The sequence below is a fragment of the Oncorhynchus keta genome, chromosome 22 (genome assembly GCF_023373465.1).
Source record: "Oncorhynchus keta strain PuntledgeMale-10-30-2019 chromosome 22, Oket_V2, whole genome shotgun sequence".
Lineage (NCBI taxonomy): Eukaryota > Metazoa > Chordata > Actinopteri > Salmoniformes > Salmonidae > Oncorhynchus > Oncorhynchus keta.
The window spans coordinates 13,301,930-13,438,611 of NC_068442.1; the positions used below are offsets into that span (position 1 = coordinate 13,301,930).

Genomic DNA, 136,682 nt, shown 5'->3' on the forward strand with positions numbered 1-136,682 from the left:
TGGTGCTTGCAACGCCAGGGTTGTGGGTTTGTTTCCCACGGGGGACCAGTACGAAAATGTATGCACTCACTACTGTAAATCGTTCTGGAGAAGTGTCATTTAAAATAAAATAAAATCCATAGATTAGGGCCTAATGAATTTATTTCAATTGACCGATTTCCTCATATGAACTGTTGCGTTTTATATTTTTGTTCAGTATATCATTTTTACTCAAACCTCCCCCGTGTCAGATTGAATAGCCTCGCGGGCTGGATCCGTATGTTGCCCACCCCTGCTCTATAATCATTGATAATATTACAATCATCAACACATTTCAGATGGGTGTGAATCCCGGTGTATCAGCATGTGAATGTCAGTTTGTCAACATTTTACTCATTTAAATTATCTTGATCTTTGGCACCGAATGCATAAAAAGATTGCGGTCTGAATATGATTGACCAAACCCTCAAGAAGTGTTAGGCGGTCTAACTTAGGCCCCTATATTCTCGCTGGTTAAACTTGCAGAGCACACCAGTCTATGAGAAACAACATACTTGGTAACTGCCAGCTTTCAAGAATGTATATAAGTGACATCCAGGAGTACAGAATTGAAAGGATTAAAAGGTTGTATTTCTTTTCACACAATTTCTAGCTCAGGTAGTCAATACATAGTCACACAAACCCTTGAAATAATTAGCCACAACTCATTTCATGCACTTTCAATCAGTGGCTCCTTCCCTTCTCATAGACCATGGAGGTTTTCATCCTTGAGTGTACAGCCCCACTTTTAATAAATAATTTCTTGTCCTTCATTTTTAAATTGTCCTTTGACATTGTGTAAAATGTCATCGTTTCCATTTTCCTTTGAAAACCCTAAAGAGATGTGCTCACTGATAGAGGCCTTGTCAGTCGACATAGTGCACCTCTGCCTGGAGCTCTTTGGTCACATAGCCCAGGAGGGCAGCGGTCACCTGCTGCTGTAGGGTGGCATTGCCCATGACCAGGGCAGTCAGCTGGGCCATGTCGGTCCACTGGACCTCGCCCATGATGGCCATGATGTCATTGTAGAGCTTCTGCTGCTGCACCGGGGTCAGCTCCATGATGATCTGAGGCAGCGGCTTGAACTGTCCACTGGTCATCCAGCATCCCAGTAGGCCACCGACCGCACCCCCTGACAGAGATAATGAGGAAGAGGCAATGATGATGAGGTAAGGATGTCTGAAATCAATCATCAATTTCCTTGGAAACATTGTTAACACCGTTTAAAATGTGTTACAGACTATGAGCCATTTGTATGCATTTTTCTGTGTATGGACCTCTTATGTGTGATCTCAACCCTGCACACAACATTATCAATTCAAATGTTTATTGGTCATATACACATGGTTAGCAGAGGTTAATGTGAGTGTAGCTAAATGCTTGTGCTTCTAGTTCTAGTTAATATAATAATATAATAATAATAGTTAGTGCAGTAAAATATAACAAGTATTCAAACAATTTCCCAACAACTACCTAATACACAAATCTAAAAGGGTTGAATGAGAATATGTACATATAAAACAGTTTAAGTCAGAAGTTTACATACTTTTGTTGCAGTCATTAAAACTAATTTTTCAACCACTCCACAAATTTCTTGTTAACAAACTATAGTTTTGGTAAGTCGGTTAGGACATCTACTTTGTGCATGAAGTAATTTTTCCAACAATTGTTTACAGACAGATTATTTCACTGCCGTCGGTAGCAGCAAGTGGGGGCTACAACAGGCTTCTTCCGTCCCGAGCTACTCACTGGACCCCTATGATCACTCGGCTACGCATGCCTCTCCCTAATGTCATATGTCTTGCCAAAGGGGGCGGAGTTGCAATCTACTGCAGAGATAGCCTGCAGAGTTCTGTCATACTATCCAGGTCTGTACCCAAACAATTTAAAGCTTCTACTTTTAAAATTCCACCTTTCCAGAAACAAGTCTATCACCCCTGCCACTTGCTATAGACCGCATTCTGCCCCCAGCTGTGCCCTGGACACCATATGTGAACTGATTGCCACGCATCTATATTCAGAGCTCGTACTGTTGGGTGACCTAAACTGGGACATGCTTAACACCCCGGCCATCCTACAATCTAAGCTAGATGCCCTCAATCTCACACTAATTATCAATGAACCTACCAGGTACAACCCCAAATCTGTAAACACGGGCACCCTCATAGATGTCACCCTAAACAACCTGCTCTCCAAATACACCTCTGCTGTCTTCAACCGGGATCTTAGCGATTACTGCCTCATTGCCTGCATCCGTAATGGGTCTGCGGTCAAACAACCACCCCTCATCACTGTCAAATGCTCGCTAAATCACTTCAGCGAGCAGGCCTTTCTAATCGACCTGGCCCGGTTATCCTGGTAGGATATTGACCTCATTCCATCAGTAGACAGCAGGGTAGCCTAGTGGTTAGAGCGTTGGACTAGTAACCGAAAGGTTGCAAGTTCGAATCCCCGAGCTGACAAGGTACAAATCTGTTGATCTGCCCCTAAACAGGCAGTTAACCCACTGTTCCTAGGCCGTCATTGAAAATAAGAATTTGTTCTTAACCTGTTAAGTCGACCCTCTACTTTTTTGAACATTCTGTTAAAAATCGCGCAACATTTCAGCGCCCTGCTACTCAGGCCAGGAATATAGTATATGCATATGATTAGTATGTGTGGATAGAAAACACATTAGTATGTGTGGATAGAAAACTGGTTAAATCACGGCTGTGACTATAACAGAACGTGCGTTTCATCGAAAAGTGCAGGAAAATCTGATCACTGAAAATGGAAATAAATATCCTTGCGCTACTTCCAGGAATTGTTCAAAGTGAACCGAATTAAATGAGGCCGAGGTTGCAGTGCCTACAGCTTCCACACGTTGTCTAGAGTCTTGTAATTTGATTCAGCTTTGATTCTTGGTCTAACCGAATCAAGGGAATCGATCTCCCCCGGATGTTTTCCGAGTCTCCGACCGGATGTTTTGATGAATTTTATCGCTGATTAAGTACTAGTGTAACAGGGTTATATTGGTGATTCCCCTTGCCACTTTAGTTAACATGGGTTTTGGTTTTTTTCTTGCCTTCACCTACTCAACATGGATTGGCGGACACGAGGGGGATGTTCCATAGAATCCCAGTGACATGCAAAGCACCTCCTGATTTTATGAATTTTTAAATGTACAATTTATTAACGTAAATGTTATTCAAACATAATAAGATGCAGGGGTTTTGGAGAAAGTTGCATTACAAAAGCAACTTACTGTGTCTGGTGGGGGGTTCATATATTTTGTACAGTGCGTGTTTTGTGAAAGTTTATCTTGTGTCGTTCTTATCAGGTACATTTTGATATTATATTGTTTGTAAAAATGAACAAGCACCAAACCAGCGTTAGTGCGTTGGATGGTGAGACGGGCATTGCATGACGTGCAATCTTGTGTTTTTTCAGAATAAAGCTTGATTGGTGCACATACACTCTTCATACACAACGCCAGAAGAGTACTGTTACACTATCTAAAGGCTACAAAATATATGGACCTTTTTGATTTTTTAAATCAGTTTATCAAAAAGATCGATATCCTAATAGTGATTATGGGACATCTAGGAGTGCCAACAAAGAAGATGGTCAAAGGTAATGAATGTTTTATATTTTATTTGTGCGGTTTGTGTAGCGACGACTATGCTAATTATTTTGTTTACGTCCCCTGCAGGTCTTTTGGGGTGTTACATGCTATCAGATAATAGCTTCTCATGCTTTCGCCGAAAAGCATTTTAAAAATCTGACTTGTTGCCTGGATTCACAACGAGTGTAGCTTTAATTCAATACCCTGCATGTGTATTTTAATGAACGTTTGAGTTTTGCATTTCCAGAGCTCTAGATGGGACACCTGCGTGCCAGGTAGGAGCAAGAGTTAACTGACTTGCCTAGTAAAATAAAGGTAAAACATTTTTTTTTTAAAAGAGGATGCCTGGTTAATCTTTAAAAGTGCTTTCCTCAGGCATCACATCATTCAGTACAATTATAAGGAATGGGAACCTAGATAACTTCCAGGACCTAAGTAAAAAAAAAAACATGGCTTGGATAAACAAGATTTTCACAGATACCTACAAGTTCGACACTATTTCATAAGGGAGATAAGTGACTGACCCACGAGCACCTCCAAAATTAACCCAAGTATTCACTAACGCATACATCTTGGGGAGTAACAAAAAAATATTTCAAATCTCTATTCAATCCTCAAAGAAACATTCTAGAAACTATATTAAAAAGAAATGGGAAGAGGAACTTAACATTGAAATAACTGATGAAACATGGTTGAACATATTAGAGACTCAACAAAGCTCCACCAACTCAAGGTCATGGAGAGCGTTCTGTTGGAAGAATGTTATACGTTTCTTCATAACACCTCAACTGAAATCAAAACAGACTGGCTCACTACACCCTTGTTGGAGAGAATGCAGTATATTGAGGGTGGACCACTCTCATATCTTTTGGACTTGCCCCACAACTTACTGGGGAGAAATAAGATCTAACATTGGAAAAATAATGGGATTTGACATGGAACAAACATTCATTTCTTTGTACATGGGTGAAATACCTGATAACTTACACAATAGAGAAAAGTACCTCTTGAAGGTCCTACTGGCAGCCAGTAAAAAGGCTATCACTAGGAAATGGCTACAAAAAGACCCTCCCACAGTGACACATTGGATAGACATTGTAGAAGAAATACACCACATGGAGCGTATGACCTTTGCTTTAAGAACTCAACAGGAGAGAGGTCAAGAATACTGGGAAAAATGGGTTTCGTACTTGGAAAAGGTCTAATTCAAAGATGTCAACATAACTAATATGATGAGGAAGGTATGAAGTGCACTGTAACTGCCAGATCTTTTTATTTTTTAAATTTATTTGAATTTATTTGTAATTTCTTTGTGTTCCTACAATAAAAACTAAGTTTATATTTTTTAAGTGCTTTCCTCACCATTTTAAATAAGCATGCCCCATTCAAAATATTCAGACCCAGGAACAGATATAGCCATTGGTTCACTCCAGACCTGACTGCCCTTGACCAGCACAAAAACATCCTGTGGCAGACTGCACTAGCATCGAATAGCCCCCGCGATATGAAACTTTTCAGGGAAGTTAGGAACCAATATACACAGGCAGTTAAGAAAGCAAAGGCTAGTTTTTTCAAACAGAAATTTGCATCCTGTAGCACAAACTTCAAAAAGTTCTGGGACACTAAAGTCCATGGAGAATAAGAGCACCTCCTTCCAGCTGTCCATTGCACTGAGGCAAGGAAACACTGTCACCACCTATAAATCCACGATAATTGAGAATTTCAACACATTTTTCTACGGCTGGCCATGCTTTCCACCTGGCTACCCCTATCCCCGGTCAACAGCCCTGCACCCCCCACAACATCATGCCCAGGCGTCCCCAATTTCTCCTCCGCCCAAATCCAGATAGCTGATGTTCTGAAAGAGCTACAAAATCTGGACCCCTACAAATCAGCCGGGCTAGACAATCTGGACCCTCTCTTTCTAAAATTATCAGCCAATTGTTGCAGCCCTTATTACTCGTCTCTCTTTTTTTTTTACCAACTTCTTATTTTCAATGACGGCCTAGGAACAGTGGGTTAACTGTCTTGTTCAGAGGCAGAACGACAGATTTGTCTGAGATCCCCAAAGATTGGAAAGCTGCCGCGGTCATCCCCCTCTTCAAAGGCAGAGACACTCTAGACCCAAACTGCTACAGACCTATATATATCCTACCCTGCCTTTCTAAGGTCTTCAAAAGCCAAGTCAACAAACAGATCACCGACCACTGTACCTTCTCCGCTATACAATCTGGTTTTCGAGCTGGTCATGGGTGCACCTCAGCCACACTCAAAGTCCTAAACGATATCATAACCGCCATCTGGCCTTCCTGTGACATCAAGTGCTGTAGGTGTCATGGAGGCCAGGTAGTTTGCGCCCGGTGATGCGTTGTGCAGACCGCACCACCCTCTGGAGAGCCTTGAGGTTGAGGGAAGTGCAGTTGCCGTACCAGGCTGTGATACAGCCCGACAGGGTGATCTCGATTTGTGCATCTGTAAAATTTTGTCAGGGATTTTGGTGACAAGCAAAATTTCTTCAGCCTCCTGAGGTTGAAGAGGCGCTGTTGCGCCTTCTTCACCACACTGTGTGGGTGTACCATTTTCGGTTTGCCTGTGATGTGTATGCCGAGGAACTTAACTTACCACCTTCTCCACTGCTGTCCCTTCGATGTGGATAGGGAGGTGCTCCCTCTGCTGTTTCCTGAAGTCCACAATCATCTCCTTTGTTTTGTTGATGATGAGTGAGAGGTTGTTTTCCTGACACCACACTCCAAGTGCCCTCACCTCCTCCCTGTAGGCTGTCTCATCATTGTTTGTAATCAAGCCCCCTACTGTTGTGTCGTCTGCAAACTTGATGATTAAGTTGGAGGCATGCATGGCCGTGCAGTCGTGGGTGAAAAGGGAGTACAGGAGGGGGCTGAGCACGCACCCTTGTGGGGCCCCAGTGTTGAGGGTCAGCGAAGTGGAGATGTTGTTTCCTACCTTCACAAGCTGGGGGCGGCCCGTCAGAAAGCCCAGGACCCCATTGCACAGGGCAGGTTTGAGACCCAGGGCCTTCAGCTTGATGATGAGCTTGGAGGGTACTATGGTGTTGAATGCTGAGGTGTAGTCAATGAACAGCATTTTTTCAGGGGTATTCCTCTTGTCCAAATGGGATAGGGCAGTGTAATGGTGATTGCATTGTCTGTGGACCTGTTGGGGCAGTATGCAAACTGAAGTGGGTCTCGGGTGGCCAATAAGGTAGAGGTGATATGATTCCTTGACTAGTCTCTCAAAGCACTTCATGATGACAGAAGTGAGTGCTACAGGGCGGTAGTCATTTAGTTCAGTTATCTTTGCCTTCTTGGGTACAGGAACAATGGTGGCCATCTTGAAGCATGTGGGGAGAGAAGATTGGGATAGGGAGTGATTGAATATATCTGTAAACACACCAGCCAGCTGGTCTGTGTATGCTCTGAGGACACGGCTAGGGATGCCGTCTGGGCCAGCAGCCTTGCGAGGGTTAACGCGTTTAAATGTTTTACTCACGTTGGCCACGGAGAAGGAGAGGGGGGCACAGTCCTTGTTAGCGGGCCGAGACGGTGGCACTGTATTTATCCTCAAAGCAGGCAAAGAAGGTGCTTGGTTTGCCTGGAAGCATGACGTTGGTGTCCGTGACGTGGCTGGTTTTCTTTTTGTAGTCCGTGATTTCCTGTAGACCCTGCCACATACGTCTTGTGTTTGAGCCATTGAATTGCGACTCCACTTTGTACCTGTACCGGCATTTCGCTTGTTTAATTGCCTTGCGGAGAGAATAACTACACTGTTTATATTCAGCCATATTCCCAGACCTTTTTCCATGGTTAAATGTGGTGGTTCGCACTACTATATGAGAGGACAAGTTGTGTAAGTATTAATTTAGATGGAAGACAAACAACTCATGATTAATATAAAACTCACTCACCCACAGCGATGCCAAGGGGGCCTCCAACCAGTCCTCCTGCAAAGGCTAGTCCTCCTGCTGCCACCGCCCCTTTGGAAGATCCCTTCACTGTGGTCTTTATCTGTTGGTTTGCAGATAACTCGCAACACAGCCGCACAACATCGTTAATTCGTTGCGACATTCTGGGGAACAAAGGTTAAGGGTTTAGACCCACGTTTACAATAATTCAACAATGACACTGACAGCTACATAGTGAATGGGCTGAGGGGAAAAACATAATAGGCTATTGCTATTTAAAGCCACAATCTGCCAGTTCAACAGTCTAACCCACCAACTTTTGGGGTAAATTGAGGGATGGGGCTGGGGAAATGTAAACGCTCTAAAATTCATAGACAGCGCTATGGATGCAAGGATTGACAGTCTGAGATTGTCATGATAGTTTAAAACATATAAGTTATAAATTGTTTACAAACACTCAAATGACAACAAACATTGACTAATACAGCCATAGATCTTGGGCTATGACAAGACAGCTGTACTAAGGTCATAAAACATTTGAATTGCATTTTATAAGAATCAAATGGGTATATGATTACCTTAAAACACCCTATGCATGACCTTTGAACAGCAGGAAATATGTGGCTAAAATAAATAGATATGTATTGTCATCAATGTCATGTTATTTCAGTATATAGTCTATAATCGAAATGTAAGTATCGTTCTTGTTTTGGTGAAGACATTTTTTATTTATTAACCGACAATACATGTAATGCTTATTCTATTTGCTAGAATGCATTTGCTACAATTCAAGGTACAATGTATCACTTCGGGACTTTAAAGATGATCACGTGACGATGATAAGTCAATTTACTCTCGGACATTGCATGTGTTTTACATTGTTTCGCTAAACGAAGTTGCAGCGATAAGATACAAATATTGTAATATAAACTAATCGTCAACATACCTTGATGATGAACTAAATTCCTTGTATATTGTCTGCTTGCTATATTTATATGAAGGTTCAATGCCAGTCAAAACTAGAGGTTTTTTCAAGAGTCATTCTTGATTTCCCGAGCATTGAGGGAGTTCCATTAGAATGAACCGGGGAAAACCGGTCTATGGCCCGTCAAATCACCAGGGAAAAGCGGTGAGGGAGGAGCACCTTTTGTCATCGAGTATCTTCTGGCGATAATGTCAACAAAACATGATGAATCGTTCAGAAACACAAAGCATGTATTTTTTTATATAAAATATATTTTACAATTTCTTTACAAATTGTTTTCCTTGGGAAGTGTGGGTAAAGTGATATATGCGTATTTATAAAGATATAACACTTTTGCTCATTAATCCACGTGCTTAATATACTTCACTTTTGTTTTCAGAGGACTTCACCGTGTGATTTGACCGTTTCACCCGGCTCACCACCAGGAGGCAGCCCAGTTTCAAAACTAATGCGATCAGCACTTACCCGGCGTACCCGGGGCATTAATCGAATTCCTTCCTTGTCACAGGAAATGAATCAACTGGTTTATTTCCTGGAAAGCCACAACGTCAGAGAGCGATGAGCCAATAAGAAGAGGTCTGAAAATGACCTTATCGTGTTGGCTTGATAGTATTTATTATGATGTGTTTTTTTTTCAATAATAGGCTATTCAAACATTCCCATTTTGGGAGTCAAACTACATCAAATTAGCATACATCTCTAATCAATTAGATTGATAAACATTGTTGGTAGAAGTTGTCTTTGAAACACAGATCTAGGATCACCCTACTTGTCCCAAATTACAAAGACATGGCCACAGTACTGTCTTTGATATGACTGGGAGTGGAGACGATGCAAAAATGTACATCAGACTGATCAGGTGTTGTCACTAGTTACCACAGCCACAACGTACAATTGTCTATATATTAGACATTCATGAATACATATATATATATATATATATATATATATATATATATATATATATATATATATATATATATATATATATATATTTGTCTTAATTTAAGGTTGGGTATAAGGTTAGCAATGTGGTTAAGGTTAGGTTTAAAATCAAATTTTAGGAAGAGAAATTGTAGAAATAGTCGGGGTTTAACCATAATTTTTACTTTGTGGCTGTGGTAACTAGTGACGACCAAGATCAGGTCCACTTCGTTCGACTTCCCGAGCCGCGACAGAGCGCAGTGGACCACGTGGTCAACAGGCAGCGTGTTTACACATGTGACTTCTTTGACACATCTCCGGTGTTCAGAGTTCTGAGCCTGTGTGCCGCCCTCTTGCTAAGATTGTGCCATTTGAATTTACTGTATATAATTCTGCAAAAGAGACAGACTATTAATCTTCCCAACTACACTGCTGTCCTCTATCATGAGAGCATCCGGTCAATTAATTATACCATGTGCATCTTGGAGCAACATTATAAATAGATTATTAGATTTTGCATTATGCCAAAGAATGTAAAAGACCATCATCACAGTAATTTTACAACCTCAGTCATCATACTAATTGGATTGATGGGATAATATTATTGAGTGAGAATTGTTTCTTTATTCTGTAAATATGTCTCAGCTCTGTAACTAGTGAATTTACAACTGTAACTAGAGATATAATTTGCAAAATAAGGTAAACACTCAATGTTTAAAATGAAGTTATTAAAGCATTTGATGGGGAATAAATATAAATATGTTTAATTTAATACCCTTGCAAGAGAGGGAAATTATGTTTATATGTAGCCTATTGGATACAGTCTTACATAATGTGATCCTTTCCATGCATTGTTGTGAAAGTGAGTATTTTACCCAGAGTACACCGGGAAACAGACAGGGGAACATGGCGCAGGGTCGATGAGGAGGACGCTGAACATCGAGGATTATATTTACGTGGATATTTTTGAGATCATGCTGAAATCCTAAAATGAGAGTGTGAAATGGTCTCACTTCCGAAGTCTTGGATATCTACCACTGCCCCTTTGATGAATAAGAGGAAAACGCGTCTCAGGAATACCTGCAATTGTATTCATAAACATTTCTTTAGGACTTACAACCCCTGAGCATTGTTTTGGATTCACAAACGTCACATTTCATTTGGTTATTGCATGGGAAGATGGCTGAGACAAATAAAAGGAACATAGAGGGCCTACAAGGAGTTGACAGACTTCGAGTGGAGCATAAGAAGGTAAAATAAACGAGCTAGATGGATTGTGCATGCTCTGTCTGACAATGCACGCGGTCGATTTATAATTATCAAATGGTTTTACATGTTCATTAAATGAGACCACCTAGCGTACATTCTCTTTCAGAATGTTGCAAGCTAGCTATTTACTTGCATATTAATTTATGCGCTTGTGACATCTTCAACAGATAATTCATCGTGGAAACTTTCAAGCTAGTTCAACCTTTTTCTAGAAGCTTCCTTGAGCCAGCGGTCACATGTTGCTTCTTGTTTATTTCAGCTTGGATCCTGGCCAAACCATGTTGTTTAACTACAACCATCGAATATGCAAAGTCAAGTTTGTCAATTGCTCTGTTGAATTATATTTTTCAGCAAGCATAATGAATAAATAAACAAATGTACTTGCCCAATGCGTGAAGGATAGTTTAATGAACTTACCATACATACACTTATGCACACAAGCATTACCTTGTGTGGCCTGACGTTAGCTAATTTACTACTGGCCTTTCAACACTGACCTAGATTCAACATCCATAGCTAGCTAGAGCTAGTATAATCGTATCTAAATGTTCAGAGAATATCAATACACAGTGGTGGGCATTGATTGGATCTTTATTAACATGCACTGATGGCAATAAAATGCTGGACAAAAGTAAAGCTAGTCAGTTGGCAAAGTAATGTTCGTGTTGTGTTACAGTGGAATTTGACTCATGAAGGAGGGTGCAACTTTACTGTAGGCCTACTTTCAAATAGGAACAGGCCTAATGTGTTGACCAGACATGCTTAGCTAAATTTCTGTCGTATTGAGTAAAGAATTGTATCTGCCGCATCCATGGTACAACGTCATATTTCATACCCCTATCAAAAGTGTAGTATTATAGGCTACTCCCTAGTGTGACATCCACTGTAAAGTGTACAGATGCCTCTTCCTGTCCCCAAGTAGGTGCTTCTGTGTAAGTATATCCTGTGAGTTCCAGAAAAGCTTTTGTCAATTAATCTTTGACAGCTGTTAAATCAAAACACCCTAAACTTCCTGAGAATTTGCTTCCCCAACATTGAGTAAGTGTAAAGAACTGTAAAATGGACGGGGTTATTCAGAGTTTTTTTAAAAATTTTAAGTTGAGAATAAAAATGCTAAGTTTGACCTATAGAATTGTCACTCTGTCAACAACAGGTGGTGAAAGGCTGCGAAGTTCAGATCCAGCACTGGTGAGTCTTGTGCAGCAATTCTGCGTAGTGACTGGCATAGGAGTCAAACAGAATCTCATAAATGATGATGCTACTGTGCTCCTAGATTACTAGTTACACCTAGTCCCTCACCGTGTCCTTAATAGTACATAGATAGGCTAAACATTAGTTCTGGGATAGCCGGTAGACCAGGAAGGGCATGTGGATCATTGTGTGTGTGTGCCGTTACTTTACTAAAATTAAAATCTTTGGACTTTCAGGGAGAAGGTAAAAGGTGACTACGAAGCCCTTGAGGATCAACTCAAAACTCTTCCAGATGAGGTGTCCTATGACATCATGGTACGTTCTCTCTTAAATGCACCGGGGAGAGTTTCCATAGCAGGGGCTTATTTAAAGTTTAGTATATGAGGTGTGTCAGAGTGAATTCCCAGGCCATGCATCCTTATTATAAATAGTCTTGTCTTGATCTGGAAAGAAACACGCATCAATTAATACAGCTCTTATGATGTGTGTATATATGTTGTGTGCAGGGAAGGCCTTATCTTTGACTACCAGTTTATGCTCTCCTTTTCTTTCAGCTATTTAATTTCACTTTCAGTTTGTGAAAAATATGCAGAACCATGTTTGAATTGCCGTAATATAAACATTATTTTAGTCTAGGTGAAACTTGAACTTAACTTAAATAATGCAGTATTTATTTTAAAAACCTTTTCCCTCCCCTCTCTGCTGTAACAGGTGCCGTTTGGCCCTTTGGCATTCATGCCTGGGAAGCTGGTCCATACCAATGAGATCACTGTGCTACTGGGAGACAACTGGTTTGCCAAGTGCTCTGCCAATCAGGCCCAGAAGCTCTTGGAACACAGGAAGAAACGTGAGTTTATTTTGGAAGCCATGTAGAATTTTCTCAGATACCATGATTCCTTGGAAAACTTTGACACTCACTTCTCTAGTCTTTTTATAATATTAGTTAACTCGTCAATTGTGTATGTATGGTAGTGGTTATGCTTATTGTGAAAGATTGAGGTCATATTATGAATGTCTTAACACTCCAACCATTTGCCCAGCAGAGGGGGCTGTTGTTATAGACTTGCTGTCAGAAACAAAGAGGTGATCACTCCGTGTTGTCAAGGAAAGTTGAATGGCTACTCATTTTGTGAATACTTGGATTATTATAATATTTGTTGTAGTCTTGCTGGTGGGCAATTAACTATTGGAAATGTAGAATTGTGACCAGAATGTTATACATTGATAAAGCCATTGTTTGGTTACTCAAGGCTTTTTGACCATGTTCTGCTATCATTTTGTCACAACAGTCCAGCCTTAAAAATCCTCCTGTCTATTCCACTGCTGGCCATTCTTTCTCTTACCCTTGTAAGAGAAAGCAGTTTCCCCTTGCTTTCTTTGGTATTCACCCTACACCCCGAAAAGCTTTTTAATATTGTCAAATCGTCCTAAATAACAATGTGTGATAGTGATGGGAGCTTTATTAGACTGATGTTTACCGAAGCGTGAATGTGCCATAACCCTGCCCACCCCTCCCTGACCCTGCCCAGGCTGATTTTACACAGCTAAGTGCCATAATGCAAACATGGCTGGCTGAGATCTGTCAAACAGCCCCGCTGAGTTGTCAGGCTGTCCGTGTTTGACCTTTCCCCAACGCTTCGGAGACGTACGGCTTGAGGGCTCGGCGTCGCCATGACGACGGGGCCCTTTGCTGCCATTAGCAAACGGGGGTTTAATTGTTGTGAAGATTTAATGATCCGAAGTAGCACCGAGGGCATGGGATATTATGAACTGTTTGTGTCATCATTTTCCCTTTTTTGTCAGTGTGTTCAGGATTTAACCCCTTAGTGGTCCGAATACTGTGGTTTTTGTTTCTCTTTTCTACTGACTACGACCAATCTGGTTCACAAGCTGCATGTCTTGACCCTTTACACACACATTTGTCCAATTCCACACTAATCACACAATTTTTGTTTTACAAATTATATCAAATCAAATTTTTGTCTTTTTATTTTTTAGATGTAAGGAGTGCGCTGGACGACTTGCACAAGACGAAGAAGAACTTTGAAGCCAGAGTTGGGTTCACAGAGGATCTTGAAAAACTCTCAGGCGTAAGTGCCATCTAAAGCATATTCAAATGTTCTAAATCAACATTGCAGAGCTCTCTCTGTCCTCTGCCGTGCCCTGATTGTGTTATTGCTGATTATATCTGGAAATGTGCATGTACACCCTGGCCCATCTACTGTTGCTAGCCACAATTCTGATTTGTGTTCCGATATCTGCTTCACTGACTTCTGCTCTTGTAAAAAGCCTGGGTTTTCTGCACATTAACACTAGAAGCTTATTACCTAAAAGTGTGTGTTCACAGCTCCAGACCAGACTTGTTGGTCATTACTTAGACATGGTTAAGAAACAGTGTTTTGAACACTGATGTTAACCTTTCTGGTTAAAAACCTTTTCGGCAAGACAGATCTTCCAAAGGTGGTGGAGTGGCAGTCTTTACCAAGGAACACCTTCAGTGTTTGGTTGTCACCACCAATTCTGTCCCCAAACAATTTGATTCTCTGGTTTTACGCATTAAACTTTCAAATAACTCTTTGTTAACTGTTGCTGGGTGTTATTGGCCACCATCAGCACCGGCCCCTAACCTAAATGCCCTAAGCTCTCACCTGGCCCCTTACACTAAGTCTGAATTTGTCCTGCTAGGTGACCTAAACTGGGGTATGCTTAAACCACCTGACCAAGTCTTGAAGCAATTGGACTCTAAATCTTTCCCAGATTATTACCAATCCCAGAAGGTATGACTCCAAACACCCAGAAAAGGCTACTCTCCTTGATGTTATCCTTACAAATAATCCTGATGCGTATCAGTCTGGTGTTTCCTGTAATGACCCTAGTGATCAATGTTTCACAGCCTGTGTTCGCAATGGCTGCTCGGTGAAACGGGCCTGTCCTGATTTGTCATAGACGCTTGCTAAAAAACTTTAATGAGCAAGCCTTACATCATGACTTGGTCTCTGTAAATTGGTATAGAATCAGCTTGATCACCTCTGTCGAAGACGCTTGGACCGTTCTTTGATATTTTCAGTGGTATTGTTAACAGATACATGAAGAAAATGGGAATTAAAAACAGGTTCAGCCCCTGGTTCGACTTTGATCTGGCAGAGTTACTCCACCTCAATAATTCCATTTGGCAAATCGCTCGGCACACGAATACTCAGGCTGACTAAACTCATTCAGGCAAATTAGAAATAAGTGCACTGAGGCTCTCCAGAAGGCCAAAGTTAGTTACTTTAAGGAGCAGTTCTCTCTCTGTGGGTCTAACCCCAAGAAGTTCTGGAAAAAGGTTAAAGACCTGGATAATAAATCCCCCTCACTGCTGCCCATTCTTTTCACCTTTTATTTAACCAGGTAGGCTAGTTGAGAACAAGTTCTCATTTACAACTGGGACCTGGCCAAAATAAAGCATAGCAGTTCGACACATACAACAACACAGAGTTACACATGGAATGAACAAAACATACATTCAATAATACAGTAGAAAAAAAATAAAAGTGTATATATACAGTGAGTGCAAATAAGGTCAAATAAGGGAGTTAAGGCAATAAATAAGCCATGATGGTGAAGTAATTACAATATGACAATTAAACACTGGAATGGTAGATGTGCAAAAGATGGATGTGCAAGTAGAGATACTGTGGTGCAAAAGGAGCAAAATAAATACTGTATGGGAATGAGAGATAGATGGGCTGTATACAGATGGGCTATGAACAGGTGTAGTGATCTGTGAGCTGCTCTGACAGCTGGTTCTTAAAGCTAGTGAGGAAGATGGGAATCTCCAGCTTCAGTCATTTTTGCAGTTCGTTCCAGTCAGTGGCAGCAGAGAACTGGAAGGAAAGGCGACCAAAGGAGGAATTGGCTTTCGGGGTGACCAGTGAGATACAGTGGGGAGAACAAGTATTTGATACACTGCCGATTTTGCAGGTTTTCCTACTTACAAAGCATGTAGAGGTCTGTCATTTAGCTAGCTCAGTTGGTAGAGCATGGCGCTTGTAACGCCAGGGTAGTGGGTTCGATTCCCAGGACCACCCATACGTAGAATGTATGCACACATGACTGTAAGTCGCTTTGGATAAAAGCGTCTGCTAAATGGCATATATTATTTTTATCATAGGTACACTTCAACTGTGAGAGATGGAATCTAAAACGAAAATCACATTGTATGATTTAAGTAATTAATTAGCATTTTATTGCATGACATAAGTACATCAGAAAAGCAGAACTTAATATTTGGTACAGAAACCTTTTTTTGCAATTACAGAGATCATACGTTTCCTGTAGTTCTTGACCAGGTTTGCACACACTGCAGCAGGGATTTTGGCCCACTCCTCCATACAGACCTTCTCCAGATCCTTCAGGTTTCGGGGCTGTCGCTGGGCAATACGGACTTTCAGCTCCCTCCAAAGATTTTCTATTGGGTTCAAGTCTGGAGACTGGCTAGGCCACTCCAGGACCTTGAGATGCTTCATACTGAGCCACTTCTTAGTTGCCCTGGCTGTGTGTTTCGGGTCGTTGTCATGCTGGAAGACCCAGCCATGACCCATCTCCAATGCTCTTACGGAGGGAAGGAGGTTTTTGGCCAAGATCTCGCGATACATGGCCCCATCCATCCTCTCCTCAATACGGTGCAGTCATCCTGTCCCCTTTGCAGAAAAGCGTCCCCCAAAAATGATGTTTTCACCTCCATGCTTCACGGTTGGGATGGTGTTCTTGGGGTTGTACTCATCCATCTTCTTCCTCCAAACACGGCGAGTGGAATTTAGACCAAAAAGCTCTATTTTTGTCTCATCAGACCACATGACCTTCTTCCATTCCTCCTCTGGATCATTCAGATGGTCATTGGCAAACTTCAGCCGGGCCTGGACATGCGCTGGCTTGAGCAGGGGGACCTTTCGTGCGCTGCAGGATTTTAATCCATGACGGCGTAGTGTGTTACTAATGGTTCTCTTTGAGACTGGTCCCAGCTCTCTTCAGGTCATTGACCAGGTCCTGCCATGTAGTTCTGGGCTGATCCCTCACCTTCCTCATGATCATTGATGCCCCACGAGGTGAGATCTTGCATGGAGCCCCAGACCGAGGTTGATTGTCCGTCATCTTGAACTTCTTCCATTTTATAATAATTGCGCCAACAGTTGTTGCCTTCTCACCAAGCTGCTTTCCTATTGTCCTGTAGCCCATCCCAGCCTTGTGCAGGTCTACAATTGTATCCCTGATGTCCTTACACAGCTCTCTGGTCTTGGCCATTGTGGAGAGGTTGGAGTCTGTTTGATTGAGTGTGTGGACAGGTGTCTTATACAGGTAACGAGTTCAAACAGGTGCAGTTAATACAAGTAATGAGTGGAGAACAGGAGGGCCTCTTAAAGAACAACTAACAGGTCTGTGAGAGCCAGAATTCTTACTGGTTGGTAGGTGATCAAATACTTATGTCATGCAATAAAATCCAAATGAATTACTTAAAAATCATACAATGTGATTTTCTGGATTTTTGTTTTAGATTCCGTCTCTCACAATTGAAGTGTACCTATGATAAAAAATTACAGACCTCTACATGCTTTGTAAGTAGGAAACACTGCCGATTTTGCAGGTTATCAAATACTTGTTCTCCCCACTGTATACCTGCTGGAGCGTGTGCTACGAGTGGGTGCTGCTATGGTTCCAGCGAGCTGAGATAGGGCATGTCCCTTAATGTTCATGATGTGGTTGTTACTGATAAGGAGTACATGGCTGAGCTCTTTAATCACCACTTCATTAAGTTGGGATTCGTATTTGACTCAGCCATGCCTCCTTGCCCATCCAACATTTCCTCATCTCCCACCCCTTCTAATGCGACTATCCCCGATGCTTCTCCCTCTTTTTCTCTTGCCCCGCTACAAAGTTTCTCCCCGCAGGTGGTCACTGGCTGCGGTCCAAACACTTAAAAGACACTTACCCTCGCCATATGCCCTTGGGGGAATCCCTGTCACCATCTTGGAGGGTGGTCCAAATGATTAGCCAAGCAAGGGAAGTTTGCAACGTAATGCCCTCAGCCCTCGTTTTTAGTCGGCTTTGTGAATGTATAATTATGTTCACTCCGGGGCCTGAAACTCCCCATAATTCAGTTTGCGCCGATTTGTACATCCGCTAAGAAAAGTCTGTGAAAACTTAAACAACATTAATGGAGTAGTCAACATACAAGTGTAAGTAAAATCGAATGCAAGTAAGTTAGAAATTGTGCTACTATTGCATATGATGGCACAAACATGTCTTGTAAATATGTTTTTGTTTGGTTATCTTTTGGAAATTGTAGAAATAAAAACGTTTCCTTCTTCAGAAGTTACAGCTAGGCGGGCTAATGACAGTCAAGCTTCTCCTTTGCTTCCAGCTCAGTATCATACAGTAGGCGAACACTACTGTTCAAAAGTTTGGAGTCACTTAGCCTGTCTAGGCCAAGCGTTTCGCTAGCGGAACCCCACCTCAACATTCCTCTGAAAAGGCAGCGCGCAAAATTCTAAAATATTTTTTATAAATATGTAACTTTCACATATTTACAAGTCCAATAAAGCAAATGAAAGAAACATCTTGTTTTGGTGTCCGATTTAATTTTTTTTTTTTTAAATAAATAAAAAATTTAAAAAAATCAGCGAAAGCACCACATATTGTTAGGTCAAGTCACAAAAACACACACACAGCCATTTTCCAGCCAAAGAGAGGAGTCACAAAAAGCAGAAATATAGATAAAATTAATCACTAACCTTTGATGATCTTCATCAGATGACACTCATAGGAGAGCTGTTGACTGGGGTTGGGGTAGCCAGGTGGAAAGCGTAGCCAGCTGTAGAGAAATACTTATTGAAATTCTCGATTATTGTGGATTTATCGGTGGTGACAGTGTTTCCTAGCCTCAGTGCAGTGGGCAGCTGGGAGGAGGTGCTCTTACTCTCCATGGACTTTAGTGTCCCAAAACATTTTGGAATTAGTGCTGCAGGATGCAAATTTCTGTTTGAAAAAGCTATCCTTTGCTTTCTTAACTTACTGTGTATATTGGTTCCTGACTTCCCTGAAAAGTTGCATATCGTTTGCACTATTCAAAGCTAGTGCAGTGTGCCACAGGATGTTTTTGTTCTGGTCAAGGGCAGTCAGGTCTGGAGTAACATTTTTTGAAAGGGGCGTGCTTATTTAAGATCTTGAGGAAGGATCTATTGAAGAACAACCAGGCATCCTCTACTGACGGGATGAGGTCAATATCCTTCCAGGATACCTGGGGTCAGGTCAATTAGAAAGGCCTGCTCGCAGAAGTGTTTTAGGGAGCGTTTGACAGTGATGAGGGGTGGTCGTTTGACCCATAACGGACGCAGTGACCCAAAACTTTTGAACAGTAGTGTATATGAATAATTATTTATTTAATATAGGTAGACATGCAATCATAATTGACTGTTGTGCATTTAAAGCACCCACAAATGACCGGTGGCGGAAAAGGCAATCATCGTGGGATGAACGAGTGACGAATTTCCGGTCAAACGCTATTTAAAAAAAAATAAAAAAAATTCTGCCTCCCTCGACCAGCAAGTGTAACTCCCTCGACCAGCAAGTGTCATCAGAAGTGTCCACTTAATTTGAAGGTTGAGGGGATAGGGTGTGTCTTTTAAGTGTTTGGACCGCTGCCACTGAGTCCGAGGTGCTAAAGGGGATCCATAAACGTCAACCCCAAAAAATATTTGGGTCAGATGTTTAGATCCTTTCTTCTTTTAGGTTGCTGCCCCTATCATCGCCAAGCCTATCTGACATTTTTAACCCGTCTCTGCTCTCTGGGGAGGTTCCCATTGCTTGCTTTTTTTATACCTTTCATTTAACTAGGCAAGTCAGTTAAGAACACATTCTTATTTTCAATGAATGCCTAGGAACTGTGGGTTAACTGCCTTGTTCAGGGGCAGAACGACAGATTTTCACCTTGTCGGCTCAGGGGTTCCAATCTTGCAACCACACAGTTGACTAGTCCAACGCTCTAACCATTGCACTCCACGAGTAGCCTGCATGTTACGCGAATGTAGTAGAAGCCAAGGTAAATTGCTAGCTAGCATTAAACTTATCTTATAAAAAACAATCAATCATAATGACTAGTTATAACTTCTGATCCAGTTGAGCAGGCAATATTAACCAGGTGAAATTGTGTCATTTATCTTGCGTTCATTGCATGCAGAGTCAGGGTATATGCAACAGTATGGGCTGCCTGGCTCATTGCGAACTAATTTGCCAGAATTTTACGTAATTATGACATACATTGAAGGTTGTGCAATGTAACAAGAATATTTAGACTTAGATAAAATACCGAACGGTTCTGTATTTCACTATTCAATCATATTAATGACCAAAGGCTCGTATTTCTGTGTGTTATTATGTTATAATTAAGTCTGATTTGATAGAGCAGTCTGACTGAGCAGCAGCAGGCCCATAATCATTCATTCAAACAGCACTTTTATGTGTTTTGCCAGCAGCTCTTCGGAAGCATAGCGCTGTTGCTGTTTATGACTTCAAGCCTATCAGCCTAATGGCTGGTGTAACCAATGTGAAATGGCTAGCTAGTTAGCTGGGTGTGTGCTAATACTGTTTCAAACGTCACTCGCTTTTAGATTTGGAGTAGTTATTCCCCTTGCGCTGCAAGGGCCGTGGCTTTTGTGGAGCGATGGGTAACGATGCTTCGAGTGTGGCTGTTTATCTATGTGTTCCTGGTTCGAGCCCAGGTAGGGGCAAGTCTCATGTTAAAAGGAACCACCAACTTTCATATGTTCTCATGTTCTGAGCAAGGAACTCATGGCACATATTGCACTTTTACTTCTCCAACACCTTGTTTTTGCATTATTTAAACCAAATTGAACATGTTTCATTATTTATTTGAGGCTAAATTGATTTTATTGATGTTTTATATTAAGGTAAAATAAGTGTTAATTCAGTATTGTTGTAATTGTCATTATTACTAATTTTAAAAAAGGCAGATGCATCGGCTTGTTTGGTCCTCCAATAATCGGTATCGGCGTTGAAAAATCATAATCGGTCGACCTCTAGTTGCTACCATGCTGTGTTGTTGTCTTAGGTCTCTCTTTATGTAGTGTTGTGGTGTCTCTTGTCGTGATGTGTGTGTTGTCCTATATTTTTAATCCCAGCCCCCGGCCTTTTGCCTTCTGGTTGGCCGTCAATTGTCAATAGGAATTTGTTCTAAACTGACTTGCCCGGTTAAATAAAGGTTAAATATTTTTTTTAAAGTGTAATTACAGTGAAAACAAAGAGCTTTGAGGATCCTCTTCAGCCAGCTTATCTGATACACAACTCCTCTGTGCAGATAAAGCCATTTGTATGAGCAGATATTGTTAACACGCTGGCTTCTACCCTTCTGTTTCCTCAGGCTAAAGGGGACTATGTGGACATCAGAGAAGAGGTTGGAAGTATTGAAGAATTTGTAAGCAAAGGAAAGCAGCGTGTGGCCCTTAAGCCCCACACTAAGCCCAAAATGGAGGCTGTTGTGAAGATGGAGGAGGAGGAGGAGGAGGGCGGTGGAGAGGGAGATGGAGGGAGTAGGAGAGGAGTGCTGTCTGAGGAGGAGCTGTGGGCCAGACTGGATGAGCTGGAAGCAAAGGAGAAGCTTGAGGAGGAGCATGACCGGTAGAGTTGCACACGCACACAAAATGCATGGACTTTCACATTGAGAAGTGATTCGGGGCACTCTTCCCACCTTCACACCTGTTTCATTGCATAAGTGAAGATTAGATTTCTCGTGATGTTTTGATTTGTTTTCAGACACGTTGGAAGTGCAGACACCAACGGCAATGACGACACAACATCCTCCTCTGAGGAAGAGAAGGAGGGATATGGTGGCGGCCATCATTGCGTCAACGGACATGACAAGAGGAGTGAAGGCAAGATGACTGTGCCTCACAACAGTGGCCAAGTTAACGGTACAACCAGGGACAGGGAGGAGGAGGAGGAAGACGAGGGAGAGGAGGAGGAAGGCAACGGTTTGCCTACCATCTATTTCTCTCATACGGTGGAACCCAAGAAGGTCAGTGTTTTATAAATCGTATTAAATTCAATGCAGTCAACAGTCGACAATGTCGTCAATTATGTTATTTGAGTCATGTAAATCAATGTACTACATTTTTCTCTCGGTCTCTGTCGCTTCGTCTCCAGGTGAGGATAAACACAGGGAAGAACACCATGTTGAAGTTCAGTGAGCTGAAAGAACAGAAGCAGCAAGCCAAGAGGAAAAAGAAGATCGGCACCAGCAATGGTCACTCTCACCACGGGCTCCACAACATCAACACGCCCACAGACATCTACAGGTAAACCCACACTACACATCACTAATCTAGTTCTTGGTTGGCATACCTATTAGCAACATTTTGGGTTCAATGTATTAGCATATATAAAATGTTATTTACTCTGAATGTTTCCAGGTACTTTGTTCTGATTTCGTATGGTGTCTGTCTATTAACAAGTTCTGCAATCTGATTGGGTATAATGGCTGACTAGGCCTATGTTTGGACTTTTGTCAGGTTGTTTGTGGATGTGAAGAATGGCGAGCCCATCCCAAGGAAGTCCATCCTAAAGTCCCGGAGCAGAGAGAACAGCGGATGTAGCGACACCAGCGAGAGCAGCGCTGCCGACTTCGAAGAGCGCAGGACGCTCGGACGCACCCTGAGCCACGACGAAAACACGTGCAGCGACACCAGCGACGGCATCACCGAGGAGGACAGCCCCACCGGGAACTCTCTACACCCCACCAGACGCTTCGAGGTAAAACTCAGCTGGGTCATGTTCATTAGACAGTAAACGGAAAACAACTGACAGAGGGACTACCTGAACATCTTGTGCAATAAAAAACATTCATTTTCCGTTGCAGGCCCTAATGATTACGACAGTGGTCCTCTGCTGATTTTATTTTTCGAATCATGATCTTTGAATGTTGAATAGGGATACACCTTGAACAAGTTGTTTGTCTGTGCACTGTCCAGCTCTACAGCCTCTCATTAACCACCACCTGTTAATGTTTTGTTGATCATCCAGGCTTTTTCATGCACAGTGGTGGAGAAGGAGCCCATTCCCTTGTCGATCCCCCACCTAACCATCGTCCCTCCAGCTCTGCCCACAATCCCAGAGCGGAAGCTGGAGGAGGTGGCTCCCGACGCCCCCCGTGAGGCCCCTAAGCGGGTGTCCAAGTTCAAAGCTGCCCGGCTGCAGCAGAAGTGACCCTGCAAAGCCAGTCTCCAGGATTCACACGACTGGCCCCTTTTTAACATAGATGTTCTACGCCAGCACTTTGTTGAGCTGGACAGACTGTGAACCCTCCCTAATATCTGCCATGTCTCTTCTTCTTTTTTCATCTCTCTTCAAGCCTTTATTCTTCTCTTTCATAATGCTTTTCCTGTTAGTACACAGGGTATCTATTACAGTAGGACTGTTCTATAAGAGGCAGTACTCTGTAAGAGTAGCATAGCATTGTTTAGAACGCTTGCGCTTAACCATTTACCTGCCTTGTAAGGAACATCAAGCTTTTGTTGCTAAGTAAGCACTTCATTTCAATATGTATTTAAGTCAAGAGGTTGTTTATTTAGAGCCCTCATCCTCCAACATTATGGCACTACACTAGTCCACACTGCCTAGGTGCTCATTTTATGGTGGTTGCTCTCGTGTCAGTGTCTTGACAAGGCCAGTGGTTTACCACTCTATTTAGTTGATCCATAATTTTGCCTGCTATGCTAAAAACGACATGCTCTGTTTCATTTATTTTTTTCCTTTTTTTATTTTCTACGATTATTCTACACATGGTCATATGCTGACTGCCCTTTATTGTCCACAATCCCCTTGTACCTGCTTAATGCCCACCTCTGTGACCAGCTTTATGTCAGAATAAACATTGTTGTAAACTGGAAGGAAAATAAAAGATTTTGAGGGAAAGTCACGTGTTATTCCCCTTTGAGTAGATTTTTCTCAAACCTTTTCTCCTTTTTTCACTAAAGGACGAGCCAGACCAACACAAACGTTGACTGTGCGCAGTAGATCACCTGCTGAGTGTCAGGGTGGTGATTCTACATGTAGAATTGTGGGGAAATTAACAAGATGACGGCTGATGTTCTTTGGTCAGAGGTGATAGGATGGCTGCCCACTGCTGACGTTCTTTGGTCAGAGGTGATAGGATGGCTGCCCACTGCTGATGTTCTTTGGTCAGAGGTGATAGGATAGCTGCCCACTGCTGATGTTCTTTGGTCAGAGGTGATAGGATGGCTGCCCACTGCTGATGTTCTTTGGTCAGAGGTGATAGGATAGCTGCCCACTGCTGATGTTCTTTGGTCAGAGTTGATAGGATAGCTGCCCACTGCTGATGTTCTTTGGTCAGAGGTGATAGGATAGCTGCCCACTGCTGATGTTCTTTGGTCAGAGGTGATAGGATGGCTGCCCACTGCTGATGTTCTTTGGTCAGAGGTGATAGGATGGCTGCCCACTGCTGATGTTCTTTGGTCAGAGGTGATAGGATAGCTGCCCACTGCTGATGTTCTTTGGTCAGAGGTGATAGGATAGCTGCCCACTGCTGATGTTCTTTGGTCAGAGGTGATAGGATAGCTGCCCACTGCTGATGTTCTTTGGTCAGAGGTGATAGGATAGCTGCCCACTGCTGATGTTCTTTGGTCAGAGGTGATAGGATGGCTGCCCACTGCTGATGTTCTTTGGTCAGAGGTGATAGGATAGCTGCCCACTGCTGATGTTCTTTGGTCAGAGGTGATAGGATGGCTGCCCACTGCTGATGTTCTTTGGTCAGAGGTGATAGGATGGCTGCCCACTGCTGATGTTCTTTGGTCAGAGGTGATAGGATGGCTGCCCACTGCTGATGTTCTTTGGTCAGAGGTGATAGGATAGCTGCCCACTGCTGATGTTCTTTGGTCAGAGGTGATAGGATAGCTGCCCACTGCTGATGTTCTTTGGTCAGAGGTGATAGGATGGCTGCCCACTGCTGATGTTCTTTGATCAGAGTTGATAGGATAGCTTCCACTGCTGATGTTCTTTGGTCAGAGGTGATAGGATAACTGCCCACTGCTGATGTTCTTTGGTCAGAGGTGATAGGATGGCTGCCCACTGCTGATGTTCTTTGATCAGAGGTGATAGGATGGCTGCCCACTGCTGATGTTCTTTGATCAGAGGTGATAGGATGGCTGCCCACTGCTGATGTTCTTTGGTCAGAGGTGATAGGATAGCTGCCCACTGCTGATGTTCTTTGATCAGAGGTGATAGGATGGCTGCCCACTGTTGATGTTCGTGTTGGTCTTTATTGTCCATAACAGGTATGCCACATATACAGTACATTACCAAAAGTATGTGGGCACCGGCTCGTCAAACATCGCATTCCGAAATCATGGGCATTAATAAGGAGTTGGTACCCCCTTTGCTGCTATAACAGCCTCCAGTCTTCTGGGATTTTTCTGCAGTGACTTGCTGGGCAATGATGTTGGGCGGTTAGGCCTTGTAGTTGGTGATCCAATTCATCCTAAAGATGTCCGATGGGGCTGAGGTCAGGGCACTGTGCAGTTCTTCCACACCGATCTCAACAAACCATTTCTGTGTGGACCTTGCTTTGTGCACAGGGGCATTGCCATGCTGAAACAGTAAAGGGCCTTCCCCAAACTGTTGCCACAAAGTTGGAAGCACAGAATCATACCGTTAAGATTTCCATTCACTGGAAATAAGGGGTCTAGCCCGAACCATGAAAAACCAGACCATTATTCCTCCTCCACCAAACTTCACAGTTGGCACTATGCATTCGAGCAGGTAGCGTTCTCCTTGCATTCACCAAACCTAGATTAGTCCGTTCGACTGCTAGATGGTGAAGTGTGATTCATCACGACAGAGAATGTTTCCACTGCTCCAGTGTCCAATGGCTGCAAGCTTTACACCACTCCAGCCGACGCTTGGCATTGCGCATGGGGATGGAAACCCTTGACATTTCCACTTCACAAACAACATTTACAGTTGACTGGGGCAGCTCTAGCATGGCAGAAATTTAACTTGTTGGAAAGGTGGCATCCTATGACGGTGCCACGTTGAAAGTCACTGAGCTCTTCAGTAAGGCCAGTCTCTTTCCAATGTTTGACTATGGAGTTTGCGTGGCTGTGTGCTAGATATTTACACACTTGTCGGAAACGGGTGTGGCTGAAATGGCCAAATCCACTCATTTGAAGGCTGATCCACATACTTTTGTATATTTAGTGTATCTTGAAAATGTAAAAACACAAGGACCAACAGTGGATCATCTCTTTTATGTACATTTATTTTATGGCCATTTGTAAAAAAGTCACAAAATAAATTGTGCAGTCTGGTATGCTTAATATAAGGAATGTGAAATAATTTATACTTTTGATACTTAAGTATATTTTAGCAATGACATTTACTTTTGATACTTGAGTATATTTAAATCCAAATGCTTGCTTTACTTTAACTAAAGTAGTATTTTACTGGGTGACTTTTACTTGAGTAATTTTCTAATAAGGTACTGTATCTGTACTTTTACTCAAGTATGACAATTGGGTACTTTTCCCACCACTGAACAAGTCAGCGACATTGGGGAGTTTTCGGGCATGAACTGCTCGTTTCAGGTCCTGCCATAACATCTCAATCGGGCTGAAGTCTGGACTTTGACTAGGCCATTCCAAACCTTGTTGCTTTTCAGCCATTCTGATGTCTTGATTGTGTGTTTTGGATCATTGTCTTGTTGCATGACCCAGTTGTGCATCGACTTCAGCTCACGGATGGATGGCCTGAAATGTTCCATTAGAATTATCTGATACAGAGCAGAATTCATGGTTCCTTCAATGATGACAAGTCGTTTAGGTCCTGAGGCAGCAAAGCATCCCCCAACCATCACACTACCACCACCATACTTTACTGTTGTTTTGAGGTTCTTACAGTGCAGTGTTTGGTTTTCGCAGACATAACGGGGCCCATGTTGTCCAAAAAGTTAGTTTTGACTCATCTGTCCATAGAACATTCTTCCGGGAATCTTGACGATCATCCAGGTGCTTTTTGGCAAACTCTATAGTCGACTATTTGGACGACATGGGTCCGGTTATGTCTGTCGCAAACACGGCATTCCACAGTAAGAACGTCATGCCGGCGTTCAAGAATGTTGGTGGTAGGCCTCCCGGGTGGCGCTGTACTGCAGCTCCAGCTGTGCCATCAGAGTCCCTGGGTTCGCGCCCAGGCTCTGTCGTAACCGGCCGCGACCGGGAGGTCCGTGGGGCGACACACAATTGGCCTAGCGTCGCCCGGGTTAGGGAGGGCTTGGTCGGTAGGGGTGTCCTTGTCTCATCGAGCACCAGCGACTCCTGTGGCGGGCTGGGCGCAGTGTGCGCTAGCCAAGGTGGCCAGGTGCACGGTGTTTCCTCTGGCGCATTGGTGCGGCTGGCTTCCGGGTTGGATGCGCACTGTGTTAAGAAGCAGTGCGGCTTGGTTGGGTTGTGTATCGGAGGACGCATGACTTTCAACCTTCGTCTCTCCCGAGCCCGTACGGGAGTTGTAGCGATGAGACAAGATAGTAGCTACTACAACAATTGGATACCACAAAATTGGGGAGAAAAAGGGGTAAAATTCAACAACAAAAAAAGAATGTTGTTGGTAGTGTGATGGTGAAATTACGTTTTCACACAGGGGCAATTGGTGTTGCATAATTTTTTTAAAATTCAATAAGTATCAACAATTCATGTTATTTGTTCACTCTTTATCTAATATTAGGTTTTGGTTGAAGATCTGATAACATTCAGTGTACATTTTTTTTTCTGCAGAAATAGATCAAATCAGAAGGTATATACTTTTCACGGCAGTGTATCACTTTCTGCTTGCTAAGTGGTGAGAGTGCAGGGTTTGATAAGCAGCTTTTAAACTGAACTGGTCCTGAGGTGATCCTCTCACCACCAGGATTAGGGCTGCAGTATGAAAACCCAATCCAGGTAGCATGAGACAAATTAGACACAGATCATTGAACTTAAAAAGCTCATCTTTGAAGGTAGATGTTGGACCATGTACTTAACAGTTCAAATAGATCTAAGGAACATGTTCATCTGAAACACAACAGTGAGATCTACATTGCAGGGTTTAAACAGGATTTAAGAGTTAGGTTATTTACGATCTCCTTGCAGAGACAAGCAGGTATTGTTGACCAGACAGTTGCTCAGAAAAGAGGCTCATGCTCCTAGCTACAAATGGGGCATTAGACTGTTCCTTGCTGTACACCTGGACCGGTTTCATGGGCCCAGATAAAGCCTACTCCTGTATTTCAAACCATGTTCCATAGAGAATCACTGCTTGGTCTATGAAACATCCCCTGAAGTGTTACATGAATCTGTGTCTATATAATGTAAGTACATGTTCTTGCATCTATTTAATATTTCAGCAATCTGGGGTCATATAGTTAATTTGAATGAAAGTCAGACCTCTGTAAATGGTGTCAAAGTGCACCAGTGGCTAACATCAGCACAGTACTTTGAGGCTATACATTTCATCTAAGTAGAATGCACAAGGATGTGTGCACAATAGGGGCTTTTTTTGTGTGTGGTTATTGTATAGATAAATTCCATCTCTCTCTTAGAAAATAATCCACTGGGAAGGTCATTGGGATGGCAGGAGTGTGATGGATGTTAGAAGCACCCAATTAAGCTTTCTGAAAAGAAGCCTATGAGCACTCTAAGCACTAACTGTAAAAACAGCTGAATCACAAGTCAGAGGTAACCTGCATTATTCATTATGTTTTACAAAGGGTCAGAGTGGCTAAAATCCTCATTATAAATATTTTGAGAAGACGATCGGAGGTCACAGGGCTACTTTTTCGATGTTGACACAGTCCATGGGTTTAAGGAGCAAGGCTCAATCAAACATTTTACATACACACACACACACAGAGAGATCTGGAAAGATTAAGATGATAAGGAGGTGGGCCATGGCAAAGTCATACCAAACCCCATCCTGTGTCTGTCACAAACAAGTGGATGCCGAAAATGAACTCTGCCAGGCCTACTAAATGTGACGTTTTTTACGGTGCCAAAATTCACAACAATTAATGTGCATGGTGACAAGGCCTAATTTAAAATAACCCACTAAAATGTGACGTTTTTACAGAGCAAAAAATTACTGAATGTCATGTGCATCCTGATGACTAATTTAAGTGAAACGGGTAGTTGATCATCTTGGAGTGTAAATAACCTATGCATAATTTACGCAGTGCTTGTCAACTACCAGATGGGGGAGTCCACGCCATCTCGAAGTGGTCATATCCCCTCCTTCTCACGGACATTAAACTATAAGCTCATATGCTTCCATACTTCATTTCGAAAGCATGCATGTTTAATAGTTGAAGGATGTTGACGGAGGTCTGATTTTATTATTACTCTTTAGCGCAGGATCACGGAAAAGTCAGATACACAGGCCATCACTTGTCACTGACTGAACTCAAGCTGTCACTTCGAGTCCAATACGCGCTGGAGTCTTACATGCGCTGATCTAAATGCTCAGGTAAGGATTTTTTTTTAAACAATATTCAGTCAAACGTATTTATCATCTCCAGCAACTCTAACTTTCAGCTTATTCGAATGCTGTTTTCTCAGAATTACATGGTTTCTCAGAATAGATTTGTGTGCGTGAATGCATGAGCGCCTTATGGTGAGGTTGGCTGCCCCTGGTAATGCCAAAGTCAGTAGGCTATTAAGTGAAGGGAACTTGGGAAATATAGTCAAAAAGTAAGTATAGGTGGGGTAGTCATATAGTGTAGGATAGTGTATGTATTTCAATGCTTGAATTGACCCCAAATTCATTCATAAGTCATGTCAAATGGACAAAACAGGATTGTGTATGATGGTGGAATAGCAGGTCTTGTGTACTGTGCCTTCAGAAATTATTCACACCCCTGTTTCTTGCACATTTTGTTGAGTTACAGCCTGAATTTAAAATGTATTAAATTTAGATTTTGTGTCACTGATCTACACACAACACCCCATAATATCAATTTGGATTTTGTTTGTAGATTTGTTTTGTATTAATAAAAAATTAAAAGATGAAATGTTTTGAGTGATTAAGTATTCAACCCCTTTTTTATGGCAAGACTCAGGAGTAAAAATGTGCTTAACAAATTAGATAAGTTGCATGAACTCATTCTGTGTTCAATAATAGTGTATAACATGGTTTTTGAATTACTACCCCATCTCTGTACCCCACACATACAATTATCTGTAAGGTCCCCCAATTGAGTAGTGAATTTCAAGCACAGATTCAACCACAAAGACCAGGGAGGTTCTCCAATGCCTTGCAAAGAAGGGAAACGATCATGCATGGTGAAGTTATTAATTAGGCTTTGGATGGTTTATCAATACACCCAGTTACTGCAAAGATACAGGCGTCCTTCCTAACTCAAGTGCCGTAGAGGAAGGAAACTGCTCAATGATTTCCCCATGAGAATAATGGGGATTTTAAAACGGTTACAGAGTTTAATGGTTGTGATATGAGAGAACTGAGAATGGATAAACAACATTGTAGTTACTCTGCAATTATAACCTAAATGACAAAGTGAAAAGAAGGAAGCCTGTACAGAATACAAATATTCCAAAACATGCAACCTGTTTTCAACAAGTCACTTAAGTAATACTGCAAAAAAAGGGGCAAAAAAATTTACTTTTTGTCCTGAATACAAAGCGTTATGCTTGGGGAAAATCCAACACATCACTGGGTACCACTTTTCATATTTTCAAGCATGGTGGTGGCTGCATCATGTTATGGGTATGCTAGTCATCGGCAAGGACGAGGGAGTTTTTTAGGATAAAAATAAATGGAATACAGCTAAGCACAGGTAAAATCTTCTTTCCAACAGACACTGAGAGACAAATTCACCCTTCAGCAAGACAATAACCTGAAACACAAGGCCAAATATACACGGGAATTGCTTACCAAGATGACATTGAATGTTCCTGAGTGGCCTAGTTACAGTTTTGACCGAAATCGTCTGGAAAATCTATGGCAAGACTTGAAAATGGCTTTTAGCAATGATCAACAACCAACTTGACAGAACTCAAGTAATTTTTAAAAGAATACTGGGTAAATATTGTACAATCGAGGTGTGCAAAGTTCTTAGAGACTTACGCCAAAAGACTCAAACTGTAATTGCTTCCTTAGGTGATTCTAACATGTATTGACTCATGGGGGTGAATACTTATCTAATTAATATATATTAGTGTTGTATTTTTCATACATTTAAAAAAAAAGGTAAGAAGGTTCTTCCACTTTGACATTACAGCGTGTATTTTGTGGATAGTTGAAAAGAAATGACAATGAACTCCATTTTAATACTACTTTGTCAAGATGTGTGAACAATGTTTCCTCTAAACTCCTCCCCCGGGACTGTTGCACAGAAGAAATACTAGCCTGCGCAGAGAAGCACGAGAATGAACCACTAAACTTTCTAGTTTCCCTCTACTGTTGGAATTGCCAATATTAGCCACTTTCAATGAAACATACCTAAACAAAGTGAACTATGCAAGACTTAGTATACAAAACTAACTATGCAAGAGATTTTCTTGTAGGCAAATTGCATCGGAGTACGATTCTATTGCATTGACAGGCATGACAGGCAGGTACTCTACAGACCGGTGCAGCATAACCAATCAGAGCTGCAGTATCCCTATATGCAAAAATACCATTGCCATATATGGATCTGTGCCGTTCACTTTGAACTAGACTGTATATACAGCATGAATGGTCGTGAGTAGATGTGCTTGTTTTGAGATCAAAGAGAGTACTGCATGTAGCCACCTGTGCACATTTGTTCATATCCTTTGCTAGTTAGTGAGTTATTAACCCAGTTATAGCTAATTTCTAGTCTGCAATGGGGGTGTGGTTGCTTCCCACAAGAGCATATACATTTCTAGACATCTTTGAAAACCAAGTCAGGTAAATAACTTTTTTTCTGTCTTAAAGGGGCAGTGTTGTTTTTTGAGATGGTCTTGATTAATTAAGCGAAGTAGCCAATAGGCAGAGGGTAGCACAATTTGTCTGATTCTCTGTAGTAATGGTATGGGAATAATAATTATCTTTATTTTGTAGTAGTTTCTTGCATCAAACAACACATTTTCAGTCTCCTTGTCTGATGGACAAGTGGATAAACAGGTTAATGTCAAGCCCTGCATATTTTTTTCCAAAAGTCTCACGGAATGTAGGCCTACATTGAACACCACACTGTAGCTGCTACTTTAGGCTGAATGACAAAACAGCTATTTTCATGTTAAAATATTTTGGGATGCATTTTCTGCATTGTTTTTGATGGTAGGCACTCTGACAGGCCTACATCATTATCCAATAGCCACAGCAGCCTACTTGACCACTGTTATAACTAACTTAGAAGTTGCACAGAATTTTCACAAGGTTCAAGTTTGCGCTCAGCAGACCTGACATTTGCTCAGTGCCAACATTTTTTTTATGGAACATTGGCTGGGAATACTTTTTAAAGGACTGTATGTCAAAATATACCGTGTGTGGCTGATCGTTGATTCCTAATTAGACTCGCGGGTTAATTCTTCTTTTCTTTCTCTCTTTTCAATGAAAAGGACAATGTGTTGTGGTGTAATGACAGTCCACTGTGATCTTCTCATCATAGATAATCTGTTGCAGTCTACACTTGTTTTAATGCAACACATATCAAGTCATCCACCGTGGTAATTGGGTTGAGGTCTGTTGGACGTACAGATGTTTTATTATTGTCAGACTTCTCCTTATGTATAATAATGTGTGATGCACAGAGGTTGTGAGTGGGTGCAGTGAATGCTCTGATAATAGAGAATCTCTAGTCTAATATCTATCACTGTCACCTAGATAGAGAGGTGCTGTTGAAATACCCCTTAGCCCTTACCTACACTCCCCCCTCTCATCTGCAAATGCTTGCCTTTGAAGCCATGATGCCCCATCTGTCATATGTGAGCTAAGAGTCCATAATGCTCTGTTCCTCTCCAATGCAGAGTTCTCCTCTCACAGGCTCCAAGGGGACAGGAGGAGGAGCAGGTGGGTTGCAGCCAGTACGATCAATCAGCATTAAATATTCAGCCTTGGAATTTACACATAATTTAACCGCAACCCTCTTTATTAGAAAAGCACAAATGGAAGCTAGTTGATAAATGTGTTTGTTGTTGATGAGAGAATAAGCAAGCTGTGAAATGCAAGGCATGTCTTGATTTGAAAATGTCTCAGAATATCACCTGTTTATTATGATGAAATTGTAGCGTGGGTACCAGAGTTTGGCATGGCAATTCCATGAGAAGTTGGCAAGAAAGCAGAACAGACTGACACCATGGCTAATGGAGTTGTGCTTATGTTAGAATAGCCTTTCTATCATAATGCAAAATACAACACAGAAGTTTTACATTTTTTAATTTGACAAAATATGAGTAAATATGAGTAAAGCAAGAAGGAAAAAATCAGAGTGAGGTTGACTGAAGTTGAAATCAACGTCAAGTCAGGTGCTAGTATCTTATCCTCTTTACTATATTACAAGTGATGTTAGAGTGCAGTACATGGCAAAGATATGCTTAGCAACTTTCTCCCTTGATGGAATCACTTGTTTAAACACCAAGCACATGATTTGAATATCTGTAATCCAAGCTCAGATGAACAGGCCAAATGAATCTCTTGCCACCACGTCAGGTTTTCTCACAAAAGGTCAAAGCTGTTTGCCGTTCGGCTTAAAACACTTTGATAAAAGTGTGAAGCCAAAGTTTTTTGAGGTGTTCGTCTGGATGCTCTTATCCTCGGCAGTACACTGGTCAATCTGGTATCCAGTTAGAGAAGTTCAAAAACCTTCTCAACCCTCCAAACTGTTACTTTTATCTTAGTGAAGTTTCATTTTAATACCTGGCTTATGATTAACAACACTCTTTCAGCATATTGCCTGAAGAAATTGCCAAAGCTCCATGGCCTTAAGTCTGTGAACTATGAGGCAATGGAATGAAAAGCACAGCTCCCTCATACAAGAACACTAAACAGTGAATAATTAATAACCTTGCTCCCAATTCCAGGAAAACAATAGTGTTGTATAGGAAAAGGTGCACTCATTTAACAGAAAAAAATGATCCTGCCAGCTTGAACAAATTGTGGAATGTACAAGATTCCTTTGTTGTTGCGTTTGTTCTTCTCCTTTTCTCTTTACGAGCAGCCATAGTTTTACATTTCAGAAATGAAAGTGTTGATGTGTGTGTGTGTGTGTGTGTGTGTGTGTGTGTGTGTGTGTGTGTGTGTGTGTGTGTGTGTGTGTGCGTGCGTGCGTGCGTGCGTGCGTGTGCGTGTGCATACATGTGTGTGTGCGTGTGCGTGTGCATACATGTGTGTGCGCGCACTTCTTAGATTAATTAGAAATCCATTGAATAACCCACTTTTACCTGATGGCTGCAAGGAGGGACGTTGAGTGGGGAAGTGGTGCAAATATGCAGAAAGCTATTTGGACAGGCGTCCTCTTGGCTGTCAGCTTCGATTAAGAGGCGAGGTGTCATCTCTGTAACACAGCTGAGTGCAGATGGCAGTGAGGAAAAGATGGCTCACTGATTTAAACAATGATTAATGAACAGAGATGGAAAACAAATTGCATTGGACTATTGGAAGCAGGGAATTGTTTTTATGGAAATGTTAATTGTGTCTGCCAGGCCGTTACTGGGCAAGGGGGAGGAGTGGCTGGGTGAGGGCAACAACAGATCCACGGGGATCTGATATGAAGTCTACTACCCTCCCTGCACTGATTATCAGTGTTCCTCGCTCAGTATGCACTGTCAATACCACAAAACTGGCTACAATACTTCCATCTAGATATTGTCGAAAACCAAACAAGGTATTATATGATGAATCCCATGAAGAATAAGTTAGGGTCAATAATAATGGCAGTATAAATGACATCACTGTGACAAAACATCACCTTGACGTTGTTAATATAAGTATAAGCTTTCCTTTGGTACTGCTTATGAATGGTTTATTTATGGGTTATGAATGTGTTATGAAGCTTATGTAGCTTATGTTATGTAGCTAGGTATTCAACTGATGTGCTACTGAGTACTATCTTTACAGTACTGCTCCACTCAGCATTAGCTCTAATAATAAGTGGTTATAAAGGATGACAGAAAGCGCTCTGTTCTATTTGTAATTATTGCAGGCGGTGCAGCTGCAGTACTTAGGGAGATGATGATAATTATTTTGCCAATTTTTTGTGTGGGTGATTATTTAAGAGCATCATCCACTCATCAGAGTAATCAGGGTAGAGTGATTAGTGAAAATCCAACAGCTGCCTCATTAAACTATTGGCTTTATTGGCGACACATAGTGACAGATCTAGCTGCCTCATAGGACCGGGAGAGAAAAACTTCACCTTATGGACTCAAAGGTGACAGGTAGTTTAGACTGGAGATTATGTCCATGAGACCTCTGCATAAAATGAGCCTCACTATTTTTCAATGTACTAAGGTTGACCGAAGACTAAGGGTCATTGTCACAGTGGACTGAAGGCATAGAAAGGATTATGAAATCTGGAATGTGCTGGTTACATCTACTCTACTTATTAACCACAGTGCAATGTGTTTATACTCAACAGTGAATGTGGAGCTTCATAGCTAAATGTGCCGACCACAATCCCTAAAACAACACCAAATGATGTCCTTGGGAAATCAGTGATCGCAGATCTGAATATACCTGCCCGTATATTCAGGTTTTATTGTGATCTTTCTAACGCAGAAATGATCACAATAAAGTGAAATGGAAACTTGTAGTATTGCGTACATGTAGTAATGTAATGCAGCAGGAGGGTACATGTAGTAATGTTTGCTACAATAAAGGCTAATTCTCTGAGCCCAGATGTTCCCTGAGCACAAGCAGCACAACACAAGAGATCCTACTGGGTTGATGAGCTCAATCAGTGAAATGATGAAAAGATGATTTGGTCCCTGTAATTACAGTATGTAAACTACTTAGCCAGGATTGCAAAGGAAGTAATTTTTCTAATTAAGACTGCTACCCATTGTCTAATGGTTGATGTTTTTTTTCTTCTAGGAAAGAGAGAGAGAGAGCAAGGCAGAGAGAGACCATATGAGTCCTTATGATGGGTCTGTGTGCTGTACTGTTGGAAAGAAAGAGCATCATCGAACAAACAGAGCAAGATGGCTGCCAAATGAAGGTTCTATTGAATTACCAGCACACTTAATGTGCCGTGGATTAGCTCCTTTGTTTGTCAGTTTTCTGTCGATGCCATAGCCTTAATGAGATAAGTGGCATTACCGTAGGCCTGCTGTGATTTTGTGATGACTCGGTTAATTACTTTTGCTCTAGTGCTTCTGAGTGTCGCTGCGTAAACTGGAAATGAAGAGTTTCATTCCAAAACGCGGCATATCCATTTTTCAGAAATGTTGGTAAATTAGCTTTTATTGTTTAAAGAAATTAGGAAAGAGATTGGTGGGTTGTTTCACTATCTAAGCATGACATGTGGTTCAATGACAGACGTGTATTTGTTTAAAATATATCACTTGATGGTTTCATTTCAGAAAAACAAATAATCATGTTTATTTTTGCAAAATGATATATATCTGCCTCACTCTCAGAGAAATACACCACATTACCCAAAGTATGTGGACTCGTCGAACAACTCATTCTGAAATCATGGAGTCCACCCCTTTGCTGCTATAACAGCCTCCACTCTTCTGGGAAGGCTTTCCACTTGATGTTGGAACTTTGCTGAAGGGACTTGCTTCCATTCCGCCATAAGAGCATTAGTGAGGTCGGGCACTGATGTTGGGCGATTAGGCCTGGCTCGCAGTCGGCGTTCCAATTCATCCCAAAGGTGTTCAATGAGGCTGAGGTCAGGGCTCTGTACAGGCCAGTCAAGTTCTTCCACACAGATCTCGACAAACCATTGTCATATTGAAACAGGAAAGGGCCTTCCCCAAACTGTTGCCTCTGTTGGAAGCTGTTGGAAGCACAGAATCATCTAGAATGTCATTGTATGCTGTAGCGTTAAGATGTCCCCCCACTAGAACGAAGGGAATTAGCCCGAACCATGAAAAACAGCCACAGACCATTATTCCTCCTCCACCAAACTTTACAGTTGCCACAATGCATTCGGGCAGGTAGCGTTCTCCAGGCATCCGTCAAACCCAGATTCGTCTGTCGGACTACCAGATACTGAAGTGATTCCTCACTCCAGAGAACGCATTTCCACTGCTCCAGAGTCCAATGGCGGCGAGCTTTACACTACTACAGGCGACGCTTGGCATTGCGCATGGTGATCTTTTGGGTGCGACTGCTTGGCCATGGAAACCCATTTCATGAAGATCCCGACGAACAGTTATTGTGCTGATGTTGCTTCCAGAGGCAGTTTGGAACTCGGTAGTGAGTGTTACAACCAAGGACAGACTATTTTTATGCACTATGCGCTTCAGCACTCAGCGGCCCTGTTCTGTGAACCTGTGTGGCCTACCACTTCATGGCTGAGCCATTGTTGCTCCTAGACATTTCCACTTCACAATACCAGCACTTACATTTGGCAGCTCTAGCAGGGCAGAAATTTGACAAAATGACTTGTTGGAATGGTGGCATCTTATGATGGTGCCATGTTGAAAGTCACTGAGCTCTTCAGTTGCCATTATACTGCCAGTGTTTGTCTATGGAGATCGCATGGCTGTGTGCTCGATTTTATACACCTGTCAGCAACATGTGTGGCTGAATTTTTTTTCCCCACAAATTTTAATATATGGTGTTTATATAGTGTGGGTAGTCCTGCTAGGTTTTACACCTACAAAAGTTGCATAATAACAAATGTCTTTATAAATAACTGTGCAAATGATACATTTATCAATATTTATGAGATATGAGATCTGTACGTAAAACATTTACATTTTAAATGTTAGTCATTGATCAGATGCTCTTATCCAGAGTGACTTACAGTAAGTGCTTTCATCTTTAGATAGCTAGGTAAGACAACCACATATTACAGTCACATATATAGGATAAGAACATACATAGAGTTTTGCAAAAAAAACTAGTTTCATACACATCTCAAATCTATTAATTAAAAATCGGAGAACAATTATATTTTACACACATATAAGCAATCATTTCTGATGAAAAGGCACAAATGTGAAAAAAAATTGGTGGATATAGTAATTAGGAAATATAGTCTTCAAATATACGTTTCCTTCTTGGGGAAAGGGGATATGCATTCAACTGAAATGTGTCTTCCACATTTAACCCAACCCCTCTGAGAGGTGTGGGGGGGTGGGGGGGGGGGGCTGCCATAATCGACATCCATGTCTTCAGTGGGTTAACTGCCTTACTCAGGGGCAGAACAACAGATTTTTACATTGTCAGCTCGGGGATTCAATCAAGCAACCTTTTGGTTACTGGCCCAACGCTCTAACCACTCTAGGCTACCTGCTGCCCGGGTCTTATGGTGCTCTGTAGTATGTATCACAACAGATCACAAATCACTGCCAAGTAAGACATAATTATAGTAAATCAGAACGTTTAAAGTATAACATAAGGTACTGACTCAGGGCCGTGCACGGATCTTTCAGGGAGCAGGAACTCAGAAGGAAAAAAGGGCACCCAGCATCATGTTGGTGAACATGAAGGATTTGGCCGTGTTCTGGAGCTATGCTATTCTGAGCTGTGTTAGAGATGGTTGGAGAGGGCTGTTCCCCTGCAGAGTCTAACCATCTGAAGAGGACGACCCCATGCAGATACACACTGATCCACTGCTCAGGTGAAAGACATCCCCTCCCTGTCTGTCTCAGTGTTAACACTTCCTGTAATTTGAGCTAGAGCTTTGTTTTTGTCCAGAATGAACAGTTGGTCTGTGCAAACAAGGGCAACTGTTTACATGTTAGTGATTTGATATCACTGTGTGTTTGTCACTGTGTGTGTGTGTTTCCTGATGGTGCTGTTTACACATGCCTTATGTGTGCATACATTGAGTAAAAGCCATGTTAAACAGGCCTTTGTGAACGTACTGTATGTGTACCTCAAATTACACAGTGTGAAGACAGATCACCATGATCCTTGTCTCATTGTCTTGCATTGTTGTGAATGAAGGCATTTCCCTTTGCCTCCTTTGTTTGACATATCGTTTACTAGAATAGGCTGTCTAATTTGGATATTTCCCAAAAGACTGGTGAAGATACTGCATGCACAACAAGCGTATACGAGTCTTCTCTATTACTCACGTGCTCTTTCTGTGTGCTGTAGTGGTGCAGTAATGAATGGGCCTGGTTAGGCCATTTTGTCTCAGTCAGGGTTTTTGGGGGCCTACAGTGAAGCTCCTATAGGGTTTCATTAATCCCCCTGTCAGAAGAGCTGTGAGTATCTTCTGTCTCGGGCTAAGCCATGGTGGTCAGCTGTAGGCCTATCCTCTGCTTTAGTAAAGGGTCTTTATCCACAGTTTGACAATCCACAGGCTGGGTGGGGTGGATAGGCACAATGGATAAGCAGGGTGCCTACACGTACTTAGATTTTTCAAATGTCGATTTTTATACATGAGCTACATTTTTTTGGCAATGAGTCATTCTTATGAGTCCTTTGTATCTCCATAGAAGTTTTAAATCAGACGTTTATGTGAAAAGTTTGACAACATGTCTTCTTTCATGGTCATGATGACACAAGGCTAAGCCAAAGAGTCTGGGTTATTCAGTCCAAGTGGGCCAACTATTGTGACTGCTGTTTATGTTCCTCTTTTTTCATGTAATAAAGTGTAGGTCACAACATTACTTTGGTACTATGTTGTTATAGGACTTGGCTTATGTTGCTGTTTGTTGTTAATTGAAAGAAATTGCAGGCTAGGCCAACACGGTATTCTTTTTCCACATTTGAAAAGGTGCAACATTGCATCATAAACCATACCCCTACTTGAAATTAGAACATGCACTTGTTTGCACTTGATTTTACATTTGTCCAATGAGAATCTGTCCAATGCTTTTAGAACAGTGGTCCCCAAACTTGTTATAGTCCCGTACACCTTCAAACATTCAACCTCCAGCTGTGTACCCCCTCTAGCACCAGGGTCAGCGCACTCTCAAATTTAGTTTTTTGCCATCATTGTAAGCCTGCCACACACACACACTATACGATAAATTTATTAAAAATAAGAATGAGTGTGAGTTTTTGTCACAACCAGGCCCGTGGGAAGTGACAAAGAGCTCTTATAGGACGGACCAGGGCACAAATAATAATATAATAATAATCAGTAATTTTGCTCTTTATTTAGATACATATAAAACCTTATTTGTTCATCAAAAATTGTGAATAACTCACCACATGTTAATGAGAAGGGTATGCTTGAAAGGATGAACAAAAGGATGTACTCTGCAATTTTGGGTTGCATTAGAGAGAGTCTCAGTCTTAAATAATTTTCCACACACAGTCTGTGTCTGTATTTAGGTTTCATGCTAGTGAGGGCCGAGAATCCACTCTCACATAGATACGTGGTTGCAAAGGGCATCAGTGTCTTAACAGTGCGATTTGCCAAGGCAGGATACTCTGAGCAGTCCAATCCAGAAATCTGGCAGTGGCTTCTGATTAAATTCAATTTTCACAGAACTGCTTGTTGCAATTTCGATGAGTCTCTCTTGTTCAGATATCAGTACGATGACTGGAGGCAGGGCATGAAAGGGATAACGAATCCATTTGTTTGTGTCATCCGGTTCGGGAAAGTACCCGCGTAATTGCGCACCCAACTCACTCAGGTGCTTCGCTATATCACATTTGACAATTGTCCGTCAGATTGAATTAATTTGCACACAAAAAAATCATACAATGATGGAAAGACCTGTGTGTTATCCTTAGTGCAGACAGAGAAGAGCTCCAATTTCTTAATCAATTTTGTTCCGCACATTGAATATAGTTGCGGAGAGTCCCTGTAATCCTAGATTCAGATCATTCAGGCGAGAAAAAACATCACCCAGATAGAAACTCGTCATCATGCAAGCGGTCAGACAAGTGATAATGATGGTCAGTAAAGAAAACTTTAAGCCCGTCTTTCAATAAATAAAACATGTCAATACTTTTCCCCTTGAAAACTAGCGCACTTCTGTATGTTGTAAAAGCGTTACATGGTCGCTGCCCATGTCATTGCATAGTGCAGAAAATACACGTGAGTTCAGGGGCCTTGCTTTAACAAAGTTAACCATTTTCACTGTAGTGACCAAAATGTCTTTCAAGCTGTCAGGCATTCCTTTGGCAGCAAGAGCCTCTCGGTGGATGCTGCAGTGTACCCAAGTGGCATCGGGAGCAACTGCTTGCACGCGCATTACCACTCCACTATGTCTCCCTGTCATGGCTTTTGCGCCATCGGTACAGATACCAACATGAGTAGCAGCTATGTTTGGCTACATAAGGACGCTAGTGGAGAGTAACGGTTAATGTGATTGAATGTTAACTACTTCACTAGGTTACCTGTATTTGACATTGTGTTGTTATTTTGCTGAACAATAGATGGTTTAATTAGATTTTTGGCAGTAAAACGAGGCTACTCAGGCAGGAAAAAGACTGTTTGAAAATGTGAAAAACATTTTTTTAAATATATTTTTTAATGTGAATCACATTTTTATTAGGGGTACCCCCAACAGCATTGCGCGTACCCTGTGCGTACCCTGTACCCCAGTTTAGGAATACCTGCTCTAGAAGTGTCATTGGTCTATATTAGCAGTTAGTCAATGAGCATACCTAACAATGGATATAAAAAAAAATGCATAACATTAGCATATATACTGAACAAAAATATCAATGAGATATGCAACCATTTAAAAGATTTGAATAAGTTACAGTTAGGACCTAATCTATGGATTTCACATGACTGGGAATACAGATATGCATCTGTTGGTCACAGATACCTTAAAAAAGTAGAGGCGTGGACCAGAAAACCAGTCAGTTTCTGGTGTGACCACCATTTGCATCATGCAGCGCATCACATCTCCTTCGCATAGAGCTGATCAGGCTGTTGATTGTTGGCTGTGGAATGCTGTGCCACTCCTCTTCAATGGCTGTGTGAAATTGCTGGATATTGACAGGAACTGGAACACGCCATCCCAAACATGTTCAATGGGTGACACGTCTAGTGAGTATGCAGGCCATGGAAGAACTGGGACATTTTCAGCTTCCAGGAATTGTGTACAGATCTTTGTGACATGGGCCCGTACATAATCATGCCTAAACATGAGGTGATGGCAGTGGATTAGTGGCACGACAATGGGCCTCAGGATCTCGTCACAGTATCTCTGGGCATTCAAATTGCCATAGATAAAATGTAATTGTGTTCGTTGACCGTAGCTTATGCCTGCCCATACCATAACCCCACTGCCACCATGGGGCATTCTGTTCACAACGTTGACTTCAGCAAACCGCTCGCCCACACAACGCCATACACGTGGTCTGCGGTTGTGAGGCCGGTGGGACGTACAGTACTGTCAAATTCTCTAAAACAACATTGGAGGTGGCTTATGGTAGATAAATTAACATTCAATTCTCTGACAACAGATCTGGTGGGCATTCCTGCAGTCGGCATTCCAATTGCACGCGACCTCAAAACTTCAGACATCTGTGGCATTATGCTGTGTGACAAAACTGCACATTTTAGAGTGGCCTTTTATTGTCCACAGCACAAGGTGTACCTGTGTAATAATCATGTTGTTTAATCAGCTTCTTGATATGCCACACCTGTCAGGTGAATGGTTTATGTTGGCAAAGGAGAAATGCTCACTAACAGGGATTTAAAAAAATGTGTGCACAAAATATGAGAGAAATACACATTTTTTTGTGCGTATGAAACCTTTCTGGGATCTTATATTTCAGCTCATGAAAAATGGGACCAAAACTTTACTTGTTGCGTTTATATTTTTGTTCAGTGTATATGGACAGCCACATCTTGGGAGCCCAATCACATCACACAATGCTTAATACCAATCACCCTCTCTCTCAATCTCCCCCTGAAAGAGTGTAATTCACTCTGACAGATAGCACCTGACAGGTCTGCCTATTCACTTCGCCAGCAACCCTGTCTCCCTCCACCACCACATTATTCAGCCTGTCATATTAACTAGTACCTGATCATGGTTCTAAGCCTTGTGATTACACACCTAGATGATCAGGACAGCGCTTCTACAAACATGAGGTGGATGTCTTTCAATGTTTCTCTCACACCTGTCAAATGTGTTTAGCTTCAGGAAGATTAGGTTGTATTTTATGGCCTGTATCAAGGATCAGGTCCTCCCTGTCCATATAATATTTTTCATCATTATCTAAAAGGCAAAACTGATACTATACTTTGTATTGTAGATGACTGATATATAGATTAGACATGGGACCAAAGTACTGTTTGCACTTTAGCTAGTAGCTCATTATCTGTGTGTAACAATATAATGTAAATCAGGGATAGTCAGCTAGATTCAGCCACAGGCTGATTTTAGGTTGTAGCGGATGGTCAGTGGGACGGAACATAATTATAATATTTTGTACACTGAACTTTGACCACAACTAAACCCAATAAGAGATTATATTTGAAAATAACAATAATTTCATTCCTTGATTACATTGATCACATATGTCCATTTTTTTATTCTTGGGAATGCTTAGGAACAGATTCCCGAGATATTATATTTTTTTTGCTGAATTTCTGTTGATCACCAGCAGAGGGTGACCATTTTGAATCCATTTTCACATTCACTCTGTTGGTAATACATTATTTTCAAGAATATATACTGTATAAAAAAATGCCAAATCAAAAATAGTATATTTTCTATATTCATGTTTTTATTTTAACATGTTATTGAAATCATAATACTACTCATATTACAGAGAAAGCAGTATGAGCTTCATATGACACCATTGTTTTCTTTGTAGAACCAACAGTGCATTCAGAATGTATTCAGACTTTTTCCACATTTTTGTTACGTTACTGCCTTATTCTAAAAAGGATTAAATTGTTTTTTCCCCTCATCAATCTACACACAATACCCCATAATGACAAATCAAAAACAATCTTTTTGACATTTTTGCAAATGTACTACAAATATAAAAATGAAATCACATTTACATAAGTATTCAGACCCTTCACTCAGTACTTTGTTGAGACACCTTTGGCAGCGATTACAGCCTCGAGTCTTCTTGGGTTTGCCAGTAGCAAATCACCCTGCATACCACTGCTGGCTTTCTTCTGAAGCTAAGCAGGGTTGGTCCTGGTCAGTTCCTGGATGGGAGACCAGATGCTGCTGGAAGTGGTGTTAGAGGGCCAGTAGGAGGCACCCTTCCCTCTGGTCAAAAAAAATATCCTAATGCCCCAGGGCAGTAATTGGGGATACTTTCCTGTGTAGGGTGCCGTCTTTCGGATGGGTTAAACGGGTGTCCTGAATCTCTGAGGTCATTAAAGATCCCATGGCACTTATCGTAAGAGGTCCTGGCTAAATTCCCAATCTGGCCCTCAAACTGTCACCTAATAATCCCTAGTTTACAATTGGCTCCTTCATCCCCCTTCTCTCCCCTGTAACTATTCCCCAGGTCGTTGCTGCAAATGAGAATGTGTTCTCAGTCAACTTACCTGATAAAATAATGGATAAATAAATAATGACACTATAAGCTTGGCACACCTGTATTTGGCAAGTCTCTCCCATTCTCATCTGCAGATCCTCTCAAGCTCTGTCAGGTTGGATGGGGAGTGTTGCTGCACAGCTATTTTCAGCTCTCTCCAGAGATGTTCAATCTGGTTCAAGTCCAGGCTCTGGCTGGGTCACTCAAGGACAGTCAGAGACTTGTCCCGAAGCCACTTCTGTGTTGTCTTGGATGTGTGCATAGGGTCGTTGAACAATTTGGAAGGTGAGGGCTCTGGAGCAGGTTTTCATCAAGGATCTCTTTGCTCCGTTCATCTTTCCCTCAATCCTGACTAGTCTCCCAGTCCCTGCCACTGAAAAACATCCCCACAGCATGATGCTACCACCACCATGCTTCACCGTAGGGATGGTGCCAGGTTTCCTCCAGACATGACGCTTGGCATTCAGGCCAAAGAGTTCATTCTTGGTTTCATCAGAACAGAGAAACTTTATCTCATGGTCCAAGAGTCCTTTAGGTGGCTTTTGGCAAGCTCCAAGCGGGTTGTCATGTGCCTTTTACGGAGGAGTGTCTTCCGTCTTGCAACTCTACCATAAAAGTCTGATTGGTGGAGTGCTGCAGAGATGGTTGTCCTTCTGGAAGGTTCTCCCATCTCCACAGAGGAACTCTGGAGCTCTGTCAGAGTGACCATCGGTTTCTCGGTTACCTCCCTGACCAAGGCCCTTCTCCCCCGATTGCTTAGTTTAGCCTGGTGGCCAGCTCTAGGAAGAGTCTTAGTGGTTCCAAACGTCTTCTTTTTAAGAATGTTTTGGTACCCTTCCCCAGATCTGTGCCTCGACATAATCCTGTCTCAGAGCTCTATGGACAATTCCTTCGACCTCATGGCTTGTTTTTCTCTCTGACATGCACTGTCAACTGTGGGGCCTTATATATACAGGTGTGTGCCTTTCCAAATCATGTCCAATCAATTGAATTTACCACAGGTGGACTCCAATAAAGTTGTAGAAAGATCTCAAGGATGATAAATGGAAACAGGATGCACCTGAGCTCAATTTCGAGTCTCATTGCAAAGGGTCTGAATACTTATGTAAATAAGGTATTTCTGTTTTATTTTTATTTTTAATACATTTGCAAAATAAAAATAAAAAAACTGTTTCACTTTGTGGGTTATTATGAGTAGGTTGATGAGCAAAACATTTATTTGATCCATTTTAGAATAAGGCTGTAACGTGACAAAATGTGGAAAAGGTCAAAGGGTCTGAATACTTTCCGGATGCACTGTACATTTGAAACACTATTGAGTCTTAAAGGAAGCCTGGGTAATGCCAAAATCTCATATGCCATTTATTTCTCAATTATTATTTTAGATACAAATCTCAAATATACTGTATGCCACGTGACTGTGGCCAAGACTCATGTATGGCCTTGTGTCAATTGAGAACGGTTTACTAAATCAGTGGTTCTCAATTCTCTCCTTAGGGATCCCCAGCTGTTCAGAGCTTGCACAACTGATTCAACTTGTCAATTAGCACAACAATAACTCCTAAGGCATTTTAACAGTAAAATATGGCTTACCAGAATAACCCTGTATTGTTCTTCAAAAGGATCGAAAAATAACTTTTGAGATTGATAAAAAGTTCTTTAGATAACCATACTCCATAAAGGTTCTATAAATAACCAATAAAAAGGGTTCTATATAGCACCTAAAACAGTTGTATAGCATAGCCGAACAAGGTTTTGCAGCTACACTACCGGTCAAAAGTTTTAGAACATTCTCATTCAAGGTTTTTAAAATATGTTTTACTATTTTCTACATTATAGAATAATAGTGAAGACATCAAAACTATGAAATAACACATATGAAATCATGTCGTAACCAAAAAAAGTGTTAAACAAATAAAAACATATTTCATATTTGATATTCTTCAAATAGCCACCCTTTGCCTTGATGACAGCTTTGCACACTCTTGAAATTCTCTCAACCAGCTTCACCTGGAATGCTTTTCCAACAGTCTTGAAGGAGTTCCGACATATGCTGAGCAGTTGTTGTCTGCTTTTCCTTCACTCCATGGTCAGACTCATCCCAAAACATCTTGGTTGAGGTCTGGAGATTATGGAGGCCAGGTCATCTGATGCAGCACTCTCCTTCTTGATCAAATAGCCCACAGCCCGGAGGTGTTTTGGGTCATTGTCCTGTTGAAAAACAAGTGATAGTCCCACTAAGGCCAGACCAAATGGGATGACGTATCACTGCAGAATGCTGTGGTAGCCATGCTGGTTAAGTGTGCCTTGAATTCTAAATAAATCACACAGTGTCACCAGCAAAGTATCCCCATACCATCACACCTCCTCCTCCGTGCTTTACGGTGGGAAATACGCATGTGGAGATCATCCGTTCACCCACACCGCACCTCGCAGAGACACAGCTGTTGGAACCAAAAATCTCCAATTTGGACTGCAGACCAAAATACAGATTTCCACCGGTCTAATGTCCATTGCTCATGTTTCTTGGCCCAAGCAAGTCTCTTCTTATTATTTGTGTCCTTCAGTAGTGGTTTCTTTGCAGCAATTTGACCATTAAGGCCTGATTCACGCAGTGTCCTCAGTTGATGTTGAGATGTGTCTGTTACTTGAACTCTGTGAAGCATTTATTTGGGCTGCAATTTCTGAGGCTGGTAACTCAAATGAACTTATCCTCTGCAGCAGAGGTAACTCTGGGGTTTTCAGTCCTGTGGCGGTCCTCATGAGAGCCAGTATCAGAAAAGGGTTCTTAATAGCACCAGACAGGTTCTATTCAGAACCTTTTGAGCAACAAATCAAATCAAATGTTTATTGGTCGCGTACACATGGTTAGCAGATCTTATTGCGAGTGTAGCGAAATGCTTGTGCTTCTAGTTCCGACAGTGCAGCAATAGCTAACAAGTAATCTAACAATTCCACAACAACTACATAATACACACAAATCTAAGTAAAGGAATGGAATAAGAATATATACATATAAATATGTTGGTAAATGAATGCACTTAAAATGTATGCATTCACTACTGTAAGTCTCTCTGGATAAGAGCTTCTGCTAAATGACTCAAACGTCAAATGTAATGGTTCTTTATAAAACCTTAAGATTTTTTTTATTCATAAACAATACAAAACACACACATGCAAACAACAGCATACAAACACAAACATGAACATCGTCACCCTGCCCAGCCCCAGACCCACCTGCTCATACCCCCATCTCCAGCATCACTCTCTGCCACATGGCCTCAAACTGCACCATTTTGTTACTCTCCATAGCCCACACACTGTCAACATTTAGATAATAAAGCATTTGACCTTTCCATTGTGTTAACAACGGAGGATTGGTTGATTTCCAGTTTTTAAGTATACGTTTTTTCAAGATGATTGACAAGAAAAGTATTGTCCAACCCATCGGGTATCTCACTGCACCCTCATATGCCATGTCTTGAAATATGCTCATAGGCGGGTTAAAAGTACATTTACATTGTAATACTTCTGACAGCCAACATTCTAACTCCGCCCATAACGTTTGGCCTTTACAGCATTCCCACAACGTATGGATTATTGAGTCATTGTTCATTTTACACTTAAGACATGACTCAGCCATTTTGCTGTAGGTTTTATATTTAAAAAATCTATACATTAGTTTATAGTGGATTATACGTACATTATATGCCTTTAGATTTTCATGTGGACCAACGTATCTGTGAATTCTAAAAGGCTATCCAAGGATTGTTCCATAGCATTGGTATGTAGGGAGTGATATTGATTCTTCCATGTGGTTCTAATGTTCTTAATTATGAAGTTGTTAATGTTCTTTGCTCCATCCTTTGAAAACAGACACATGAAAAGATTGCATCTCTTCATTATGTAGAATGCACCTCTTCATTATGTACCCAAGTATACTTTTTAAAGAATATGTTCGGTGGGGTAATTGGTATTACTGAGAATAACTATAAAAACGTTGGGAGCCATGCCATTCTGAAAAGGTTTATTCTACCTTTAAGATTTATGGGAAGATTGTTCCATTTAATTAGAACTGCTTTCATATTGTTAAGGAACGGGATAAAGTTATCTTTATATATTTGTTTGTCACTTATTAAGCATCCTATGTATTTAAAAAAAATTGTGGTCCAATTAAAGGATTGCTGTATAATTATTATTTATATTTTTCCTATTGCCATTATTTCCTTTTTTCCCACATTCATTTTAGATTCTGAGATTTTATTGTATTCAGAAAATATTTGTTTTCAAGGGGGGCATTGAGCTTTCAATATTGGTCAGGTATATCAGGAGATCATCTGCAAATACATTTAGTTAATATTCATGTTTACCAATACTAATACCTGTCTAATTCTTTCTGCAAGCAGTTCAATTGACAGTGCAAACAGGAGGGGGAAAGAGGACATCCCTGTCTTGTGCCTCTTTCTAAATCAATTTCATCAGATAATGTATTATTTGTGTATATACCTTTGCTTTAGGACATTTATATAATATTTTTATTACATGTATTATTTCAGCTGGAAAGTTGAAAACTTCCAATGTTGTGAATAGAAAATGCCATTTAAGATGGTCGAAAGTCTGATCAACCTATATCTTGTTTTTTGCGTATTGTATTAAACTAAAACATGTTCTTGTATTTGTTTGTAAGTGTCTATTTTTAATAAACCCTGTTTGATTGATATGTATCAAGAGTGATACGACTTTTGCTATTCTATTGCTTATGAGCTTTGTCATTATTTTATTGTCACAATGTATTAAACTTATGGGTCTGTAATCAGCAGGGGACTCTCCAGATTTTCCTGATTTTAATATAACTGAAATAACTGTTTGATACATGGAACTAGGAAGCACTGAATTAAGTGAGGTGTTTTGTCATTTGTGTTAGTAGGGGAGCTACTTTGTCCCAAAATGTTAAATATTATTCTATGGGAAAGCCGTTCATTCCTGGTGCTTCTCTCCGTACGAATGTTTTAACAGTGTCTAATATTTATTTTTGGGTCATCTCTGTTTTTATTGAATATTTTGTCTGCTGATAATTGATTCAAGGTTGTTGAGTCTAAGAAGGCTGTAGGATCAGTCAGTCTGTTGTTTAATTCAGATTTATATTGATTGTAATTATATATATTATTAAATTATATAATACCAAAAAGGTATCTGCTATGGTTACAAGCCAAAGAACTCTTATATAGAACTTTTTGTTTTTAGTATTTATGTAACCTATGCCATCGTAGCACGTTTTAAACTTGCCTCTTTGTTTGTTAGTACATAGGAATGGAGAGGAAATGGGTCGGTGGAGAAGAGGAGAAGAGGTTATGTTTCATTGTTTTTTGGCTTTTGGTTGTACAACAATTTTAAATATTTGTGAAATATCTGGTAGGATTTGTATGACGTGATTTGATACGTTGTTTGGTGCTGTGTTGTTTATGCTTGCTAAGTATTGTAGCTACCTACGGTCAGTTTAAAATGAGACCAAGAGAAAGATTTCCATCTCACATCATAGTATTGGTATACTGTAAATGGAGAGGAAGACTTTGTTGTTAGGCGTAATCAGCTTTTTAGCATCCTACAACAATAAGGTGAGACCACAAATATACTAAAGACAGGAATAAGAAACACACAGTACTTTTATCTATTTCAGGTGCGTCATCTCCTAGTTGAAATGATCAAAGCATGTTAACAACATACATAATTCTTTTGTCAGATATGTTTAAAGGACCGATGCAGCCATTTTTGTATCAATATTACAACATGGTAACCTTACTGTAATAGTTTTCCAAAAAACTAAAATAGTTTTAAGATTTTTTTTCTCAAGCAATAATTTTTCTAGGACTGTCTGGGAGTGGTCTGACTGGGGAGGGGAACACTGAAAACTAGCTGTTATTGACAGAGTTTTTGAACTCTCTTTGTTATTGGTCTATTATCCAATTTATCGACTGGTGATGTCAACAGGCAAGCCAAAACTCCCGCCCATGCAAACCTTCTGATCACAAAGAACTGTGTAGATTGTACTTTCAACCAGCAAGTATGAGGAAATAACACTGACCAACTTTTTTCACACTTTTAGAGTGTTCGTTTTCAGATGTTTTACAATATGAAACAAAACACAGACAAATGTGTTTTTTAATGCACTGGGCCTTTAACTAGAACATTTCCACCAAATCTTCACTGGAATACTTTATAATTTTCACTTTGAGTTTTCTGTAAATGTAGTATGTAATATGAGGGCTTTATTGTACTTATTGCTCACGTTCATGCCTTATGTGTCTTTTCTATTATTTTCTCTTTTTAGGTGGAAGTTTCTATTATGTGCCTAGGTGTGTCCAACTCCCATCTCTGAGGAAAAGGTATCAAAGGTCGCTATACCATCAACCACAAGCAGAAGCTTCTGAAGGACTCTGGGACATCCAATCTCTGACCTCCATACTGTAACAGTCCACAGATCCCAGAGTAGATAAAGCCGCCACGCCATTTGACGAGGACAGTCACACTAAAGGAGCCAGATGGCACTGCTAGCCAATCAGCTGATGGATTCAGCCAGGGTTGTGAGTGGCATAAATGGAAGGGTGGACATCTTCCCACAGTTCCTGAGGGTACAGAACCAGGGTCACATGACCCAGGTCAATAGCACCCAGGAAGACACGCGCAAGAACAGGAAGTACCCGTGCCAACTGTGTGGTAAGCGCTTCCGCTTTAACAGCATCCTGTCGCTGCACATGCGCACGCACACAGGCGAGAAGCCCTTTAAATGCCCTTACTGTGACCATCGGGCAGCACAGAAGGGCAACCTCAAGATCCACCTGCGCACTCACAAGCAGGGCAACCTTGGGAAAGGCCGTGGCCGGATCAGAGAAGAGAACAGACTGCTCCATGAGCTGGAGGAGAGGGCCATCCTGAGGGACAGGCACATTAGGGATGGTCTAGGTGGTCTGCCCCAGCCACCACGACCCCACATAGCCCAGCCCCAGCAACCCAAGCCTGCCTCTACCACCACCCAGCTCCCCTTGACCTTCACAGGTTCTGGCCCTGTAGAGACTCTATCACTGCGATCCACTTCCCCCAAGATGACCACCACAGGCCAGGAGGATCACACCCAGGCCCAGCCTTCTGCAGGCTTCCGTTGCTCCTTCTGCAAGGGCAAGTTCAGGAAGCAGCAGGAGCTAGAGCGCCACATCCGGATCCTCCACAAGCCCTACAAGTGCACCCTGTGTGAGTTCGCAACCTCCCATGAGGAGGAGCTCATTAGCCATGTGGAGACGACCCACATCGCCACCGAGTCGGTCCAGACTCAGAGGCCCGCGCTGGGCAGCGGTCGGGGCGTGAAGCACCCTGGTGGGGAGTTCCCCTGCGAGGTGTGCGGTCAGACCTTCAGTCAGGCCTGGTTCCTCAAGGGACACATGCGTAAGCACAAGGACTCGTTCGAGCACTGCTGCCAGATCTGCAGCCGGCGATTCAAAGAACCCTGGTTCCTCAAGAACCACATGAAGGTCCACCTCAACAAGCTGGCTGCTAAGAACAAGCAGCTCCCTGCTGACCAGGGGGTATCTGTCAGCATGACTAGTGTAGCCCAGGATGCCCACTACATCCACCTCTACTCCCAGTACATCTCAAGCCTCAACAGCAGGTTCCTCTCCGCTGAGAGAGCGGGCCATTCAGAGTTCCAGCAGATCTTCGCCACAACTGGCATTGGGATGAAGGTGAAAGAGATGCTGGGTAGGATGCTGGCACCAGGACATGATTCAATGACTGAAGGGGAGAATAATCGCTCTTTGTTGGGCTTGAATAATCTGGTGCCTCCTCTGACTGCCAGCAGCAGGGAGTATCAACTACAGGCTTCTGCCAACAAGGGAGACAACCTCAATAGCTACCCAGGCTGGCAGGTCATGGCACCAGGACCGGCTGTAGATGAGGGAGACCTATACACAGCTAAAGAACAGCAGCGGGCCTTCCTGGCTAAGCGGAGGGTGTCATTAGATGAGCGACAAGCGTCTGTGAGCGAACCAGAGAACCAGGCTATTAGTAGGCCTAGCAGCCCAGGACTGAGCCATGTCTTGCAGGGGAGCCTCATAGGACCATGCTTCTCTCAGACTGGCAGTACCCAGGATGACAGCAGCCACCCCTCCTCCCCAGTCTCAGGTACAAAACCGTCTTTCCTTACTTAGTGGTTGCAGATGGTTTAAGACATTGTTGTTTCTGTTTTTCTAAATGATTTGTTATAGGTCTATTTATGCATTCTGTATTCTATGGTCAATATTTTACAGTAACTGACATATCCTCAGTTCCAGGGTCAAGGTCAAATAGATGACCAGCATAATGTGACTTCAAAGGGCACACTTATATGGAGAGGATGTTTGAGAACTTCCATAAATCGGCCATATGTTCCAAATGTACACCATTTGCTATCCCTCCCATCATGCATAGACTCGAATGGAACACAACTACACTGTTCCATTAGGAGATAAAACAATGCCTTTGGCTAAACTTCACTAATCTATTCAGGTGAACTTGTCTTGAAGCACAGGGTCAGTACAGCAGCATATCCATACAAAAAATATATAATCAGTAATAATAAGGACTTTCTTTGCTTATTAACTTTAATGTTGTCATGTTGAATGCTAGAGATAATTAGCCTCTGCTATTTTATATCAGTCCAATTCCAACCCCTTGCCTTTCCTACGGGGCACAATATGTTAATGCATGCCATCTGGTGTTTTTAATGATTTGATATATACCACCTGGTGATTTTTATGATTTGATATACCACATGGTATTTTTATTGATAGTCTTCTGTTCCACCTGGTGATTTTGATGATTTGACTCCCTGGGTGCATGCTTTTCTTGTCATGGCATCCTGTTAACACATTGTCTGCATTCTAGCTGCAGCTCTAGTATTTTCACATAAAAATATAAGCTTCCTCATCTCCTCCTTAGCTTAGAATTCTGGATCTTTTACAGACCTGGGTTCAAATGCTATTTGAAATTCTTTCAAATACTTTAGCTGTTTTCGATTGAGCTCGCGTGTTTCAATGGAACCAATAGAAACGTCCCCAAAGTGCAAACGACCACCAGGCACCTGAGCACTCCAGGTAGACTAAAGCAAACACGCAAACTATTGGAAATGTTTCAAATAGTCTTTGAACCCAGGTTTGATCTTCTAGCAGGGTTGGTGAGAGTCAGTGTCTCTGACACGGTTTTGGGGGATTTGATCCACTGTTTCCCCAAATGAAGGCCGCGAAACAGAGATAAATGGATCAGGTCTAATCTTGTTAAATGTTTTGTTGACATATTGTCTACTTATACTTGTATGCACATGTAAATACCAGCATTTTAAGGGTAATCCTGCCACAGCCCTTTACAAAACAACTACAATCTATGGTATTTTCAGCTTCTCCTGCTTCCACAGTCCCCAGCCAATACTACAGTCCTATGTTTGTAAAAGCTAGCTGAGCTAGCTGAGAATGAATTGGAGGAAGTCTGGGCTGCCACGTTCGGTATCAGAGTGTAATTTGAGTCGATATTAAGCATGGAAACTAATTCATTTTAAAGGTCAGGCGTCAGTGCTTCTTTAAATGATGGATCCCGGCTCGCCTCTCCTCATCTTGTTCCCCTAGTTCCTGTGTAATGGAGGACTCACTCAGGGGCTTAAGGACTGCATTGTTTTGCTCTGACAATATATCCCCGAGACCTCTGCAGCTGCTCCCCATGCTCACAATGACAGACTAATTAACACAATCACACACTGCTGGCCCCGGCTCAACACGCAGGTCTGCTGCGGGACAGATAGGTAAATCCTACACATATGGAGAACATACAGGCACTAAGTGCAAGTCTTGATGAGGGGCTTTAGGAATGGGATAAGTTTGCTGCGCCTGCTAACTGATCGAGTGTGTCTCGATGGGCTGGAGTATTACAGTGGCTGGAGGAGTTCTAATTCAGGAGATGTTGAGGAATTATCATTGTTGCCAGATGTTTCAGCTTGAGACACATTGATTAGGCCTGAATAAGTGGCCGTTTTATTCCTAACCAAAGTGGCTGTAGTCATGAAGTTATACTGATGTTTCCAATATGGATAGCGGATACAGTTGTCAGAGTTAACGACTGCTTTACTAGATACAGTAGATGCAGATAAAGTTGTCCAAATACACTGGTGATACAAGTGTCAACATGTTAGATTATGTTCTGTTTACTCATATGGCTACGAGCTAGTGTTGAGAATGGTGTTCTTAAAATCTAATCAAGACAGATGAAATACTCTAATTCTAATCTTAGATTGTGAATAATGACTCGTTTAAAAAAAGATCAACTAATGGGAGTGCTTTAGAGGCCCCTGACCTACATCAGAGCGTCTGGATTTGAATTGGGAACATAAACATGCCTGAAATCCTCTGACAGTTATTCATTAGTCCTATTCAAACTCTTAACCCCAAGGTCAATGTGCATGTAATGATTTCGTCCTCACTTAGTCGTTGTTCCTTTCCCCGGCCTTCACGCTACTTCTACTGTATACATGTTAACACGTTACGAGTGGTTACAGAGAGACAAGGAAGGATCATGTTTCGGGGGATAGAAATCAGTGCAACTGTATTTAATCCTTCTAACTTCTAGTTCCATCTGATGATGCTTAAAGGGATAGTTCAGAAAAAAACATCTACATTTGTAATTTCACTGAACAATCCCTTTAAATGTGTACCATAGCTGGGGTTTTTTAAATGCACAAACTGGGCCTATACAAGTAGATTTGAACACTACTGATTTCTGATTTGTATACCGGATTACCTTTTGGCTTGACTTCCCATTCTCACTTCTGTCCCTTAATCCTCTTTTTAATTATTATTGCAGATAAGAGGTATGAGGCTCAAATGAAGCTCAAAATGCTTGTTTTCCTAGACGCTGATAAAAAGATTTACCGTGGGAGTTGTGAACACCTGCCTTGAAATATTGTTCCACGTCTCCTGAATGCCATTTGGCTTAATTGACTTGGAAACGTCCCAAATGCGTCATTGACAATGTGGTCTAATTAATATTAATAATATATGCTATTATAAACATCAAAGAACATCTGGTGTACTTATTTTCTCCCCAGCAGTCTTGTGTCTTATCCTCTCAGATGGTTTCATCTTAAAGCAAACCACCAAGGTTTATTCATTTAGGTGTTTTAGTTTATACTGCATGTATACTTTTATAATAGAACAATAATGCGTCTCTGTGTGTGTACGTACGTGCGTGCGTGTGTGTGTGTGTGTGTGTGTGTGTGTGTGTGTGTGTGTGTGTGTGTGTGTGTGTGTGTGTGCGTGTGCGTGTGCGTGTGTGTGTGTCCGTATACATGGGGGGTGAATACATTGAATAAAGAATGCATTTCCATATGAAATGAATCACTTTCCCCACCAGCTGGATGCTTTGCCACAGCACATTATTTGAGTTCTTATTTTGCATTTCTAATCGCAGGCTGTATAACTCATATGCACCACTTCATTGTATGATCCTCTGTGTTAGGTGAGAGAGGCAGGGCCCTGTAATGATACAGTAATTGGAGTTTGGTTGATCAATCGAAGCGCTAAAATTACTCTTGCACATAATGTGGGCCTCAGCAGTGTAAGTAAATCTAAAACTGATTAAGTTAGCATGAACAACACAATTACAAAGATGGCACCCGTCCAAAGACAAGAGAAAAGGGGAGAGTCGGGTGTTGAGTCTTTGTTTGGTTTTGCTGCTCTGGGGGGTATTGGCGAGCAAATGTGTTTATGAAAGAGACAGTGGCCAAAGATAAGGTCTCATATGTCTGTGTTCTGCATTTTAGGCCTGCTGGTAATTTCATGGTAATGTTTTTTATTTATTTTTATCCGCAACAAGCCAGCTTGGTGAAAATACACTACTGGTGTGAAAATGCGCATATTTTCATCATGCAAATGTTTTAATATTTGCATGAAAATCTGTCACCAATTGGATAGAAACCTGATAGACTGATAGACTGATAGACTGCCGTTAAGCAGTAGGAGTTTTTTTTTGTTACTGGACCCACTGGGCAAAAACTGGTTGAATCAATGTTATTTCCACTTTATTTCAGCAAAAATGTTCAATGTGAGGACATTGAATCAACTTGGAAAACTGATTGGATTTGCAAAAAGCCATCAAGATAATGGAATTTTTACCTAAATCGAATAACGTGGTAACATTTTTTGTTATTCACATTAGTTGACAACTCAATCTAATGTAAATCAAAACTATACGTTGAACTGACGTCTGTGCCCAGTGGGGAGACAATGGGTGTGGTGTTTCTGAGGAGGCTCCTTGCCTGCTCACTGTCCTGGCTGGACACACACACACGCACGCACGCACGCACGCACGCACGCACACACACACACACACACACACAGTGTAGTTGACTGTGTGTAGTTCAAGGTAATTTATATGTGACTAGCAGTGCTTTCTACCTCATTATTAGTGTGGGGCTTTATGATCTGCTCCATTCAATTAATTTATATTCCTCTCTCCTCTAGCTATATTATGTCATTTAAAATTCTAATATTTAAAGAAAGGCTCTTTAAAAATAAAATAATTTATCATTAAATGATGGATGGTGTTAGTATTAAAGTTGGAGACAGCATAACAAACAACGCTAGATCATTAGAGATTGGGGAGAAATTCCTCAGGGTCAGGTCTGATCTAGCGTTGTTATAAAATGTATATTTCATCCAAGGGGAAGAAATCATTGTTGTAAGTCAGATATTAGTCCATTAAAGAAGAACAATAAGGCATCAATATGCATAGAATTAAATGAACAGTGCTGGGCTTTATCTCGCCATCCCAGACGCCACATCCCTAAAAGACACAGTATAATATATGACCTGACCTTCAAATGCCAGGAGAGTGTTAGACAATAAACTGCCAATATTTGTGGCTTAATGGCGGCGGATGACTTTTACAGTAATTGGAATGGCACCGAAACAGCTGGGCTGCTTAAAGACAGAGGAATTGAAGCCGTGTGTCTCAAATGGCATACTACGCTCTATATACAGCACGACTTTTGACCAGAGCCCTGGCCAAAAGTAGTGCACTATATAGGGGATGTGGTGCCATTTGGGACACAGCCAAGGATCTCTCAGACAAGCACTAACTCAAAATTGTGGAAGTTTATGGAACCCTATAGGATAGGCTGTTATTACACAGCTCAACCTAACATGACACATGGTGGGAAATGTTCATGTATACAGAGTCCATGTTAGGACAGGTACCCAAATGACTTTAACACAAGCTTCATGGACATGTGACTTTGTCCTAATATGAACATCGTACAATCCAAGTTGCTCACCAAGTTCATGGGGAAAAGCCAATAATAGAATTTTCCTCACTCTGCAAAATTGAACTCAACCAAACAATGTTCACAGAAAGAAACAAAAATGAAACTGAAATTATCTCTCGTTGCAGAGAAAGAATGTTCTTTTTGACTTGGAATCCCAGTTGGTTGCTTTCGATAGAATAGGGCCCTCTGTCTGCAACATGTGCGCCTCTTTCATTTAGAAGATAGTTACTACAGTATGTCATTATAAAGAATCTTATTTGCTGCTAACATCTTTGAGTATATTCAATGCGTATGGTGCTCTGCACTCCAGACTGTGCGATGATGCATCGCTTGGGCTGAAAGCTGATTACAAGCCTGATTTACTGCAGAGCACAACTTAAATCATTCAACTCAGTATTGTGTGGCGCTGCACACATGGTTCATGTTCAGAAATGGCGACTATATTTACACACACATTTCCCAAGTTCAAAGAGATGATCCAATCGCTCAGGTTCTTTAGGTTGTTTTTCACTCTGCCAATGATTTAGTTGTACAAGTCAGACAATTGTCTCTAATATAGCACAACTATCCAGAGAAACATGAATGTGAAAGATTGGTAATCGAGACTGTCTGATTCAGGCTGTGCCGCTGTTCTGTCTTGTAGCTCTAACAGGTGAGGAGAAGCCCTACAGCTGTCCCCCCAGTGACTACACCAGCCCACAGTCAGTTTCTCTCAGTTACCATCTGGAAGGCTACCACCTCCACCACCACCCCCAGTGGAACCACGACACCAGGGACAACATAGACCCCTCGTCCCCACAGACCCCCAGCCCCAAGGACCAGAGCCCTACTCCTGGCCTCTACAGTGGGTTGGAGGATCCTGATGAGAACAGGAGAAACCCAGCAACTCTGCACATAGACAGGCTATCACCCAATCTGCCTAACCCTTCAAACCTGCACAAGGCCTATGAAGGACCTCCAGCTATGGAGGACAACAGTGTGAAGCCACAGGGTCTTCATCAATCCATACAGACCTTCATCAATGGCCTGACATCTAGTGTTCTGAGAGGGGACAGAAAGAGGAGGGCAGGGGGAGGTATGGTCAGCACTCGGGGGGGAGGACAGGGGAGCTCTGAGGGGGAGGACCGTGTTGGAGTCAAGGGGAGTGACCGGGACAGTGAGGGGGAGACAGGTACTGGTGGCTCTGCAGTCACACCCAGGACCAGGAAGTCCCAGTATGAGCCACTGGATCTGTCTCTCAGGCCAGACTGGGTGCTTTCGCCTCAGACTGGCTCAGCCCACATGGACAGATCTCAAGGGGGATTGACTGGGTTATTCCAGCAGCACAGCAGTGTGTGTAATGGCCCCCTCTCCTCCAATAGCAACAGGCTCCAGGCACACAATGGGCAACACACGGCTGAACAGTCAGAGATTGGATCTGGCACTGGTGACCTGGAGATGCCCACAAGGCAGGACGACCAACACAACTATGACTTCTCAGCTCACAAGGAGGATTGTGCACCCGAGAGCCATGTGTTTAACAAAGTTGAGGAAGAAGAGGAATTCAACAAGCTAAGGATAATGAAGAGTAGCAGCAGCGAAGCACGGCTGAGTGAGAAGATGACAGAGATGATGGTTGGCCGTCGCCATGGGTCCAGTGAGGCCCCTCAGTGTCCCCAGGAGAAGCAGGGCCAGTGGGGCAGGTCGGTCATCCAGCCTCTCCTCTCTCCTCTGGAGCTGCTGAAGCCAGTGCCGACTCCTCACCACCACCACCTCCACAGAAACCTCCTGTCAGTCCTCCAGTCTTCCAGTGACCAGAACCACATGCTCCTCAACGGCCATGCAGCCAGCTTGAATGGTGGCGGTGGAGGGCCCATGGAGAGAGCAGAGACTTCAGGTGAGTGCCTCTCTCTCTACCCCATGAATGATGTCATCTGTACCTCTTCCTCCTAATCTTACTCTTTCCCCGTAGTAACTTCATATTACATGAGCGTTCAATGCCACCTAGTGGTCAAGTAGTGATCCTGCCTCCTTATAACATCATATGCCTTTCCTATACGATCCTTTCCTATATGTTTGGATCTTTAGAACACTGTTTCATTAGGTAGATAGGCTTACCTCAGCAGACAATGTGTCAGAGGAAACGGTTGCACTGTAGTTAGTTTAAACTCTTTTGATTGTGATTCTCAGACGGACTAAAACAAAGGTATTGGAGTCATAGGTGTGTGGCACTGATTACATCCCCACTTAGAGGAAGATACAATTTCACCATCTGATCAGTAACAAATCACCCAGGCAATGGGACCCATTTGATGGAGTGGCTTAAATCTTGTGTGATACGCCTGCAGAGAGCACCTGCCTCTCTAGAGAGATCTTTCAGACAGCTGGGATCCTTTGATATTAGATGCATGTAATATGCGTGCAACTCAAAACTCTGTCATTCTGATCCATCTGATGCAGAAACACAATATGAAACACAATATGCTCTTATAAAAGACATTAAAGTGCCTGTCAACTCTGTTTTGGGCACAACATCTGTTTTGTTCTTGTGTGGCGTACTGCTTTCAAAAGTGTACAGTATCCCAGCTAACAATTCTGGGGTAGAGAGAATGTTTTTGTAATGTTACCCGTAATGTTCCTCTAATGTTTGAATTTCCAGTATTCTGTTAGTCAGGAGAACATTCTATCTATGTTAGCATGTTTTGGTGTCATAGTTAGGAGAACATTCCCTTAATTATGTGATAATGCCCGAGAAGCCGGTGTTTGGAGGATATATTGGCACGGGTGTTGTTAAGTTGAGGGCTGGCAAACCATGCCGATATATCCTCCAAACACCGGCTTCTCAGGCATTATCACTTTGTACAACGGGTCACCAACATATTCATATAATGATTGACATATTATCATTAAAAATATTATTTTGATGAATTTATTCATACTATTTCATCCTTCCACAAGATATAGTCCCGACACAAATCTAGAGTTGCTACCCAAGCCAAGCTGGCTGGTCGTTTGTTCTATCGGTTCGGTTGCCAGAGACGCCACCCAGTCATTCAGTATTTTTGTTCTGTATCTATGGACGCTACCCAGTCGTTCGTTCTAAATGTTCCATTTATAGTGGAGATCAAGTTTATAACTTCCCTGCCTGGGCTGATGAGACAGTGGATGGAACAGATGGAACAAGTAAATAGGCATTTTAACATTATAGACTTAGCCGGTGGTAACTTGTGGAATAGACACCGGCTGGAAATGCACCAATCAGCATTCAGAATTAGACCCACCCGTTGTAGAATGTCAAACAGAACATACCCAGATTGTGGTTACCATGTTCTCAGAATATACAATACAAATGTTCTAGATACGTTTCATGGGATGTTGCAAAAACATGCGTGTCCAGTTTTCAGAGGGTTAGGAGAATATCCCATTAACGACTCACCAAACATACAAAGTACATGGTTGCCATGTTCTCGGAACACAAGATATTAATGTTATAGACACGTTTCATGGGAACGTTGCAAGAACATTTCTGTGTATCAGTTGTCATGACGTCGCCTGATGGAACCAAAGAAATGTTCTCCCCACCAAAAAATTGTATCACGCCTTGCTACCGTTACCGGGGCCAATCGAGGCCCTGCTTGGTGAACCACTGATCCATCCGTAGCTCTTTGTCTGAAGCAAGGTTAGAGATACTGACACATACAGTGTTTTCAACTGACACACTTTGACATACATGATAAAATTGTGCATGTTAATTTCTAAAGTAATTATTATTCAACAGTCTTCACCTGGGATTAAAACTCACAACCTCTTGGTTCACGGTATGCCGGTCTTCCTGTTATGCCACCATGTCCATGTCATGAATGGGTTAATCTGACGAGTCTCATCATTTATTTCATTGACTTATTTCAGCAATTTAAGAGCTTTCAGTATAGTTGTCTAATGTTGGTGGGGCATATTAACCTGTTTTAATGATACTTTTGAGTCACTATGATCAATAAAAGTTTTTCTTTAGTGTACTTTTAACAGAGCTGAGATTTACTTCAAAGTGCATTCATCCGATTTTTAACATCCTGACACCAATCAAGTTGTTTCGGATCTACCCAGTTGCCTAGGAGGGAGGGGTAGAGTTTCTTCTGGACAGTACAGGGTCTAACTATACTGGCCCAATAAGCACACCTAGAGATATCTCATATTGGGACAGTGGTTAGAGCATTTGTCATTGATGCTGGTGGCCTGTGTTCGAGACTGGCTATGGGAATCACCCTACTCTCATATTCTTAGCAAAATATGTTAATGTCATTATTTAGCAACAGTTACAACACACCTCTCTGATCTAAATGAGTATCTCATTGAAAAATGGGAATGTGTAGGATTTCTCCTTGAGCACGAATTATGACCACATTTTTATTACCTCATGAATTAATAGTATGTATTAATTCTATATAGTTGAGCATCTCAAAGAGAACTAAAAAAATAAACACCACATATACAATTTTGCTAAGAATATGAGAGTAGGGTGATTCCCATACCGAGTCTCGAACACAGGCCACCAGCACCAATGACACATGTGTCAGGATCTAAGTGTCCATCTAATTGGCAACAGATTTTCATACGAATATTCTAAAATCTGCATAAAACAATATGCGCATTTTCAAATTTGAGATGTTTCCATCAACCTGTCTTATTGTTGGACAAACGGCTGTGCGTGATGACGTAGAGCACATACAAATCACTTTTGCGGTTAAATTCTAACTTACAGAAAAAAAAATCAAGTTAAATTGGTTTCCATTGCACGTTCAACTCTATTTTATTTTGTCACAAAAACTGTTGCATTACATTGCAAATGTGCCCAATCTTGTCACATGAGGTCTTACCAACAGCTCGCAGATACAGTGCGGGTAGGCTACCTACATGATATTATTATGGATATTATTGTTATTACATTATTTGTATTTGTCAAACGGCAGCCAAGCATTGATCATCATGTCACCAGAATAAGACTCTTGATGTTTATTGATAAGAAGCATCAAACTCAACACCGTGCACTTTCACCACCCTGTGAAGTTCATCAAAATGTATTTCATATGTAGACAAATAAACTGCATGCTTTTCCGAGTCATAGTGAGAGGAACACACAACATATCATCGTGTGACTCCAAGTTTACTTTCGATATGATGTTTATTATATCAATATTTGCGCATAAAGGCATTTCCACTGCCATTTCTTAAACAATTAATTATACTGACACAAAAAGATCCCACCATGTCGAAACTGCGCTTAACCTATCTGTAACGCTTCTCGTTGGTGGAAGGGAGAAGAGGACCAAATTGCAGCGTGGTAAGTGTTCGTCATATTTGAATTGAAAAACTGAACACTACACAAAATAATAATGAAGAGAAAACGATACAGTTCTGCCAGTTGAACAGACACTAAACAGAAATTAAACACCCACAATCAAAATAGGGAAAACAGGCTACCTAAGTATGATTCTCAATCAGAGACAACGAACGACACCTGCCTCTGATTGAGGACCATACTAGGCCAAACACATAGAAATATAAAAACCTAGAAAAAATAACATAGACTACCCACCCCAACTCACGCCCTGACCAACCTAACATAAAGACGTTAAAAAATGAACTAACGGTCAGAACGTGACACTATCATGCAAACGAAAATCCTCGCTCAAGCCATGCGCTCGGTAGAGTCATTATACCCTAATGGAGGCCTGCAGCCATAGAGTCATTATACCCTAATGGAGGCCTGCAGCCATAGAGTCATTATACCCTAATGGAGGCCTGCAGCCATAGAGTCATTATACCCTAATGGAGGCCTGCAGCCATAGAGTCATTATACCCTAATGGAGGCCTGCAGCCATAGAGTCATTATACCCTAATGGAGGCCTGCAGCCATAGAGTCATTATACCCTAATGGAGGCCTATTTGCCTACTAGCCAAGTAAAGTGCAGAGCATAATGTGTGCAACTCATCATTCCAACATATTTGAACATTTAATTAATCTTTTATTCAGTTCAGTCAGTCAGAATGTCATCAATTCAGTCATTTGTCTGAGTTGCAATGGGAACTAAATCAAAGAGAATAGATCAGTCTTATCCATTTGCTTGTTGAAATCCATGTGTGTATTTAAAATGATCTAAATTCTCTGAAGTTCTTTAGCCTATCACTTCAAGTCAATGTTTAATTTAGGCATATCCAAATACAAAATAGGCCATCAACTTGGAGGCATTGCCATTCAGGCTATTATTTTGGGTACTGGTGTCTTGCAGAATAATTTTAGAACTCTATTTGTATTTTATAACTGTTTTTATTACAGGGTTCCGCTTAACAAGAGACCTTAGCTCACAGGCCTCTAATTATAGCCTCCTAATAGATTTTTAACAAAATACTTGAAAAACCACATGCAGTTGGTGATAGGGACAACAGATCTGGCAATAAGAATAGGCCATGGATAGTTTTGACCATTTGGGGCCCCTTGGTTATTTCGCTCAGGACAGGTTATAGCCAACACTTAATCAATATTTTGTTTTGTCTCATTTATTGATATGGTTATAGCCTCTGTGTGATGGGGTTGTGCAATGCAAATGGCTATAACAAGCGTACACACAGAGTGGAATTCACAATACAACTGTCAAAATGCCTAATATAAGGCTTACAGTCCGTGCTCCCAAATACTAGAAAAAGTGTGATTCATTAGGTTACATGATCACCACAGTAGCCACACACGGCTATAAAAATAAATGATGCAATTATTTGGCTATTAAATAACACACAACAGCATGGCATATTTAGATAACGGAATAGGCCTAAAACATAAATACTTTCTATTTTGCAGCTCAGTCGGTTATTCTAGACAGGGCACATCTGTGCCTTTTTCATTCTCAGACAAATCATTTGCTGAAGGCCTAAGCCTATACTACGCCATCTACTGGTATTTTATTTGTAATTTTTATTTCACCTTTATTTAACCAGGTAGGCCAGTTGAGAACAAGTTCTCATTTACAACTGCGACCTGGCCGAGATAAAGCAAAGCAGTGCGACACAAACAACACAGAGTTACACATGGGATAAACAAACATACAGTCAATAACACAATAGAAAAATCTGTATACAGTGTGTGCAAATGTAGTAAGATTAGGGAGGTAAAGCAATAAATAGGCCATAGTGGTGAAATAATTACAGTTTAGCAGTTAAACCCTGGAGTGATAGATGTGCTGAATATGAATGTGCAAGTAGAGATACTGGGGTGCAAAGGAGCAAAAAAACTAAACAATATGGGGATGAGGTTGGGTGGGCTATTTATGGATGGGCTGCGTACAGGTACAATGGTCAGTAAGCTGCTCTGACAGCTGATGCTTAAAGCTAGTGAGGGAGATAGAAGACTCCAGCTTCAGTGATTTTTGCAATTCGTTCCAGTCATTGGCAGCAGAGAACTGGAAGGAAAGGCGGCCAAAGGAGGAGTTGGCTTGGGGATGACCAGTGAAATATATGTACCTGCTGGAGCACGTTCTACGGGTTGCTGCTATGGTGACCAGTGAGCTGAGATAAGGCAGGGCTTTACCTAGCAAAGCCTTATTGATGACCTGGAGCCAGTGGGTTTGGCATCCAATATGAAGCGAGGGCCAGCCAACAAGAGCATACAGGTCGCAGTGGTGGGTAGTATATGGGGCTCTGCTGAGTAGAGTGTTGGAGGCTATTCTGTAAATGAAATCACTCAAGTCAAGGATTGGTAGGATAGTCAGTTTTACGAGGGTATGTTTGGCAGAATGAGTGAAGGAGGCTTTGGAAGTTTACAGACACCTTAGCCAAATACATTTAAACTCAGTTTTTCACAATTCCTGACATTTAATCCTAGTAAAAATTCCCTATCTTAGGTCAGTTAGGATCACCACATTATTTTAAGAATGTGAAATGTCAGAATAATAGTAGAGAGAATCATTTATTTCATTTATTTCACATTCCCAGTACACTCAATTAGTATTTGGTAGCGTTGCCTTTAAATTGTTTAACTTGGGTCAAACTGTTCGGGTAGCCTTCCACAAGCTTTCCACAATAAGTTGGTTGAATTTTGGCCCATTCTTCCTGACAGAGCTGGTGTAACTGAGTCAGGTTTGTAGGCCTCCTTGCTCGCACATGCTTTTTCAGTTCTGCCCACACATTTTCTATGAGATTGAGGTCAGGGCTTTGTGATGCCCACTCCAATACCTTGACTTTGTTTTCCTTAAGCCATTTTGCCACAACTTTGGAAGTATGCTTGGGGTCATTGTCCATTTGGAAGACCCATTTGCGACCAAGCTTTAACTTCCTGACTGATGTCTTGAGATGTTGTTTCAATATATCCACATAATTTTCTATCCTCCTGATGCCTTCTATTTTGTGAAAAGCAAAGCACCCCCACAACATGATAGGCTGGGATATGACTAAAGTGTTAATCAGGGGGACTTTTCCACAAATAGACCATGGTAGCAAAATCGTATCTATTTTTGCTAACTTTCTATAAAAAATGTATTGTGGTGGCCTCCCGAGTGCTGCAGCGGTCTAAGGCACTGCATCACAGTGTTGTGGCATCAACTACAGCCAAGGGTTCGATCCAAGGCTGTGTCATTACTGTCTGTGACCGGGAGTCCCATAGGGCGGTGCACAATTGGCCCAGCGTTGTCTGGGTTAGGGGAGGGTTAGGCTGGAGGGGCTTTACTTGGTCATCGCGCTCTAGCAACTCCTTGTGGTGGGCTGGGAGACTGCATGCTGACTTCAGTCGTCAGTTGACCGGTGCTTCCTCCGACACATTGGTGCGGATGGCTTCCGGGTAAAGAGAGCAGGTGTTTAGAAGTCTGGTTTGGTGGGTCATGTTTTGGAGGACGCATGACTCCACCTTCGCCTCTCCTGAGCCCGTTGGGGAGTTGCAGGGACGAGACAAGATCGTAATCACGAAATTGGGGAGAAAAAGGGGGTAAAAAAAGGATTGTTGTGAGATCAATTCTTTCTTTCGGGATAGGTATACCGAGTATGTCCACATCACCGCCAGACCATTTTTGGGGTAAACTACGCGTTAATGTTAAAGTTGTTTATTTTAGTGGTCCAATACCAATCCTCTCCTCCAGAGAGGTTACAAAAAGTATCTGGATACTCCATATAGCCCTTGATTTATAACCCCTTGATATTATTGTTGGCCCTGATTTTAATAGCTAACATTTCAATGGCCATAATAAATAGACAACCTTGTTTTACTCGTCTTGACAGTTGAATACTTTCTGAGAAGTAGCCGTGATTGACTATTTTACACCTAGGATTACTATACATAACTTTAATCCACTGTATAAGAGATTCTCCAAAATTGAAATATTGTGGTCCTTCTGTGGCTCAGTTGGTAGAGCATGGCGCTTGTAACGCCAGGGTAGTGGGTTCGATTCCCGGGACCACCCATACGTAGAATGTATGCACACATGACTGTAAGTCGCTTTGGATAAAAGCGTCAGCTAAATGGCATATATTATTATTATTATATTATTATTATTATTCCAGGCGTTTATATATACATTCCAGTCGTACTTTATTGAAATTATTATTTATTAAAAAAACAACCTTCTGTGGCGGGATACAAACATACAACCTTTGGCACCAGAGGCAGATGCTTAAGAAACCTACGGAACCTACTTGAAGGTAACAGTGCTCACTGTTGCCCCTAGTGGTTGGTTTCCACATAATCTCCTGACGTCCTCAGACATGGATAGACATCGAATACTGACTTGTATCACAGGCGACCTGGCTGCTCTAACTACAAACAACAAGCAGGTGGTCAGTCAGACATTGCTCTCATCACGCCAAATGCTTGCCTGCCCTGTTTGCAGTATTAACTTGGTGGCATTGTCAAGTAACTGCCTCCTATCCCTATGTCCCCATACTGTGGTCTAGGTCTATTCACTCTGTGACATATTGCAGGGCACCGTGGACATGGAGTGATTTGCGATGTGTGTGCGATGACAGTTCAGGTCGGACACAGTGTGCCAACAGTGGTAATTGGCCAGATGGTGACCCCTGGATGAATCTGTCTGCATGCTCATTAGTTTCATATAGAGTCCTCCCTCATGGCTAATGCCCTGTCACTACATCTCCCAAGCATGGCCACTAGATGGCGATATAATCATATAGCTGTGGGTACATGTTGACTTCGCTCAAGGCATTATGCCATGTTAGGAAATATTTACACGTTAGTTCACTGTCCGTTGCTATTTAATGTGTCATTAGATAATGCAGTACATACGGAATGTTATTGACAAAGGAGTTTCATCCTATATGAGAGAATAGATGAGAGGACAGCGACTCATGCATAACACATACTCCACATATGGGAGACATCAGATTGGGCCTCCCAACACGTGAGGCTTGGTGAATATGAGTAGATTGATACAGAGCGTATTATCTAAGAATGAAAGAAAGAAAGAAAAGAGCTGATTTGAAAGGGGACAGAGTCATTACCTCATTGTCTGCTGGGTATGAACCCTCTACTGAAGGGATGACAGAGAGACAGAGAAACACAGAGTGAGCAAGAGAGCGAGAGAGGGAGCATAGATGGAGATAGATGGCGAGACAGAGAGGTGAAAGAAGAAGGCTAGTGTGGCTGTCTCTGTGAGCAGATGTCGTTTGAGGGCAGAGAGAGGGCAGGCAGAGCGGGCTGCCTTTGTGACTGGGTCTCCCCATAGAGATAATGAAGGGTGGAGCGCTGGGAATGATGTGCAGTCATCACTCACTGTCTGTGTGCCATCAGAGCTCCGCGCTGTGTCATCCGTCACCATTCAGCTTCTCTGGCCCCCACAGCCCCACCACTGTCATCATGGTCATTATCTCTGCCTGCAACACACACACACACGCTCACACATAGACTTTTCCCTCTCCCTCCCCTTCTCCCATCCTTTCTTGTTTCCTGGTAAATGCGTGTGTGAGCTGGTCTGGTCTCAGGCTAGTGTGTAGCCTATGAATGGATGATCATGTGCTGGGGAGATGGATGGCTCTGGGCTCAGTCCTGTCTCCTCTAATTGTAAAATATTAGTTACATTAGACTGTGGCCTGTGATTAATGGAACTTATTTGGAGGTTGCCCTGTCCTGGACCTCCCCTCTCCTCCAGTGGGAGGGAAATACCAGGAAGAAAGAATGTACGAGACAGGAAGAGGAGAGAGAAAGAGGGGAGAGATAGGGAAAGAGGGGAGAGATAGGGAAAGAGGGGAGAGATAGGGAAAGAGGGGAGAGATAGGGAAAGAGGGGAGAGATAGGGAAAGAGGGGAGAGATAGGGAAAGAGGGGAGAGATAGGGAAAGAGGGGAGAGATAGGGAAAGAGGGGAGAGATAGGGAAAGAGGGGAGAGATAGGGAAAGAGGGGAGAGATAGGGAAAGCACTATACGTGTACGGATAAGACTGGCTTTATATCCTATTATTTGTTGATGTTGCTTAATGTGGAAAAAAATGACTTGCATTTTGTAATGGTTCTAAGAAAAAAGTAAATTTGGTAGTAATTTGATTTCCTTCAAACATATGGTTAACCAAATGTACTGCCCTGACCTGTTCCAAACACATTTAGTTCTGCATTAAACTATGTATTACATCCCTAAACTGCCAAGTCAGTCTTGCAAAGTCAGGTGTTTTTCTTTTTTTCTTCTTACAACACAATGTCAAAGCTTTTAAATGAGTAAAGTAATTATATCTTAGCTCCTAGTGTCAATTAGACAGGTCAGTGATATTCAGTCAGGCAGGTCTGTGATAGTCAGTCAGGCAGGTCAGTGATATTCAGACAGACAGGTCAGTGATATTCAGACAGACAGGTCAGTGATATTCAGACAGACAGGTCAGTGATATTCAGACAGATCGGTCAGTGATATTCAGACAGACATGTCAGTGATATTCAGACAGACAGGTCAGTGATATTCAGACAGATCGGTCAGTGATATTCAGACAGACATGTCAGTGATATTCAGAAAGACAGATCAGTGATATTCAGACAGAACGGTCAGTGATATTCAGACAGACAGGTCAGTGATATTCAGACAGACAGGTCAGTGATATTCAGACAGACAGGTCAGTGATATTCAGACAGACAGGTCAGTGATATTCAGACAGGCAGGTCAGTGATATTCAGACAGGCAGGTCAGTGATATTCAGACAGGCAGGTCAGTGATATTCAGACAGACAGGTCAGTGATATTCAGACAGACAGGTCAGTGATATTCAGACAGACAGGTCAGTGAAATTCAGACAGACAGGTCAGTGATATTCAGATAGACAGGTCAGTGATATTCAGACAGACATGTCAGTGATATTCAGACAGACAGGTCAGTGATATTCAGACAGATCGGTCAGTGATATTCAGACAGATAGGTCAATTATATTCAGTCAGACATGTCAGTGATATTTAGACAGATAGGTCAGTGATATTCAGACAGACAGGTCAGTGATATTCAGACAGACATGTCAGTGATATTTAGACAGATAGGTCAGTGATATTCAGACAGACAGGTCAGTGATATTCAGACAGACAGGTCAGTGATATTCAGACAGACAGGTCAGTGATATTCAGACAGATAGGTCAGTGATATTCAGACAGACAGGTCAGTGATATTTAGATAGACATGTCAGTGATATTCAGAAAGACAGGTCAGTGATATTCAGACAGACAGGTCAGTGATATTCAGATAGACAGGTCAGTGATATTCAGACAGACAGGTCAGTGATATTCAGACAGACAGGTCAGTGATATTCAGACAGACAGGTCAGTGATATTCAGAAAGACAGGTCAGTGATATTCAGACAGACAGGTCAGTGATATTCAGATAGACAGGTCAGTGATATTCAGACAGGCAGGTCAGTGATATTCAGACAGACAGGTCAGTGATATTCAGACAGACAGGTCAGTGATATTCAGACAGACAGGTCAGTGATATTCAGACAGACAGGTCAGTGATATTCAGACAGACAGGTCAGTGATATTCAGACAGACAGGTCAGTGATATTCAGACAGACAGGTCAGTGATATTCAGACAGACAGGTCAGTGATATTCAGATAGACAGGTCAGTGATATTCAGACAGACATGTCAGTGATATTCAGATAGACATGTCAGTGATATTCAGACAGACATGTCAGTGATATTTAGACAGATAGGTCAGTGATATTCAGACAGACAGGTCAGTGATATTCAGATAGACATGTCAGTGATATTCAGACAGACAGGTCAGTGATATTCAGATAGACAGGTCAGTGATATTCAGACAGACAGGTCAGTGATATTCAGACAGACAGGTCAGTGATATTCAGACAGACAGGTCAGTGATATTTAGATAGACAGGTCAGTGATATTCAGAAAGACAGGTCAGTGATATTCAGACAGACAGGTCAGTGATATTCAGATAGACAGGTCAGTGATATTCAGACAGGCAGGTCAGTGATATTCAGATAGACAGGTCAGTGATATTCAGACAGACAGGTCAGTGATATTCAGACAGACAGGTCAGTGATATTTAGATAGACATGTCAGTGATATTCAGAAAGACAGGTCAGTGATATTCACACAGACAGGTCAGTGATATTCAGACAGACAGGTCAGTGATATTTAGATTGACATGTCAGTGATATTCAGAAAGACAGGTCAGTGATATTCAGACAGACAGGTCAGTGATATTCAGACAGACAGGTCAGTGATATTCAGACAGACAGGTCAGTGATATTCAGACAGACAGGACAGTGATATTTAGATAGACATGTCAGTGATATTCAGAAAGACAGGTCAGTGATATTCAGACAGACAGGTCATTGATATTCAGATAGACAGGTCAGTGATATTCAGACAGACAGGTCAGTGATATTCAGACAGACAGGTCAGTGATATTCAGACAGACAGGTCAGTGATATTTAGACAGACAGGTCAGTGATATTCAAATAGACAGGTCAGTGATATTCAGACAGACAGGACAGTGATATTTAGATAGACATGTCAGTGATATTCAGAAAGACAGGTCAGTGATATTCAGACAGACAGGTCATTGATATTCAGATAGACAGGTCAGTGATATTCAGACAGACAGGTCAGTGATATTCAGACAGACAGGTCAGTGATATTCACACAGACAGGTCAGTGATATTCAGACAGACAGGTCAGTGATATTTAGATTGACATGTCAGTGATATTCAGAAAGACAGGTCAGTGATATTCAGACAGACAGGTCAGTGATATTCAGACAGACAGGTCAGTGATATTCAGACAGACAGGTCAGTGATATTCAGACAGACAGGACAGTGATATTTAGATAGACATGTCAGTGATATTCAGAAAGACAGGTCAGTGATATTCAGACAGACAGGTCAGTGATATTCAGACAGACAGGTCAGTGATATTCAGACAGACAGGTCAGTGATATTCAGACAGACAGGTCAGTGATATTCAGACAGACAGGTCAGTGATATTTAGACAGATAGGTCAGTGATATTCAGACAGACAGGTCAGTGATATTCAGACAGACAGGTCAGTGATATTCAGATAGACAGGTCAGTGATATTCAGACAGACAGGTCAGTGATATTCAGACAGACAGGTCAGTGATATTTAGACAGACATGTCAGTGATATTCAGACAGACAGGACAGTGATATTTAGATAGACATGTCAGTGATATTCAGACAGACAGGTCAGTGATATTCAGATAGACAGGTCAGTGATATTCAGACAGACAGGACAGTGATATTTAGATAGACATGTCAGTGATATTCAGAAAGACAGGTCAGTGATATTCAGACAGACAGGACAGTGATATTTAGATAGACATGTCAGTGATATTCAGACAGACAGGTCAGTGATATTTAGATTGACATGTCAGTGATTTTCAGAAAGACAGGTCAGTGATATTCAGACAGACAGGTCAGTGATATTCAGACAGACAGGTCAGTGATATTCAGACAGACAGGTCAGTGATATTCAGACAGACAGGACATTGATATTTAGATAGACATGTCAGTGATATTCAGAAAGACAGGTCAGTGATATTCAGACAGACAGGTCATTGATATTCAGATAGACATGTCAGTGATATTCAGACAGACAGGTCAGTGATATTCAGACAGACAGGTCAGTGATATTCAGACAGACAGGTCAGTGATATTTAGTCAGACAGGTCAGTGATATTCAAATAGACAGGTCAGTGATATTCAGACAGACAGGACAGTGATATTTAGATAGACATGTCAGTGATATTCAGAAAGACAGGTCAGTGATATTCAGACAGACAGGTCAGTGATATTCAAATAGACAGGTCAGTGATATTCAGACAGACAGGACAGTGATATTTAGATAGACATGTCAGTGATATTCAGAAAGACAGGTCAGTGATATTTAGACAGACAGGTCAGTGATATTCAGACAGACAGGTCAGTGATATTCAGACAGACAGGTCAGTGATATTCAGACAGACAGGTCAGTGATATTCAGACAGACAGGTCAGTGATATTTAGATTGACATGTCAGTGATATTCAGACAGACAGGTCAGTGATATTTAGACAGACATGTCAGTGATATTCAGACAGACAGGTCAGTGATATTCAGATAGACAGGTCAGTGATATTCAGATAGACAGGTCAGTGATATTCAGACAGACAGGTCAGTGATATTTAGATTGACATGTCAGTGATATTCAGAAAGACAGGTCAGTGATATTCAGACAGACAGGTCAGTGATATTCAGACAGACAGGTCAGTGATATTCAGAAAGACAGGTCAGTGATATTCAGACAGACAGGACAGTGATATTTAGATAGACATGTCAGTGATATTCAGAAAGACAGGTCAGTGATATTCAGACAGACAGGTCATTGATATTCAGATAGACAGGTCAGTGATATTCAGACAGACAGGTCAGTGATATTCAGACAGACAGGTCAGTGATATTCAGATAGACAGGTCAGTGATATTCAGATAGACAGGTCAGTGATATTCAAATAGACAGGTCAGTGATATTCAGACAGACAGGACAGTGATATTCAGAAAGACAGGTCAGTGATATTCAGACAGACAGATCATTGATATTCAGATAGACAGGTCAGTGATATTCAGACAGACAGGTCAGTGATATTCAGACAGACAGGTCAGTGATATTCAGACAGACAGGTCAGTGATATTTAGACAGACAGGTCAGTAATATTCAGATAGACAGGTCAGTGATAATCAGACAGACAGGTCAGTGATATTCAGATAGACAGGTCAGTGATATTCAGACAGACAGGTAGTGATATTCAGACAGACAGGTCAGTGATATTCAGACAGACAGGTCAGTGATATTCAGACAGACAGGTCAGTGATATTTAGACAGACATGTCAGTGATATTCAGAAAGACAGGTCAGTGATATTCAGATAGACAGGTCAGTGATATTTAAACAGACAGGTCAGTGATATCCAGAAAGACAGGTCAGTGATATTCAGACAGACAGGTCAGTGATATTCAGACAGACAGGTCAGTGATATTCAGACAGACAGGTCAGTGATATTTAGACAGACAGGTCAGTAATATTTAGACAGACAGGTCAGTGATATTCAGACAGACAGGTCAGTGATATTCAGACAGACAGGTCAGTGATATTTAGACAGACAGGTCAGTGATATTTAGACAGACAGGTCAGTGATATTCAGACAGACAGGTCAGTGATATTCAGATAGACAGGTCAATGATATTCAGACAGACAGGTCAGTGATATTCAGACAGACAGGTCAGTGATATTCAGACAGACAGGTCAGTGATATTCAGACAGACAGGTCAGTGATATTCAGATAGACAGGTCAGTGATATTCTGATAGACAGGTCAGTGATATTCAGATAGACATGTCAGTGATATTCACATTTACATTTAAGTCATTTAGCAGACAGGTCAGTGATATTCAGACAGACAGGTCAGTGATATTCAGATAGACAGGTCAGTGATATTCTGATAGACAGGTCAGTGATATTCAGATAGACATGTCAGTGATATTTACATTTACATTTAAGTCATTTAGCAGACAGGTCAGTGATATTCAGACAGACAGGTCAGTGATATTCAGATAGACAGGTCAGTGATATTCTGATAGACAGGTCAGTGATATTCAGATAGACATGTCAGTGATATTTACATTTACATTTAAGTCATTTAGCAGACATGTCAGTGATATTCAGAAAGACAGGTCAGTGATATGCAGATCTTGTCCTTCATGGACAGAGTACGTAACATCTAGTGCATTTCTGCAAGATTTTAGTTCTGGGTTTCCAAGATTATATTCAGACATGTTGTATATCAGACAGACAGGTCAGTGATATTCAGACATATGTTGCTTATCAGACAGACAGGTTAGTGGTATTCAGGGGGTGTTCAGATGTGTCCCTCAGTCTCATTTCCTGTACTGCTGACTAAATGTGTGTCCTTTATAACCAGCAGGTTATTATACACCAACAGATGGAGCATTAACTTTTATTGCCCAACACCTTCTGTGGGCTTTTTACATTTTTCCCCAAAATGACTTTTTATGTAGATGTGAACGAGAGCTTTCAGTTTCATAGCCTACAGGAGAAGGGAGAGGAGGAGAGAGGTTAAAAGGTTGTGGCAGCTTGTGTTTTGGGAAGTGATGTCATATGACATCATCCCATAACGGTTTACTGTAATCATGAATGATAGAAGAAGTCCCAGAGTTTTTAGAAGGAAAGGAAGCATGGCGCTGTAGTGGTGAAGTAACAGAGCCTGAAATAGACATTGTGTTGGTGTCAAAGTAAAAACAGAGTATAACCCAGTGGAAATGAGATTCAATGCTTTGGTCTTCAAATTGGGTGTAAAGTGCTTGTTTAAATAAGACAGTACTGGAAGCAAGTAATAGAGGACATTGGTGTGTTATGGTCATTTGTGTCTAGGCTAGACTATCCGAGAGAGAGAGAGAGAGGAGAGAGAGGGGAACAGACAGGAAGCTTTAGCAGGCCTTAGTGAAGCCAGCTGCAGACGTCTGTCATTCATCAGCCCAACACTCATCACCACCATGAGCCCAGGAAGTGTGTGTGTGTGTGTGTGTGTGTGTGTGTGTGTGTGTGTGTGTGTGTGTGTGTGTGTGTGTTTCCGTTGCCAATGAAAGTAGTATGTACAGATGTCTTAATTTGATCACCCTGTTGTTGCAGGAAATGCAAACTTGTTGTGTTTAAAGTGGTAGAGGTTTAAAAAGGCTTCTAAAGTTTGTAATTTGACTTGATTTGCCTAAAATGAATCAAACCCTACACAAATGGCCATTAATTATAATCCACACAAGATTGAACATTTCCTGTTGCTGCAGGATTGTTTTCCTGCTGTGAGAATCTGGTCCAATGAGGAAGCCACACCTGTGGTATGTAGTACTAGTCAGAGGTGGAACTACTGTGTATGTGGAACACATGGGGATGGAGTTCCCAAAGTGAAAACAGAATCATTGTCTCCCATATTCCACTGCTGGTGTTATTATGATTTAGTCTACAATATCTTATGACTACCAATAAAGACTTGGCACAACAGAGTTGGCAGCAGTAAACACAATGAAGGAGGGAGGGCTGGGAGGTTGGTTTGTCTAAAGCAATGCTTTCCTTTCTGCCAGGTGGGAAGCCTTTCCAGTGCAGGTACTGCCCTTACAGCGCCACCCAGAAGGGTAACCTGAAAACCCATGTCCTGTGTGTCCACCGCAGGCCCTTCGACAGCAGCCTGTACCCAGACAGACGCCTCCGACGGACCCATACCAACGCTCATGTGACCTCCCAGGAAGGCTCCGCTGGTTCCTCCTACCTTCCCCAAAGCGTCATGGGCTTGGGAGACGCCCCTAGGCCTACACCCACTGTGAGAGATATCACCGTGACATCACTGTGTGGGACTTGACGTTGTTACGGCAACTACATATAGACATTTGTAAAATCACTGATACGTCGTTTGGTTTCACGTGTGAAGGGTGAGAGACGGAGGATAGGGTTGTTGTTGGAGATGGAGTTGGAAGAGATTCAAAACAAGAAGTTGATGTACATTCCAGTGTGGACTTCAAAATATATTTATCTGTAAGAAACAAACGGCCCATAATAAAGTGTTTTGTGGTATGTGCAGCGCGGAGAGATTGAGTGCTTTTTACTTCATTTATAACCAGTGTCATAATGATTTATATTTACCCACATTAATCTATCAGCTCAACACTGACTGATTGTCGGATCATGAGCAGGCACCAAACTAACTCCCCCAAGCTAAGCTCTTTCACGCAGTAGAAATGCCTGTGTTTTTGTTAATATCTCCTGATATGAGTTCTTCAGAACAGTTATCAGTCAGGATCCAACACCAGATGTTCAGGGGGTAATCATGGCAGATGTAATGGAGTAGAATGCTTCCATTTGTTCTCTATTCCACTCGGGGGGCGGGGCTCACACACATATCATTATCTCCCATTAACTCCAATGCCTCCAATCCCTTCTTCTGTGGAACAATGCAACAATGCTCAATTAAGGGGAACCAGGGAAATGGAAAACTGTGTAGATTCATTGATGTCATGGATGCACCGAAATGCATTACAAATCAAAGATGATAAACCATCCATATATGTATACACTGAGTATACAAAACATTACGAACACCTGCTCTTTCCATGACATAGCCTGCCGACCAGGTGAATCTAGATGAAAGCAGTATGATCCCTTATTGATGTCACTTTTCAAATCCACTTCAATCAGTGTAGATGAAGGGCGGCAGACATGTCACAGAAGGATTTTTAAGCCTTGAGACAATTGAGACATGGATTGTGTATGTGGGCCATTCAGAGCCTGAATGGGCAAGACAATATTTAAGAGCCTTTGAACGGGGTATGGTAGTAGGTGCCAGGCGCACCGGTTTGTGTCAAGAACTGCAACACTGCTGGGGTTTTCACGCTCAACAAGAATGGTCCACCTCCCAAAGCATATGCAGCCAACTTGACACAACTGTGGGACGCATCGGAGTCAACATAGGCCAGCATCCTTGTGGAATGCTTTCAACACCTTGTAGAGTCCATGCCCCGATGAATTGAGTCTGTTCTGAGGGCAAAAAGGTTCATGTTGTGTACACTCAGTGGATAAGCCTACTTACTATATATTGGCCCATTTTAATTAAGTAAGCCCCCACAGACAAATACACAAACACACAACACACACACACACACACACACACACACACACACACACACACACACACACACACACACACACACACACACACACACAGTAGTGGCTATCTACAGTAATGTTAGTGTGATTCCGGCAGGCGGCAGCTCCACCGGTGTGCCAACATTCAGACTGTAGAACAAGAGCTCACCTTGGGCAGCTGTGTGTCTGCAGCTGGCCGCAGTAACCACGGCGATGTGTTTGATTGACAGGTGGTCTGACAACTCCATTCAGCCAGCCACCTGTTAGCTGTCAATCAGGGCGGCCATCCCGGGGCTATTGACGGAGCTGTCAGCCTGGGCGAGACATGTCTGTCAAAGCTCTCCTCTTCTGCTCTCCCTCGCTGCCTGGCAGCCCACACTCTCCCCCTCCCTCACATTCACTTCTTTCTTTCTTTCTTTCTTTCTTTCTTTCTTTCTTTCTTTCTTTCTTTCTTTCTTTCTTTCTTTCTTTCTTTCTTTCTTTCTTTCTTTCTTTCTTTCTTTCTTTCTTTCTTTCTTTCTTTCTTTCTTTCTTTCTTTCTTTCTTTCTTTCTTTCTTTCTTTCTTTCTTTCTTTCTTTCTTTCTTTCTTTCTTTCTTTCTTTCTTTCTTTTCCTTCCATTTCCCTTCTGAGACATGGGTGCCGTTTAATCCCCACAATTCCTTGGGTGTCTGTCTGTCTGTCTGTCTGTCTGTCTGTCTGTCTGTCTGTCTGTCTGTCTGTCTGTCTGTCTGTCTGTCTGTCTGTCTGTCTGTCTGTCTGTCTGTCTGTCTGTCTGTCTGTCTGTCTGTCTGTCTGTCTGTCTGTCTGTCTGTCTGTGAAATGATCTGTGCTGTTATTGAAGGAGATCACAACAACTTTGCAGGGGACTCTTGCATATGTTAAGTCCCTGTGAGGTTTGCTTGTGTACAGTATGAGGCAATTATTTGCGTCTATGCATTTAATGTTTGTGATCTCTGTTGTCATTGGTGATTCCTCGAATTCTCTCAAATTCACTCCTCCTTCTCTTCCTCTCTTTCTGTCTTGTCCCCCTCCTTCTCTCCCCTCTCCCTCCTCCTCCCTCTCTCTGCTCACTCATCCCTCCATCTCTGTACCTGACAGGTGACAAGGCCCAGCTGACTGGGTAATCAGAGACCTGTCATCTGTTAATACCTTGCCCAGGCCATGCCAAACCTGGCTATGCTGTACCCTACCCTATACTACCTGCCTGGGGTGGGGTGATGTGTGACAGAGGACACAGAGTTTAGAGGGACTATTAAAACCTGTGTCTTTGAACAAACTCTGTGAACAAACTTACACACACACACACCTGCCTCAGTATACATCACCCCAAACCTTGTCATGTCAAACTCTTAATTACGTACAATTTCCCTTAAAGCATACCCCATTAATCAGCTTTTTTAATTACTCCTAATCGTGATTAATGTTTCAGTTGTCATCTTGCACCAAAGCCAATGTCATACTGAGAGGGGTTCACTACTCAGTTCAACAGAAGCAGAGGAGACCACGAACATGGGTTGTAATTTTGTTTCCCACCTGTATGTATGATGCTTACCTTATTAATACATTTTGCGTAACATCCAGAAATAGCCTTGTCTCCATCAGACCCTGGAGGAAATGTCATTTCTCACTCCCAAACAATTAACCTTTGACTACATCTGATAGGGAAAATAGTCATAACATGTTCTGCACTGATGTGCGCACGTCACAACAAAGTAAAGATGTGAAGGAGCCTCGAAGACATTCAAAGTTTGCCAAGTTCAAGTTGATGCAACTTAATGGGATACCGCTGACATAACTGTGTTTTTAAGTGTCATACAACTTAACAGTAATGTCACCTACTCATCCCACCTTTCATTCACTTACTGTAGTATTCACATTCTGAGAATCTCTTTCAAAATGTGCCTCCACAGAACTTCACTAAGGTTAAAGTTGAAGTTTGCCAAGTTAAATATGGGTTGGCGCTGTCATAATTGGGTTTTCAAGTGTAATACACTCAACCTTTCATTCACATTATGATCTCTTTCCAGTTGGCCAGCCCATGCAGTACTGTAACTCTTAGTTCTAAGAGACAGGTCATGTTGAGCTAATCAGCCTGTAGGAAGTAAAGGAAACAGTGTGACAGGAGAGGTAATGAGAACTAATGGAACACTAATCACAGGATGCATCCCAAATGGAATCCTATCCATAATTAGTGCACTACTTTTGACCCGAGCCCTATGGGAATAGGGTGCCATTTGTGTTCCTCACACTGAACACCGCCCAAGAAAAATTCATGCTAATTAGCTCGCACAGTTGTGAAAACACTTTTTAAGACCGTTGGCATCATAGTGCCACAGTTTTAACAGATTTCCCCCCTGACAGTTTACAACCTCAGACGTCTCAACTCTTGGATTGAATTCCAAATCATTCTAGGTGAAAAAACACACCCTCAGTGTACTTGCAGTGACATCTGCTGAATCCTGAAATATGAATAGAAATAGTTGTCAGGTAGGATAGAGTGTGTGATGAAACCAAGCCCAATGTAGAATATACTCACATTCTCCATGTCAGATCTCAAGACTAGGGACATCTTGTCGAGGTAAACATGGTCTATACATTAGAACAATTCAGGGACATAATGGTTCGCCATATCAACATGACTCTCCATCTTTTACACGTTTGACTGACAGACATGCCGGCCAGGCAGTGTGGGTGGGGCAGAGTAAAGAATGCTTTTGACATACCACACGTTTGACAAGACCGTGTGAGACTTAAAGTACAGAATCCAGTCAAGGCCTGTCTGTCAAAAAACGAGACACGCTCCCTCCCACATAACTGAGACGTACGAGTTTAGTCACAGTTACAAATAAACTAATGCCTGTTAACAGCAACTAGGCACACATTTTGTCCCCACAGCCGCCCATGTCCCGAGGCTGGGATTGAGTGCCAAAGAACACAAGCTCAAGATAAATAAAAAGAATTACAAATAAAACACAAGGATTATGCCAGTGTGAAAAATGGAGGCTGGATAATTCTCTGTGTGTACGTTCCTCTCCTGTTACAGTAGCTGCAGGCCTGCAGACTGGAGCCCCTGAGTCCTGCACCTAAACCTCCAGGGGGATTTAGAGACAGGCTGGAAAGAGGGAAGACGCTTTGATGTGAGAGAGAAGAGAGGGGGTGGAGGTAGGAGAAAGAGAGAGCGAGAGAGCGAGAGAGCGAGAGAGCGAGAGAGAGAGAGAGCGAGAGAGAGAGAGAGAGAGAGATGAACCTAATCTACATAAATAAATGCACATTGTCATACACAGGAATGACCACCTTTTTTATTATGTGCGAGTGTTTACCCTCCTTTTGCAGAAAATGCATTAAAAGTATAGGCTGACGACAGACATTGAATTGGTTAGGTTCAATTTGTACACGGAGTATCAGTCAAATGCTCAGCCAATCGTGTCTGTTTACCCCTGAAGTTAATTTGGGTTTGAGGCCTCCTCTCTGCTACATGCCGATAAGACCTGTCTTGCGTTATAAACGTCTGCAGCGCTGCAAACTCCATTATAAATAAGCACTTCACGGGGGATGTGATACAGCTGTGAGTTATGACCTCTAATTGAAATCTATTTTACCAGACGATACACTGCTAACTGACAGTACAGATGCACGGATATTCACTAACCACGTCTTACACTAGTAATGTGGCTTGACCCTCAAACCCTTTTATTGTGCATCTTTATATATTGAGGGACAGACCGGTGAGCGTTTTTTTGATGAAATCATGTCAGACCCAACCTTCAGAAGTGGAACGTTTCCTCTAGTGGATGGTTCTGTGTCTTGATTTGAAGAGACAGCCACGTCCTTGACAAATATACACCTGTCATTGGGTCGTCACATTGCATTGTCAGTGTCACACAAGCGAGGCTCTGAAAGTGTGTGTGGTTGTTTGTGTGTCTCTTCGGGATACATTTCTGTAAACGTCAATGTTTTACTTTGTCACGCCAAGCAACACATTGAGAAATAGATGCTACCCCTTAGCTGGGAGAACTTGTTCTTTTGAGATGGATACAATTATGACTTTAAATTAAATTAACTCAAATGTATGACACAGTGTCCTAAGAACATCCTAAAAACGTCCTTGGGGAAAACGCTGAGACCTAGACAAAAACCACGGCACAACGTCCTGACTACTTTAGATGATCACTTCAGGGTGTTCTGGGGACGTCCTAGAGACTCATTTGTGTTTGCATGGCGTCTGTGTGTCAGGCTAGGGTAGAGTGGGTGAGGACTGGTCAAGTCCTGTCTGGTTCTGAAGAATTGGTCTCTCTCTCTCCAATGGCAGTGTTGGGGGAGGGGCTGGTTATGGGGACTGAGGGAGGAGGTGGGTGATGAGCTGCTGCAATAATGAGCAGATTTGAATGATTTACTGTCAATCAGTAGGCTCTGCTGGGGGAGACTAAGGGGGATGATAGCTGACTCACACACCTCACAAATGCCTTACTGATGATGTGTGTGCTTCAGATCATCAATCACTGGGCTTAGTGTGAAAGTACGTCATACACACACACACACACACACACACACACACACACACACCCAAACACATGTATGCAAGCATGCCCGCACACACACACATATGCGTCCATGTAAGCATACACACACCATACCACATGTTTCCTTTGCTGTAATGCCTCCTCTCTTGAGACAAGGGACAAATCAATCATGACTACATAAGTTTAAGGGGGTAAGAGATTGTCTGGTCGGTTTCTCCCTTATTCTATTGATCCCATTTTACTGGCATCCTCACCAAGCTGTCTCAAAAACCCTGGGACAGGGATAGATTGAAAGTGGATGATTGAAAGATCGGAGAAGGGTGACATTCACTGTTATCCCCCCCCCCCACTGTGAATGACATTGAAAGTGCCAAGAGTTTTTAGGTTTCATAAAGGATGTTCAAATGCTAACAAATCAGGTTGAATATAACCTGGCACACGGATGTGTTTCAGTCTCTGGCACTACAGAGATACACATAGTCTTTGTTTTCCTGTCTCTCTGCATAGCATCACTAGATGTCATATGTCTGACTCTGAAGGTGTTGGTGCCATGGGTTGATGGGATAAACGTTGAAGTGAACCCTTCTCGACAGCCCGCCCATAAGTGTTGAGGGAGACGTAGAGCGGTCACACAAAATTGTACTTCATTTTGTTTTTTTTTGAGATGTGGGTATTGTATGCTCTGTTTTCTCAATCCATGTACTTATTGCTATCTTTGTTGTCTATTTTTATGCACAAGAGTACGTGAAGGTATTCCCTTATATAATAGTAGAAACTCTTCGAGAGTGAAAGAATGGAACTATTCAAACAAAGGACCGGAAAGAAAGAAAATGATCAGGGGTGAGAAGACAAACATGTTGAATGCATGTTTTAGATTGATGATCTTGACATTGTTACTGTTGCCTCCTAAAGATAATATAGTGCAATGTTGAGTAATGATGATTCAGAGCAAAACAGATTCACAGACCACTTAGTACTTCCTGTAATGAGCATGATTACTGTCTGTTTTGGATTATTAACATTGTACTTCTTCTTAGAGGTCAGGCTCATCATTAGTTCAACTCTAATGAAAATATAATTTCATGTATTTTTCTATCAGGTCATGGATATCATTAAATCTCAGATAAACAACTTTAATTACAGATTGATACGCCATTAATCCTGAGTGCTTTTGATGTCATTAAAATGATAACATTTTATATTTAATATATTATAGCTCCTTTTTTGTCTCTTCCGACGTCCTTGTGCTTATCTTTTTCAACTTTTTGATGTGATTTATTCTTCTTGTCTATATATAAGTAAACTGTGTAAGTATGAGGGTTTGTTCCTTTGACATTGCACCAACTCTAAATCATATTTTCTCTCCATAGAGAGTTGTCAAGCCAGGGGATCTACATGAATATAGATTTCGAAACATGCCCTCTGCTTTCGACTGACTTGATCATCATCATCAACCCCATTATCATGTCTTTGGTCTCATCCCATTATCATGTCTCTGGTCTCATCCCATTATCATGTCTCTGGTCTCATCCCATTATCATGTCTCTGGTCTCATCCCATTAGCATGTCTCTGGTCTCATCCCATTTTCATGTCTCTGGTCTCATCCCATTATCATGTCTCTGGTCTCATCCCATTATCATGTCTCTGGTCTCATCTCATTATCATGTCTCTGGTTTCATCCCATTATCATGTCTCTGGTCTCATCCCATTATCATGTCTCTGGTCTCATCCCATTATCATGTCTCTGGTATCATCCCATTATCATGTCTCTGGTCTCATCCCATTATCATGTCTCTGGTATCATCCCATTTTCATGTCTCTGGTCTCATCCCATTATGTCTCTGGTCTCATCCCATTATCATGTCTCTGGTCTCATCCCATTATCATGTCTCTGGTCTCATCCCATTTTCATGTCTCTGGTCTCATCCCATTATCATGTCTCTGGTCTCATCCCATTATCATGTCTCTGGTCTCATCCCATTATCATGGACCCTTGTAGTCTTTTTCATTATGAAACATCTGCTTAATCATACGTTGGTTCATACGTTCTGTATTGTTTATTGTGTTTTCATTGTCTCCTTGGAGTCCTCCAGCCCCAGTCACACTCCTATAGACTGGGTCAGTCTCAGGTCAGTTGTGGTGTAGATACTGTGGTTCAGCTTGAAAAGGCTGGGGGTGGGGTCTCTCTCTCTCCATGTGTATGTTAATTAAATTACTGTTTTGCTGTAGTATATGTGAGTTTTAAAAAGGCTTCTTATAGGTTGCAATTTCCACTTACAAATATCAACCTTGATTTGCCCTAACAAAAGCATTTGGTGTACGTATGTGTGTCTATGTGTGCGTGTGCGGGTGTTTTTGCGTGCGTGTGTACATAACATTGTTATCTCTAGATGTGTGTCTCACTGCACAGATCAATCAATTGCTTTTCAATGAGAATTCAATAGTGCGTCATTTTTCAGAACACAAGGTCAATCCCTACATGGCATTGGGATGTGTAACACAGGCTGCTAATGATGTTGTGTACAGTGCCTGGACACTCAGACGGGCTTCAGCAGAGAGACACTGACTGTATTGTGCAGAGCCACCATGCTGATGGACGGACAGAGGGGAAGCCTCTGGTTCACAGCCCTTGACATTATTGGGTCATTTCCACCTGAGGTAACGTGTGGTCCCGTCAAGGCCCTCTGACACTTCTATACCTTGACAAGCTGTAGCGCCTCACTGATGACACGGTGCGTATTCGAAGGGCCTTGCCTCGCTAGGAGTGTATGTGTGTGACAGGAAAACGTGGTGCTTCCAGTTGTTAAAAGTGTGCAGACAATGTAGGAGTGGAGGGAGCGAGGGGAGGGGGATAAGTGACATGTTTTCTTCATACGTTAGCCCTAGAAGTCAACACCCTGTGCAGATGACATCTTTGTATACCTATAAGCATTACTACTACACACTCTTAGAAAAAGCAACTTGCTATCGAGAACATAAAAGGGATCTCCTATGGGGACAGCTGAATAACCGTTCTGCAACCCTTTTTTCTAAGAGTGCATGTTACATTTGTTCAAGAGTTACAAGATCTCTCTCTGTCTCTATATGTGCATGTGTGTGCCTATCTGTGTGTGCATGTGTGTGTGCGTGTGCATGTGCATTTGTGTGTCTGCGTCTGAATGTGTGTATACAGCATGGTTTGTTCGCTACGTCCCTGAGTGGTCGATCAGTTTCACGGCCCCCTCTGGAGACTGGAATAAATCCTTAGCGAGAACAAACCTTTAATTGTTCGCCCGGATGTCATGTAAGGGAAATTGTGCGTTCTATAGCATCATCACTCTCCTGTCAGTCCCCCAGATGACCCCTGGATCAAAGTTCCAGCTTAATGGACCTATTGTTGTACCAAGTCTTAATCTCAAACCTTCAGCCTGAGTCCCAAATGGGATTGTGCTGTTTTGCCAACTCACATGACAGAAATGGAATTGGAAAGAGAGCACAAACAGATATAGGCTATCAGACAATAACTGTCAAACAGTATATACTACAGTATATACACGACTCCAACACCATCATTAAATTTGTCGATGACACAACAGTGGTAGGCCTGATCACCGACAACGATGAGACAGCCTGTAGGGAGGAGGTCAGAGACCTGGCCATGTGGTGCCAGGACAACAACCTCTCCCTCAATGTGATCAAGAAAAAGGAGATGATTGTGGGCTACAGGAAAAGGAGGACAGAGCACGCCCCCATTCTCATCGACGGGGCTGCAGTCAATCACCGTATTCTTATCGGTAGACTCAACAGCCTTGGTTTCTCTAATGACCGCCTCGCCTGGTTCACTAACACATTTTCAGAGAGAGTTCAGTGTGTCAAATCGGAGGGCCTGTTGTCCGGACCTCTGGCAGTCTCTATGGGGGTGCCACAGGGTTTAATTCTTGGGCCGACTCTTTTCTCTGTATATATCAATGATGTCGCTCTTGCAGAGGTGATTCTTTGATCCACCTCTATGGAGACGACACCATTCTGTATACATCTGGCCCTTATTTGGACACTGTGTAAACAAACCTCCAAACGAGCTTCAATGCCATACAACTCTCCTTCCGTTGCCTCCAAATGCTAGTAAAACTAAATGCATGCTCTTCGACCGATTGCTGCCCGCACCTGCCTGCCCACCTAGCGTCACTACTCTGAACTGTTCTGATTTAGAATATGTGGACAACTACAAATACCTAGGTGTCACGACTTCTACCGAAGGTAACCCTGTTCGGGCGGCGCTCGGCGTCGGTTTACTAGACGCCACCGATCCCTTTTTCCTTTTCTGGTTGTTTTGTCTGTGTTCCTTTTCACACCTGGTTTCAATTGCTTTTATTTCTGTGTGTATATAGGGCATCTGTTGCCTGCCTTAATTCCTGCAGGATTAAGCTTGTGTGTATTTGCGTTCGATTATCTATGCTGTTTATTGTTTTCGCTATTACGTACGTGTATGTAGTGTCGGAACTGAGTTTGTTCCTCCTTGTAATGACACAAGTTTCTGTATTGTCTTCACTATTTAGGCACCTGTATGTAGTGTCGGAACTGTGGTTGTTCCTCCGTGTATTGACACGAGTTTCTGTTCCTTCCAGAGCGTAGTTTTGGATTTTCATCTGTGCCAATTTTGTATTGGTGGACTATGTGTGTATAGATATATATATATATATATATATATATATAGATATAGACATATATCTATATTAAACACGCTTCTCAGAAATCCCTGCTCTCTTGCGCCTGACTCCTACACCACTCACCGAGACGCACCTTATCACACTAGGTGTCTGGCTAGACTGTAAACTCTCATTCCAGACTCATATTAAGCATCTCCAATCCAAAATTAAATCTAGAATCGGCTTCCTATTTCTCAAAACAAAGCCTCCTTCACTCATGTTGCCAAACATACCCTCGTAAAACTGACTATCCTGCCGATCCTTGACTTCGGTGATGTCATTTACAAAATGACATCAAACACTCTACCCAACAAATTGGATACAGTCTATCCCAGTGCCGTCCGTTTTGTCCCCAAAGCCCTATATACTATCCACCATTGTGACCTGTATGCTCTCGTTGGCTGGTCCTTGCTACATATTCGTTGCCAAACCCACTGGCTCCAGGTCATCTATAAGTCTTTGCGAGGTAAAGTCCCGCCTTATCTCAGCTCACTGGTCACCATAGCAACACCCACACATAGCACGCGCTCCAGCAGGTATATTTCACTCGTCATCCCCAAAGCCAACACCTCTCTTGGCCCCCTTTCCTTCCAGTTCTCTGCTGCCAATGACTGGAACAAATTGCAAAAATCACTGAAGTTGGAGACTTATATCTCCCTCACTAACTTCAAGCATCGGCTGTCAGAGCAGCTTACCGATAGCTGCAGCTGTACACAGCCCATCTGTAAATAGCCCATCCAACCAACTATCTACCTCATCCCCATATTTGTTTTTTGTTTTTTTTCTGCTCTTTTGCACACCAGTATTTCTACTTGCACATCCTCATCTGCACATCTATCACTTCAGTGTTATTTGCTAAATTGTAATTACTTTGCCACTATGGCCTATTTATTGCCTTACCGCCTTACTTCATTTGCACACACTGTATACAGATTTTCTATTGTGTTATTGACTGTATGTTTGTTTATCCCATGTGTAACTCTGTGTTGTTGCTTTTGTCGCACTGCTTTGCTTTATCTTGGCCTGGCCGCAGTTGTAAATGAGAACTTGTTCTCAACTAGCCTACCTGGTTAAATAAAGGGGAAATAAAAACATTGGTCACTTAAACTCAGTGGTGTGTATTCATGGTTGCCAAGGGAAGCCAGGCTTCCCCCCCAAAAAAATGTGCCTATACGTTTGTTTAAAAACATATCAAATAATTTATCTTTCATCTCTCATTGTTTCATAATTTTCCTTCATTTCCAAGAGGCTGAATGTATCTCACCGGTTGGCGAGCGAAACAGCGCCTCTGTATGTGTATTCCATTTATCTGATGCGGTCTGGTCCAAAAGAGTATGACATTGTTGCCTCCCGCAGCATTGAATGCAATGGAAGCCAGCGAGCATTTGGCCTCCCTTGATAAAAAAGTATAAAATAGCCAATCAGCATTGAGGTGAACTGAGTGAGCTCATCTGTGACTTGTCCTGGCGAACCAAAAAAAAGTGCCAAGGGAAGCCAGTTTGGATTTGGTGTCACTCCTATCTTATCGCATCGAGACTTTTTTGACGGAAACATCTTGAATTGCTGCATCTCGTTGTGTTGTCTTCCAGTGGCTAGCTAGCTTGCTAAAATTGGCCGTTTCCTAAATTAGCGATGGATGGAGATAGGGATTTGGACTTGTGGTTTTACTTAATTCGCTGTACTGACCAATAATTATAATGGTGATTCTGATCCAACCACTAATTCATACATTGTGCCCTTAGCTGAGAGGACAGAAGTTCAATATTTGTATTTTTTTTAACCTTTATTTAACTAGGCAAGTCAGTTAAGAACCTGAGAGGAGGAAGCTCAATATAAAGGCTAATGTTAACTAGCTAATGTTGCCCATGAAAGAAAATGAGGCTAGCGAGCAGGCATTTTAGCCAGGTAGCCCAAGACAACAAAAAATGTAAGTGTGTACTGCATGACAGAGTAATAGACCGTTTCGTCAACATGAAAGAGAGGAGGATGGCATTGGCGTTTCTCTACAAGTAGGGTGAGTCAACATGTTTTTCTACATGCACGAACGTGCTCGCACGCACACACACATGTACACAGATATCAGAAACATGGACAGTTACATCATATTTAGCTTATGTTGATTGGACTAAATTGCTTTTGGTATCTTTCAGTTGTCACTGTATTTGACTAAGAATAGGTGATTTGAAAATGTTGACGTTGAAATGGAATAGTGGCGGCAGCTCCTGTTTTCTTTGCAACTTGCGGTAACTCTCCATGGTTCTAAATCAATAGTTGTTTAGTGGTCAGAAAATGTTGTAAACATGAACTTGCTTGACCATGCTGTAGGTCATGTAACTGTTTGTTAAATGCAATATGTTTTGTGGTCTTCACCGGGGTTGTTCTCCGGGTTTTGTGATGAAACAAAGGTTTGGTTGAATTGATGTCTTTTTATTGTCTCAGCCTTTAGGCATATATATCACGGTGTCAGGGCATATGAGCTAACAGGTTATAGAGCAAACAACGCAATTATCACAACAAATAGGTTATAATATGGATTCCCCAGTGATTTACTCACGCACCGCTACTGTTTGGGGGTCTGAGGAGAGGAACCGTGGGTCCTCTGCTCCAATGTGTTTTTTGAAAAAAGGCACGGAAATAAGGAAAGATGTGATGGCAGACGTCACTATGAGGGACTGAGCAGAGGTGTACAATCCACGCCATCTGCCAGTTTTGAGCCATAAGAAACATAGAAACTTCCTTAGACCTTAAGTTAAGACACACATACCGTAAATGATCCTACAAGTATGTTTAAGGATGTAGTCATACATGACCTTTAGGAGTACGGTGTCACACCATTAGCTCCGTGGTGCAGCAGAGTTGACACGCTAAAGATGAAGTTGAAGCAGATGTCTATGGAAGTGGTCTTGACCCTGCTCGGTAACTCTGGAACATGTCCCAGGCACTGTTGGTGGCCACGTCACCCCCCTCAGAACCAGTGAAGATCTCCAGGTTCTTACAGTGGTGCATCAGCATAACCCATAGAGAGGACAGAAAGATACAGAAGATTGCATTTGATGTAGTATGGAGTCAAAGGGCTGAATCACAATATAACATGATTGTAGCTCTAATTTTTAAGTAACATCAATTGATGATTTACGCAAAAGCCTCAGTTGTGTCTAGGCGTTTAACTGTGTGTGTGTGTGTGTGTGTGTGTGGGAACTAACTGAGTTGATGATTGTGTATGGGGACTGGACATCACTCAGTGCAGAGTAGAGGGACAAGCTCCGACGAACAGTGCAGTCCATCCCTGCCTTGAAAACACTGGTCTGGGGAGCACCAAACATCTGAGGAGACCAGAGCGAGAGAGGGATGTCACAAAACACTGCACTAAATTACACACAAAAAAACAGTGCGCAAACAAAACACAAGCATGTAATACAGGGTGTAGACTCATATACACAACACAGATATCCTACACTACACACACACTTGCATATACAGACCCATTACTCACTCTCAACAAACATACACAAAGAGAGAGACTAGGTGTGTGTTTACCGTGATCCAGGGTGGAGAGATATCATCTGGTTGTCATCATCAGGCATGGTGTTGGCACAGCGGCTGTTTGTTGAGATCACACTGGGACGCATCACTGTCATCAAAACCTCTTTCCACTGGTCCGGTAACTACGCCAACACAACAGGTTCATAGACATTGGAGTTTGATACCCCGGGTCGGGACTGCGCTGAGGAAGGTGGAGGGATACATACAGTATATAAGGAGTTGTGTAAGGCACAAGATGAGTTAGGGAACATTCATTACCCCAAAAGCATTAGAAGAAAGTTACGTCAAGGTCAAAGGAGACTCACAGGTAAAAGGTGACTCCTCTGCCTTGTAAGTGTAGTGGTACAGGGCTATGAAGTAGAAACCTGACTCCACCTTGTCAGACATATATTCTTCACACACACACTGACCCGTCTCCCGAGAACAACTGCAGAGAGAGTAAAAATAGGAAATGTCATAGAGTTCAATTGGAGTTGAAATCTTCTAACATCTTAGTGTCACTTTTAATACTGATGCCGTATCAAAAGAGGCCATATGGATTATCATTTAGCCAAATAAGTGATAACATACTGCATGTTGGTCTGAGCCGAGCTGTACCAATCCACACCTCTAGTCAGTCAGTATGGCTCAGTACTGAACAGCCAGCCTGAACATGCCCAACCCTCGTTGTGGAGAGTTATCCTCCTGTAGGTTCAATTCATCCCTTATCTAACCTACTTCTACACAGTCAGTATAGAACCATCCTCTGTATAGAACCATCTTTCTAACCAAATAGACAGCAATTGGTTAACTTCAATAACTCTACTTGACAAATGTCTTAATAACAATGCCTCCATACAGTGTCAAAGCAATTAGAGTATCTCTCAGTACCACTAATGATTCAGTTATGGGGGTGATTGATAGAAGTCATGGTTACCTGCAGGAAGTCCCCAGAGTGCTGTGCATAGAGGAGAGCCAAGGTACTTGGAATAGAGTGGACTCCTGTATCTCATATCTCATATCTCATATCTCCCACCACATAGTGAAGGTGCGCCTGTATGGAGGGAGAGATCGAGAGAGAGAGAGAGAGGGGGAGACTTTTCGACTTTTGGTCTTGCTTTATTGAAACATTCTTAATTCATTTAAAACTCACCCCCCCCACTCCTAAAATAAATAAAAAATAAATAAAAATACACAAAAACCATCTCCTACAACCGTATATCCAAAACATCTTCCCCAGCAATACAGACAGCCCCCCCAACACACCATATCTCCTCAAACATCTCCACACATTTGATCATTTTATAGAACTCAAACTCAACCCTAAGGCGCGCAGAGACCATCCCATGAAACAGTAGTAAAGGGTCTGTTATCCCCCCACCTTTGACCCTGTTCCTCCTTGTTAGCCAAATAGCTAACTTTGCCTGAGCAAACAGAAAATTCAACAAAACACATTTTTCTTTCTCCTTACTCGAATACCTGTATCCCATTATAAACATCCCAACAGCAAAAACCACCCCCAACCTGTCACACAGACATTCCAAAAGAGACATTAATGGCATTAACCTGGTGCACACAGAAAACACATGAATTACAGTTTCTTTCATTTGACAGAAAGGACACCCCTGCCCAATTCCCGGATCAACCCGTGCCAACCAGCTGTTAGTGGCCAGGGCTCCATGAAGAACCCTCCACTGGAGGTCCCCTGACCTCTTTGGTACTGGGGGTTTGTAGAGCGCCCTCCATCTAAAACCCACCATACTCTCCGCCCCACATACCCCCTGCCACTGATGTGCCTTCACTCCTGTTAGGCTTCTAATGCTCCTCACCTTAACGCAGAGGTTGTAGAGGGCTTTACCTCCCACCCCTCAAACTCCCCAGGCTCGGAGTGTTAAAATCTAACAAGTCCTCCAGACCCCCTTGCCAGTCTCCAGTCTCTGCCGTCACCTGCAGTGGCGGGAACATTGGTGGCCCCTCTCCCTTTGGCCTCTCAAACACCCCCTTACCGGCTCAGACAGTGCCTCCTGGACCTCCTCCAGGAATCTCTCCAGCAGCCTAAGAGACGTTATTCCTGTTTGTTGCGCCAAGACCTCCGGGGTTTTCCACCCCTCCTCTCCCAGCAGTCTCAGGTCACCCAGCCTTTGTAAACCCCCTGCCATCAGTTGCCTCTGCAGGGTGGCCGACTGAACCGATCTCAAAGGGATGGCTGGGTTGTGGAAGATGGGCTCCTCCCACACCCACTGCCCAGGCTCCACACCCCCCTCGTGTGGGCCTTAGCAGCTGCCAGGCCCTCAGCACCGCAGAGTAAAACTCTGAGAGACCTGCTGTACTCAGCCTCTCCAGCTTCATGAGGAACAGCTGCCGGTCCAACCCTAATCCGCCAGCTCTCCTCAGCAGCGCATGCTGGTTCCCTCCAGCCAACATCAGTGTGGTACAGCAGTCTCTGCACCGCCTTTAGTCTGAAAGCAGCCATCCTGCTCTCCAGTTCCACCAGGCCCTGTCCTCCTTCGTGGACGGTCATGTACAAAACTGCTGCCTTCAGCCAGTGATGTCCCGACCAAAAAAGTCCACCAGCTTGCGTTGCAGGTCTGCAAGCAGACCGGCGGGGGGTTGAGGACAGCCAGTTTATGCCACAAGGAAGATGCCACCAGGTTGTTGATTATCAGCACCCTCCCTCTATATGACACTTGGGACAGGAGCCACCTCCACCTGGCCAGTCTTGACACCACTGCCTGTGTCAGCCCCTCCCAGTTCTTGCTGACCCACCTCTCCGAGCCCAGGTACACCCCCAACACTTTAAGCCCTTCACAACCCCACTGCAAACCCCTGGAAGCAGAGGAGGAGCCCTATCCCCCATGCCCCACATAACAGAGCTTTGCTCTTTCCCCAGTTTACCTTAGCTGATGAAGCTCCCTCATACACCTTCAGACTGGTCTCTAGTTCCTGCATATCTTGCCCATCCCTGACCATCACAGAAACATCATCTGCATATGCTGAGACTGCAATTCCTGTCACCACATCCATGCCTGTCCAGCACACTCCCCGCAGTCTCCTGCGTAGCAGTCCTAAAAAAGGCTCAATGGCTAGTGTGTACAGCTGCCCAGATAGAGGGCATCCTTGTCTAATGCCCCGTCTCACCCAGACTGGCCTACTGAGCCCCCTCCCACCTTAACCATACATGACGCCCCAGCATACAACAGCTTCACACAGGTCACAAAACTCTTCCCAAACCCAAACACAGACATCGCATTAAACAGATACTCATGATCCACTCTATCAAAAGCCTTCTCTTGATCTAAAGAGACCAGTCCAAAGTTCACATTAGAACCTCTCGACAAGTCCAACATGTCCCTAATTAAGAACAAGTTGTCCGTGATTGAGCGTCCCGGTACACAATATGTCTGGTCCTTGTGTATTATAGAGTCCAGATGGGACTTCAGTCTGTTAGAGAGGACCTTGGCAAAAATCTTGTAGTCCGCACAGAGTAACGCCACAGGCCTCCAGTTCTTAAGTTCACACAAGTCCCCAGGAGAGTCAGAGCCGCCCGACGGCAGCTCATCGGCAACTCTCCTACCCCTACGCATTCTCGCAACACGCAAAAGAAATCCTGTCCAATTGTTCCCCAGAATTTTTTGTAAAATTCCACTGGAAGTCCATCAACCCCGGGTGCACGACCGGGGGACATCTGGGTTACTGCCTCTGCCAGTTCATGTGACAACAGAGGAATGTCCATTTCATCCCTCTGTGCCCGAGAGAGCTTAGGGAGTCCTGCGAACAAGACCTGAGCACACATAGGATCACACATTTCTGCCCTATACAATTCAGTATAAAACTCCACAGTCCGCTCCCGCATCTCCCCCACCACAGAGGTCACCCGCCCATCAGACAGCCGTAGACAATGCATACCCTTGGCTTCACTGCTCTGTCTTTCCAAACCAAAGAAGAAGGAGCTGGGAGCATCCATCTCCTTGAGCATGGAGAACCTAGCTCTTACAAGTGCTCCCTTTGCTTTAACCTGGAAAAAACTGCCCAGGTCCCTACGTATTCGGCTAAGTTAGCCTGGAGGCCTACATTGCCTTGCCCCACCATCTCTACCTCCATCTCACTAATACACCGCTCTAGTTCCCCCAACACTCTCCTAGCCTCTGAGGATGAGAGAGCTGTGTACTGTTGACAGAAAAGCCGAATTTGCACTTTCCCACATCCCACCACTGACTCAGAGACTCATACTCCTCTCTTCGCTGCCCCCATCTTTCCCAAAAGTCTGGAAACCTGAGCAAAAAGTGGCATCTTGTAAGAGCTTTACATTGAACTTCCAATAAGATGCCTGCCGGGGCCCTGGTGAAATAGACAGCCGAGCCATGGTTATGTGGTGATCCGAAAACCCCACTGGGAGAATGGTAGCACTCAGAAGCCTATTGCTCTGATTCCTGGACATGTAAAAACGATCAAGTCGAGCTGCACTCACCCTAGCCCCAAAAACCTTCACCCACGTATACTGTCTTGTGTTTGGATGTTTAGTTCTCCAAACATCCACTAGGTCAAACTGATTAAAGATGTCCCTTAACACTCCCACTGACACTGAATGAGGCTCTTCCCCATTTCTGTCTTTTGTAAAATCCATTGTACAGTTCCAGTCACCTCCGATCACCAGCGTCTCCTCAGGCGCTACTTGTGAGAGTTCCTGTCTAAGACTCCCAAATAGAACCCCTCTTTCTCTCCCTGTGTTAGGCGCATACACATTTATAAAGACAAAACACATGTTGTTAATTTCTGCTTTAACAACAAGCAACCTACCCCTACACACCTCCTTTGAGGAGCAAATTTTTACAGCCAGACCCGGTGCAAAAGGACTGCCACCCCTGCACTAAGATTTGTCCCATGGCTCAACACACTTACCCCTTTCCACCAGAGCCCCCAATCAACTTCATTCACCACATCACTATGCGTCTCCTGCAGAAACAACACCTGTACTTGTTTATGTTTTACATATTCACTCAACACACTCCTCTTTCCCGCATCTCTGGCGCCATTTATATTGAGCGAGCCTACCCGAAGAGTCTCCATAAGAAGTGGGAGAAAAGCCAGCAGAGAAATAGACCAATAGCAAAGCTCAAAAGCCCCAGTGTCAGTAAGAAATTAAACATTTAAACAGTGTCTGAAGGTAAACCTTTACGCACTGTTGTGACCCACTTCCTCAACCTAAACCGTTTCTTGGGTGAGAGGACACCATGCCCCTCATTTCTCATAGCATGTTGTACTGATCTTACAAACTTTCTAGGATCAGGAAAAAAAGCCTCACTTTTTCCCCTTAGTCTCATTCAGGAACCTTGTCAGTTCTCTCAACGTGTACTTAGACCCTCTGGTTGACTGGCTGTCAGCTCCGGGCCAATTGAAGAGGAGTCTGAAAAAATACCTCCTCATCCTCTTCCTCAGACTCACTTTCCTCCTCTTCTCTATCTCCCACCCTGACCACCTGCCCTTTCTCCTGGTTAGGGCCTCACCCACAGCAACAGGCAACATTTCCATGGTGCCTTTGTCCACACCCTTTTTCTTTTTCCTCTTGACACCCTCCTCCTCCTCCCCTAATCTCTTACACTTCCCCACTATACTCTCCTCATCCACTAGAATAACCTGACTAGACGCAGTATCATCTGCACCACCCTCCATAGCATGACTAGGGCCAGCCTCAGCTACAACACCCTCCATAGCATGACTAGGGCCAGCCTCAGCTACAACACCCTCCATAGCATGACTAGGGCCAGCCTCAGCTATACCACCCTCCATAGCATGTCTAGGCCCAGCCTCAGCTACCCCACCATCTCTAGCCTGACTAGACCCAGCCTCTGCTTCTCCACCATCTCTAGCCTGACTAGACCCAGCCTCATCTACACCACCATCTCTAGACTGACTAGGCCCAGCCTCTGCTGTCTGCATCTCCTTACCCCCTGCATTTTCACCTCGATTTCCCCCCCTTGCGCTCGTACCCTCCCCTTGTCTATGGCCTTTATGTGGGCACGCAAAGCTCTTGTGCCCCAAATCCCCACATTCAAAACACCGTAGACTATCTGTGCTGGCAAAACCTGCATAGAGCCCTTCCCCATGCCTCACTTTAAAATGCACATTTAGCTGTTGCTCATTATTGTTCAGAAACATAAACACTTGCCTCCTGAATGAAACAACGTGCTTAACGGCATCTGCCTGAAAACCTGCTGACAGTACACGGAAACCGCTAGCAAACTTACCAAAACGACTCAGCTCTTTCCTAATTTGATCATCCGTAATAAACGGAGGCAAATTTGCCACTACAACTCTTGTTGAAGGGGTAGAGAGAGGTGAAATTGACACCAACACATCCCTTACAAATATTCCGCTAGCAATTAGCCTACCGACCAAATTAGCCCTTTTCATGAACACAACAACAGCCTTGTTCATTCTAGAAGCAGAATGTATAAACTCAGCTCCTACCTGTTCACCGACCGCGAGCAGAACCTCCTCCACCTTAACTCCGTTCTCAGGAACACACCTGAAACCATGCTGAATCGACAGCGTCTCCTGCGCACTAGGCTGAGAAGCCATTGCGCACACTATACCTTGCAACCCCCCGTAACGTTACTCTGTCCTCTTCCACCCTAACTTTGAAAAAAGAAACTTTGGATACCGCTAAAAACAAATATTGCATTAACCCTCCACCATAGAAAATAACATGTAAAGAAAAGAATAGAATCAAGAAAGTTAGTTAGGATAGAGCTTTCCACACCAAACACTCAAACTCCAAAAACACCCAGCATGCACCGAGAGAGAGAGAGAGAGAGAGAGAGAGAGGTTAGAGGTCATTCTCTTTTATTGTAACTGCACAAACAACGAGTAAAAGTAATCAAATCTGTATTTCAAAGTATGCAATTAGCGGTTAACAATATTGGTTATTTATTTTTGATCACATCTTTACTGATGCTGCAGAAATGTGCTTGAAAGCAGTATCCAGATCCATGGGCTGTAGTGATCACAATATAGTAGCCATATCTAGGAAAACCAAAGTTCCAAAGGTTGGGCCTAATGTATTGTATAAAAGGTCATACAATACGTTTTTTAGTGATTCCCATGTTGCCGATGTAAAGAATATTTGTTGGTCCATGCTGTGTAATTAGGAACAAACAGACTTAGCGGGTGACACATATATAAAATAGCTTATCTCAGTTACTAATTAGCATGCAACCGTTAAGAAAATTACTGTAAAAACTGTTAAATCCCTGTGGATTGATGAGGAATTGAAAAATTGTATGGTTGAGAGGGATGAGGAAAAAGGAATGGCAAATAAGTCTGGCTGCACAACTGATTGGCAAACATACTGCAAATTGAGAAATCATGTGACAAAACTGAATAAAAAGAAGAAGAAACTACACTATGAAACAAAGATAAATTAAGAATGATTGTAAAAAGCTATGGAGCACCTTCAATGAAAAAAGGGAAAATGGCAAACTCAACTCCATCATTCATTGAAACAGATGGCTCATTCATTACAAAACCGACTGATATTGCCAACTACTTTAATAATTTTTTCATTGGCAAGATTAGCAAACTTAGGCATGACATGTCAGCAACAAACACTGACACATTTCACATTCAAGTATATTTAACCAAATTATGAAAGACAAGAATTGTTATTTTGAATTCCGTAAATTGAGTGTGGAAGAGTTGAAAAAAGTATTGTTGTCGATCAACAATAACAAGCCACCAGGGTCTGACAACTCGGATGGAAAATTACTGAGGATAATAGCGGATGATATTGCCACTCCTATTTGCCATATATTCAATTTATGCCTACTAGAAAGTGTGTGCCCTCAGGCCTGGGGGAAGCAAAAGTCATTACGCTACCTAAGAATAGCAAAGCCCCCTTTACTTGCTCAAATAGCCGACCAATCAGCCTGTACACCAACTCTTCGTAAAGTTTTGGAAAAAAATTGTGTTGACAACAGACTTTCAGCACAATTATAGGGAAGGACATTCAACAAGCAAATTACTGATGATTGGCGGAGAGAAATTGATGATAAAAAGACTGTGGGGGCTGTTTTGTTAGACTTCAAGTCGGACTTTTGACATTATCGATCAGTCTGCTGCCGGAAAAAACGTATGTGTTATGGCTTTACACCCCCTGCTATATTATGGATAAAGACTTACCTGTCTAACAAAACACAGAGGGTGTTCTTTAATGAAAGCCTCTCCAACATAATTCAGGTAAAGTCAGGAATTCCCCAGGGCAGCTGTCTAGGCCCCTTGCTTTTTTCAATCTTTACTAATGACATGCCACTGGCTTTGAGAAAAGCGTGTCTATGTATGTGAATGACTCAACACTATACACGTCAGCTACTACAGCAACTGAAATGACTGCAACACTTAAAGAGCTGCAGTTAGTTTCAGAATGGGTGGCAAAGAATAACTTAGTCCTAAATATTTCAAAAACTAAAAGCATTGTATTTGGGACAAATCATTCACTAGACCCTAAACCTCAACTAAATCTTGTAATAAATGGAAATTTAGCAAACTGCTTGGAGTAACCCTGGATTGTAAACTGTCATGGTCAAAACATATTGATACAACAGTAGCTAAGACTGTCCATAATAAAGCGCTGCTCTACCTTCTTAACAGCACTATCAACAAGGTAGGTCCTACAGGTTCTAATTTGGTCGCACCTGGACTACTGTTCAGTTGTGTGATCAGGTGCCACAAAGAAGGACATAGGAAAAGGGCAGCATAGCTGGCCCTTGGACATACACAGAGAGTGTATGACTTCAGTGTGTATGACTTCAGAGAGTGTATGACTTCATTGACTTCATCATTATTTGTATTTGTGAGATATTATTTGTATTTGTGAGAGGTACGGGGTACATGTTGAGAGGTACATGTTGAAAGCACCGAGCTGCCTGTGTAAATGACGAGCCCACAGCTCAGACACCTATGCGTACCACACAAGACAAGCCACCAGAGATCTTTTCACAGTCCCCAGGTCCAGAACGGACTGTGGGAGGTGTACAGTACTACATAGAGCCATGACTACATGGAACTCTATTCCACATCAGGTAACTGATTCAAGCAGTAGAATCAGATTTAAAAAACAGATCAAATATACTTCATGGAACAGCTGACTGTGAAGCAACACAAACATAGGCACAGACACATGCATATACATGATAATATACTCACTATACACTCACGTACACATTAATTTTGTGTTGTAGATATGTGGTAGTGGAGTATGGGCCCGAGGGCACACACTTAGTGTGCTGTGAATTCTGTAATGAATGAAAGTATTGTAATGTTTTTTAAATGGTTTAACTTCCTTAAAGTCCAGCATATTAAATACAAATAAATACAAATACAAATTTAGTTTGATCTCTCTTCACCCCATCTCATCTTCCCCAGTGAGCCTTCCCTGTCTGTTCTCAATCTACCTCTCCCTCCTCCACCACTCCCTCCCAGTCATGCTGGTCTTGCAAATCCTCCTACCCTACTAACCCCTCGTTAACTTAGCTACCAAGCTACAATGCTCTTGGTTTAATCAAAGATACTGGTAACTTTTATATGTGGTTAAGCGTTAGCTAGCTACTAAACTGGCTAGCTCGTTAGCTCCTAGCTAGCCACTAGCTGAGACCAAATAACACCTATTTTAATTTCAATATTAATATCATAATTGATTATTTGGTTCGTTATGTTCTCTACTGAAAAACTATAAAGCTTACCTTTTTATCGTCGGCCATCGTACCTACTTCACTACCATCACCTTGCCTTTCACCGTAAACATCCACAGCCACAAAGTCAAAATTGTCAGTATCGTAAAAATGAATGAAAACAAAAATGTGCTTTTTGTCTTATTTTAAGGTTAGGGTTATGCATAAGGTTAGCAGTGTGGTTAAGGTTAGGGTTAGGCATAAGGTTAGCAGTGTGGTTAAGGTTAGGGTTAGGCATAAGGTTAGCAGTGTGGTTAAGGTTAGCAGTGTGGTTAAGGTTAGGGTATAGCACTTTATAATAACTCCACCTAATGAATAATTTATAATGGATTAGTAAATAGTTTTAAGAAGATAAATTGTAGAAATAGGCAGGATTTTCCTTACTGAAAGAACTGGCTTCTGTCAAACAGTTGTGGCAAACCTTTGGCCAATCTTTGCAAATTTGCTCATAGTTCATATTTTCACATGCAAATGGGTTTTGTGGCAAACTGTTGCAGTAAATTTGAGGCAACTTGTGAACTTCTGGCAAACAATTCTGGCAAACTTGTGGTAAACATTCTATTTGCTGCAAATTCAGTATGAATATGCTAATTAGATCAGGTTTTTGGTTACTCTGTGATAAACAACATTGAAATGTATCTACGTAAACCAAATCACAAAAAAGAAACGTACTTCCCAGAGAAGAAAGTAAACTTAGTAAATATACTAAACAACACATATTCAATGTCTTTAACAGATTGAAATTACCAGCATGGTAATGAAGAAAATAGCCAAAGGCTGGATATTTCCCAAATAAATGGTTTCATATTTTTATGTAGCTACGACATTTACATGAGAGAAATGTGAACACTACAGAGATGTTGACCTTAGGATGTTTAAAGGGGAAACGTATCACACCCTGATCTGTTTCACTTGTCTTTGTGATTATCTCCACCCCCCTCCAGGTGTCGACCATTGTTTTGTTTCGTCAAACCTACCAGCAGTTTCCCCTCTGTTCCTATCTCTTGATTATTCCTGTTTTCCCCGGTTTTGACCTTTTCTGCCCGCCCCGACCCTGAGTCTGCCTGACTTCCTGTACCTTTGCCCCACTAATCTGGATTATCGACCCCTGCCTGCCTTGACCTGTTGTTTGCCTGCCCCTGTTGCTGTAATAAACATTGTTACTTCGACACAGTTTGCATTTGGGTCATACCTGAAACGTGATACATCTACAGAATGTATTACAGAGCCAAGTGATAACTAAGCAATAGATTGACCAATATAAGTTTAAAAAAATAATTAATAATATTTTCATCATTAAAACAACAAAAACGAAATCAAACCCAGTTCAGAACTATTGCCTTTTTGAATGAGAAAGAGAGCGAGAGTTGCACCCCTTCTGAAAAAACCTACACTCGATCCCTCCGATGTCAACAACTACAGACCAGTATCCCTTCTTTCTTTTCTCTCCAAAACTCTTGAACGTGCCGTCCTTGGCCAGCTCTCCCGCTATCTCTCTCAGAATGACCTTCTTGATCCAAATCAGTCAGGTTTCAAGACTAGTCATTCAACTGAGACTGCTCTTCTCTGTATCACGGAGGCGCTCCGCACTGCTAAAGCTAACTCTCTCTCCTCTGTTCTCATCCTTCTAGACCTATCGGCTGCCTTCGATACTGTGAACCATCAGATCCTCCTCTCCACCCTCTCCGAGTTGGGCATCTCCGGCGCGGCCCACGCTTGGATTGCGTCCTACCTGACAGGTCGCTCCTACCAGGTGGCGTGGCGAGAATCTGTCTCCTCACCACGCGCTCTCACCACTGGTGTCCCCCAGGGCTCTGTTCTAGGCCCTCTCCTATTCTCGCTATACACCAAGTCACTTGGCTCTGTCATAACCTCACATGGTCTCTCCTATCATTGCTATGCAGACGACACACAATTAATCTTCTCCTTTCCCCCTTCTGATGACCAGGTGGCGAATCGCATCTCTGCATGTCTGGCAGACATATCAGTGTGGATGACGGATCACCACCTCAAGCTGAACCTCGGCAAGACGGAGCTGCTCTTCCTCCCAGGGAAGGACTGCCCGTTCCATGATCTCGCCATCACGGTTGACAACTCCATTGTGTCCTCCTCCCAGAGCGCTAAGAACCTTGGCGTGATCCTTGACAACACCCTGTCGTTCTCAACTAACATCAAGGCGGTGGCCCGTTCCTGTAGGTTCATGCTCTACAACATCCGCAGAGTACGACCCTGCCTCACACAGGAAGCGGCGCAGGTCCTAATCCAGGCACTTGTCATCTCCCGTCTGGATTACTGCAACTCGCTGTTGGCTGGGCTCCCTGCCTGTGCCATTAAACCCCTACAACTCATCCAGAACGCCGCAGCCCGTCTGGTGTTCAACCTTCCCAAGTTCTCTCACGTCACCCCGCTCCTCCGCTCTCTCCACTGCCTTCCAGTTGAAGCTCGCATCCGCTACAAGACCATGGTGCTTGCCAACGGAGCTGTGAGGGGAACGGCACCTCAGTACCTCCAGGCTCTGATCAGGCCCTACACCCAAACAAGGGCACTGCGTTCATCCACCTCTGGCCTGCTCACCTCCCTACCACTGAGGAAGTACAGTTCCCGCTCAGCCCAGTCAAAACTGTTCGCTGCTCTGGCCCCCCAATGGTGGAACAAACTCCCTCACGACGCCAGGACAGCGGAGTCAATCACCACCTTCCGGAGACACCTGAAACCCCACCTCTTTAAGGAATACCTAGGATAGGATAAAGTAATCCTTCTCACCCCCCTTAAAATATTTAGATGCACTATTGTAAAGTGGCTGTTCCACTGGATGTCATAAGGTGAATGCACCAATTTGTAAGTCGCTCTGGATAAGAGCGTCTGCTAAATGACTTAAATGTAAATGTAAATGTAATGAATGAACTGTGGAAGTCCTTCATCCAAAGCGTGATAAATGAATCAGAAAACAAAACGAAATTAGGATACTGAAAACAATTTCTATTTTGGCATCTTAAAAGCTAAGTTTAGTTATGCCTAATATGGCAATTCATGTTATTTTTCCAAAATTAATTATTATTACTGAAAGAAATGCTGGGTTAAAAATACCCTATTTCGGATCATTTCGACAACCCAGCACTGGGTCAATATTGGACAAACACAGCATTGGGTTAATTCAACCCAGCGCCTTGGGTTGAGCACTTGACCCAACTGCTGGGTAAATGAGACTATATTGCTGGGTTAAAACAACCCAGTGTGACACAAACCCAGAACATTTTGATGAGGGATTGAGTCAGCAGTTAGGTGATTCTTTACGTAATCCTGGGGTTATTTTCAATATCGTGCTAATTTCTATTTTGCTTGCATATTTTTTTGTCATCGCTACCATCCCAGCCCCTCCATTTCCTACACACAAGATCAAGATGCAATGTTGAATTTCAAATAATTAATTTCTATTGCCTGCTTTTCAGAACATACATCACATCAGAGAATGTACAAGAATTATATGCCATTTTTAAGTAGCACATTGAAACAAAGATAAATATATTATTTCAAGATAAGATTTTATAAGACAGTCCGAACATCAGACTAAAGCCTCAGTTGAAATTGATGTGCACACTCATATTGCAATTTGAGAAAAACAAAGCTTGCACGTGTGTGACACTGTCTGTCTTAAGTGGTATTAACACAGATCTGTCTATCAGACAGTGCCAGAGCTAAATCAATAGATATTCACATTCAGTGACACACTTTGGCTATCTTACTGTAGCTGACAGCACACACACACTCACAATGCTGTTTTGTCATACAATAATGTTGTACATTTGGATCGAGTTAAAACCTGGTTACACAGAACAAGTATAAAAGTATAAAATATTATATTTGAAGGTCACTCTCCTAATAACATGGACTAATGACTCATTACTTAATAACTGGATTTCATTCATAAAGCACTTTTCACAATCCCCAAAATGTAACATTTGAATTTAAAATGTATTGTTGTGATAGAATGAAAATGTACCAGAAAGCGCTTCAGTAGTTGAACAAAAGGCAAACGAACCGCATACGTTTACTGTAGGCAAAAAGCAGGCACAAATGTATTCAAAAACAAACCTAAAGTCAATCTGAGAAAGTCAAACAGACCTACTGTATAAATGGTGCCCTAAGAGCATATTAGCATCAAAATGAGACGCTGGCTCATCCATCCATGGATCTATTAATTCACTGGAACACATCAGCCGGAGGTCTGTGCTTCCTCCTGTCACTTTTCACACTACATACAAGAGCAGATACTTATCCATTAATGTTCAGTGGAAAAAAGACATGCTTGCAACAGTCTTCCTGTGGGGGATTCGGTTCCTGGCAGCTGATACACCATGGTCTGTAGAAATTCCCATGCTGGGGCACAGTGGGAAAGTTGATATCAAACACATAATAGGACTTGAATCATACATCCAGTGCCCCAAGCAGTGTACCTTGCTCTAATGCCTGTCCACTAATGGCTGTAAACACCTGTGAGCAGTCCCCAAGAGCCAACACAAATGGGTAGGGTCTGGTCACCTCTGCCTGGTGCAGGTACTCAACCATGTTGGTCCCCAACCTGTTAGAGAAATCATTTGATTTTAGAATATGAGGACTTGTGCAAAGCATGGAGGCACACTGACAATACCATCACACAAAATGGATTTTGTATTTTTATGCGAGAAATGGCCGTGGAAAATCCGTTATGCGCAAATATTGATATAGTAACCATCATATCAATGTAAACCTGAGGTCACGCAATGATATGTTGTGTGGTCCTCCCACTATGACTCGGGAAAGCATGCAATTTATTTGGCTACAACTTAAATAAATTATGATGAACTTCAGAGGATAGTGAATCTGCAAGGTGATGAGCTTGACTCTCCTTTCCAATAAATATTGAGGGTCTTATTCTCCAATCAAATCAAATCAAATTGTATTTGTCACGTGCGCCAAATACAGCAGGTGTAGACCTTACAGTGAAATGCTTATTTACAAGACCCAACCAACAATGCAGTTAAAAAAAGAGAAAAGAAATAAGAATAAAACAGAAAAGTAACAAATAATTAAAGAGCAGCAGAAAAATAGTAGCGGGGCGATATACAGTGGGTACCAGTACAGAGTCAATGTGGAGGCTATATACAGTGGGTACCAGTACAGAGTCAATGTGGAGGCTATATACAGTGGGCACCAGTACAGAGTCAATGTGGAGGCTATATACTGTGGGTACCAGTACAGAGTCAATGTGGAGGCTATATACAGTGGGTACCAGTACAGAGTCAATGTGGAGGCTATATACAGTGGGTACCAGTACAGAGTCAATGTGGAGGCTATATACAGTGGGTACCAGTACAGAGTCAATGTGGAGGCTATATACAGTGGGTACCAGTACAGAGTCAATGTGGAGGCTATATACAGTGGGTACCAGTACAGAGTCAATGTGGAGGCTATATACAGTGGGTACCAGTACAGAGTCAATGTGGAGGCTATATACAGGGGGTACCAGTACAGAGTCAATGTGGAGGCTATATACAGTGGGTACCAGTACAGAGTCAATGTGGAGGCTATATACAGTGGGTACCAGTACAGAGTCAATGTGGAGGCTATATACAGTGGGTACCAGTACAGAGTCAATGTGGAGGCTATATACAGGGGTACCAGTACAGAGTCAATGTGGAGGCTATATACAGTGGGTACCAGTACAGAGTCAATGTGGAGGCTATATACAGTGGGTACCAGTACAGAGTCAATGTGGAGGCTATATACAGTGGGTACCAGTACAGAGTCAATGTGGAGGCTATATACAGGGGGTACCAGTACAGAGTCAATGTGGAGGCTATATACAGTGGGTACCAGTACAGAGTCAATGTGGAGGCTATATACAGTGGGTACCAGTACAGAGTCAATGTGGAGGCTATATACAGTGGGTACCAGTACAGAGTCAATGTGGAGGCTATATACAGGGGGTACCAGTACAGAGTCAATGTGCGGGGGGCACCGGTTAGTTGAGATAATTGAGTTAGTATGTACATGTAGGTAGAGTTATTCAAGTGACTATGCATAGATAATAACAGAGAGTAGCATCAGTGTAAAATATGGGGGGCAATACAAATAGTCTGGGTAGCCATTTGACTAGATGTTCAGGAGTCTTATGGCTTGGGGGTAGAAGCTGTTTAGAAGCCTCTTGGACCTAGACTTGGCGCTCCGGTATAGCTTGCCATGCGGTAGCAAAGAGAACAGTCTATGACTAGGTTGGCTAGAGTCTTTTACAATTTTTAGGGCCTTCCTCTGACACCGCCTGGTATAGAGGTCCTGGATGGTAGGAAGCTTGGCCCCAGTGATGTACTGGGCAGTACGCACTACCCTCTGTAGTTGCCATACAGTTGCCGAGCAGTTGCCATACCAGGCAGTGATGCAACCAGTCATGATGCAGCTGTAGAACCTTTTGAGAATCTGAGGACCCATGCCAAATATTTTTTTCTCCTGAGGGGGAATAGGCTTTCTTGTGCCCTCTTTACGACTGTCTTGGTGTGTTTGGACCATGTTAGTTTGTTGGTGATGTGGACACCAAACAACTTGAAGCTCTCAACCTGCTCCACTGCAGCCCCGTCGATAAGAATGGGGGCGTGCTCGGTCCTCTTTTTTCTGTAGTCCACAATCATCTCCTTTGTCTTGATCATGTTGAGGGTGAGGTTTTGTCCTGGCACCACATGGCCGGGTCTCTGACCTCCTCCCTATAGGCTGTCTCGTCGTTGTCAGTGATCAGGCCTACGACTGTTGTGTCATCGGTTAACTTACATTTACATTTAACATTTAAGTCATTTAGCAGACGCTCTTATCCAGAGCGACTTACAAATTGGTGCATTCACCTTATGACATCCAGTGGAACAGCCACTTTACAATAGTGCATCTAAATCTTTTAAGGGGGGTGAGAAGGATTACTTTATCCTATCCTAGGTATTCCTTAAAGAGGTGGGGTTTCAGGTGTCTCCGGAAGGTGGTGATTGACTCCGCTGTCCTGGCGTCGTGAGGGAGTGTGTTCCACCATTGGGGAGCCAGAGCAGCGAACAGTTTTGACTGGGCTGAGCGGGAACTGTACTTCCTCAGTGGTAGGGAGGCGAGCAGGCCAGAGGTGGATGAACGCAGTGCCCTTGTTTGGGTGTAGGGCCTGATCAGAGCCTGGAGGTACTGAGGTGCCGTTCCCCTGACAGCTCCGTAGGCAAGCACCATGGTCTTGTAGCGGATGCGAGCTTCAACTGGAAGCCAGTGGAGAGAGCGGAGGAGCGGGGTGACGTGAGAGAACTTGGGAAGGTTGAACACCAGACGGGCTGCGGCGTTCTGGATGAGTTGTAGGGGTTTAATGGCACAGGCAGGGAGCCCAGCCAACAGCGAGTTGCAGTAATCCAGACGGGAGATAACAAGTGCCTGGATTAGGACCTGCGCCGCTTCCTGTGTGAGGCAGGGTCGTACTCTGCGGATGTTGTAGAGCATGAACCTACAGGAACGGGCCACCGCCTTGATGTTAGTTGAGAACGACAGGGTGTTGTCCAGGATCACGCCAAGGTTCTTAGCGCTCTGGGAGGAGGACACAATGGAGTTGTCAACCGTGATGGCGAGATCATGGAACGGGCAGTCCTTCCCCGGGAGGAAGAGCAGCTCCGTCTTGCCGAGGTTCAGCTTGAGGTGGTGATCCGTCATCCACACTGATATGTCTGCCAGACATGCAGAGATGCGATTCGCCACCTGGTCATCAGAAGGGGGAAAGGAGAAGATTAATTGTGTGTCGTCTGCATAGCAATGATAGGAGAGACCATGTGAGGTTATGACAGAGCCAAGTGACTTGGTGTATAGCGAGAATAGGAGAGGGCCTAGAACAGAGCCCTGGGGGACACCAGTGGTGAGAGCGCGTGGTGAGGAGACAGATTCTCGCCACGCCACCTGGTAGGAGCGACCTGTCAGGTAGGACGCAATCCAAGCGTGGGCCGCGCCGGAGATGCCCAACTCGGAGAGGGTGGAGAGGAGGATCTGATGGTTCACAGTATCGAAGGCAGCCGATAGGTCTAGAAGGATGAGAGCAGAGGAGAGAGTTAGCTTTAGCAGTGCGGAGCGCCTCCGTGATACAGAGAAGAGCAGTCTCAGTTGAATGACTAGTCTTGAAACCTGACTGATTTGGATCAAGAAGGTCATTCAGAGAGAGATAGCGGGAGAGCTGGCCAAGGACGGCACGTTCAAGAGTTTTGGAGAGAAAAGAAAGAAGGGATACTGGTCTGTAGTTGTTGACATCGGAGGGATCGAGTGTAGGTTTTTTCAGAAGGGGTGCAACTCTCGCTCTCTTGAAGACGGAAGGGACGTAGCCAGCGGTCAGGGATGAGTTGATGAGCGAGGTGAGGTAAGGGAGAAGGTCTCCGGAAATGGTCTGGAGAAGAGAGGAGGGGATAGGGTCGAGCGGGCAGGTTGTTGGGCGGCCGGCCGTCACAAGACGCGAGATTTCATCTGGAGAGAGAGGGGAGAAAGAGGTCAGAGCACAGGGTAGGGCAGTGTGAGCAGAACCAGCGGTGTCGTTTGACTTAGCAAACGAGGATCGGATGTCGTCGACCTTCTTTTCAAAATGGTTGACGAAGTCATCTGCAGAGAGGGAGGAGGGGGGGAGGGGGAGGAGGATTCAGGAGGGAGGAGAAGGTGGCAAAGAGCTTCCTAGGGTTAGAGGCAGATGCTTGGAATTTAGAGTGGTAGAAAGTGGCTTTAGCAGCAGAGACAGAGGAGGAAAATGTAGAGAGGAGGGAGCGAAAGGATGCCAGGTCCGCAGGGAGGCGAGTTTTCCTCCATTTCCGCTCGGCTGCCCGGAGCCCTGTTCTGTGAGCTCGCAATGAGTCGTCGAGCCACGGAGCGGGAGGGGAGGACCGAGCCGGCCTGGAAGATAGGGGACATAGAGAGTCAAAGGATGCAGAAAGGGAGGAGAGGAGGGTTGAGGAGGCAGAATCAGGAGATAGGTTGGAGAAGGTTTGAGCAGAGGGAAGAGATGATAGGATGGAAGAGGAGAGAGTAGGGGGAGAGAGAGCGAAGGTTGGGACGGCGCGATACCATCCGAGTAGGGGCAGTGTGGGAAGTGTTGGATGAGAGCGAGAGGGAAAAGGATACAAGGTAGTGGTCGGAGACTTGGAGGGGAGTTGCAATGAGGTTAGTGGAAGAACAGCATCTAGTAAAGATGAGGTCGAGCGTATTGCCTGCCTTGTGAGTAGGGGGGAAGGTGAGAGGGTGAGGTCAAAAGAGGAAAGGAGTGGAAAGAAGGAGGCAGAGAGGAATGAGTCAAAGGTAGACGTGGGGAGGTTAAAGTCGCCCAGAACTGTGAGAGGTGAGCCGTCCTCAGGAAAGGAGCTTATCAAGACATCAAGCTCATTGATGAACTCTCCGAGGGGACCTGGAGGGCGATAAATGATAAGGATGTTAAGCTTGAAAGGGCTGGTAACTGTGACAGCATGAAATTCAAAGGAGGCGATAGACAGATGGGTAAGGGGAGAAAGAGAGAATGACCACTTGGGAGAGATGAGGATCCCGGTGCCACCACCCCGCTGACCAGAAGCTCTCGGGGTGTGCGAGAACACATGGGCGGACGAAGAGAGAGCAGTAGGAGTAGCAGTGTTATCTGTGGTGATCCATGTTTCCGTCAGTGCCAAGAAGTCGAGGGACTGGAGGGAGGCATAGGCTGAGATGAACTCTGCCTTGTTGGCCGCAGATCGGAAGTTCCAGAGGCTACCGGAGACCTGGAACTCCACGTGGGTCGTGCGCGCTGGGACCACCAGATTAGGGTGGCCGCGGCCACGCGGTGTGGAGCGTTTGTATGGTCTGTGCAGAGAGGAGATAACAGGGATAGACAGACACATAGTTTACAGGCTACAGAAGAGGCTACGCTAATGCAAGGAGATTGGAATGACAAGTGGACTACACGTCTCGAATGTTCAGAAAGTTAAGCTTACGTAGCAAGAATCTTATTGACTAAAATGATTAAAATGATACAGTACTGCTGAAGTAGGCTAGCTGGCAGTGGCTGCGTTGTTGACTTTGTAGGCTAGCTGGCAGTGGCTGCGTTGTTGACACTACACTAATCAAGTCGTTCCGTTGAGTGTAATAGTTTCTACAGTGCTGCTATTCGGGGGCTAGCTGGCTAGCTAGCAGTGTTGATTACGTTACGTTGCGTTAAAAGAACGACAATAGCTGGCTAGCTAACCTAGAAAATCGCTCTAGACTACACAATTATCTTTGATACACAGACGGCTATGTAGCTAGCTATGTAGCTAGCTACGATCAAACAAATCAAACCGTTGTGCTGTAATGAAATGAAATGAAAATGTGATACTACCTGTGGAGCGAAGCGGAATGCGACCGGGTTGTTGAGTGCGGAAGTTCTATTCAGTAGACGTTGGCTAGCTGTTGGCTAACTTAATTAATTAAATTAAATTTAAATTAAAATTAAATGTTAACTTAATGATGGTGTTGGAGTTGTGCCTGTCCGTGCAGTCATGAGTGAACAGGGAGTACAGGAGGGGACTGAGTATGCACCCCTGAGGTGTACCCATATTGAGGATCAGCGTGGTGGATGTGTTGTTACCTACCCTTACTGGCCTATCAGGAAGTCCAGGATCCAGTTGCAGAGGGAGGTGTTTAATCCCAGGGTCCTTAGCTTAGTGATGAGCTTTAAGGGCACTATGGTGTTGAACGCTGAGCTGTAGTCAATGAACAGTATTCTCACATAGGTGTGCCTTTTGTCCAGGTGGGAAAGGGCAGTGTGGAGTACAATAGAGATAGCATCATCTGTGGATCTGTTGGGGCGGTATGTAAATTGGAGTGGGTTTAGTGTTTCTGGGTTAATGGTGTTGATGTGAACAATGACCAGCCTTTCAAAGCACTTCATGGCTACAGACCTGAGCGCTACTGGTCGGTAGTCATTTAGGCAGGTTGTCACAGCGGTCGTCGTTACCGGCCTACTAGCCACCACAGAGGTGTTCATGTTCTGGACCTGGCACCCTGTGTTTTGGTTGGTACATATTATTGTCCACGCCCTGTTTTGTGGGCCTGTTGTTTTGTGCCGCATTAAAGTGCACCTTTTCCCTGTGGAACTCTCTGCGCCTGATTCCTTCCTCACACACCTAGTCCCGCGTGACAGAATCCCGCACCTCTCATGGAATCAGCAGGAGCAGCCGCACCTCCTCTCCCATCGATGGAGGAAAGTGTCCTCCATCATACCAGTATTCTCCACCGTATTGGATCGGCGATGGATCTGATGATGGAGAGGATGGATCGATGGGAGAGGAATGGCCTTCCCACCTCATCTCCAGCACCCCCTCCACCAGCACTTCCTACCCCTGCTACCGCATCCGGCTCCGGGGCTCTTCGGCTGGCGCTCCCAAGGGAGTATCATGGCCTCTCCAGCATCCCCTCCACCAGCACCTCCTACCCCTGCTACCGCATCCGGCTCCGGGGCTCTTCGGCTGGCGCTTGCAAGGGAGTATCATGGGACGACGGCTGGGTGTCAGGGGTTCCTCCTACAGCTTGAACTATACCTGGCGACCATTTGTCCTACTCTCTCAGGAGAGGAGAGCGTGAGCGTCCCCGTCTCCTGTCTGACGGGACGAACCATAGAGTGGGCAAACGCAGTGTGGAATGGCCCAGATTCGGCGAGGCATCACTACCCCGAGTTCACCCGCCGATTCCGAGCTGTATTCGATCACCCACCAGAGGGTCGTACGGCGGGTGAACGGCTGTTCCACCTGCGACAGGAGATGAGGAGCGCGCAGGACTTTGCCCTGGAGCGACTCTGGCCGCTCCGGACAGGGGGGCGATTCTGGCCGCTCCAGACAGGGGGGCGACTCTGGCCGCTCTGGACATGAGGGCGACTCTGGCCGCTCCAGACAGGAGGGCGACTCTGGCCGCTCTGGACAGGAGGGCGACTCTGGCCGCTCTGGACAGGAGGGCGACTCTGGCCGCTCCGGACAGGAGGGCGACTCTGGCAGCTCCGGACAGGAACGCGACTCTGGCAGCTCCGGACAGGAGGGAGACTCTGGCCGCTCCGGACTGGAGACAGGCACAGGACTCACTAGGCTGGGGAAACCTACTGGAGGCCTGGTCCGTGGAGGAGGCACAGGATAGACTGGGCTGTGGGGCAGCACTGGAGATCTGGTGCATAGCCTTGACACCACTCTTCTAGGCTGAGTGTCCACTCTAGCCCGGCACGTGCTGGGAGCTGGAACAGGCCGCACTGGGATCTCCTAGCGAACTGAGGAAACCGTGCCTAGAACCGGCGCGGGATATCCTGGCCCGAGGAGACGTACTGGAGGTCTGGAGAGCAGGGCTGGCACCATCTGTCCTGGCTGGATCCTCACCCTAGCCCAGCAGATGTGGCGAGCTGGAATGTAGCGCACCGGGCTAAGAACGCGTACTGGAGATCTGTAGCGCCAAGCTGGCACAAGACGTGCAGGGCTGGGGAGGCGCACAGGAGGCCTGGTGCGTGGGCTGGCACAGTCTTCACCAGATGGCTAGCACACACCTCAGGACGAGTATGGAGAGCTGACTCAGGTGACATCAAATCGAGGACATGCTCCGTCGGGCGGATGTCGTGCCTCATGCACCAACACAGCAGCTCTCTCATTACTCTCTCCTCCAATCTCCCCATCAACTCCTTCACTGTCTCTGCTTTGTTTCCTTCGCTCATCTCCAATTTCACCCTGACTGGCTCTAGTTCCATCCTCGGCTCCGCCGACCTTCCCGTGTGCCCCCCCCCCCAAAAAAAGTTATTGGGACTGCCTCTCCTGGCCACACTGCTTGGTCCTTTGGTGGTGGGTAGTTCTGTAACGCTCCTCCTCCGGTGAATGACTGGACCAAAGCGCAGCGTGACACGTGTTCATGATGTTTTATCAAAACCAGAACACTAGAACAAAAAATAACAAAGAGGAAAATGAACAGTTCTGTAAGGAAACTAACTATACAAAAAACAACTACCCACAAAACCCATGTGGGGAAGAGCTACCAAAGTATGGTTCCCAATCAGAGACAACGATAGACAGCTGTCCCTGATTGAGAACCATACCCGGCCAAAAACAAATACAAAAACATAGAAAAAAAGAACATAGAATGCCCACCCTAGTCACACCCTGGCCTAACCAAAATAGAGAATGAAAGCCTCTCTATGGCCAGGGCGTGACATTGGAACTCATGTGTTCACCAGAAAAAGCTTCTGGTAAACTGTTTGCCACTAGTGGCAATAAATATTCCTGCCACAGATTCAAATACAATCCTGAGAAAAATGTATGCCAGAAAAAAACCTCTGGCAAACTGTTTGACACTAGTTGCAATAAATATTATTGTTGCCAAATGTTTGCGGCAGATTCACCACTAGTGGCAAATATTTGCAAACTTATGGCAACATTTTATGTCACATTATTTAGTTAACAGCACATTTACCACAAACTTGCAGGATGTTTGTAGCAACAAATTCATTTTTATAAGGGTTAGCCATACTAAGTGTGACTTTGTGGCTGTGTTTACACCTGTAATAAAATTATAGTAAAAGATTGCAGTTGCGAGAGCAAGATTTTTTGATGTGAGAGTTGTGTGGGGATGTAATGTATTTGTGAGACTGCAGTACCTTCTGAGTCTTGACATGCAGTAAGTATCTCTGCAAAACAAACTAAATTCTCTGCTCTCAAATTCATATTTTGCTTGAAGCAATGATGTTCTGCTCGTTCAAAGTCACACTTGCCACTAAAATTTCATTTCCGTGCTCCATCTGCCTGTGCTCTTGTGAGACCCATGCTCTTCTCCCTCGACCACATTCTGCTCTCTCTCTCTCTCTCGAGTGGTCTGTGTGTTTGCTGCATGTTTGCTGCACTCATCCTCGGCATTCTTGACACAGTGTTTGCTTGCTCAATGATGTTTCATCTTGCTCGACAGCACCATCTCGTGCAATGGTCTTTAGAGGCTGATTTGACAGCATACAGAGATACTTCAACTATCAGAGCATTATGGGTACTGTAGTACATCACTCTACAACTGCATTAGCATGGACTCCACTTTCCTCTCAGCCTCTTCGGTTATTTCCCTCAGCGCATCAGTGTAGGAAATAGTAGTCTCAGAGTGAGTGACAACTCTGACTGAATTACCCTTCACCACCCAAGAGATGCAAGTTTGGGTCAGTTACCATTAACATGCACATCCAGGGAGCTGTGGAATGGGGTTTGGAGAAAGAGTGTAGTTGTGCCCTGTTAATGTTGCTGCTGATTGGGTAGGCACTTTGCCATAGAGACAGAAACATACATAACTCCGCATACAGTACAGAACAGTAGGTACCCACCACACCATACTGTATATTATAGTCATGATCTTATCAAATTTGAGTAATCTCATCAAATTAAACCTAATCTAACTTGAGTCATCTATCATTACAAATAAAGTTGTACCAATGAAAGACTGACTATTTCCTGTCACATAATGTACTATACATTATGAAAGATATTGGAAAACGAATTAGGCAATAGGCATACAGGAAGATGACTTCTTCTTTTCAGAATTATGAGACATTGTTGAAAGGCAACAAAGCTTCAGTGAGTGAAAACATTGCCACATTGCATTCTCCCAAAAAGACAATTCTTTGGCCGACCTTATTGATTTCACAACGAAAGGCGGAGATCGATGAAAAGAAAGAGGCTGAGACAAAGAATGGCATTTAAGGAGGGGGAGAAAGAGCTGACATTTTCTCCATCACTGTCATAACCCTCCGCCATAAAGCAGCCGCAAGTATTAAAACATTGTTCATCTGCGCGGGAGTATTGGTGTGATACTGCGTCTGAACTCCCAGAGCGCTCCAGAGGGAAGGAAGATTGGTGCCTGTGACATATCAGCGCCAGCATTTACACACACCTGCCACTCATCCTACTCAGCCCTAATATTCACTGTGGAGTCTGGAGAGTCTGTAGAAGGCAGATAGAAGGAGAGCAGGATGTCTGTTGGACTGACTTCAAGATGCTTGGGTGTGGCATTGCTTATACTGTGTTGTACTTGAGTAATTAGGTATGCTCAGTACATCCGTGATCAGTGTGTGTGTGTGTGTGTGTGTGTGTGTGTGTGTGTGTGTGTGTGTGCGCATTTGTGTTAACACACATTTTTAACACATGCATATGCCTGCGCGTGCTTATGCTATGCACATATGTGTGTGCATGATCCTCTCTGCCTGCAATCTGTTTTTAACTCTGTGTGACACAAGGGTATTGCAGGCTCTAAGGGCCCAATCCCGAGTAAGAAATGTATGCCTTTCCTACACACTTCTTAGTATTTGGTATTCAAACTTAAAGACAATGTTGCTTGATCCAGTACGCCATTGCGGAGGCTTGCGGAGGCCAAATTGAGCTTGGTATGACGATGCTCTGTATAGCTCCACATTGACATGACTGCTTGATGGTAGGAGAGGGCGGGAGGTCCTGTATAAATACAAACTCATTCCCTTGACAACTTCCTTCACAACAGCTCTGCAACCTGCTTTCTGTACATAAAACAAATCAATTTAGTGTTATGATATGTTATGACGTATGGTATGTATTCATTTGTGGATTTCTATCACCCATTTCAAACAATATGTTACAAATTACAATTCATATTATATGCTACAAATTTGCAAAATGTACAATATGTTACAAATTTCCCAAACATATTTAATTACAAATTCTAGCTAGGTGGCTAATGTTAGCTAGCTGGCTAATGTTAGCTAGGCTAGGAGTTTTTGTTAGGGTTATGTTTAGGAATTAAGTTAAATGGTTAAGTTTAGGGTTAGAGGAAGGGTTAGCTAAAAGGGTTAAGGTTAGGGTTAGGGTGAGGGTTAGCTAAAATGGTTAAGGTTAGGGGAAGGGTTAGCTAACGTGATAAGTAGTTGCAAAGTAGCTAAAACATTACTAATTAGCTAAAATGCTAAAGTTGTCCGTGATGAGGTTCAAACTCCCAACCTTTGGGTTGCTAGACGATCACCTTATATGCCCACCCATCCATTCAACTCAAGTTTTTGCCTTAAGTAACCATCCATATTTTGTAACTATACCAAACATAACATATCACACTAATTTGAGTTTCCTGGATTTACATGTACTATTATAACGACCCTGGCTTTATAAGCTTGGATATCGACTCTGCCGCTTGAGCGTGCTTTTGCGGGCACAGTCGATAGCGCGCTGGACTTCGGGCTAGAAGGTCGAGGGTTCGAGACCTGCTCCCTGCTGTTTCATTATACTATGTTACGTCTCGTCTATGAGACCAGACTGGAAATGCAGGTTGGAAAACGGTACGGTCTTATTTACTCCTATGTCAAGTACCAGGAAATGGACTCCAACATCTCAGAAGAGAGGTCTTGTTTTTTCCTTTAACCAGTTGCTTGTAATTAGCTGGATAGCTATAAAGATTAGCCCTGAATCACTACAAGTGGTGTGTGGTCTGTATGGCCACTGCAGACGCCAGTTTAACTGTAAAAGCATTAAAAGTTAAAGGCTATACAATTTAAATTCTGCATAATTGCAAAGCATTTCATTAACTCTCCTGTGTGAAAGTTGATATGTTGATATGCTTCTGTTTGCTAACATGTGACTGGTTTCACATTTGTCTCCAGCGATCATAAGGTAAAACAGATCCAAAACAAGTGTAATTTATATTTACAATGCCCTTATTCAAACGTATTACTAATTTACCTATTTATTGTCAATAGATTTTATCAAAGTTGTCAATTACAGTGCACGAATGGTGTTATTTCTATAGAGAAAAAATGAAGTAATGCTTTATCCACTTTGGGACTGGTAGGTTGGCTAGACCGTATTCATGCTTTCCTCTTATGTAAAGGTGTTGGAATTAAGTCATGGTAAGAATATGCATAGAGACAAAAGAGCATAAAAAGGGAATTAAGTACCATTTGCATACTTAACTCTGGTCAGGAAATCCACCCTAAGATAATTACATAGAGGATGTGCCCTGGAGTAGTCCCACTCATTGATCAATTATAGTTACTATGTGTTCTTTACAGGCCCTCCATGGTCATCTATGGCCAACCTATGGTCCATAGGGCGTGTTTAATGGGTCCTAGTCAACATCTCCATGATGGTCCTCAACACTGAGAGAGAGGCAGGGAGTGAAGAAGAGTGATGATGAGAGGAGAAGATAAAAGAAGAGAGGAGGTTTATGACTGTTAATCTTGGTAGCACTCCTTTTATCTATCTGCTCTCAGTATCTCTTTCTCTCTGTGTAAATTATACCCCCTCTCCTTCTCTCCCTCCTTTCTCCCCCTCTCTCTCTCTCCACCCCCCCTCTCTCCTCCCTGCCTCCCTCTCAGGGATGTTTGATATCTCAGGACGGACGCAGGAGACCACACAGCAGGTGAACCCTCTCTAATACTCCCCTGTACCATCTGCTGTTGGTCACGTGACCTCACCGCCAACCCCGCTCTGCCTTCCATGACGCCTCATCAAAGTCTGGAACATCCATCAATCAAAACCAGGAGAGAGCAGTCAAAAGACGAAAAACAGATTACAAAGGTCTCGATAGAGAGCGAGGAACACGTTCAATTAGCATGCTGTTAACCACGGGAAATGATTTCTGTCAAAACTGTCCTTATTGCAATTAGGCTATGTTAATGATGTATTTCATTAAGTAAAGTGGATTAGGGGTTGTGTTGATGAAATCATGCAGGGGCCTGCTGGAGGCTCAGGTATAGAGGACAGAGAGGATGGCAGGCATGCAGGGGTCTGCTGGAGGCTCAGGTATAGAGGACAGAGAGGATGGCAGGCATGCAGGGGTCTGCTGGAGGCTCAGGTATAGAGGACAGAGAGGATGGCAGGCATGCAGGGGCCTGCTGGAGGCTCAGGTATAGAGGACAGAGAGGATGGCAGGCATGCAGGGGGCTGCTGGAGGCTCAGGTATAGAGGACAGAGAGGATGGCAGGCATGCAGGGGCCTGCTGGAGGCTCAGGTATAGAGGACAGAGAGGATAATATAATAATAATAATATATGCCATTTAGCAGACGCTTTTATCCAAAGCGACTTACAGTCATGTGTGCATACATTCTACGTATGGATGGCAGGCATGCAGGGCTGGACTGATGTCTCTGACACTGGTCAGCCACACCTACACCCTATCATGCTCTACAAATACTGTGGTTTTACCCCATCCAGAGGTCTATTTCATTGCACTCATTCATAATTACAATTGTTTGCTGTTTGTCTGTCTACCTTTTACTACAAAGTGATGCTAGTGCAACTGTACTTACCTATATTGGAGTAAAATGAGTCGAGGAGGACATACATCCTGTAGTGGGATGTAAACGTCATCCCAATCCAGCCAGTCCAGTTTTTTCTCAGGTGAAAACCATAGCACAAAATGCAGAGCACATTTCCCATCTCTATCTCCCACACACACTCTCTCTCCATCCCTCTCTCTCGCTCTCTCTGATGTTTTATTTGATATCCCACAATAAAGCCTCCCTTTGAACTGCCATCAATTGTGTATGGATTTTCCCTCCGAGGAGGAGAAGCAGAGAGCTGTCTGAAAGGCCTCCAGTCCCCCAGGCTGCCTGCCCGGCTTCATATTGATGCAGAACACTATTGCCATCCTCATTGCTGGATCAATCAGTCACGTCACTGTTGTTTTATGGCAAGGACCACTTCACAGAGGAGCAGCCTGACAACATGACCACTGAGGATACTGAGGGTTGCTGAAAACGCTACAGGAGGATAGGGATGGGGGAGGAAGGGAGAAGGGAGGGGGATTCAGATTCCAAACCTGTCAGTCATACAATTTTCCTCTCTCTTTCTCTCTCTCTCTCTCTCTCAATTCAATTCAAAGGGCTTTATTGGCATGGGAAACATATGTTTACATTGCCAAAGCAAGTGAAATAGATAATAAACAAAAGTGAAATAAACAATATAAAATGAACAGTAAACATTACACTCACAAAAGTTCCAAAAGAATAAAGACATTTCAAATGTCATATTATGTAAAAATAGTTAAAGTACAAAAGGGAAAATAAGTAAACATAAATATTGGTTGTATTGACGATGGTGTTTCTTCTTCCCTGGTTGCCCTTTTCTTGTGGCAACAGGTCACACATTTTGCTGCTGTGATGGCACACAGGTATTTCACCAAATATATATTGGAGTTGATCAAAATGGTGCTTGTTTTCTAATTCTTTGTGGGTCTGTGTAATCTGAGGGAAATACCATATGTTTCTCTAATATGGTCATACATTTGTCCGGAGGAAGTGCAGCTCAGTTTCCACCTCCTTTCGTGGGAAGTGTGCACATAGCCTGCCTTCTTTTGAGAACCAGGTCTGCCTATGTCGGCCTTTCTCAATAGCAAGGCTATGCTCACTAAGTCTATACATAGTCAAAGCTTTCCTTAAGCTTGAGTCAGTCACAGTGGTCAGGTATTCTGCCACCGTGTACTCTCTGTTTAGGGCCAAATAGCATTTTGGTTTGCTCAGTTTTTTTGTTAATTCTCTCCAATGTGTCAAGTAATTATCATTTTTAATTTTCTCTTGATTTGTGTTGCTGTCCTGGGGCTCTGTGGGGTCTGTTTATGTTTGTGAACAGAGCCCCAGGACTAGTTTGCTTAGGGGTCTCTTTTCCAGGTTCACCTCTCTGTAGGTGATGGCTTTATTTGGTGTTTTACGTTGTACACTGAGGATATTTTTAGCAGAAATCGGCATGCAGAGTCTCAATTTGGTGTTTGTCCCATTTTGTGAATTCTTGGTTGGTGAGTGGACCCCAGACCTCACAACCATAAAGGGCAATGGGTTCTATAACTGATTCAAGTATTTTTTAGTCAGATCCTAATTAGAATGTCAAATTTCGTGTTCTTTTTGATGGCATAGAAGGCCCTTCTTGCCTTGTCTCAGATCGTTCACAGCTTTGTGGAAGTTACGTGTGGCGCTGATGTTTAGACCAACGTATATATAGTTTTGTGTGTGCTCTAGTGCAATGGTGTTTCGATGGAATTTGTATTCGTGGTCCTGGCAACTGGACCTTTTTTGGAACGCCATTATTTTTGTCTTAATGAGATTTACTGTCAGGGCCCAGGTCTGGCAGAATCTGTGCAGAAGATCTAGGTGCTGCTGAAGACTTTCCTTGGTTGGGGACAGAAACACCAGATCATCAGCAAACAGTAGACATTTGACTTCAGATTCTAGTAAGGTGAGGCCAGGTGCTGCAGACTGTTCTAGTGCCATCTCCAATTCGTTGATATATATGTTGAAGAAGGTGGGGCTTAAGCTGCATTCCTGTCTCTTCACCACAGCCCTGTGGAAAGAAATGTGTGTGTTTCTTTTGCCAATTTTAACCGCACACTTGTTGTTTGTGTACATGGATTTTATAATGTCGTATGTTTTTCCTTCAACACCACTTTCCATCAATTTGTATAGCAGACCAAAGTCAAAGCTTTTTTGAAATCAACAAAGCATGAGAAGACTTTGCCTTTGTTTTGGTTAGTTTGTTTGTCAATTAGTGTGTGCAGGGGGAATACGTGGTCTGTCGTACAGTAATTTGGTAAAAAGCCAATTTGACATTTGCTCAGTACATTGTTTTCGCTGAGGAAATGTATGAGTCTGCTGTCAATGATAATGCAGAGGATTTTCCCAAGGTTACTGTTGACGCATATCCCACAGTAGTTATTGGGTTCAAATCTGTATCCACTTTTGTGGATTGGGGTAATCAGTCCTTTTGGTTCAAACTCTCTCTCTCTCTCTCTCTCTCTCTCTCTCTCTCTCTCTCTCTCTCTCTCTCTCTCTCTCTCTCTCTCTCTCTCTCTCTCTTTCTTCTTATATTGGTCACCCTGACCTGGTTTAGCTTAGGATGCAGTCTGATATGCTTAAACATTAAGCAGTAACACATCAGACACCACAGGATGTCCCTGCCTTACCATGTGATGTTCACTACTTACCTACATACCTACCCCCTCTTCTGTCACATCGCCTGGGGGGCTGTAGGCACAGCTGGGGCCTCAAGGGCATGAGGAGTGTTTCCTTTCACTGGCTGTCAATCCATCAGAGAGGCAGCTCACTCACTGTGTGTGTGTGTGTGTGTGTGTGTGTGTGTGTGTGTGTGTGTGTGTGTGTGTGTGTGTGTGTGTGTGTGTGTGTGTGTGTGTGTGTGTGTGTGTGTGTGTGTGTGTGTGTGTGTGTGTGTGTGTGTGTGTGTGTGTGTGTGTGTGTGTGTGTGTATGTGTGCGCGCCCATTCTCAGCCTGGGAGAGGTAGAGCAGAGATAGCAGAGTAGAGGAAAGCAGAGCAGACACCAAAGCCCCTCACTACAGTCATCATTCATTGTTCCTCACTAATGAACTCTGTGTGACCTTCCCCTTCTCTCCCCTGGAACGAAAGGTACACTATTTGGCACCTCAATGTTTCACCTTTAAAGTGACATATGTTTTTTCCCTCTACAATGCCTTTTTTTATGAGCTTTAACCCTGTTTAGTGATTGGGATTGAAACTACTACCTGAAAAGATGAACGAAAATATATTTTCTGAATTTGGTCCCTTTGTCCAGCTATGTGTCGTCCTTTTTCCCAGTCCCTGTAATTCCTGTCCCTGACAGAAGGCAACGGTTGCCTGGAGGAGGGTCAGGACACCAGTTGGCATGAATAGACACATTTTTGTCTCAGCTCCAACTTTCTCTGCTCTGTGTGCCTGCCTCCCTCCACTCACTGTATCTTCTCACTTTTACCCTCCCTGCAGCCCTCTAAGTCACAGCAGCCATTCTCTACATTTGCTGGCAACCCTCTGTCTGTGACACACAGATAAATAGAAGACATTGTGCCAAAGCCCAGACTTGTATAAAGCTGTTCTTTAGAGTGACGTTTAAAACAACAGATCTATAGTATATGTCCATAGATCTATTATTGTATTGATTTGTGAACTCAGAATGACTGGATGTAGTGACCCGGGAAAGAAGCTTGATGCATTTCTATCTTCTTGCGGTCACTTCAGAATATATTACGTTTCCCCATCATTGGGCTTGGTGAATCAAATTGGCTTATTCTGGTAATAGCTTGAGGATAGGGTGCACATGTGTGTGTGTGTGTGAGAGAGAGAGAGAGAGGAAGGGATATCAGAGACATAAAACAAACTTGACCTGAGGGGACAGAGTTCAATGAAAGCAGAGCCTGGACACATATGACTTTGAATCTGATTTGTATTGGTGAAAGTGACTCATGGCCAGCTGAAGTGTTATTAGGGATACTCAGAAGGAGAAAAACAAAGACATTAAAACAGAGAAAGGAGGAGGGAGAGAGTGAACAAATTGATCCTAAACAAGTGAAAAGCGAATTTAACACAAACATTAAAATATATGTCTTTAATTTGCCAATTTAAACGCTACGACCTACTGAAAGTAGCTATGATTATTAGCGGTATTTGTTTATCTAGAATGGGAGTAGGTACAAATACATAAAAAATCAATTATATGGTATGCAATTGAAAGGCAATGAAATGAGAGGCCTCCCTTCAATGACTCACTCTTATCTCTCAAAGAAAGAAGTCAAGTAGGTCTAGTAGATGTCTAGGTAATACACAATGACTGTGGAGGTATAAAATTGAGTTAACGTGACAAATAAACAAGTACTGTATACATACAGTAGTCCCTTCACACTCTGACGGTAGGTAGGCATTGTATCCATGTAAATTCCATGGGTTTCTGGACGTGATGTTTTTTCTAGCCATCTCTGTCACCAAGACAGGCCCAAGCCCTGGCACTGATCATGACTGAGTGGCTCTGCACCACAGTAATGACAGTCAGAAGGGATGGCTGGATGCGGAGACACATGTCTGTTCTGGGCTCTTCAAACGTCCACTCTAAACTCCCGCTACGTGTGAATAAAGAGGACAGGAAGTGGCAGTTTGGCAGCGCCAACCAGGAGTGTCACAGTCAATTGCGTCCCCTGCCAACTCCAGACACGTCGCATGGCCGAGGAGGTCACAGCGCTAGCTCCGCTTGATTGCCGCTTTTTTTGGGACACTCTGTCTCCTAGACGAGTCGGCGATGCCACCTACACGACACCACGCAGTCGGGAGGAGACAGACTGACATACGGAAGACGCAGAGGCAGAACGACAGCCCGTTTTTGAAGCTCTGATAAAACATGAGAATGTCTTGTCCGGTTACCCTGACGCACGGCGTCAAAATGTCTGCCTTGTCAAACCACTGTGTCTGTGGTGAAGAGCAGACGATGTCCTGAGCTTGCCTTCTCTCCTTCTCTGTCCAGAAGCTGAAGGATGTTTAAGACTTCTCAGATGGAAAGGGGGAATTCTCAGTTTTGGAATTACTTGGATTTATGTAAATATTGGCCTCTGTATGCTCTCTCTCTCTCTGTGGTATACAATAATGTCAACATACAGTAAATGTAAACTTAACAGAATGTGTAATGCCTCCCTTGTTTATGCATGCCCATCTTTGACCCACATATATCTCGCAAGCATCTGTGCAATAGGCTACATATATGTGAGTGTACATAGTAGGACTAAAAAACCCAAACTACTGTAAACACATGCCAACAACATCCCATTGCTTTTCAGCAACCCAACTGGTCCCACATAAAATGCTTCATAATACAGAGGCTCAAGAACAAGGATTCCAAATTCACTGTTCCAAATGTCAGTTGTCTCAAACAGAATATGATTCTTGCATGTAATAATCCCTTGCCAAATAGAAGGCTAGATAAATTGATTCACTGGCGTTCACACTAATATAAGTTGATAAGAGCCTGTCTAAACCATAATGACAGTTGAGATTCATTTTGTCAGCCTTGTAATCGTGCCTTATTGATGTGGTTGCTTTGAAATGGCACATTGGAAAGAGCAGTCACAGCTACAGGCAACAGCTTCATATGATGGCCATGTCACCGGACATTGAATTCTATTCTGTAATGTGCTCCTGCTGCGTTAACAGTTTTATACGCACACATACACACACACACGCACGTACACGCACGCACACACACACACACACACACACACACACACACACACACACACACACGCACGCACGCACGCACGCACACACGCACGCACGCACACGCACACGCACACACACACGCACACACGCACGCACGCACGCGCACACGCACACGCACACGCACACACACACACACACACACGAACACACACACACGTACACGCACACAGGTGCAGTTAAATTAATCTGATTTATGGAAGGGTAATGCAATTAAAACAATGCCTTAGCGAGAGGAATCTTTTTGATCCACAAAAACTCACCAGAAAAACATGACAACAAATCAAATGAATTTATCTGCTAGTTTAATAAATGTGGCATCAGATAGGTATCCATCAGAGGGGTGGCAGAGTGTGGATGTGGTGCCATGCGGGCAGCGTGGTGCCAGACAGGCGAGGTGCAAGAGTCGGTCCGAGACGCACCCTCCATGCCAGTGTCCTGAGGGGGTGTGTCCTCGTCACAGGTACAAGGAGGTCGGTAGGACCGGCTGTACTAAATCACACGCACACACACACACACACACGCACGCACGCACGCACGCACGCACGCACGCACACACACACACACACACACACACACACACACACACACACACACACACACACACACACACACACACACACACACACACAGGCCCAGTGACTGTCATAGCCAACATGGCAGGAAAACAATAATCTGTCAAAGTCTACACTTCCCATCAAATCAAGAATCATTGATTTGAAAAGGAAATGACTGGTATAAGAAATATGGTGGAAATTCCTTCTTGTAACTCCTTTAAAAATTGTGGGAAGGAGTGTACATGTGCACACTTCAGAAGGGACAGATTATTGGGATGAATGGAGGGAGGTAGGGATGCAGAGCAATGTGAAGAGTCAGTGTCAGTGTACTTCAGTGGATTGGTTCCCATACTATTGGTTCCTGTCAATCACATCATATCAACTTATCTGAAAGGACACAATAATATATGATATTGTCATGACATCACTTCATTACTTCAGTGCTCATAGCGTCAACAAAGCTTAACACGAGTGACTAATATCCCTTAAATGCATTCTAGGCTTTTGCGCAAATATATATCCAGTTGAAAGTAAACAATGCCAGCCATTATCTAGATGTATTGTTCATGTATCTTCGACAGCAGGGCGAGTTGCCTCTCTAAAAAAGACAGCACGGTGAGCTGAGGCAGATTTTCCGTTCAGTCAGCATTTCTGTACCGCTGGAGAGATTGCTTAAGGTACCACTTAATGTGCTAGGAGACAGGATCTAATGGATTGATACACAGGTTCTGACATGCTATTTGAGCATGGAGCTCGCTATAATTGGTCATGTCATTGTGCATTAAACTAACGATATATAGAGTAGTGCCCTGAGATGAGTGTCTTTAGCAAATCTGTCAGATATCAGCGCAAAACGCTTCTGACAGCTATCTCAGGATGGAAGCGTCTTGCCGGGCCTCACTGCAACTCAGCAGCATGAATCCTTTTCCCCGCCACTCACAGAAAATGTGGGAAATCTGATTATTTTCTCCTTTTTGTTCGTTCTCAGCCTACTTTTTTTATGACCCCCTTGGCTTTTTCTTAAATAATGCTAAATCTTGAGTTTTTAAAAGCCTTTCCCAGATTATGAGACAGGCAAATTACCTTGACCCTGGCTGTCTTCATAGGATGTGTTTAACAAAAGTTTATCAATTGACCAGTGGTGTAAAGTACTTAAGTAAAAAATACTTTAAAGTACTGCTTAAGTCGTCTTTTGGGGTATCTGTGCAAGGGGTGTGAACATTTAAAAGTTAAAATGTTTAAAAGAAATTGGGATCCTTAACGTTAAGAACAATCCCTAATGGAAAAACAATCACAGTGCAGCTGGTTCGCCTGCTCTTTCTATTTGCTAATGATGTGAGAATGTGTCCACTCTTCAGTCTGTTGCGTGGAAAAAATCCTTGCCTATTCATTGATGACAGGTCCTGCATTACTGAAGTTGCAAGACATTGAAAGCCAAGAAGTTGCGGAATACAGCATTCCATTGCCAGATACAGCTTTTGATTGCCGATAGATAGGTCTAGTGTATAGTTCTGACTGTCTGCCTGGTGGCCAACCGGCCTATACTGTGCCCCTCCCCTCCTCTCTCCGTCCCTCGCTAGCCTGCTATGAAAGATGCAAGTGTTTGTGTTCCTGGAAGTTAAGGCAACTAATCAGTCTCTTCCATTCCATGCTGAATCCCAGGAGTCAATGACTAGCGGAAGATGGGTTGTCTTTCTACCACATGTCTTGGTAAGTCAAAAGTACTTTTTTAGGAGAAAGTGGTCTGCATGCAGGCAGCAGGCAGTTTAAGATTATTTGATTGACAGTTCTGGTCGCCTAGTGATGAAGTCCCGCTTCAGAAGCGGCATTTCTTTACATACAAGTAAAATGGCCATTCAGTGGAGCTTCAGAAACTATCCCCAGAGAAGGTTTTGTGTCGGTATTTAAAGAGCTGTAGTGTGCCCTTAATAAAGGCTCTGCATGGTCAGTCTGTTGTCTGCAGTGGCTGTACAGCGTTTCCTGCGATATGGCCTCTGCAGAAGTCATGGCATTCATACTTCTTTGCATAGCAGAGCAGAGCTGTTGTGAAGGAAGTTGTCAAGGAAGTGAGTTTTTATTTATACAGGACCTCCCGCCCCTACCTACTGTCAACCAATCATGTCACAAAATTTGGGAGGCGCACGACGATGCGGTGCGGAGCTTGATTTGGCCTCCGCAAGCCTCCGGAGGCTTCGCAATTGCACCACACCCTCTGTACGGAGCCTCCGGACCACATATTCGGATTAAGCATAAATGGGCTTTTACAGGCAAACAAACATGCAATAGCCTGAGGCGCTTTCAGAGCTATGACTGCGGTAGATATAACTTCATTGCCTGGCCCTAGCAGTCATACATAGGAGCATTCATCTGCATTGTAAATTGATGTATAATTTTCTGGTTTTGGGGGGGATCGTTTTAACGGAAAATCCCCCCCACAATATTTTTGACAACTTCTACTTCTACTCCACTACATTCCTGAAGACAATATGTACATTTTATTCCCATACGTTTTCCCTGACACCCAAAAGGAGTTACATTTTGAATGCTCAGGCAGGACAGCCATATTGTCAGACCCACACGCCTATCAATATAACGAGTTGTCATCCCTACTGCCGCTGATCTGGCGGACTCACTAAAAGCAAATACTGCGTCAGTAAATTAGAAAAGCAAGAAAATTGTGCATCTGGTTTGCTTAAAGGGATACTTCTTCAGAGCCAGATGAACTTGTGGATACCATTTGTCTCTGTGTCCAGTACGAAGGACGTTCATGCTAACTAGCTTTAGAGATATACTAAGAAGTCTATAGGTATCTTCTAAAATGCTAATTGATGTCTAACATTTACTTTTACTTTTTACTTTTACTCAAGTATGACTAAAACTTTTTCCACCACCGTACTTATGAAGTATTTTTAAAACCAGATACTTTTAGAGTTTTTACTCAAGTAGTGTTTTAATGGGTGACTTTCACTTTTACTCAACTCATTTTATATTAAAGAACGACTGAACACGCCAATTGGCAGGTGTGTTTTTCTGTTGCCATTAGAAAAACAAGATTTCGGTCAGACCGATTCAGCGTTCGGTTAATGACTTCATCCCCCACGAGACACTGTAGACGCGGAACCCTATTTCTCTTCCTTTAATACATTTTTATGTTTTTGCAGAGGATTTTTAGTTGTGCAATTTTACATCTAACTATTGTGTTTGGCAGTGATGGAAAAAATACTAAATTATCATACTTGACTAAAAGTAAAGACACCTTAATAGAAAATTACTAAAGTAAAAGTGAAAGTCACCCAGTAAAATACTACTTGAGTAAAAGACTAAAAATATTACTTAAGTATCAAAAGTAAATGTAGATGCTAAAATATACATAAGTATCAAAAGTAAAAGTATGAATCGTTTAAAGTTCCTTATATTAGCATACCAGACGGCACAATTCTCTTGTTTTTTATTTATTTATGGACAGCCAGGGTCACAGTCGAACAGTCAGATATCATTTAGAAACAAAGCATTTGTATTTAGTGAGTCCGCCAGATCAGAGGCAGTAGGGATGACCAGGAATGTTCTCTTGATAAGTGTCCGAATTTGACCATTTTCTGTCCTGCTTAGCATTCAAAATGTAACGAGTACTTTTCGGTGTCATAATTTTCTTTAAGAATGTAATAAAGTAGAAGTAAAATTTGCAAAAAATATATAAATAGTAAAGTACAGATACTCCAAAAAACGACTTAAGTAGTACTTTAAAGTATTCAACTTAAGTACTTTACACCACTGGTGTTTGGTGCAGTATTTCTCAAGTAAATGTTTTTACGACGTGTTGTCTTATGTAAACAAAGTAGGAGCTGCTGGGCAGGTCTGTCTCACTGTCTATGCTATTGGATAGAGAGCAATCAAAGCTGCTGTTTATCCAAAGTCTTTTAGATGAGAATGACTTTATGACCAAAATTGTGCTATTTACATTTTGTAGTAATTTTGACACTAGAATAACTGACACTAGAATAACTGTTTCTGACTCATATAGCCTGTTTTCAAACTGATTCATTGCAGCCTCTAAGGTATCTATTTACTCAAGTATGACAATTTAATACTTTTTCCACCACTGATATTGACAAGATGGTTGAGTGACCACTTTAACAATGGGAATCAACATGATATACTCTGAAAACGTCATCCAGGCAAGTTTTTGCATAAAGGTGATTTTTTTTCTCAATGCATTGCAGTCAATGGGAATAGATGAGGGTCACAGGGTTGATTTATATGTCAATACATTGCAGTCAATGAGAAAATATGAGTCTCACAGCCAGGGTTGACGTTGTTCTTTTTAATCTCATGTCTGTCTCTCCCACTATCTATTTCCTATTTCTCTCTCCCTCCCCCTTCTTTCACCCCTCCACCCTCTTCCCCTCTCTCACCCTCTCTCTCTCTCTCTCCCTTCTCTCTCTCTCCCTCCTCCTCCATTCTCTCTCCCTCTCTTTCCCTCTGCCCATCCCCTCTCATCTCTCTCCCTTTCCCTCCTCTCACCCCATCTCGTCCTCACCCACTCCCATCTTTCTCTCCCCTCCCTCCTCTCTCTTCCCCCTTCACCCTCTTCCCCTCCCTCTCTCTTCCCCTTCTCTCTCTCTCCCTCCTCCCCCTCGATCTCTCTCCCTCCTTCTTTCTTTCTTTCCCTCCCCCTCCTCTCATCTCTTTCACTCATCTCTCTCTCTTCTCTCCCCCATTCCTCCTTCACCCTCTCTCTCTCCCCATCCCTCCCTGTCCCTCTTTTTTCTATCTGCTCCCCCCTTCATTCTTACTCCCTCCTTCTATCCCTGTCTTCCTCTCATTTCATCTCTCTCTCCCGCTCCCTCCTCTCTCTCCCTCCACCCGCTCCCTCCTCTCTCTCCCTCCTCTCTCCCACAGATAGGCCAACATAAAAACAGGCAGACTGATAAGCAGAAAGACAGACACAGGCAGACATAGACAGACAAACAAACACAGACAGGCAGGCAGGCAGTTAGTCAGACAGACATGCAGGCATGCAGACAGACACAGACAGTTTCAAGTCAATCTAAAAAATAAAAAACAATATCCTCTCACAATTAATTCAAGAATTCATAAGAAAGCTCTTAGTTTCTAGAACTGGAAGACCATTGTGTCCAATTGAGGTGTGAGAAACTATGAATAACCAGACAGTGATGATGACTTTCGGATGATTTATTTATTGATAATAATGTGGGTTAGAGATGTCTTCTTGATTGATGCTGGTCACCTTTAAAAGATGAGAAACGTGTTGAGAGTTTGCGATGGGCCCAGAATCTTTTTGTTGTGCGTTTCCTGATAGTATAATATGTACAATTTGGGAAGGCAGGCAGGCAGACAAAGACAGTTTCAAGTCAATCTAAAAATATTTGACCAATATCCGCTTCAGAATTCATTCATTAATTTATAACAAGGCTCTCAGTTTCTATAACTGGTCAAAAATATCAAAAATGCTTTTAGGATGACTGACTTACACATTTTATAAATTTGGGGAAAGCTGAAATTCAATGTATGACCCCTTGGGGACACTCTTCAACAATGTCATGAGTTGCAAGTCTTCAAGTCGCAGTACTTGAGGCGTCACTACAGACCCGGGTTCGATCCAGCCGCAACTGGGAGACCCATGAGGCGGCACACGTCCGGGTTAGGGGAGGGTTTGGCCGGCCGGGATGGGATTGTCCCATCGAGCTCTTGCGATCCGTGTGGCGGGCCGGGCACATGCACGCTGACACGGTCGCCAATATTCCTCCGACATATTGGTGTGGCTGGCTACCGGGTTAAATGAGCACTGTGTCAAGAAGCAGTGCGGCTTGGCAGGGTTGTGTTTCGGAAGGAAGAGGGGAAAGAGAGAGAAAGAGAAAGAGGGAGGGAGTGTGAGCGAAAGAAAGTAGGGTGTCATGTCTTTGATGCCTTTCTTCATGCATCCATATTGTGATGCTGTTCTTCCCCCAATGAATGCAATGTATTCACTTAGGCATAAGCCCTGTGACACTCAGCTGTTCTTAATGACTGCAAATTATTGACATAAGATACATTTGGCTGATGCTTATCTTTTCCCATTGACTGCTATGTATTGACATAAACATCAACCCTGTGACACGTTTTTTTTTTCCATTGACTGCAATGTATTGAAAAAAACATTCACTCTGTGACTCATCTTTTCCCGTTGACTGCAATGTATTGGGAAAAACATTAGCTACTGTGATATTTGACCTTTTTTGTAAAAACATGCCAGGATGATGTTTTCAGGCTGGTAATTGGCTGTGGGAATGCATGTCCTCAAAGATCGAAGGCATGTGAGAGGAGGCGAGATCAGGACGATTCTAGCCAATGAGAGGGCAGATATGTGTGTGAAAAACAGGCACAACACCAATATAAAGTTTTTTTTTCAAGGTTGCCAAAATGCCACGTGTCCACTTATATCTCCTGAGTGTCGCAGCGGTCTAAGGCACTGCATCTCAGTGTTTGAGGCGTCACTACAGACACCCTGGTTCGAATCTAGGCTGTATCACATCCGACCGTGATTGGGTCCCATAGGGTGGTGCCAAATTGTCCCAGTGTCATCCGGGTTTGGCCAGGGTTGGCCGTCACTGTAAATAAGAATTTGTTCTTAACTGTCTTGCCTGGTTAAATAAAAAGTTCAGTGCATTTGAAACAAATTAAATCAAATGTTATTTGTCACATGCGCTGAATCTACACCTTACAGTGAAATGCTTACTTACAAGCTCTTAACCAACAATGCAGTTTTAAGAAGACAAAAGTGCTAAAAAATATTTTAAAAATAAGAAAAATAACAAATAATTAAGGAGCAACAAAAAATAACAGTAGTGAGGCTATATACAGGGGGTACCGGTAGAGAGTCAATGTGGAGACTATATACAGGGGGTACCGGTAGAGAGTCAATGTGGAGACTATATACAGGGGGTACCGGTAGAGAGTCAATGTGGAGGCTATATACAGGGGGTACCGGTAGAGAGTCAATGTGGAGGCTATATACAGGGGGTACCGGTAGAGAGTCAATGTGGAGGCTATATACAGGGGGTACCGGTAGAGAGTCAATGTGGAGGCTATATACAGGGGGTACCGGTAGAGAGTCAATGTGGAGGCTATATACAGGGGGTACCGGTAGAGAGTCAATGTGGAGGCTATATACAGGGGGTACCGGTAGAGAGTCAATGTGGAGACTATATACAGGGGGTACCGGTAGAGAGTCAATGTGGAGGCTATATACAGGGGGTACCGGTAGAGAGTCAATGTGGAGACTATATACAGGGGGTACCGGTAGAGAGTCAATGTGGAGGCTATAGGGGTACCGGTAGAGAGTCAGGGGTACAGGGGGTACCGGTAGAGAGTCAATGTGGAGACTATATACAGGGGGTACCGGTAGAGAGTCAATGTGGAGGCTATATACAGGGGGTACCGGTAGAGAGTCAATGTGGAGGCTATATACAGGGGTACCGGTAGAGAGTCAATGTGGAGGAGAGTCTATATACAGGGGGTACCGGTAGAGAGTCAATGTGGAGACTATATACAGGGGTACCGGTAGAGAGTCAATGTGGAGGCTATATACAGGGGGTACCGGTAGAGAGTCAATGTGGAGACTATATACAGGGGGTACCGGTAGAGAGTCAATGTGGAGACTATATACAGGGGGTACCGGTAGAGAGTCAATGTGGAGGCTATATACAGGGGTACCGGTAGAGAGTCAATGTGGAGGCTATATACAGGGGGTACCGGTAGAGAGTCAATGTGGAGGCTATATACAGGGGGTACCGGTAGAGAGTCAATGTGGAAGCTATATACAGGGGTACCGGTAGAGAGTCAATGTGGAGGCTATATACAGGGGGTACCGGTAGAGAGTCAATGTGGAGACTATATACAGGGGGTACCGGTAGAGAGTCAATGTGGAGGCTATATACAGGGGGGGGTACCGGTAGAGAGTCAATGTGGAGACTATATACAGGGGGGGGTACCGGTAGAGAGTCAATGTGGAGACTATATACAGGGGGTACCGGTAGAGAGTCAATGCTATATACAGGGGTACCGGTAGAGAGGCTGGAGATACAGGGGTACCGGTAGAGAGTCAATGTGGAGGCTATATACAGGGGGTACCGGTAGAGAGTCAATGTGGAGACTATATACAGGGGGTACCGGTAGAGAGTCAATGTGGAGGCTATATACAGGGGGTACCGGTAGAGAGTCAATGTGGAGGCTATATACAGGGGGTACCGGTAGAGAGTCAATGTGGAGGCTATATACAGGGGGTACCGGTAGAGAGTCAATGTGGAGGCTATATACAGGGGGTACCGGTAGAGAGTCAATGTGGAGACTATATACAGGGGGTACCGGTAGAGAGTCAATGTGGAGGCTATATACAGGGGGTACCGGTAGAGAGTCAATGTGGAGGCTATATACAGGGGGTACCGGTAGAGAGTCAATGTGGAGGCTATATACAGGGGTACGGTAGAGAGTCAATGTGGAGGCTATATACAGGGGGTCGGTAGAGAGTCAATGTGGAGGCTATATAGAGGGGGTACCGGTAGAGAGTCAATGTGGAGGCTATATACAGGGGGTACCGGTAGAGAGTCAATGTGGAGACTATATACAGGGGGTACCGGTAGAGAGTCAATGTGGAGGCTATATACAGGGGGTACCGGTAGAGAGTCAATGTGGAGACTATATACAGGGGGTACCGGTAGAGAGTCAATGTGGAGGCTATATACAGGGGGTACCGGTAGAGAGTCAATGTGGAGACTATATACAGGGGGTACCGGTAGAGAGTCAATGTGGAGGCTATATACAGGGGGTACCGGTAGAGAGTCAATGTGGAGGCTATATACAGGGGGTACCGGTAGAGAGTCAATGTGGAGGCTATATACAGGGGGTACCGGTAGAGAGTCAATGTGGAGGCTATATACAGGGGGTACCGGTAGAGAGTCAATGTGGAGACTATATACAGGGGGTACCGGTAGAGAGTCAATGTGCGAGGGCACCGGTTAGTCAAGGTACTTGAGCTAATATGTACAGTACATGTAGGTAGAGGTGAAGTGATTATGCATGGTAAATAAACAGAGAGTAGCAGCAGTGTAAAAATGGGGGCGGAGGGGGACAATGCATTTGATTAGCTGTTGAGGAGTCTGGTACTGCTCGCCGTGCGGTAGCAGAGAAAACAGTCTACGACTAGGTTGGCTGGAGTCTTTGGCAATTTTTTGGGCCTTCCTCTGACACTGCCTGGTATAGAGTTCCTGGATGGCAGGAACAACCTAACCATTACAAACCTTCTATTCAATCAAATAAGCCCCACGTAGCAATTATTTGGGGAGCATATTCAACACTATCATTGACCTCCATACAAAAAATCCTCACTTCGTGGTCTTAGTTTTGTGGACAGATTTTGGGTGGATTAAACCCTCTTCTTCTCTGGTTGAACCCTCCTTTTCAGTGGACAGATGTCATGGGTCAAAGGTTAAGCCATCTCGGCACTACTCATGACCTCCTCTGTGCTGTCATAAAGCATTGTGTCACCTCGACTGGAGTGGCCACAGTGTGAAGAGACACACTCACTAAGAAGCACACAAGGATTCCAAGAAACGCAAAGGTCACAGTGGACTATGTGACATGGTCGATAATCGAAAGTTATCTGTAATCGGATTGGACCCATGAGCATCTGTTGTGTCGTCCTTGTAAGTCCATTGATATCATCACTGAGCTAATCAACAACCAAGTTAGTTTCCTGAAAGTTATTTAATACTTTAGTATTGTATAGAGTGTATACCATTTTCATCTTTAGGCCTACTTGGCCAAGATGATAATGATTAATTCAATTAATCAAAGGCCCACAATGTCATTGATTTCAAGAATGATTTAGACATAGTTTTATCTCTATGAATTTAGACATGAATATATACAGAAACATAGACCTGCAAGAGAATTTCACACTATCCCTAACATTTTGAGACAGGTGCAGGGTATCCTTGGCTTTATCAACATCAACCCCTGAAACAATGGCAGCCATTTTGTTTTCCTAAAGACTGAGCTGTCTTCCCTGTCTGTCAGCCTCTCTGTTCAGATTGTTGTGCTGGCTCTGATGCTCATCACACTGTCAGCCTGGGCTCTCCTTTCATTAGTTTGGGCCCTCTGTCCACCACACTCACACAAATCACATTGACATCCCGACTCGTCAGATACACACAGAGCAATTTAACTGATATTCATTAGAGAGATGACAAGAGCTGATGGGCCTCTCTGGAGGAGGAGAGGGGATGAGGGGACTCATTTCTCCCTCTCTGTCTCTCCGTCTCTCTGCCCGCCTGCCCGACGCTGAGTGACTTTGTTTTGAGATCAGTGAGGCGCAGCACTGCCCATCCCTTCACCCGGCTCGGGGTTCCTCGAGACAAAGAAAATAAATCTCATCTCATCTGAATTACTACACTAAAAACCATCTATAAGCATTCCACTCAACCCCCTGACACACGGAAATGTTGCTTTTCAAGGGTCTTTTTAAATTTAGTCTAAGGGCTAAGGCAGTTGCTTATCCTCGCCAACTGTCTGTTTTAATGCTCATTCAAGCAGAATTCAAACCATTTAGGGCTTTCCCTCAAGCTCCTCATTAACCCCCATAATGTAAACAGTCTTATCTTTGCCCTAAACCACCTTAGCCATCTTTCCCAAGATGTCCATACAATTCACTCACCCGTCAGATAAGGGCTACACATAGGACAAAAAAAATCAAAACACTGATTTAGGTCTATACCTTTGTCATAATATAAAGGTCTATGTTCACGCTGTAGTAGTATATTCCACACCACAATGTTGTCAGTTGAATTATAATCAACTACTGAACTATACGATAATCAATGACTTATATGTTTACGCCCCATCTTTCAATGTTCAGCCTTTGTTAGCTAAAGGCTTTATTCAGCTAATCTGAAGTGACTGATCACAAGATTCTTGTGCAACGTTAGTGCAACATATCCCAAACGTCTGAGACGGAGCTGGGAGCAGTTTGAGGCGGTAATGAGTTTGTGTGAGAAGACGGGGTCAGGGCACAGTGTGTGTGTTAATTAATGTGTTCCCGGGTGAGAGGAACTGAAGCGAGATGATGAGATTTAAGAGAGTAAATGGTGTGCTGCTTGAGCCGACTGTCCTTGGTGAGAGAACAGGGGTTAGAGTCTGGGCAACTGCATCAGTCACCATAGTAACCAAGTCAACCTCAACCTAAGATTGCTTCTTTTAGACCAATAAATGAAGATTTTATGGCTTGTCAATGTAGCATTGTATATGCATTAAAATATATTCATTACAAACGACAATAAAAAACCAAATTATTTGGGTAACTAAGAGATCTTGTGCAAGTACGTTCACTTTCTCCATGGCCTCAAGGACACAGTGTGATCGAGCAGTTAGCCTGTTGCAATGTCACAGTAATTCATGCCCTTGAGACAGAATAGGAGTGTTTCAAAAGTCTGTTTAAAAGGTTCACGTTCCAGCGGTTTAGGTATACAACTATACAGTTGGAGTCTGGGTGTGAGCATCATATGCACGTCTGCCGAGGGATATCAACATTAAACCGGCGATATGCCAGCTCCTCTGCCTCTGTCCCTGGCTG

The 136,682-nt window shown here is 43.1% G+C and overlaps 3 protein-coding genes and 1 long non-coding RNA gene across 9 annotated transcripts; 3 read left to right on the forward strand and 1 right to left on the reverse strand.

The window, feature by feature from the left end:
- Nucleotides 1-587: 587 nt before the first annotated feature.
- On the reverse strand, nucleotides 588-8,655 carry zgc:112052 (protein C19orf12 homolog). 2 transcript variants are annotated; one of them, XM_035798274.2, is made up of 4 exons: nucleotides 8,488-8,622; nucleotides 8,120-8,165; nucleotides 7,545-7,705; nucleotides 588-1,150 (listed from the first exon to the last, which is right to left on the reverse strand). In XM_035798274.2, exons 3-4 carry the CDS (start codon nucleotides 7,702-7,704, stop codon nucleotides 885-887), a joined length of 426 nt encoding a protein of 141 aa, XP_035654167.1. In that variant the 5' UTR covers nucleotide 7,705; nucleotides 8,120-8,165; nucleotides 8,488-8,622; the 3' UTR covers nucleotides 588-884. The 2 variants fall into 2 exon arrangements, with proteins under 2 accessions (XP_035654167.1, XP_035654166.1); XM_035798273.2 differs by lacking the exon at nucleotides 8,120-8,165 and having other exon boundaries at nucleotides 8,488-8,655.
- A 1,658-nt stretch (nucleotides 8,656-10,313) lies between these two features.
- uri1 (URI1 prefoldin like chaperone) lies at nucleotides 10,314-23,874 on the forward strand. Its single transcript, XM_035798275.2, has 10 exons — nucleotides 10,314-10,701; nucleotides 11,873-11,907; nucleotides 12,147-12,225; nucleotides 12,622-12,757; nucleotides 13,909-14,000; nucleotides 21,326-21,582; nucleotides 21,718-21,979; nucleotides 22,108-22,259; nucleotides 22,473-22,713; nucleotides 22,984-23,874. The coding sequence occupies exons 1-10, from the start codon at nucleotides 10,630-10,632 to the stop codon at nucleotides 23,164-23,166; spliced, it is 1,509 nt and encodes a 502-aa protein (XP_035654168.1). The 5' UTR covers nucleotides 10,314-10,629; the 3' UTR covers nucleotides 23,167-23,874.
- A 195-nt stretch (nucleotides 23,875-24,069) lies between these two features.
- Nucleotides 24,070-30,007, forward strand: LOC127910589 (uncharacterized). Of its 5 annotated transcripts, none has more exons than XR_008075378.1 (3): nucleotides 24,070-24,231; nucleotides 24,274-24,861; nucleotides 25,029-30,007. It is a non-coding gene; the product is annotated as an uncharacterized LOC127910589 (long non-coding RNA). The 5 variants fall into 5 exon arrangements; XR_008075381.1 differs by having other exon boundaries at nucleotides 24,075-24,231; nucleotides 24,358-24,861; XR_008075382.1 differs by having other exon boundaries at nucleotides 24,075-24,189; nucleotides 24,316-24,861.
- A 2,923-nt stretch (nucleotides 30,008-32,930) lies between these two features.
- On the forward strand, nucleotides 32,931-76,959 carry LOC118400826 (zinc finger protein 536-like). The gene is made up of 5 exons (XM_035797818.1): nucleotides 32,931-32,997; nucleotides 50,861-50,915; nucleotides 51,065-52,704; nucleotides 58,512-59,744; nucleotides 76,474-76,959. The coding sequence occupies exons 1-5, from the start codon at nucleotides 32,931-32,933 to the stop codon at nucleotides 76,746-76,748; spliced, it is 3,270 nt and encodes a 1,089-aa protein (XP_035653711.1). The 3' UTR covers nucleotides 76,749-76,959.
- The last annotated feature ends 59,723 nt before the right edge of the window (nucleotides 76,960-136,682 follow it).

What these genes read in the sequence shown, in the direction of transcription:
- zgc:112052 (XM_035798273.2), bottom strand. Translation starts at nt 7,704, where the DNA reads ATGTCGCAACGAATTAACGATGTTGTGCGGCTGTGTTGCGAGTTATCT. An exon ending in CCCCCTTGGCATCGCTGTGG is followed by an intron (nt 1,151 to 7,544) that starts GTGAGTGAGTTT and finishes TATCTCTGTCAG; the next exon opens with GGGGTGCGGTCGGTGGCCTA.
- uri1 (XM_035798275.2), top strand. Translation starts at nt 10,630, where the DNA reads ATGGCTGAGACAAATAAAAGGAACATAGAGGGCCTACAAGGAGTTGAC. An exon ending in CTTGGAACACAGGAAGAAAC is followed by an intron (nt 12,758 to 13,908) that starts GTGAGTTTATTT and finishes TTTATTTTTTAG; the next exon opens with ATGTAAGGAGTGCGCTGGAC. An exon ending in ACGCCCACAGACATCTACAG is followed by an intron (nt 22,260 to 22,472) that starts GTAAACCCACAC and finishes GACTTTTGTCAG; the next exon opens with GTTGTTTGTGGATGTGAAGA.
- LOC118400826 (XM_035797818.1), top strand. Translation starts at nt 32,931, where the DNA reads ATGCTCTGTTCCTCTCCAATGCAGAGTTCTCCTCTCACAGGCTCCAAG. An exon ending in CTCCCATCTCTGAGGAAAAG is followed by an intron (nt 50,916 to 51,064) that starts GTATCAAAGGTC and finishes GTCACACTAAAG; the next exon opens with GAGCCAGATGGCACTGCTAG. An exon ending in GGAGAGAGCAGAGACTTCAG is followed by an intron (nt 59,745 to 76,473) that starts GTGAGTGCCTCT and finishes CCTTTCTGCCAG; the next exon opens with GTGGGAAGCCTTTCCAGTGC.